Genomic DNA, 143,049 nt, shown 5'->3' with positions numbered 1-143,049 from the left:
GTAGCTGATCCACCAGGCACTGGAAGGTAGCTGGCATCCCCTTGAGGCCAAAAGGCAGGTATCATTTTTGTACTTGAAGTTATGAATATTGGCTGTATATTTGTTTGATTTTAAGTAGGTTTTAGTAAGGCATTTGGTCAGCTTCTTTAGAGAGGAATGTGCAAGTTAAGTGCCCAATCAAGAAACACTTAATGGACAATGGCTCTTGGAAGGCTCCAATCCACATAAGAAGTCTACCTGAGAATGTTCAAGTTAGCATGTGAACAATGGCTGCTGCCTGTAAAAACTGAGTCATTCATGGACATATGACTTGCCCATGTGACCACAAAACTCCATCTTGGAGCTGGACTTTGCATAGGAGAGAGGAGGGTGTCTCCACATTACAGAGAATGTCTCTTTAAGCCTGTGGGAGACCCCTCCACTTTGTCTTCAGCTGGCTCAAGAGATAGCCTCTCCACCCCAAAGGATACCTGAAAGAAACTGGGACAGAGGACAGTAACTACAGGGGGTGTATTGATGGACCCAGACTAGAAGGAGACTAGTCTGCAAAAGGAAGCTTACTGGAACACCTCTGAGGGTGGGGTTTTATCTGTATTCAGTTTTCTTACTGTATTAGGCATAGACTTGTGTGTTTTATTTTATTTTGCTTGGTAATTCACTTTGTTCTGTCTGTTACTATCTGGAACCACTTAAATCCTACTTTCTGTATTTAATAAAATCACTTTTTACTTATTATTTAACCCAGAGTATGTATTAATACCTGGGGGGGGGGGTGGAAAACAGCTGTGCATAGCAGTGTTATAGAGGGCGAACAATTTATGAGTTTCCCTGGAATAAGCTTTATATAGGGTAAAATGGATTTATTTGCGATTTGGACCCCACTGGGAGTTGGGCATCTGAGTGTTAAAGACAGGAACACTTCTTAAGCTGCTTTCAGTTAAGCTTGCAAGTTTGTGGGATGTGGTTCAGACCTGGGTCTGTGTTTGTGGCCGGCAAGCATGTCTGGCCCGACCAGACAGGGCTCTGGAGTCCCAAGCTGGCAGGGAAAGCAGGGGCAGAAGTAGTCTTGGCACATCAGTTGGCAGCCCCAAGGGGGTTTCTGTGATCCAACCCATCACAGGAGTATCTTACAGGCAGATGTGATCCTGTCTCCACCCGGTGGACAGTAAGATTAGTGAGTCCAGGCTGGTTGGAAAACAGCTGTCGGTACAAATGCAACACCCCTCTGAACTCAGCTTCCTGGGTGGGGGTTAGCTGATCAGAGAGGGGGATTGTTTCCAGGGAGGAGCCAGCTCCTGTCTCAGGGATGTGGCAAATTGCCGGCACTACTATGATGGGTCTCGCGCTTTCTCTTCTTGGGAGGGAGGGTTCAGGGCACCGTTTCTTGCCCCTGAACTGGGGTATTAACTGCCCCACTAGTATCCTAGAGGAGGGGAGTGGAGAGGGAGGGACACGGGCCCGACCTCTACTCCAGGTCCCAGCCCAGGGGCCCTAGGGATAGCGGTGAACCACTAGAACTAGCAGTTCCTTCCCCTGGGCTACTTCCCTCTCCTCCCCTTCAGCTTGTGGGGCTTCCTGCCCTCCCCCTGCACAAACCAGGTGTCCCTTTACCTAGGGTCTTGGTCTTCTTAGCCCACCTCAGCACTTCTCCAAACTCTCCTCTGCTTCCCTCCAAACTGCTCTCTGCTCCAACGCCAATCCACTCTGCTTCAACTCCTCCTCTTGTCTGATTGAAGCAGGGGTTTTTTATCAGGTGACTGGCTTCAGGTGCTTTAATTAATTTATAGCAAACTTTCTTCCCTCTACAGGGAAGAAGGCTCCCTTCTAGCACTCTCCTGCTGCCCTCTGGCCTGGGCTTTCCTTGCTTTTTGCCCCTGCTTTAGTCCCCGTCCGTCCCCCCCCCCCGACCGGGTCAGACGCTTTTTCTTTGTTTTGTTTTTTTTTTGCTGTTTTTTTTTTTGCTGCCATTCGAGTGCTGGTCGGCTGCCAGCTTGCCTGCCAGCCCTGCCACGCCTGCCCTCGGACACTGCTATTGCTTCAGCTGCAACCCCCGGAGGAGGGCGGGAGGACTGCTGACCCGCTCCCCGGAGGAGGGGAGTGGACGCCCCCAGACCCAACCGTTTTGCTGTTCGTTTGTGGACCCGCGATTAATCGTCTTCTTATCTTTGCTTGGCATTTTTCGGAATGCTCCACAAAGACCGGGAGAGAAGACAGCTGACAGAGACATCGCCCAGGGAAGCTACAAATCATTGTGGAGGAGGCCGTAAGACTGAGTAACTTTTGAACTGTACTTTCGTATAGGGGAGTTTCACTGTGTCTTAACTGCATTTGTAGGGGCACAGGGGGTGTGGCACGGAGCTGCCCCCCGATCCATCGGTGCCCCCCAATGCTACTACAACCATCAGGGCCCCCCACCCGCCGTCCGTCCCTGCTGGCAACCTGCCGTCTGCCTCTAGCCTCAACTGCTTGCTTTGAATTCCATCATCCGGACCAGACACAACAGCCGACCAAACGAGACTCTTTGGATAAACGCGCATGGGTCCGCGTTCCCCCCCCCACCCCCGGACTGCCCACCCCACAGTTTGCCCCTACTACCTGACCCCAACTCCTGTTTCCTTCCCCTGTCCACTCCGACCCATTTGGCCACCCCCTGCCTGCAGCCCAACAGGGAAAAGTGGTTAATCTGCTTCCCCCTCCCCCCTCCTCCTTCTGGTGTCTCCCCGTCTCTCCCTGCTCACAATGGCGGGGAATGAGAGGGGTGAGGTCCCTCTAACAACCTCAGCTGCCCCTCCCCCACCTACCCCCCTGCCCAACCCCCAAGCCTCCCCCCCCACCACTGCTGCCAAAACACCTGCCACCGCCCCTGCTGGGGCATCGGCAGCCGGAGGCACCGGGGCGACTATTGCCGCTGCTACGCCCACCGCCCCCGCAGATTCTAGGAAAGCCCCCCCCGGTTAGCCAGAAAGGCCAGGGTGCGAAGAAGGGGAAGGGCCCCGCCACAACCACCAAGCCCTCCATGGCAGAGGCTGCCCCCACTGCTGTGGCCTCGTCCTCGACCATGGCGTCCCTCCCCGCTGTTCCCTCCACCAGCTCTGCGAGCGCCCCTCCCCTGGCCCCCAGGGCGTATGCCCGGGCAGTGGCAGCCCCTCCCCCCCGTCTGCCGTCTCGTCATCTCACCCACCCACCGCCTCCGCTACCGTCAATAGCGGCCGAGGCCCCTTCCCCACCATGACCAGGAAGCACGGTGTCCAATGCCTCCTGGTGCCCGCCTCGCCCCACGTGGAGACCTATGTGCGGGCGTTGGCGAGGGTGGTAGGGCCCACGACCATTGTGGTGGCCTCCCAAATGTACGGGAAGGTCGTCTTTTTCTTAGCATCGGAGGCTGCTGCCCAGGAGGCGGTGGAGAAGGGCCTGGTGGTTGGGGGGGTATTTGTCCCCCTGGAGCCGCTAGAAGACCTGGGCATCCGCCTAGTCCTGACCTCCGTCCCTTCTTTTCTACCCAATGCCTCCCTGTTACCTGCTCTCTCCACCGGGGGAAACCCGTTTCCGTCATCAGCCCTCTCCCGTTGGGCTGCAAGGACCCCACCCTCTGTCACGTCCTTTCGTTCCGTCGGCAAGTGCAGCTTTTACCGCCGCCGGCGGCGCGTGACGGAGAGGCACTTGAGGGGTCCTTCCTAGTCCCCTACCAGGGAGCCCGTTATCGGGTCTACTATTCCACAGGAGAGGCCCGGTGCTACCTCTGCCAATCGGCGGGGCATGTCCGAAGAGACTGCCCCTTGGCCCAGGGGGGAGGGGCACCCGAGACCCCCGAGATCCGGCAGGACATCGGCTCCATCTTTGCCAACGCTCCTGGCCGCCCGGTACCTGAAACCACCTCTCCTCCTGCTCGATCCACTGCTGCTCCTGCCCGGGCCCAAGAGACATCTCCCCTACAATGCCCAGACGAGCGAGGGAGCCCCGCCCTTGCTGTTAACAATCCAGCAGAGCCTATGGAGGAGGGTGCAGCAAAGATATTACCGGGCATAGGAGAGGGCCCGCCCCAAGGAGAACTGCCCCCCATCATGTTGCCTCACCATTACCACCCCCCCCCGAGCCCCTGAACCACATCGCCTCTGCCCCCCGACACGACCCCTGCTAACCAGCCCCCAGACAATGCTATGGAGGGCTGGACCCTAGTCCAGGGAAAGCGAGGCAAGCGGAAGGCTCGAGCTCCGCTGCACCCATCCGATGCGGAGGCCCCCCAGAAGACCAGGAAGGGGGGCACTGACACTGAGCCTTCTGCTATGCCCATGAGTGAGATCCATCCGCCGGTGTTGGGAGGGGAAGACAAAATAGCACTGGAAGGTAGAATCTCCCCTCCACGGAAGACCCTCCCCTCCAAGACCCCTGAGGAAGCCCCTTCTGCCCGAATATCACCTGAGCCCCCCGCAAACCCCGAAGCAACCGTCGTAGCGGGCACCAGAGGGGAGCCCCCCGGGATGGCAGAAGACAACCTCTCCTCCATGTATGAGGAGATCGAGGCCCTAGGTTTGACCCCGGACACCCAGAGAGAGAATGACCTACTGCCGGCTGGCCTCGACCTGGGCAACTTTACCCCAATCCCCCTTTCCCCATGCTCCCTCCCCCTAACCGCCTTCCCGGGCGAGCACCCTGCAGAAGGTGGTCCACCACCTGAGGCCATGGCTGCCAAATCCACCACAGAGCCTGCGCCTAGCATCACTGGGAGCCCCCTCCCCACCCCCTTAACCCTCGAATCTGTTCGGGAGGCGCCACCTCTTAGCTGCTTGCCTCCCGAAGCCCAGAGCCTCGCCTCTGCCCCCGCCCCCACCCCCACCCCTGTCCCTGCCCAATCCACCTCCTCCTGCAATGCTATTGCCGCCCCTGGGGTTATTTCTTTCCTGTTTTTTGCGGAGCCCCCACAAGGAGCAGCCTTTGCATTTTCCTGCCGTGACCCATTAGGAGCTGCAATTTTCCCTCCGCCATCCTCTTCTACCCCAAGGCTTGAGATGGACCTAATAACTTTAGCCTGTCAGACGCCCCGTCAGTGGTCTGCACCCTGCCTGCCCGCCTCAGCGGACCACGAGGCTGCACCAAGAGCCCCACCAGGGAACACCCCGGAAATCGTAACCCCACCCCCCCATGAGTTGCGAAAAGCATTGCGAGAGTTTTTAGAAGACATCCGTGGCTCCCGCAACAGGGTACAGCTGGCTCTCCAGCTATGGGGGGACTTTGATCAAAACCTCCAGGCCACAAGGGCCCTTATAAAGGAGGGTAAAGGGAAAGGAAGGCACAGTGCCACTGCCTACGGGCGGGCCCGCAGCTTCCGTGACGATTTACTCACTTACGGGATGGGTCACGGATTGTTGCGTGACCCACCGGGAGCTGCAAACACCCCCGCCAACAAGGAACCCCCACCCCCCAGCCCTCTGCATGACGCCCCTCATTATCGCAACTTTGAACACCAGGGGCTGTAGGATGGCTCACCGCAGATCCCAGGTGCTCTCTTACCTTCGGGAAGGGGGGTACTCTGTGGTTTTCCTGCAGGAGACCCATACGGATCCGACCGCCGAGGACAGGTGGCAGCTGGAGTGGGGGGACGGGGTCTACTTTAGCCACTTCACGATCCGACAAGCTGGAGTGGCGACCCTGTTCTCCCCCAACCTACGGCCTGAGGTGCTAGGGGTCACTGAGGCCGTGCCAGGCCACCTGCTGCATCTCCGAGTCTGTATGGAGGGGCTCGTGGTCAACCTCGTTAACATCTATGCCCCGACAATGAGCCCAAAGCGGCCGCAATTCTATCAGTGGGTGTCCGACTTCCTCAGCACCCTAGATTCTCACGAGTGCTTAGTCCTGGGAGGGGACTTTAACACCACCCTCGAGGAACAGGACCGCTCAGGGGCCGAGCTGAGCCTGGCAGCTGCGAACATTCTCCAAGAAATAGTTGAACATCACTCCCTAGTGGACGTCTGGCGTGACCATCACCCAGATGACACTTCCACATTCACCTTTGTCCGGGTGGAGGCCCATTGGTCACACCACTCTCGGTTGGACCGTATTTATTTATCCCGTTTCCATCTTTCACAGGCCCACTCCTCCAACATTCGGCCGGACCCATTTTCCGACCATCATCTAGCCACCATAACGGCCTCCCTCCGTGCAGAGAGGCCAGGGCCGGCCTATTGGCACTTTAACAACAGCCTGTTGGAGGAGGAGGGCTTCGTGACGTCCTTCCGGGAGTTGTGGCTGGCCTGGCGAGAGCAGCGACGTGCCTTTCCCTTGGCGCGGCGATGTGGGATCTAGGGAAGGTGCGCGCCAAGCTCCTCTGCCGTGACTACACCCGGGGCACCAGCCGACGGAGAAATGCAGCGATAGACCAGTTGGAACGGGAGGTCTTGGAGATGGAGAGGCATCTGGCCGCCAGCCCCGAGGACCCGTTCCTCTGCGGAGCGTGCCGGGAGAAGCGGGAGGAGCTCCGGGCCCTCGAGGACCATCGGGCCCGAGGTGCCTTTGTTCGATCCTGCATCTGCCTCCTTCGGGAGATGGACCACGGCTCCCGTTTCTTCTACGCCCTGGAGAAAACAAGGGGGGCCAAGAAACACGTCACCTGCCTTCTAACAGAAGACGGCACCCCCCTCAGGGATCCAGTGGAGATGTGTGGGAGGGCCCGTGACTTCTACACAAGCCTTTTCTCCCCGGATTCAACCGATCCTGGCGCTTGCAGGGTGCTCTGGGAGGAACTCCTCGTGGTCAGCGTGGGTGACTGAGACCGACTAGAGCTGCCTCTCACATTGGCCGAGTTCTCGGAAGCCCTCCGTCCCGTGCCCGCCAATAAATCTCCGGGCATGGACGGGCTGACCGTGGAGTTCTACCATGTGTTCTGGGACATCCTTGGCACAGACCTAGCCACTGTCTGGGCCAAGTCTTTGCAGGGCGGGGTCCTCCCTCTTTTGTGCAGGCGAGCAGTGCTCGCCTTGTTGCCGAAGAAGGGGGACCTCTGCGATTTATGAAACTGGCGTCCCGTCTCGCTCCTTAGCATGGATTACAAATTCGTAACGAAAGCAATCTCACTGCCGCTAGGGTCCGTGATGGCGGACGTGATCCACCAGACCAGACCTATACTGTCCCGGGCTGCAGCATTTTTGACAACCTATTTCTAGTCGGAGACCTTTTGGAACTCGGGCGTAGAGACGGTCTGTCGTTCACCCTCCTGTCTCTTGATCAGGAGAAGGCGTTCGATAGAGTGGACCATGGGTACCTCCTGGGCACTCTGCAGGCGTTTGGATTTGGACCTCAGTTTGTGAGTTTTCTCCGGCTGCTGTATGCTTCTGCGGAGTGTCTGGTTACGCTCAACTGGACCCTGACCGAACCGGTCAGCTTAGGGCGAGGAGTACGGCAGGGGTGCCCCCTCTCGGGCCAGCTGTACGCTCTGGCGATCGAGCCCTTCCTCTGTCTCCTCTGCAGGAGGTTGACAGGGTTGGTGCTACGGGAGCTGGAGCTGCGCCTGGTCCTGTCAGCATACGCCTATGACGTGCTCCTCGTGGTCCAAGACCAGGGCGACTTGGCGTGAGTGGAGGCTTGCCCGGCCATCTATTCGGCAGCCTCCTCCGCCTGAGTCAACTGCGTCAAGAGCTCTGGCTTGGCGGTGGGGGACTGGCGGCAGGTAAGCTCCCTCTCACCCGTGCTTCAGACCATTCGGTGGAGTGCAGGCCCACTGCTCTACCTAGGCATTTACCTTTCTGCCACGCACCCTTCTCCGCCGGAGAAGTGGCAAAATTTAGAGGGCGGGGTGATAGAGCGGCTCCGGAAATGGAGGAGGCTACTCCGATGTCTCTCCCTCCGAGGGAGAGCGCTGGTGCTTAACCAACTAGTCCTGTCCATGCTCTGGTACCGGCTCAACACCCTGGTCCCGGCCCGAGTTTCCTGACCCATCTCCGGACATCGATTCTAGAGTTCTTTTGGTCAGGAATGCACTGGGCCCCTGTTGGGGTTCTTCATCTACCCCTGAAGGAAGGAGGACAGGGCCTGAAGTGTCTGTACACTCAGGTCTGTGTTTTCCACCTCCAGACCCTGCAGAGGCTCCTTTATAGTGCAGGTAGTTCAGCGTGGAGCATACTGGCGCACGCCTTCCTGCGCCGTTTCCAAGGCCTCCAATACGACTGGCAGTTCTTTTATCTTTGTCCAAGAGGTTTTCTGCGAGACCTCTCCGGGCTGCCGGTCTTCTACCAGGACCTCCTCCGGACCTGGAAACTGTTTTCAATGACCAGGTCCGTGGCGGCCGCCGTGGGAGCAGATCTCCTCACGGAGCCCCTGCTATACAACCCCCAGCTCCTTGTGCAGGCGGCGGAGTCCCGCTCGGTGAGCCAGAGTGTGGTCCTGGCGGAAGTCACAAGAGTCGGAGACCTCCTGGACTACGACCGGGAGACTGGCTGGATCCCCTGATGCTTGCTTAGCGCATGGGGCTCTCCAGACCTCATACCCCCCGGCGCGTACTTCAGGAGGTGAAGGCCACCTTGACGCCCACTGCTCGGGCTTATCTCAACTGAGCACTGCGCGAGGGCGCACCCCGCCCACCCTCTACCCCAGGCCCCCCGGATCTTTCATTGGGCCCCTACCCCGTAGATCCCAACAAACCCCTCACCCTTTCACTGCGAGCCGGCTGCATGAACTGCAGCCGGTCAACTTCCAAATTGCGCCATGGAAATATCTATACACATTTACACTTCATACCCTTCACTCCCACACCCTGGTATCCCGTCCCGATACAAAGTGGTGGGACCTCCTGCCACCTTTAGAGGGTGAGCAACCCCGGTGGGCCAGCCTGTATTCCACCTTGGTCCTGAGGCCCGTCAGGGACATCAGTTGGCGGCTCCTTCACTGAGCTGTGAGCACAGGCGTGTTTTTGACGCGTTTCACCCCCATCCCAGATACTTGCCCTTTTTGCAACGTGAGGGAAACCCTGGCGCACGTATATTTAGTGTGTGCCAGGCTGAGCCCCTTTTCCGGCTCCTCACGAATATTTTATTATGCTTTTGGCTACACTTTTCCCCTCACCTTTTTATCTACACACTCCCCATCCATGGCCCCCTACAAAATCGCGAGATCTCCTGGTTAACCTCCTCCTAGCCCTAACTAAAACAGCCATTTATAAAACCAGAGAGGGGAGGTTGGCTAATGAAGCGTCCTGCGATTGTAGGGCCATTTTCCGATCCTCAGTACATTCACGTATCCGGGCGGAGTTCCTCTGGGCGGCGTCCACTGACTCCCTTGACGCCTTCGAGGAGCAGTGGGCGCTGTCCGAGGTTCTCTGCTCGGTGACTCCATCCGGTTCCCTCTGTCTGACTCTTTGATTGAGGGGAAGAGCGAGAGACCCTAGCCCCAGCCGTTTGCCGCTGTGGATACCATCATCACTGTCACCTAGGAGGGGTCCCATCACACTTGGGTGTACGTCCCCCCCCACCCCTAAACCGTCACCCCGCAGCCATGCCCATCTTGTCAGGCACTCTCAGGAGAGGGATAATCGGTGACACTGGGCATGGCACTAGGTAACTCGAGGGGGTGGAAGACCATGAGTGTCGAGGAAGCCCCCCCGCTCTAGGCCACCAGGTAACTCAGGAGGGTGGAAGACCACGAGTGTCAAGGAAGCCCCCCAGGTCTGGGCCCAGGCTAGCCTGAACACTTCTCCCTCCTGAAGGCTGCTGTGTTATACCTTGTGTTTGCTTTTGTTTTGTTGCATAGTTTTGCTTTATCCTTTTTGGTGATTCTTGTAAGTGTTACACAAATAAAATTCTTTTCTGCTTCAAAAAACAAAAAACAAACAAATAAAAAAACACTCTCCTGCTGCCCTCTGGCCAGGCTGTATCACAGGGAATAGATCTACTAAAGGGTCATCTCCCTGCTTCTCCCAATGTCCACACACAGCTAACACCACATTCCCCCTTTCATAATATGACTTCATCATATTAACATAGAATCAGAGAATATCAGGGTTAGAAGGGACCTCAGGAGGTCATCTAGTCCAACCCCCTGCTCAAAGCAGGACCAATCCCCAACTAAATCATCCCAGCCAGGGCTTTGTCAAGCCAGACCTTAAAAAGTTCAAAGGAAGGAGATTCCACCACCTCCCTAGGTAACACATTCCAGTGCTTCACCACCTTCCTAGTGAAAAAGTTTTTCCCTAATATCCAACCTAAACCTCCCCCACTGCAACTTGAGACCATTACTCCTTGTTCTGTCATCCACTACCACTGAGAATAGTCTAGATCCATCCTCTCTGGAACCACCTCTCAGGTAGTTGAAAGCAGCTATCAAATCCCCCCTCACTCTTCGCTTCCGCAGACTAAACAATCCCAGTTCCCTCAGCCTCTCCTCATAAGTCATGTGTTCCAGTCCCCTAATCATTTTTGTTGCTCTCCGCTGGAGTATAAAGATATTGCTCGAGTATGCAGGAGTATAATCAGGAAGGCCAAGGCACAACTGGAGTTGCAGCTAGCAAGGGACGAGAAGGGTAACAAGAAGGGTTTCTACAGGTATGTTAGCAACAAGAAGAAGGTCAGGGAACGTGTGGGCCCCTGACTGAATGGGGGAGGCAACCTAGTGACAGAGGATGTGGAAAAAGCTGACATACTTTTTTGCCTTGGTCTTCACGAACAAGGTCAGCTCCCAGACTGCTGCACAGGGCAGCACAGCATGGGGAGGAGGTGACCAACCCTCTGTGGAGAAAGAAGTGGTTCGGGACTATTTAGAAAAGCTGGATGTGTACTAATCCATGGGTCTGATCTAATGCATCCAAGGGTGCTGAGGGAGTTGGCTGATGTGATTGCAGATCCATTGGCCATTATCTTTGAAAACTCGTGGTGATCGGGGGAGGTCCTGGACAGTAGGAAAAAGGCTAATGTAGTGCCCATCTTTAAGAAAGGGAAGAAAGAGAACCTGGGAAACTACAGCCTCACCTCTGTCCCCAGAAAAATCATGAAGCAGGTCCTCAAGGAATCCATTTTGAAAAACTTGGAAGAGAGGAAAGTGATCAGGAACAGTCAACATGGATTCCCCAAGGGCAAGTCATGCCTGACCAACCTGATTGCCTTCTATGATGAGATAACTGGCTCCCTGGATATGGGGAAAGCGGTGGATGCGATATATCTTGACTTTAGCAAAGTTTTTGATAAGGTCTCCCACAGTATTCTTGCCTGCCAGTTAAAAAAGTATGAATTGGTTGAATGGACTATAAGATGGATAGAAAGCTGGCTACATTGTTAGGCTCAACGGATAGTGGCTCGTTGTCTAGTTGGCAGATATCAAGCAGATTGCCCCAGGGGTCGGTCTTGAGGCTAGTTTTGTTCAACATCTTTATCAGTGATCTGGATGATGGGATGGATTGCAACCTGAACAAGTTTGCAGATGACACTAAGCTCGGGGGAGAGGTAGATATGCTGGAGGGTAGGGATAGGGTCCAGAGTGACCTAGCCAAATTGGAGGACTGGGCCAAAAGAAATCAGATGAGGCTCAACAAGGAGAAGTGTAGAGTTCTGCACTTAGGAAGGAAGATTTCCATGCAACGCTACAGGCTGGGGACCGGCTGGCTAAGCAGCAATTCTGCAGAAAAGGACCTGGGGATTACAGTGGACGAGAAGCTGGACATGAGTCAGAACTGTGCCCTTGTTGCCAAGAAGGCCAATGGCATATTGGGCTGTATTAGTAGGAGCATTGCCAGCAGATCGAGGGAAGTGATTATTCCCCTCTATTCAGCACTGGTGAGGCCACACCTGGAGTATTGCGTCCAGTTTTGGTCCTCCCCACTACAGAAGGGATGTGCACAAATTGGAGAGAGTCCAACGGAGGGCAATGAAAATGATTAGGGGGCTGGGGCACATGAGTTACGAGGAAAGGCTGAGGGAACTGGGATTATTTAGTCTGCAGAAGAGACGAGTGAGGGGGGATTTGATAGCTGCTTTCAACTACCTGAAAGGGGGGTCCAAAGAGGATGGAGCTCGGCTGTTCTCAGTGGTGGCAGACGACAGAACCAAAAGCAATGATCTCAAGTTGCAGTGGGGGAGGTCTAGATTGGATATTAGGAAACACTATTTCACTAGGAGGCTGGTGAAGCACTGGAATGAGTTAAATAGGGAGGTGGTGGAATCTCCTTCCTTTAGAGGTTTTTAAGGCCTGGATTGACAAAGCCCTGGCTGGGATGATTTAGGTGGGGCTTGGTCCTGCTTTGAGCAGGGGGTGGGACTAGATTACCTCCTGAGGTCCCTTCCAACCTGATATTCTATGATTCTATGAGCAGCTTAGCTCTGCTCCCTCCAGCTCCTTGCTGCTTCCCTGAACTTCTTGCTAGCTGGGCCTTCCTGCAGGCCCCTTCTCACAGCCCCTCCCTGGGCTGACTCTATCATAGAATCATAGAATCATAGAATAACAGAGTTGGAAGGGATCTCTGGAGGCCATCTAGTCCAACCCCCTGCCCAGAGCAGGACCAATCCCAACTAAATTATCCCAGCTAGGGCTTTGTCAAGCCTGACCTTAAAAACTTCTAAGGAAGGGGATTCCACCACCTCCCTAGGTAACGCATTCCAGTGTTTCACCACCCTCCTAGTGAAAGAGTTTTTCCTAATATCCAACCTAAACCTCCCGCACTGCAACTTGAGACCATTACTCCTTGTCCTGTCATCTGCTATCACTGAGAATAGTCTAGATCCATCCTCTTTGGATCCGCCTTTCAGGTAGTTAAAAGCAGCTATCAAATTCCCGCTCATTCTTCTCTTCCGTAGACTAAACAATCCCAGTTCCCTCAGCCTCTCCTGATAACTCATGTGTTCCAGTCCCCTAATCATTTTTGTTGCCCTTCGCTGGACTCTCTCCAATTTTTCCACATCCTTCTTGTAGTGTGGGGCCCAAAACTGGACACACTACTCCAGATGAGGCCTCACCAATGTCGAAATAGAGGGGGACAATCACGTCCCTCGATCTGCTGGTTATGCCCCTACTTATACATCCCAAAATGCCATTGGCCTTCTTGGCAACAAGGGCACACTGTTGACTTATATCCAGCTTCTCGTCCACTGTCACCCCTAGGTCCTTTTCTGCAGAACTGCTGCCGAGCCATTTGGTCCCTAGTCTGTAGCGGTGCATTGGATTCTTCCGTCCTAAGTGCAGGACTCTGCACTTGTCCTTGTTGAACCTCATCAGATTTCTTTTGGCCCAATCTTCCAATTTGTCTAGGTCCCTCTGCATCCTAGCCCTACCCTCCAGCGTATCTACCACTCCTCCCAGTTTAGTGTCATCCACAAACTTGCTGAGGGTGTGTTAGGATATAGATATTCAGGCCTGTCTGTAAAGGCCTGTACTCTAAGAATTTAGGTGTATTCTTATCACTTGGCTAGTGATAGAGGTATAAAAGAAAGAATCAAAACCACTGTCTGCCAGTGTAAGGGCCTTCTCTTACTGTGACAGTTTGTGGCCCTGTTCTTAGGCTCAGGCCTTTGGCTAAGCAGCAGGGGCAGCCATAAGCTGGGAAGCGAACGGTCACATCCTCACATTCCAAACTAGTCACATTGAAATAAGGTGCTATTGGGCTGTTAGGCACTATCAGGACAGGATTGTATTCCTATCACCTCCAGAGAAAGGGAAGTGCCTAGAAAATGTAAAAGGAAACTTAGTTTGATAGCATCCTGTCTGGCAAGAACTCACTTATCAATAGCTGGGATGTGAAATCCTCACTTCTGTATTGTTTTGTCATTATAGTTCCCACTTTGCTGTTGTTTGTCTGTATAATCTCTGTCTGGTTCTGTGATTGTTCCTGTCTGCTGTATAATTAATTTTGCTGGGTGTAAACTAATTGAGGTGGTGGGATATAATTGGGTACATAATCATGTTACAATATGTTAGGATTGGTTAGTTAAATTTCAGGAAAATGATTGGTTAAGGTATAGCTAAGCAGAACTCAAGTTTTACTATATAATCTGTAGTCAATGAGGAAGTGACGGGGGTGTGGGTGGGGGTGGGCATGTGGGTGTGTGAGATGGGAACAGGGAATGGGGGTAAGAAAATTGGAATCATGTTTTGCTAAAGGGGGAGATGGGAACAGGGAATGGGGATAAGAAAATTGGAATCATGTTTTGCTAAAGGGGGAAATGGGAACAGGGAATGGGAGTAAGGAAGTTGGAATCATGTTTGGCTAAGGGTAGGAATGGGAACAGGGACACAGGTGTAAGGCTCTGTGGTGTCAGAGCTGGGAAGGAGGATACTAAGGAAGGAAACTGGAATCATGCTTGCTGGAAGTTCACCCCAATAAACATCGAATTGTTTGCACCTTTGGACTTCGGGTATTGTTGCTCTCTGTTCATGCGAGAAGGACCAGGGAAGTAAGTGGGTGAAGGAATAAGCCCCCTAACAGGGTGCAATCCACACTATCCTCCAGATCATTAATGAAGATATTGAACAAAACCGGCCCCAGGACCAATCCTTGGGGCACTCCACTTGACACCGGCTGCCAACTAGACATGGAGCCATTGATCACTACCCGTTGAGCCCGACAATCTAGCCAACTTTCTACCCACCTTGTAGTGCATCCATCCAGCCCATACTTCTTTAACTTGCTGACAAGAATACGGTGGGAGACCGTGTCAAAAGCTTTGCTAAAGTCAAGGAATAACACGTCCACTGCTTTCCCTTCATCCACAGAACCAGTTATCTCATCATAGAAGGCAATTAGATTAGTCAGGCATGACTTTCCCTTGGTGAATCCATGCTGACTGTTCCTGATCACTTTCCTCTCCTCTAAGTGCTTCAGAATTGATTGCTTGAGGACCTGCTCCATGATTTTTCTAGGGGCTGAGGTGAGGCTGACCGGCCTGTAGTTCCGAGGATAATCCTTCTTCTCTTTTTTAAAAATGGCCTTTCCTCCATGCTCAAGCCCAGTGGTTCTCAGCTTTTCCAGATGACTGTCCCCCATTCAGGAGGTGGATATGTCTTGCATACCCCAAGTTTCACCTCACTTAAAAATTACTCGCTTACAAAATCAGACATAACAATACAAGTGCAACAACACACTGTTACTGACAAATGGCTTCCTTTCTCATTTTTACCATGTAATTATAAAATAAATCGACTGGAATATTAATATCTTACTTACATTTCAGTGTATGGTATAAAGAGCAGCATAAACAAATCATTGTCTGCATGAAATTTTAGTGTGTACTGACTTCGCTAGTGCTTTTTATGTTGCTTCTTGTAAAACTAAGCAAATATCTAGATGAGTTGATGTGCCCCCTGGAAGACCTCTGCATACATCAGGGGTACACGTACCCCTGATTGAGAACCACTGCTCCAGCCACTGGAGAGGGACTGCACAGTTCTTTCCTCTGCTTCTGCAGCTTCCTGCCTTCATGCTGACTTCCCGGTTGGGCTTCATCTGCCACTGGATCTGGCACCCACCCTCCTGGCAACCCAAGGGCACTGATTGCTTTGGGTTGGGGGTGCAGGTGTACCCCCTCCCATACTCCAACCCACTGCCTCAGCCTGGAGCCCTCTCCCATACACCGAACCCCTCGGCTCCACCCCCAGCCTGGAGCCCCCTCCCGCACTCTGAACTCCTCATTTCTGGTCCCACCTGGAGGCCACACCCCCAGCCGGAGCCCTCACCCACTCCCACATCCCACTCCCTGCCCCAGCTCGGTGAAAATGAGCGAGTGAGTGAGGGTGGGGAGAGCGAGCGATGGGTGTGTGTGTGTGATGGAGTGAGAAGGGGCAGAGCCACAGAGAATGGGCAGGGGAGGGGTTTGGGGGGAGGGGTGGGGCAGGGCAAGGGTGTTTGGTTTTCTGTGAATAGAAAGTTGGCAGCCCTAGCTGAGTGAATTCCCTGTTCTGTCCCTGTTGCCCTCCCCCAGCCTTTGGCTGGCTTGTCAATTTGTAAGCTGCAAACTCGAGGGGCAGGGGCTGTCTCTCACTGTGCCTGCCAAAGGGGTATTTTCAAGATAGCCTAACAACCTGGCTGGGGCATGTTCTGTGTCTGTGGACTCCAGTAGATGTATATTTGAATCTGACTCTGCAAATAAAGAAGCTGAAACCACATGCTGGCAGGGGTTCCTGGCGTCTCCTGAGCAGAGCAAGCCCTTGGCTCCAGGCTCTGCGGCTTCCCTGTTTGTTCTCTATCTATGCCGGCGTGGTGCCCTGTGTGAAGACAGAAAGCCAGTTCATACTTCACGGCTTGTGCTTCTGGACTGGAGCCAGCCCCATAAACCCACAAAGGTATGCTGGGGCCAAACATCACGGCCAGGGCTCTGGGAAGGCTGAACATGGGGCTGGCCTGATGGCTGGGGGAAACAGGGCTGACTCCAGGGCTGGCTGTGGTACAGCATGTGTGCTCCTGATGAGCACAGTGGTTGCAGCGTGTCAGAGCCTTGACCCCATGCTCGGCTGCATGACTCTAAGGGCTGGCTGGCCGCAGCTGGGGAAGTGATTTCCGAAGCCAAGGCGGCATCGGAGGAAAAGGGCTAATAAACTTCCTGAGCTGAATTATTTGCATCAATAAACTCTCAGGACAAACCACTGGTTGGGATATTTTGCCTCTGTAAAGGGACTGGTGAGTCAATAACACAGGGAGCCTAATGGGATGGGGATGGCACCCTACCCCGATTATGGCACTGTGACAGGTTTCAATCTGTCCTCCAAGCCCCTGAGGGCGATGGAGAGCTATGGTCCCACTGGCGGGCCTTCATCACACCTTTCGGGCACTGGGGAATTAGCGGGAAAGGTGTGCTGGCCAGAGTCTGCGGCGCACCCCTCAGACCGGGGACCGGCACGAGTCTGCAGGGCGCCCCTCAGACCGGGGACCGGCACGAGTCTGCAGGGCGCCCCTCAGACCGGGGACCGGCACGAGTCTGCAGGGCGCCGCTCAGACCGGGGACCGGCACGAGTCTGCAGGGCGCCGCTCAGACCGGGGACCGGTACGAGTCTGCAGGGCGCCCCTCAGACCGGGGACCGGCACGAGTCTGCAGGGCGCCCCTCAGACCGGGGACCGGCACGAGTCTGCAGGGCGCCGCTCAGACCGGGGACCGGCACGAGTCTGCAGGGCGCCGCTCAGACCGGGGACCGGTACGAGTCTGCAGGGCGCCGCTCAGACCGGGGACCGGTACGAGTCTGCAGGGCGCCCCTCAGACCGGGGACCGGTACGAGTCTGCAGGGCGCCCCTCAGACCGGGGACCGGCACGAGTCTGCAGGGCGCCCCTCAGACCGGGGACCGGTACGAGTCTGCAGGGCGCCCCTCAGACCGGGGACCGGCACGAGTCTGCAGGGCGCCCCTCAGACCGGGGACCGGCACGAGTCTGCAGGGCGCCCCTCAGACCGGGGACCGGTACGAGTCTGCAGGGCGCCCCTCAGACCGGGGACCGGTACGAGTCTGCAGGGCGCCCCTCAGACCGGGGAGCGCCGGCATGGGTTGGTAGTGCACAGTTTTGCTACCCGAGGCGGGCTGGCCCTGGGTAGGGGAACGCCGGCCCACCCAACTCCACTGCATTCCAGCCCAGGGCCCTAGCAGTGGCGGGAGCCGAAGGTCCCGCAGCTCGGTCAGCGGGGGGGGCCGTCCGCGCTTGCTGACCAAACACACCCACCCCACGGTGCAGTTCTGCCCCAGGCTACTTCCTCCCCGGTCTCTCAAGCGGGCCTCTCTGGTCCCTCCGGCTCGTCCGCGTATCCAGCTGCTGGCAGCTCCAGCTCCCTGTCTGTCTCGGGCTCACGCTGGCCGGGCTACAGCCGGGCCCCTCCGGATCCTCTGGGTACTCGGCGGCTGGCAGTCCTGGTCGCCACGGACCTTCCTCCCGGTCTGGTTCCTCCTGGCCCAGGGCCTCCCCGGGGTCGGCAGCAGGATCGCGAGGGAGCCGCCAGCAGCCTGGGTATGTCTCCCTCCCTGGTGCTGCCCGCGCTGGGCCCAGGACCCCGCCCTTTGTCCTTCCTGTCCCCCCCGCCCCTCCCGGGGATCAGTGTAAGCTTGGCCTGGCCCCCCCCACTCAGGCTGAGGGGGTGGCTCTGTACCCTCCGGTTCGGAGGGAAGCCGCCCTGGCTCCCTACAGGCAGGTACCTTCCGGAAACTTTGGACTTAGCTGCTGCATGGAGCTCAGGGAAGTGGCTGGATCCTTCCATCCGCTGGAGTCCGGCTGAGTGGTCCCCCACCGGCGGCCAGGCGCTGTGGGCCAGTGCTGTCCTCTGTGGCCAGAGCCAGCCCTGAGCAGTGCGGGCGGCTGTCCCAGCCCCGAGGCTGGCGGCCTCTTGAGACTATAACCTGAAGCTCCAACAGCTAATGGGGCTTCAGCCAAGCGAGGCCTGGGCTTTGGCATGAAGGGTCTCCAGTGACTACATGTTTGGCTGGAAGGCCCAGTGGCTGTTTGTGGACTCCCTGTCCAGCACTATGTCTGTAGTGTAGAAAAATAGGGTAGCATCCCACTGTGTTCCACACTAGGCTGTGAGCCTGCTCCTACACACTACAGCGACCTCACACTGCAAGGGAGTCGGTGAGACTCTGGCCTTCCCAGGATGCAGCTAGCTTAGAGCCGTTTCCATTCTGTTGATGGGCTTGCTGCCCGGCCTGCTTCCTGTTGCTCACATGGTTACTGGGCCAGCTCACATAACACATGAGATGCAAATGGGCCTGAAATAACTCCTGGGGTCTGCAGAACTTCACTGCATTGCAGTGCAGCATGGCAAGTCGTGGCATAATGGTATCATGGCACGTTACTACACACAGCCATCACCCCGACACCCGCAGCATTTGTCTTGCCCTAAGATGGAGCTGCCCGTGGTTTATAGCAGGGAGAACAGAGGCAGAATTAAAACTACCCCCTGGTATTTCATGAATTTATAACAGGCAACCCTGCCAATGCCACAGTAACGCCAGCTGCAGTGGCTGTCAATGGCAGGTATTTAATGATGCCCACTGCAACGTTTTGAGAGCAGGTAACTACATGGCCTCACGATGTGCCACAACACCAGTGCCATGAAAACGCCACGGTGTCGTGCCGTGTGTACTAATTCCTTCGGACAAACTCAAGCAAGTGGCAATCGCATTTCCAGAGGCTGTTGGGAGAGGAGCAGGGCTGGGGCTGCTGCTTAGGAGTTTCTCTGCTGGCCACGGCTCTAATTCCACCTCCTAGTGGGCACCCCCGGTGATGTGGGTGAGCCGCTGGCCCTGGACTGGAGATGGGATAAAGGAGCGGAACTCCTGTCCCTCAGGGCTCAGGAGGACTGAACGCACTTCTCACCACTGACATTCATGTGATGTCGCCATCTTGGCTGATACTCCAGCGATTAAAACAGGGAACCGCCAGAGCTAAAAGCATTGGTTGCTTCAGCTCGAGGTAAGGACCAAGCCTGTCTAGTTTATGGCTCTAACAGACTCACAGCCCCTGGGCCTGTCACGCTTTGCTGGAGGACAGACCTGGTGCAGTCCTGCAGGGATGCTGTCAGCAGAGAATTTGGCCCTCATCCAATTAAACTTTCCAAGACAATGGTCAGTGCTCTCTTGTTGCCTGTCTCCTACAGTGGTTAGGGGCCTATAGAAACCAGATGAGTCAGACAGAGGATGGTGCATGCTAAAGGTCCATGGTTTCCCGGCCTAACATCCTCCCGCTCCCGCACTTCAAAAGATCATGGGAACATTAGCTGTGCTGTGCCACTCCCTGGGGGCTCGGCTCCTTGGCTGAGGTTGTGGAGGGGAGCTGGAGCGTGACCGTGAGATGAAATTGCTGGCGCCCAAGGGATGAAGCCGTGCTGGGAGCACCTGCACCCAGGGTATGGCTGACAGATGATGTGGAAAAAGCTGAAGTACTCAATGCTTTCTTTGCCTCGGTCTTTACAGACAAGGTCAGCTCCCAGACTGCTGTACTGAGCAGCACACTATGGGGAGGAGGCGAGCAGCCTTCAGGGGTGAAAGAACAAGTTAAAGACTATTTAGAAAAGTTGGACATGCATGAGGCCAGATGCACTGCATCTGAGGGTGCTGAGGGAGTTGGCTGATGTGGTTGCAGAGCCACTGGCCATTATCTTTGAAAACTTGTGGTGATACAGGGAGGACCTGGATGACTGGAAAAAGGCTAATGTAGTGCCCATCTTTAAAAAAGGGAAGAAGGAGAATCTGGGGGAACTACAGGCCAGTCAGCCTCACCTCAGTCCCTGGAAAAATCATGGAGCAGGTCCTCAAGGAATCCATTTTGAAGCACTTGGAGGAGAGGAAGGTGATCAGGAACAGTCAACATGGATTCACCAAGGGAAAGTCATGCCTGACCAACCTGATTGCCTTCTATGATGAGATAACTGGCTCCCTGGATATGGGGAAAGTGGTGGATGTGATATACCTTGACTTTAGCAAAGCTTTTGATAAGGTCTCCCACGGTATTCTTGCCAGCAAAGTTAAAGAAGTATGGATTGGATGAATGGACTAGAAGGTGGATAGAAAGCTGGCTAGATCATCGGGCTCAATGGGTCGTGATCAATGGCTCAATGTCTAGTTGGCTGCTGGTATCAAGAGGAGTGCTCAAGCGGTCGGTCCTGGGGCTGGTTTTGTTCAATATCTTCATTAGTGATCTGGAGGGTGGGCTAGATTGCACCCTCAGCAAGTTTGCAGATGACGCTAAGATGCGGGGAGAGGTGGATATGCTGGAGGGTAGGGGTAGGGATAGGGTCCAGAGGGACCTAGACAAATTGGAGGATTGGGCCAAAAGAAATCTGATGAGGTTCAACAAGGACAAGTGCAGAGTCCTGCACTTAGGACAGAAGAATCCCATGCATGGCTACAGGCTGGGGACCGACTGGCTAAACGACAGTTCTACAGAAAAGGATTTGGGGATTACAGTGGACGAGAAGCTGGATCACGATAGATCACTTCCCTCGATCTGCTGGCAATGCTCCTACTAATGTAGCCCAATATGATGTTAGCCTTCTTGGCAACAAGGGCACACTGCTGACTCATATCCAGCTTCTCGTCCACTGTAACCATTCGGACCTTTTCTGCAGAACTGCTGCCGAGCCATTCGGTCCCTAGTCTGTAGCGATGCATGGGATTCTTCTCTCCTAAGTGCAGGACTCTGCACTTGTCCTTGTTGAACCTCATCAGATTTCTTTTGGCCCAATCCTCTAATTTGTTTAGGTCCCTCTGTGTCCTATCCCTACCCTCCAGCATATCTACCTCTCCTCCCAGTCTAGTGTCATCTGCAATGTTATAAGGTTAGTGTGACATTTTATTAACTTTTTTTTATTAACTTTCGTTCACTTTTTACAGCTGAACTCAAATGTACTCAAATTGTGCAGGCCCAATTATTGCAACATAATCCTTTCTTATGGACCTATTCCATGTAGGATCAGCCACTGGTTCATAAAAATCACAATTACAAACAAAAACAGAGAAGAGGGAAGGTACTTGATTATATTTTAAGGTTTGTAGGTTTCTTATCCCAAAATTGGGATTTAGAAGTTTGATACAATTGAATATTACAAAAATTGCAGTTAAATAAAGATGTTAAAACTAAGAACTCACTTTATGGCTAAAACAAATCCCATGCTGCTGATGTTATGCGTTTGTAACATGTTTAAAAACAAACCTGCTTTTATTACTTTTTGGCCATGTGCCTAGAATGGGTAAAGACAGAAGACTTTCCCATTCTTTTTGCTGCTTGCACATTTACTCAAATTGTGAAAATGTGGCAGTTACATTTGCTTAGCTGGCAACACATTGTGTCCTGATGGTACCTTTATAGATATTAAGGTCAGAAGGGACCATCATGATCATCTAATCCGACCTCCTGCACAACGCAGGCTACAGAATCTCACCCACCCACTCCTGCGATAAACCTCTCACCTATGTCTGAGCTATTGAAGTCCTCAAATCATGGTTTAAAGACTTCAAGGAGCAGAGAATCCTCCAGCAAGTGACCCATGCCCCACACTGCAGAGGAAGGCGAGAAACCCCCAGGGCCTCTTCCAGTCTGCCCTGGAGGAAAATTCCTTCCCGACCCCAAATATGGCGATCAGCTGAACCCTGAGCATATGGGCAAGATTCACCAGCCAGATACCTAGGAAAGAATTCTCTGTAGTAACTCAGATCCCACCCCATCTAACATCCCATCACAGGCCATTGGGCCTATTTACCATGAAAATTTAAATATAAATTAATTGCCAAAATCATGTTATCCCATCATACCTTTAGCCCAAGTGCGTTGCTGTCTTTGACAAAGCAGCAACAAGATGATGCTGCCCAAGTAGACGATGGGATGTCTCTCCCCCTTTTCATCCTCCTGCATTAACACTGCCCCCACTCCCGTGTCTGAGGCATCGGTGAACACCACAAAGGGCTTGTCAAAGTCTGGGTTTGCCAGAACTGGGCCACAGACCAGAGCCTCCTTCAGTGCCCGGAAAGCCTCCTGGCGCTGCTCGGTCCAGACCACCTTGTCTGGCTTTTCCTTCTTGCATAGCTCAGTGATGGGGGTGGCTATGGCACTAAAGTGGGGCACAAATCTTCGGTAGTATCCTGCCAACCCAGTAAAGGCTTGGACCTGCTTTTTGGTGTGTGGAGCAGGCCAGTCTCTGATCACCTCCACCTTACCACCTTAGCTGGTTCCAGCTTTAGGCGGCCGCTCCCCACCCGATGGCCCAGGTAAGATACTTCAGCCATCCCCACGTTGCACTTCTCTGCTTTTAAAGTCAGCCCAGTCCCCTGAAGTCGGTCCAGCATTTGTCTAACCTGGGACACATGGTCCTCCCAGGTCTGGCTAAAGACATCAATGTCATCAATATACGCCACGGCAAAACTCTCTACCCCCCTCAGTAGCTGATCCACCAGGCGCTGGAAGGTGGCCGGCACTCCCTTGAGGCCGAAAGGCAGGGTCAGGAACTCATAGAGCCCCAGAGGGGTGATAAAGACTGATTTCAGCTGGGCATCTGCATCCAGCGGCACTTGCCAGTAGCCCTTTGTAAGGTCCATGGTGGTAAGGTATCGAGCTCCTCCCAATTTGTCTAGGAGCTCATCAGGCCTCATCTAGGACTTCATCGACCCTGTTTGCACCTGGTGGACAGTCAGATTAGTGCGTCCAGGCTGGTTGGAAAACAGCTGTCGGTACGGATGCAGCAACCCCCTGACCTCAGCTTGCCGGGCAGGGGTTAGCTGATCCGAGAGGGGAATTGTTTCCAGGGGGGAACCAGCTCTGGTCCCAGGGAATAGATCTACTAAAGGGTCATTTCCCTGCTCCTCCCAGTGTCCACACACGGCCAACCCCACATTCCCCCTGGCATAATATGGCTTCATCATATTCACATGGTACACCCGGCGGAGGTGCACCCGGTTCGGCAGCTCCACCACATAGTTTACCTCACTGAGCTGCTTGACAACCTTGAAAGGGTCCTCCCAGGTGGCCTGTAGTTTGTTCTTTCTCATGGGGATGAGAACCATCACCTGATCCCCAGTGGCGTAGGTGTGGGCCCGCCCCATGCGGTCATACCAGACCTTCTGCTTCCTCTGGGCTCTGGCCAGATTCTCCCTGGCCAGGCCCATGAGCTCAGCAAGTCTCTCTCGGAAGATCAGGACATACTCCACCACTGACTCTCCATTGGGGGTGGCCTTCCCCTCCCATTCATCTCTCATCAGGTTCAGGGGGCCCCTTACCCTCCTTCCATATAACAGTTCGAAAGGCGAAAATCCGGTAGACTCCTGGGGCACCTCCCTGTACGCGAACAGCAGGTGCGGTAAGTACTTGTCCCAATCCTGTGGGTGCTGGTTCATAAAGATTTTCAGCATCATCTTTAGCGTCCCATTGAACTTCTCCACCAGCCCATTGGACTGGGGGTGATAAGCTGAGGCCCAGTCGTGCCAGACCCCACATTTCTCCCATAAGCACCGGAGCAGGGCCGACATGAAGTTAGACCCTTGGTCTGTCAAGACTTCCTTGGGGAACCCCACTCGGCTGAAAATGGTCAGGAGTGCATCGGCCACGGTGTCTGCTTCAATGGAAGCTAAGGGCACTGCCTCGGGGTAGCGGGTGGCGAAATCTATCACCACCAGAATGTATTTCTTCCCCGACCGGGTCGTCCTGCTGAGAGGCCCCACGATGTCCATGGCCACCTTCTGGAAAGGCTCCTCTATGATGGGCAAAGGTCTCAAAGCCGCTTTCCCCTTGTCCCGGGCCTTCCCCACCCTCTGACAGGGGTCACAGGATCGGCAATACTGCCGGACCGTGGTAAAGACCCCGGGCCAGTAAAAGTTCTGTAGCAACCTCTGCCGGGTGCGCCGGATTCCCTGGTGCCCTGAGAGGGGGATGTCATGGGCCAGGTACAGGAGCTTGCGGCGATATTTCTGGGGGACCACCAGCTGCCTCCTGATCCCACAGGACTCCACTTCCCCTGGGGGAGCCCATTCTCGGTACAGGAACCCCTTCTCCCACAGGAACCTCTCCTGGCAGCCTCTCCTCATAGTCCGTACCACACTGAGGTCGGCCAGGTCCCTGAGCTTCCGCAAGGAGGTATCTTTCCTCAACTCGGCCTGGAACTCAGCGGCTGGGGAAGGGATGGGGCCCGGTTTCCCATCAGTGGCCAGGTCTGAGGCCACAGCCTCTCTGAGCCGTGCCCCTCGGCGCTCCCTCCCCACCAGGGTAGGGTCCTGCGCCTCTGGTGTGGTACCCACCCCAAGGTCAGGGTGCAGTGCCCCTCGCCGGCTCTGGCTACGGGTCACAACCAGGGCGGTCTGGGGCTTGCTTGGCCAGTCCTCTAGGTCTCCCCCCATCAAAACTTCAGTGGGCAAATGGTGGTGTACCCCCACGTCCTTGGGGCCCTCCTTGGCCCCCCATTTCAGGTGTACCCTTGCCACGGGCACCTTAAATGGGGTCCCGCCCACCCCTGTCAGGGTCAGATAGGTGTTGGGCACCACCCGATCTGGGACCACCACCTCGGGCTGGACCAGCATCACCTCTGCGCCCGTATCCCAGTGTCCATTGACCTTCCTCCCATCCACCTCCAGGGGAACAAGGCACTCTCTCCAGAGGGACAGCCCCGCGCCCACCCTGTAAACCGAGCACCCTAAGTCCAGAGCCTCCAGCCCTCTGGCGGAGCTGGCTGGGGTACTCTTCCCTCCTGAGCAGGTGGTAAACTGGCAGCCCCCCTTTTCTGGGTCGTCTGCCCCTCGTCCAGCTGAGTCCCTACCCAGTTAACCCTGGGTAGGTTGAGTCGGCTCAGTTTGTCCCTGAGCCCGGGGCACTGGGACCGCACGTGGCCTCTCTGGCCACAGTGATAGCAGCTCAGGTCACGTTGGTCCCCTCGAGCGGGTCGGAGGGTCCCGACGCCAGGCGTTCCCCTTGGGAGGGGGTTCTCCCTATTTCCCCGCTGGGAGGCCCCCTGGTGACTCTCTCTCTGCATCGGGGGGAGCCTGTTCTTTTGGGGCTCCTCCCAGCTACCCCCTGACCGACTGTTCACAAACTCGTCGGCCAGCTGCCCTGCGTGCTGGGGGTTCTCGAGCTTTTTGTCCACCAGCCACAGCCTCAGGTCGGAAGGGCACTGATCATACAGTTGCTCCAGTACAATTAGGTCAAGCAGGTCCTCTTTAGCTCGGGCCCCAGCTGTCCACTTGCGGGCATATCCCTGCATCCGGTTGGCCAGTTGTAGGTAGGTGACCTCAGGCGTTTTACGCTGACTCCGGAACCTTCTCCGGTACATCTCGGGGGTCAGCCCAAACTCACGGAGCAGGGCCTGTTTGAACAGTTCGTAGTCCCCTGCCTCCGCCCCTGTCATCCGGCTGTACACCTCCACGGCTTTGGGGTCCAGTAAGGGGGTGAGGAACTGGAGCCTGTCGGCAGGGTCAACCCTGTGCAGCTCACAGGCATTCTCAAAGGCTGTCAGGAAGCTATCTATGTCCTCCCTCTCCTTCCGCTGGGCCAGGAAGCACTTATCAAAGTTCCTTGCAGTCTTGGGTCCCCCCGCACTCACCGCAGCCAGTGCCCCACTGCTCCTCAGCCTGGCCAGCTCCAGTTCATGCTGTCTTTGTTTCTCCTTCTCCTGACGTTCCCTCTCCTTCTCCTCCTGCTCATGCTTACATTGTTTTTCATGATCCTCCAGCTCCCTCATTTTCATCTCCCTCTCCCATTCCAGCCGCATCCGTTCCAGGGATGGGGAGCTCTGCCGGGAGGATCCCCTGCTGGCTGCCAGGGTCAGGGTCCCCCAACCCCTCCCCCAGGCCTAGGTAGGAAGGGTCTTGGGATGTCCTGGGCAGCAGTCTGACCCCTCCCAGCCTGGTCAGGCCCCAAGGCCCACGCTGCATCCCCCGGGCGGCTTCCCTCAGGGACAGGGATCGGGTCATCCAAGCGATCCCTCTCCTCCAACTGGGCAATCAGCTGTTCCTTGGTGGACTTCCCAATGCGCAGCCCCCTCTGCCTGCACAGCTCCACCAGGTCGCTCTTAAGGCGTTTATCGTACATCTCCCTCCTGGCTACTCGCAGGCCAGGCAGCTTTCTACAGTTTCCAGGAAAAACCCCTAGGGTGCCAGTCCTTCTTGAGGTCACCACCTCTTTGCCAGGGTCGAGCTGCAGACTCCTCCGCCCCTGGGACCGCTCGCTGCGATCCCCCGGGGGACCCTGTTACTGCAAAAGTCCTTCTCTCTGGTTACACACTCCCAGGGGTTAATCACCCCCTGAAACCGTCTCTCTCTGAATCTTCAGCATGCCTGGTCCCTGTCACTCCCCCTTTGTTTTACTGTTCCCCAGTCACTTACTGCAGGAAGCGCCGTTCACGGGGTGCAGTACATCCCACCGCTGCCACCAGTTGTCACGGAGTGTGGGGGAGTCCAGGCCCTGCACCCCTCTTCCTGGGATTCACTGAGACTCTCAGCCAGCCAGTAAAATGGAAGGTTTATTGGACAACAGGAACACAGTCCAAACCAGAGCTTGTGGGTACAACCAGGACCCCTCAGTCAAGTCCTTCTGGGGGGCAGGGAGCTTAGACCCCAGCCCTGGGGTTCCCTGCGTTCCACCCCCCAGCCCCAAACTGAAACTAAACCCCCCCAGCAGGCTCCCTCCTGCAGCCTCTGTTCACATTCCCGGGCAGAGGTGTCACCTCCCCTTCCCCCTCCTGGCTCAGGTGACAGGCTCTCAGGTCTCCCATTGAAACTCCCCCGCCACATTCCCAGGTCAACACTCCCCCTCCCTGCTGCGTCACAGCAGCTTTACACTGAACCGTTTGAAACACTCTAGCCTGGTAAAAGTTTTCAGACATGTTTAGGCTCTGTGGGGTGTGAACCGCCTAAGCGCTGGTGTGTGCAGTCCTACCACTGTTCGTTGGGGTGGATTAATTAAGTCAACAGGAGTGTCTTTGTTGTCAACCCAGAGAAGCCCCTACAAGAGAATTCTGGTGTTTGAAAAGAAAATGACAGGGAGCAATGCAGCCCACCTGGAGCAGGTAACACTGAAAATTTGCAAGCAGAAGGAAAGGCCGTAGAAAGAGATCAGAGTATGACTACACTCAAAGCTGGGCAAGAAGAAAAAAGCTAAAGATAACGCAAGAGCTCTACCACTAACCAAGTTCCTTCAGATGCTGCTCTGTGGAGAAAATATGATGAAAATAGCAGTCACAGTTTGGGGTTACTGCAGGTTTGGCTGTGTGTTGAAATGTGGCTGTAGAACACTTCCTGAATTCTGCCTGGGTAATTGCAGGGAAGCGACAAATGTTTTCTGAAGAACTTTTTTAAATTTCATCTGCACAATGGTGAAGTTGTTGTGTGAAATTAATTTATTTACTCTCCATCTACTGGAAATGTTTACTGCGTTCCATGTAAGCTTTTTCCAGTGGATCGCATGCTTTTACAGAAGGATTTAGCAGTTGGAAAAATCCCAATTGGTTCTCTGAGCACGAGGAATACAGAGCACTGAAATGGCATGTTGGCTCGATAACACTTGTGAAATCATCATCTGTGGAGTTGACTCTGATGTGCATGCCAATTTAATTCAGAACGGCGGTACTTGAGAGAGATTCTTCAGCATGTGGTGGCAGTTATAATGTTTTCAAGTGCTCATGGGCTTGGCTTCCATGGCCAGGATGAAGTATTAGGATCTGACAGCAATGGAAATTATTGGGGGATTTTGAAGCTAAACCACAGTTTGATCCATTTCTGACTTCCCACCTGGCTAAATTTAGACAGCATGGGAACAGTAAGCTATATGTGAGCAGTGGAGCAGTACCCAGTGGAAAAAAGGTAGGCTGATTGTGGAAGCGGCCACAGCTGGGTCCACACCTAATCAGGCCATAGCAGGCCCTGACAAGAAGGGATAAGGCAGGAGCTGGGTCAGAGGCTCACTCCAGCCCTGGAATGGGAAGGACTTAGCTGCCTGGCAGCACAGGGCACCAGAAGCAAAACAGTGCTGGGGAAGGGCGAGAGGAGCTGGGGAGCTCCAGCCTGGCAACTCCCCAGGCTGAGGCCTTAGTAAAGGCCTAGTGAGGTACTGGGGCTGCAGGGAAAGGTAGCTGGGCCAAGCCCCTTGCTAGTGATGAGTGGCCATTACAGACTGCAGTTTGCCCCAGTGAGAGGGGGCTAGATGATGATTGGCAGTAGCCACTGAGGCAAAGTGGGCATAGGGGGAGGGGGTTCCTCTGGAAGGGCAGACCCAGAGTGTGGGGACTGCGGTGGGGCAGCACCCCAAGGTAAGGGGTACTGGGGTCTGGGAGGGACACAGGGCCTGCGGCCGGTGAGTCACCGGCCAGCAGGAGGTGCTCTGAGGCTGGAAAGACCTAATTCCCAGAACGACCAGCAAGCGGTGCCGAGGCAGTGAGTGTTCGATCTGCTACAGTGAGAAATTAATTAAATTGATGGGAAAGAACATTAAAAATACTGTAGCACGAGAATTACAGCAAGCCAAATATTTCTCTGTCATTGTTGATTCAGTGTCTGATGTCATGCATGTAGACCAGGTTGGATTCATCTTCTGATCTCTCAATTCAGAGGGGCAAATAATTGAGTGATCATTGGGTTGCAGCCACTATAGAACCAGACAGGTGTAACCCTAGCCTACACAGATGTTGGTTTGGTTGTGTCACACTGCCACAAACAGGCATTTGATAATGCTAAGTAATGTGCCTGGCTTGTTAAAGTGATCTGCAGGCAGAAAAAAACATTAATACAGTATGTTCCCTGCACTGCACACTCCTTACATTTAGTTGAAGGTCTGATGTTCACAGTTGCTCAGATATAATCATGGGGTGGGTGTTATGTAGTCATGATGCTCTTTTTGTTCTGTACTGACAGATCAGTGGAAAAGTATTTTCGATAATGTAAATACTGTCACTGGCCAGAGATTGTTGGCTCTCAACAGTCTGCCATACACACGATGGTGTAGTCCTGCCAATTCTTCCAAAGCATTGCATCAAAGCTAGAGCAGGATTTGTTGAGCCTTGGTGGAGTTTGCCAAAGATACAAATCAGATTCCTGCCACTCATTTAAATGCAACTTTTCTGAAGAAAATGGAACAAGTGAAGACAGCTTTTATGGCACACTTTGGGATCATCGTGCTTTAAAGATTCTCACCAACCAGCGTACCGCTGCAGCAAATGGACAGAGATCTGAAGTACTGAGCTCCCTGGAAACTGTTCATGCAACGTTGCAATAAATATCTGTGGATTCTGAATTCAATGCAAAGAAAAAATGCAGGACTACTTCTCACTACGATAACACAAGTTGTGTCATCCTCAGAAAATGGTTTCAGGTTGAATCTTAAGAACTAGAGCAAATACTTGAATCAATTTTGCATTGAAACATTTTCGTCATAATTGACCAGTTTACAGCTTCTCTATATCACTGACTGGATGCTTACAATGTGCTGTATGAACATTTTGGAGTCTTGTTTAAACTGGGTTCACTGGATGCCAGTGAAGTTCACCAATGTGCGTGAAAGTTGCTGCAGTTTACCCCAAGCCTTGGACCCAAACTGTCTTGACAGACTCTTTCAGTGTCAGTGTTAGAATATAGATATTCAGGCCTGCCTGTAAAGGCCTATACTTTAAGAACGTAGGTCTATTTTTATCACTTAGCTAGTTACAGAGGTATAAAAACAAAGAATCAAAATCACAAGTCTGCCTGTGAATGGGCTTTCTCTCACTAGGATAGTCTGAGGCCTTGTTCTTAGGCTAAGGCCTTTGGCTAAGCAGCAGGGGCAGCCATAAGCTGGGAAGCGAACAGTCACATCCTCACACCCCAAACCAGTCGCATTGAAATAAATTGATATTGGGCTTGTACAGGAATACAATCCTGTCCTGATAAGTGCCTATCCCCACCAGATAAAGATGGTTAAAGAAAACTTAGTTTGATAGCATCCTGTCTGGCAAGAAATCACTTACGGTTGTGGTTGTGAAACCCTCATTTCTGCAGTGTTTTATCTTTATGGCCCCCACTTTTCTATTGTTAATCTGTCTGGCTCTCTAATTATTTCTGTCTGCTGTATAATTTATTTTGCTAGGAGTAAGTTAACTTAGGGAAGTGGGATATAATTGGTTAGAGAATTATGTTACAATATGTTAGGATTGGTTAATTAAATTTCAATAAAATGATTGGTTAAGGTATAGCTGAGAATATTACTATATATACTGGGGTCAAACAGGAAGGGGGGGGAAGGGAAATTGGAATTATGTTTGCTAAGGGGGGGGAACAGGAATAGGGAACAGGGACACAGGCAAGGCTCTGTGGCATCAGAGCTGGGAAGGGAACACTGCGGGACAGACTCTATCGTGCATATAGAGATAAGCCCGACTGGTGTGAAGGGCTTCAGAATATGCTTGCATGGAAACTAACCCCAACAAACATTGCATTGTCTGCGCTTCGGACTGCTGCTGGTCTTTTGCCGCTTGCTGTCTGCATGACAAGAACCAGGGAAGTGGGAGGGTGGAGGGAAAGCCCTCTAACATCTTGGTGCCGTGACTCAGATACCTCATGTCGGACAGGTGAGTAGCAGGCACGTACGTTCCCTTCCCCAACTGTCCACCCAGCTGCTTGGATGGGGCATAGGTGGGCTCTCATAATGGTAGTTGTGGGTCCTTGCAAGACCTTGTAATGGTCTTTTTGGATAAGTGGATTAGGAAGAATCTGGGCCCATTCCAGGTGCAGGGGTCAACCTGGGATGAGATTAAGAAGGAAATGGGAGCAGTGTTAGGGGACCCAGAGGGATGGGGGCTGGCTGAGGAGCCCACCCTCCTTGGTAAAGGGGTAGCGGAAGGAGGTCCGTGCCCATGGGGACAGGATGCCTTCCAGGGAAAGGAGGCACTTCACTCTGCTGGTAAGAGGTTTGAAGTAAAGGCAGCATTATGGGAAGCTGCCAGGAATCTTTCAAGTTTGGCGCTACTCTAGCGAAGGCTACTGGAGGATTGTAAATTAAAGTTAGGGGTAGTTAAAGATGGTTTGGCACAACAGGGTTTGGAGTCAGAAGCAGAGTTAACAGACCACCTTAGGAGACAGGAGCTGGGACTTGGTCCTGGGGGGGTGGAGAAAAAAAAGTTTCAAAGTGAAAAACAGCAGGGTTTGCACAAGTGGCTAACAACCCCCACTCTTTTCTTCCTCTTTTTCTTCTCCTCCTCCTCAGTTTGCTTAATTTGGTTGGGAGTTGTGTAAGTGTTAAAGAGGAATAGTTGTGGTGTTATAAGAAGGAAGTTTTGGGTTTGATGATAAAACCCCATCATGTAAATGAAATTATTTGTGCAACTCGGTACCGTTACACTGGGGGGACCCTGGTAGTCAAACAAATTATACCAGAGGATCAGGTGGCCACCACCTTCTATGTTTCTGTCCACAGGAGCCTTTACAGCTATTCCGAGGGGAAACAGGCCCTTTCTCCACAGAAATGGTCTGTAAAGGGCTCTGCTGCAGGCAGCAGCCAGCCGGATACTCTGACCTATATTATTTGACTATTGGACGACTTAATCAAAATCACTAAAGGAAGGTAAGGGGTTTCTATTGGAGCTTAACTTGACTGTCTCCGATTGTACAAAATGGGAATATAATCTGGGTACAGTTGTGTAAAAATTCATAAAAGCAGTGCAAGGGATGTTAGGCAAAAGAGAATTTTTGTGTGTGAATCTTTTTGTGTAATCATGTGAGGTTTTAAGGACCTAAACCAACACTCATGGTTTGTAAAATCATGTTTGTAGGTGTAACCCTTCTGCCCGTCAGAGTTGGCAGCAACAAGGGCCGGGTTCAATATCTAGGGGATCCATTCCAATAACACAATGCAAAACCGGCTCGAGCCCCCACCCAGTGACCTGGGACAAATATATACCACCCCTGCCGGGCGCCTCCAAGAGGCAATACTTCCCCTCTCCCAAGCACATAGTCTGAATGTAGCAAAAAGCCTTTTAATAACAGAGAGAAACAATGCGGCATTATGTTGGGGAAACACCACCAACAGGATTCATAACACAACCCAGGAGCAAAACCCACGCCAAGCAAATTGGGGCGTGTCCTTTCCCTTTGGTTCTTGAGTCCAGCAACCCAAAATCACCCAAAGTCCCAAAAGTCCAATGACCCAAAAGTCTCTGTCCTTAGTCAGGGCAGCCCCAGAGTTCAAAAGTTTATCTGCAGAGCTTGGGTGGAGATTGTGGGGGGGTGTTAAGGGGTACCTTAGGTGGTCCAACACTGGTGGCCCCACCTCTCCACAGGGCTCCACTCCACCAGCCGAACTGCTCTACCAGCCACTCCACTCACCATGCTGCAAACAGCTCTACCATATAGCTTCAGGCTCCCCCACTACTTAACACAACACTCAGTGATTTCAGCTCTTAGTCAGTTTTTAGCTCTTTTGTGATTTCAGCTTGTAGCAGGGGAGCCTCAGTGCTGGTGCACCATTAGCCCCAAGTGAAATCAGCTCAGCAGCCTGTAACTAGACTCCTAATGGAGTCAACATTAGCTCTGATATTCCACAGTGGAGAGAGGAGGAAGTGGAATTAGCATGCAAGGCCCTCACCCAGGAGCCCATACCACCAAATATTAATACTTGTTCCCAGCCTCTCTCAATTCACAGAGTTTTGGAACCCATGTCCCTTGCCTAGCGAGTGCTACTTAGTTGATGGCGAGTCCCTCCATCATAACAAAAGGCCAAGTACAGTTCCACTGTCCTTGATTCCCATAATCAGGGTAATAACAATTTATTCTTCCTGCCCCAATAACAGAGACACTGGGGATCCCACAGCAGCCAAAGTCACCATTTGGGCAGCTATGGCCTCATTCTAGGTGGGGTGGGTGTGTCTATGCAAATGAGATCAGCCCCTGAAGTTTTTTTCCACCACTTGCCACACCTCACCACCAGATGTAAGGGTGGAGCTCATCCTGACTCTGCTTACATAGGTTTAAGATGAATTGATTTGTTTTTGTTTTTAAATAATACCACTAAAAATCCATTTGAATCTTTCATTCAAAGTTGCAAAACTGACAGACACTTTTTGCTAGACACAGGTAAATAGTGTTGTTTGGCTTTGGTATTTAGCATTTACCCTTAAGGTACCTCAATGATTTATAAAGCTTAATATGTTTTTAAGTAAAGACCAAAGTCGTGGCTGTGGTGGGAGGTGGTCAGGGCCGGGGGATGGGGGAGACATTGTGGGTCTTTTTTTGTGTGTGCACAGGAAAAAAGAGAAGGGAAGCCTTGGGGTGGCTCTGGGGGATCGGACTGTCACTTTGGTGGGGGTGCAGGAGAACTCTGGGTGCGGGGGGAGGCAGTTACGCCTCGTGAGAAAGTTGATGTGGCTAATAGAATGTTGTAGAGTTGAACTGTGAACGGGGTATGCATTTTCCCAGAACATGTGCAGTATATTTTGTAGAAGGGGTAAAAGAAATGCAAACAAAACATGCTACTTAATTAAAATTCTATCAGGGCTCCAAAAGGAGCCACACTTGGTTGTGTTTTCTTTCTCACGTGGCTGTGTGTTTTAGAAGCAGAAGTGAAAAGTAATAACTCTGGTGGAAGTTAATTGTGTCCTTTTTAAGACAGAGTCTCTGAGCTGCTAGTAGCTTTGGATCCAAAAGCAAGCCAGAAAGCCTCTGTGTGGATGCAAATTACCTAGCTGATAGGGGAAGGAGACAACTGCCCATAAATGGCAGCACAAAGGAGCAGCAAATAATAAATATACCTAGTCAGCAAACAAGCTACTTGTAAGCAAGAAGACTCAGATTATGGGCCTCCAGAAAAGGGAGGTGGGAAAACAAGTCAAGCCTGAAAATAAGAGAGGAAACTGAGGTACACCACCTGATGAATTTCATGAATGAACAGTGGGATAATTCACTAGCCTGCCTATAGAACAAAACAAGGAAAATATGGAGGCAATTCTTCTGTTTTCTCTGCAGTCAGCAAAATTTGTAAAAGAAAGGGGTATTTCTAGGCAATAATCTGTCCCCATCCAGGGGACTGTGAAATGTTTCTTTTGTTTTTCAGACACTCTACAAGCAAGCTGCTGCCGGCGGAAAAATAACCCAGAGCACCATGAGTCTACTGACGCGACAAAGATTGTGTTGTGTGGTTGTGTTGTTTGTCTTGTTATTACCATTATTTTGGTGGAAATGGTACAAGGAGAATTAACATATATAAAAGCAAAGGTCAATGCATGGTATGACCTGCCTGGGAAGCATGGTCTACCCAAGCTGGGAAATCAAGCACAAATAAAAAGGCACAAAATGGGAGCTAAGAAGGAGGACGTATAAACTATTACATGCATATTACAGGCGGCCCTACAGAGGAGAAATCAAGGATTCCCTGGCCTGGAATGGAACAATCGTTGTTGCTAATCACAGTTGTCACTATTGTAAACCTTGCCCAGATCCCGTGATGTGAAGTGGCAAAAGGAGGGAACACGTGGACTGTGACACCCCCAAGTTGTGGTAATAAGGCAGATAAGGACCTTAAGGATCTACCCATAGAAAATTGTACTGCTGATTCCCCCCATGGGAATTTGGCAGTGTTGGTATGTGGTGTATGGATTGGAAGGGGTAGAGTCCTAACCGGGTGGAGACAAATTTATCAGGAAATATTGCATGGTGTTCTTTAGGATATGTGTGATAAATGAAGTGGGGGTTAGTTCCCTTTTGTGAACACCAAGCCAGTTAGCTGTAAAATCCCTGTTAGTAGCTGTTCTCTACTTGCTTTACCTGTAAAGGGTTAAAAAAGCACACAGGTAAAAGGAAGGGAGTGGACACCTGACCAAAAGAGCCAATGGGAGGGCTAGAACTTTTTAAAAATTGGGGAAAAAACTTTCCCTTTGTCTGTCTGTCTATTGTTCTCTGGAGAGAGGAGACGCAGAGCAGGCGCAGAGCTGAACTATGCTGTAAGAAGCTTTAAGTCACGTATGAAAAACCATCAGATCATACCTAGAAACTACTTATTTGAAACTCCCAGATATGTAAGTAGATCGGAAAATGTCTAGGAAGACTCGATTAGGTTTCTCTCTTTTATTTCTTTATGGCTTGTGGACTCCTTTCTTCTAACCCTAGGTGCTTTTGTTTTGCTTTAAACTGGACCTCAAGAAAACTATTCTTGATGCTTAATTATTCTCTTTGCTCTTTTTAAGTCTAGCAATAGCCTAAGTTCCAGATGTAATTCTTTTTGTTTTTAATAAAATTTACCTTTTTTAAGGCCAGGATTGGGGTTTTTTTGGTGTCCTAAGAGGTTTGTGCACATGTTGTTTAATTAGCTGGTGGCAACAGCTGATTTCCTTTGTTTTCTTTCTAAGCTCTTCCCGGAGGCAGGGTGAAAGGGATTGAGGGTACCCCTCAGGGAGGAATTCCCCAGTGCGCCTTCCTGGGTCCAAAGGGGTTTTTTGCACTTGGGTGGTGGCAGCATCTACCCATCCAAGGTCAACGAGAACTATGACCTTGGGAGTTTAATACAAGCCTGCAGTGGCCAGTATTAATTTTTAGAATCCTTGCGGGCCCCCACCTTCTCCGATCGAAGTGCCAGAGTGGGGGGAATCAGCTTTGACAATACGTCATGATCAATGACAGTGGGAAACAAAGTCATCTGGACATATGGTTTGTCACAGAGGGCCCAAAAAACCTATAACCCTCTGGTCTCCTGGGGTGTTTGGGTAATGGGGTTCCCCAGTTAGGGTGTGATGTTACCATGTGTAATCATAATGGTACCTCCACCGAGGAAAATCCCTGGATGTGCAGTTGTTATGTACACATCACACGGAGCATATACTCTCCCCTGGGATGCTGGGTATGACAATTTAACTGCTTTGCAGAATGTAACCCTACAGGTAATATGGATGCCAAGCTGGAAGAATCCTGATCTAAGCTGGCCGCAGCCTGAAGCCAGAAATACTTCTTGATGGGCGAATGTGTGGGAGCCACTGTGGGTGCGGGTGCAACCAGCGCTTTTCAGTGAGTCTTTCCAGTCCATAACATGGGTGGTATGCCCCAGAGAATGGTGGGTGGACCGGGTACACCTCAACTGCAGCACATACATAGAAGGGTTGAAGCGACAATTTAATTGGTGGGTGAGGGGACATCCATGGAATCATTGCTGGAAAAGGGATTTGTGGGCAGCAGGAAACACAGGGCTGGGTGTATGAAATCTGGGGGACTGTTGGGTAACTATAACTGATAAGCCAGAATGTAAAATTGCAGCAGCAAATCAATGAGCTACTGGCACAAAAGCTGCCTGCAATCACAATAGGATAGAAAAGAGCAGCCAAAGGGAACCTACAGCTAACTCAGGGACAGGAAACCTGGTGACATGGGTGGAGGATGGCTTCAGAAGGTTAACTTGGGATGGGGAGGTGCATATGGGGTTACAAAATGCTCAACTCTGGGTCTAGTACCTGTGTAATAGTTACTCTGGTACCTTGGAATGGGAAGGCTACTAAGGTGGTTCCCAGCGAGCTCCTCCTTTTCTCATTATTCCCATAGGGCTCATGGCTTATGAGGAGGGGCTGAGGGAACTGGGATTGTTTAGTCTGAGGAACAGAAGAATGAGGGGGGATTTGATAGCTGCTTTCAACTACCTGAAAGGGGGTTCCAAAGAAGATGGATCCAGACTGTTCTCAGTGGTAGAAGAGGACAGGACAAGGAGTAATGGTCTCAAGTTGCAGTGGGGGAGGTTTAGGTTGGATGTTAGGAAAAACTTTTTCACTAAGAGGGTGATGAAACACTGAAATGCATTACCGAGGGAGGTGGTGGAATCTACTTCCTTAGATATTTTTAAGGTCAGGCTTGACAAAGCCCTGACTGGGATGATTTAGTTGGGGATTGGTCCTGCTTTGAGCAGGGGGTTGGACTAGATGACCTCCTGAGGTCCCTTCCAACCCTGATAATCTGTGATTCTATGATCACTCTACAGATCAGCTGCCAAGCTGTAAATGCTGGCCTGGCCCTGGACTGGCAGGGCAATGAGCTTGCTGGTTGGGTAGAGACGCAGGAAATCCTGCCCAGAGCTCCTGTTGCAGCTCTCCTGGGAAGAGTCAAAGATGTATACCTATGTATAAGTAGGGGCATAGCCAGCAGATCGAGGGACGTGATCGTTCCCCTCTATTTGACATTGGTAAGGCCTCATCTGGAGTAGTGTGTCCAGTTTTGGGCCCCACACTACAAGAAGGATGTGGAAAAATTGGAGAGAGTCCAGCGAAGGGCAACAAAAATGATTAGGGGACTGGAACACATGACTTATGAGGAGAGGCTGAGGGAACTGGGATTGTTTAGTCTGCAGAAGAGAAGAATGAGGGGGGATTTGATAGCTGCTTTCAACTACCTGAAAGGGGGTTCCCAAGAGGATGTATCTAGACTGTTCTCAGTGGTAGCAGATGACAGAACGAGGAGCAATGGTCTCAAGTTGCAGTGGGGGAGGTTTAGGTTGGATATTAGGAAAAACTTTTTCACTAGGAGGGTGGTGAAACACTGGAATGCGTTACCTAGGGAGGTGGTAGAATCTCCTTCCTTAGAAGTTTTTAAGGTCAGGCTTGACAAAGCCCTGGCTGGGATGATTTAATTGGGGATTGGTCCTGCTTTGAGCAGGGGGTTGGACTAGATGACCTCCTGAGGTCCCTTCCAGCCCTGATATTCTATGATTCTATGTGACAGGCAGCAGTTGCTGCTGCTGCTGCAGGGACACAGCAGGTCAATGGTCTGAGCTCAGGCTTGGGGCACAGGCCCAAGGCGTAGGTGGAGAGTGTGTCTCAGCCAGAGCCCCGAGGGAAAAGGCCACTGACCGGGGACTAAGAGGTGTAATGCAGGGTGTAAAGAACCCTGCCTGCCTGCTGCTTGGTGCTGACCAACCTGGCTATTTCCCAGCAATAATGAAGTTGGGTGAAGCCCTAGATTCATAGAAGGTTACGGTTGGAAGGGACCTCAGGAGGTCATCTAGTCCAACCCCCTACTTGAAGCAGGACCAATCCCCAATTTTTGCTCCAGATCCCTAAATGGCCCCCTCAAGGATTGAACTCACAACCCTGGGTTTAGCAGGCCAATGCTCAAACCACTGAGCTATCCCTCCCCCACAAAGTTAGGAGGACGGGGCAGCACCCCATGGCAAGGGAGGAGAGGTTGGAACCCGCTGTTAGCAAGGAGAGGAGACCCCACTGTTGCCCCCACCAGTTCCTGTGCAATCTGTCCAAGGTGGGCCCCAGCTTCTCCCCAACTGCCTTGTTCTGCAGCTTATGCAAAATTTACCTTGTGGACAAAAGCAAACAAGAGGCTTAACCTGGAGTGACGGCCCCATCCCAGGGCACGTGCAGTGGGGAGCTGGAGTCGGTTCGCGTGAACCGGTTGTTAAATTTTGAAGCAGTTTTAGAAAAGGTTGTTAACCCGCTTCCCTGCAGGGGGCTCCGGCCGGGAAGTGATGTAATTCCTCCTCCGGCCACCAGGGGCGCTGCGCTGCGGGAGCCACGTGGGCTGCCCCCCGGCCCTGGGCACGAGCCCTGGTGCTGCTGCTCCCCCAACCCCTGCCCTGGGGCTCCCGCTGCTGCTGGGTGGGTCCCGGCTGCTCTGCTGGGCCGGGGCTGCATCCTGCTGCTCTCCCCGTGAGCGCCCCCAACCCTGCCCGCAGCCAGCCCCTGCTGCACCCGCTGCCTTGCCCGCAGCCACCCCCGAACCCCCTGCCCGCAGCCAGCCCCTGTCCTGCCTCTAGCCACCCCTGCACCCCCTGCCTCCAGCCACCCCTGCACCCCCTGCCTGCAGCCAGCCCCTGTCGCACCCCCTGCACCCCCTGCCCGCAGCCAGCCCCTGCCTCCAGCCACCCCCGCACCCCCTGCCCGCAGCCAGCCCCTGCCACACCCCCTGCCTCCAGCCACCCCCGCACCCCCTACCTGCAGCCAGCCCCCTGCCCTGCCTCCATCCAGCCCTTGCCGCACCCCCTGCCCTGCCTCCAGCCACCCCCGCACCCCCTGCCTCCAGCCACCCCTGCACCCCCTGCCTGCAGCCACCCCCTGCCTCCAGCCACCCTCGCACCCCCTGCCCGCAGCCAGCCCCTGCCTCCAGCTAGCCCCTGTCTCCAGCCACCCCCTGCACCCCCTGCCTGCAGCCAGCCCCTGTCTCCAGCCCCTGCCGCACCCCCTGCCCGCAGCCAGCCCCTGCCACACCCCCTGCCTCCAGCCACCCCTGCCCTGCCTCAAGCCAGCCCCTGCCTCCAGCCACCCCCGCACCCCCTGCCTGCAGCCAGCCCCTGCCTCCAGCCACCCCCTGCCCCCCCCGCCTGCAGCCAGCCCCTGCCTCCAGCCACCCCCTGCCCCCCCCTGCCTGCAGCCAGCCCCTGCCTCCAGCCACCCCCTGCCCCCCCCTGCCTGCAGCCAGCCCCTGCCTCCAGCCACTCCCCTGCCCTGCCTCCATCCAGCCCTTGCCGCACCCCCTGCCCTGCCTCCAGCCACCCCTGCACCCCCTGCCTCCAGCCACCCCCTGCCTCCAGCCACCCTTGCACCCCCTACTCGCAGCCAGCCCCTGCCTGCAGCCACCCCCTGCCTGCAGCCAGCCCCTGCCCTGCCTCCAGCCACCCCCTTGTGACGAAGTGTCCCTAATGTTTCCTCTGAATAGTGTGGGGATGCCTCAGTTTCCCCTATGCAGTTCTTAAGTATCTAGGGGGTGGGATAAGTGTGTATGATCATTGAGAGCCCTAGAGGGCAGGTCTGTGCAGGGGTCTGGACACAGAGAAGGGCCGACACCCTGTTTCCTGGCCACTGATGGCCTGGGCCCTTCCCCCCTGCAAGTTGAGATCTAAAGGGTTGGAGAACAAAGGAATCCGGTGACCTCCTGGCCGGGGAAAGGGACAAAGCCCAGAGGAGGAGGGGCTGGAGGGAGTTTCAGTTTGGGGCTGGCTGGGACATGGAGTGAAGGGCAGACGGGGTTGTCTGGCTCACTGCCCCCCAAAATGGACCCAGCTGAGGGGTCCCGTTCTCTGCACCTACAAGCTCTGTGTTAGACCATGTTCCTGTCATCTAATAAACCTTCTGTTTTACTGGCTGGCTGAGAGTCCCGTCTGACTGCGGAGTTGGGGGGCAGGACCCTCTGGCTTCCCCAGGACCCCGCCTCGGCGGACTCACTGGGGGAAGAGCAGGGAGGGCAGAGGAGGCTGAATGCTCCGAGGTCAGACCCAGGAAGGTGGAAGCCGCGTGAGCTGTGGGTCCTGAAGAAAGGCGACTGCCCCAGAGTCCTGCCTGGCTTCATGGGGAGCAGTTCCAGAGCATCGCCCAGGGACTCCGTGACACCCCTGCACCCCCTGCCCGCAGCCAGCCCCTGCAACCCCTGCCTGCAGCCAGCCACTGCCTCCAGCCACCCCCTGCACCCCGTTCCCGCAGCCAGCCCCTGCACTCCCTGCCTCCAGCCAGCCCCTACCTCCATCAGCCCCTGCCCTGTCTCCAGCCAGCTCCACACCCCCTGCCTCCAGCTAGCCCTGCCCCACACCCCTGTCTGCTGCTGGCCCCATGTCCAGTGGTGCCCTGCAGTTCCCACACCTGCTTCAATGAGGGGGGCAGGGAGCAGCTGGGACCCACAAATGAGCACACCCTAGGGTGACCAGACAGCAAGTGTGAAAAATCAGGACAGGAGGTGGGGGGTAACAGTAGCCTATATAAAAAAAAAAGACCCCAAAACCGGGACTGTCCCTATAAAATCGGGACATCTGGTCACCCTAGCACACCCCCAGAGCGTGGTGGGGTCTCACACCTGTGAAACGGAGCTCATTTCTAGGTCAGGCCCATCTTTTTGAAGAAGAGCTTTAGGCAGTGTTAACACACACCTGTATTTTCCCGACATGTCAGGCTTTTTGGTTCTTAAATCGCCATCTGGGAGGAATTTTTAAATTACGGACGTATGGTAACCCTGTTGGTACAAAAAATACATACTGGGGCACAGCCCTTACATCAGAACTTTTTATAGGGAACCGGTTGTTAAGATTTTGGCAGCTCATCACTGGGCAGATGTGTGATCAACTGCCTCCCCCCAAGCAAACCCTCGGGGCCACACACTGCTCACAGGCCAGGCAAGCAGGGCTAGGGTGCAGTCACAGCTAAGAACGTCCAGTCTGCCCCAGAAGCGGAGCTCAGGCATCGCTGTGGCAGCCAGGGCCCAAGCAGTCCCCTTGGCGTACCTAGGATTCTAAGGGGCAGCCCACGAGCGGGCTCCAGAAAGTCCTGTCCAGCCCAAGAGGCAGCAGCAGCAGGGCACAGCACCAAGCACCCAGCTCCTTCCCTTTACACGGGGCCTCCTGGCTGTAAATCTGTAAGGACGATGACATGCAAGGGCCGAGTGGATGCGATCAGGCAGAGGTTTGAGGGGCATTGGCCTAGCTTGCAAAGGCCAGCTCAGAGAGAACACAGCCCTGTGTCACAGAGTGATAAAACAAGCCCGAGCCTTGGGACCAAGTAGGGCAGACTGCCAGCAAACCCCAGGACGGGAGTGAGGGAAGAGAGCAGCCTAGGGTGTCTTCTTCCCTGGAAAGCTGGTCTCCATGGGATGCAAGTATGAGCGTGGACACTAGTACCAGGGCCTCTGGCTGGGCGACCCCAGCACCCACATGGGTGCAGCTCTGGAGCAAGTGCTTCACGGACCCTTTGAGGGGGAGCAGGGAGCACCTGGGTGTGGTGTTGCAATCTTGGAGACTCCGGGCCCGATTCTCTTCTACTTACACCAGTGCAGATCAGCAGTAACCCTCAAGGCCATGGAGTCCAATGGTGTAAAAGAGAAGAAGGATCAGGCCCATCAAAGGGTGGACATGGCAGCCCCCAAAATAAAGAGTGAGGGGGTGGGGGTTTCCATGACACTAGCAGGCACTGCTGTCAATGGAAAGAAGAGGTGAAAGTAGGATACCTAAACGGGGGTGGGGGGGGGGGTCTCTACTCTCCTGCATCCAATCCATTCCAACCCCATATCCAGTCCAGGTTTTGTAACCTGCCCCATCTCGTCTTGGGACTATAACAGGAGCTGGACCAACACTTGTTGCCAGGCAGAGAGGTGGTCAGGGATCTGCGCCAGGCATCCTGCACCTACCAACCAGTCAAAGCAGAGATCCAGGGCCTTCTCTCTCTCTCTCGCACACACACAACTGTAGCCACTCCAAAAGCCATCTGCCTAGCCAGCCAGTCCCACACCAGCAGCTACTTCCGAGCAGCAGTGATTAGCAAGCAGCTGGTCGGTTTTTTTCCACCCATTCCTTGCGTGCTGTGTGCAGATGGGCTGGTTTGATTTTATTGACTGATTAGGAGATTATTAGACACAAAGACATATAAATATTTGCAAGCAATAGACTAGGACACTAGGACATTCCGATCCACTTCAGCAATCACCAAACTCCTCCCATCTCCTCCTGATTACAGAAAGAAAACTCCCAAACTGCTTGCCCCTGAAGGATGAGTTTTGATCAAGACCCCCAGAGGTATGAGCCACCCACAGACTCTGCCCGCACATGGTCAGAGCTTAGTAGTGCTTCAACCGAGAGGCAGCAAGTTTGCTGCCAGGCCACCCTACTTAATCAACCACCCACACCTGTTCCCTCCTTCTGCCCATTTTCAAAAGTTGCTCTTCCCTTGGAATGTATTTTTGAAGCCACCCAACTCAAATATGCCAGGATTCCAGGTCTGAACTGTCGGGATACACAAGGAGCCTAGCAAAAACCCTGAATCCAAACTCTGTAGTGGGCCAAATTGTAAATGTTCACAGTTTGGACTGTTCTACTGTGAACATTTACAATTTAGCCCATTAGAGAAACAGATATTCAAGTGTCAGAGTAGCAGCCGTGTTAGTCTGTATTCACAAAAAAAAACCAGGAGGACTTGAGGCACCTTAGAGACTAACAAATTTATTTGAGCATAAGCTTTCATGAGCTACAGCTCACTTCATCGGATGCATTCAGTGGAAAATACAGTAGGACAATTTTAAATACACAGAGAACATGAAACAATGGGTGTTACCATACACACTGGAGAGTGATCACTTATGGTGAGTTACCACCAGCAGGAGAGCAGGAGGGAAAAACCTTTTGTAGTGATAATCGAGGTGGGCCATTTCCAGCAGTTGACAAGAACATCTGAGGAACAGTAGGGGGTGGAAGGGGGGAATAAACATGGGGAAATAGTTTTACTTTGTGTAATGACCCATCCACTCCCAGTCTCTATTCAAGCCTAAGTTAATTGTATCCAGTTTACAAATTAATTCCAATTCAGCAGTCTCTCGTTGGAGTCTGTTTTTGAAGTTTTTTTGTTGAAGTATTGCAACTTTTAGGTCTGTAAATCGAGTGACCAGAGAGATTGAAGTGTTCTCCAACTGGTTTTTGAAAGTTATAATTCTTGATGTCTGATTTGTGTCCATTTATTCTTTTACGTACAGACTGTCCAGTATGACCAATGTACACGGTATAGGGGCATTGCTGGCACATGATGGCATATATCACATTGGTAGATGTGCAGGTTGGGGGACTGTCTATAAGCAAAGACTGGCCTGTCTCCCAAGATCTGTGAGATATTCAAGTGGTGAGCTGGGATCCAAATCCAGGGCTCTTGGCTCAAGGTCCATCTTCCTCACCCAAAAAAAACATCTCAGTGACAATTAATAAAACCTCCTTTAACTATGGCAGCAAACAAAGGCTTCTATGTATCAAAATGCAACCCTAAACGTGGGCAGGAAAAACAAAGAAGGCACATGGGGGGGGGGGGGGAGAAGAGTGTCTAGGACGAGAAGGTCCTTGGGACAGGGACCATCATTTTGCTCTGTATTTGTACAGCACCTAGCACAATGGTGTCCATGACGGGGTCTCTTAGTCACCACTTCAGCACAAATAAATAAAAAGAGGGTTGTGGCACAGGGCAGTAGCAAGAGTGTCTAATTTAACATCAAGACCCAGTTTCGAGGGGTTTAAAAAAGAATAAATAATAATACAAATAAAAACCCAAGCAGGAATACCTGCCACAACAGGCCTCCGACAGGCCCATGTTCCTCCAGGGGACCTCCTTCCTGCAACGCTGACTCTCAACGCCAAGCCAGGGAGTTTTGTAGAGGGCTTCCCAGGACCCTTTGTGGGAGGAGAAGTCTTGCCCCCTCTCTCTGGGTGACTGATAGCCTAATGAACCAGGTCTTTTTCCCGCCCTCCAGGCTCTAAACAGCTTCACCCCCATTCCAAGAGTCATAAATGAAAGCCAGCAGGAGGAGAGCAATAATCTCAGGAAGCCACTGAGGTGTAGTGCACTCAGCTGTTCAAGTTACTCTAGAAGCCCGTAGGGAGCAGCATGTGTGAGCAACCAGAGCTGAACGCTCAGCAGCTGTACTGCAGTGCCCGGCCCCCACCGTTACGGTTCTGCAGCCAGCTTTTGCTACAGCCCACAGAGTTTTATGCTGAGAAGCCGATGCACATTTATGGAAAAACCATAAGCAGCTTTAACAAGATCCCCAACTAAACACTGAAACAAGAGGCCTCAATGCAAATCCAATCCAGATGCACTCCCAGATTTGTATTTATTTATCACTGACAGCTGATTTGCTTTCACCATGGATGACTTCTATGGAAATAGAGAGAGGGGTCTTGAGTCACAGGTTATGAATTGGATTGACTGTTCCTTCCATCTGGCTGTGTTCAGGCCAGTGGTTTTCTTATGAATGAAGCCCAAAGAGGCTGTCTTCCAGTGCCTCATTGACCCCAAGAATTCAAGTTTCTTCAAACAATCCGCTATGGCCTGAAATAGGTTTTTGGTTTTTTTTTAATAAAGCCTTTTAAAAAAAATCAACACCCTACTGACAAATTGAACAGCTGAATGAAACGTTGATAAGTTAAAGAGCTCAGGTCTCCTAAGGGCATGCTGATGAGCATCCTCAGAAACTAATCCCCACATGTCATGGCAAATAATTCCCCTCCACCTGCTGCATCAACTTGTCAGGAGAAATGATAGTCTCTCAAGGCATGTAAGTGCTTTTGATAATGTTACCCCCGCACACACACACACCCTGCTTCTTTCTGTCTGTCAGCAGGGGCCTTGGCCACTCTGGTCTCCTAATATCTAGAAAAACTAAGTCCCATTTACTTGTAATAGGGTTCTGGCTCCTAAGGCTGTTGCATCATCACATTGTGATGCAATGAGAGACAGGGAAACCAGTTTGGTTCAAATACGACCCAGCCTGAAACTCAAATGGACATTTTTTATATAGGAGACAAGGTGAGGGTGAGGGAGCCCAGCCAGGACAAAGAGCTCTGTGCAGCTCGAAAGTGTGTGTCTTTCACCAACAGAAGTCTGGCCAATAAAAGATAGCTTGTCGCTCTAACATCCTGGGACCGACATGGCCACAGCACCGCAAACAACCTTTTAATATGGTCAAGAAAAGTTTGACCAACATTATTCTCCAGCTGCTCCCCACTACTGAGCTCAGGCCAGGACTGCAATATGGTGGCAAAGGCTGATCGTGGGGGTATTGTCCATGGCCTAACCGGCTGTAGAAAGTCTCACAGGAATGCCTTTACTTGGACCTTCCCAGTCCAGCTTGGGAGACTTGAGGGGTTGGCTGACCCAGGATCTGACAACCTGGGTTTCTACCCTGACCTGCCATTTTGCCCCACATCTTCACATCACAGCATCACCAAGAAGTGACCAACAAGCATGGTCTCCAGAGACCTTTAGTGTCCTATAAGCCAGACGTGAAGGACAAAGCAGAGCCTAGACAAATCGGAATTGTGGCACAAGGTCTGGGACAGACGTGGCAACCGCAGCGTCGGCTGGGAGTGCCTAATGTGCCTGGCCCCAAGGGGGCTAAAGGGAGGAATCAAAGAGGGCTCCATATATCGTATCACCCTGGCTTCAAACATAAAACACCATTGAGAATACTTAGTCCTCCCATGAGTGCAGGGGACTGGACTAGATGACCTCTCAATGTCCCTTCCAGTCTTACGATTCTATGGATATGAGTGATTCCTTTGGCCCCACTGAAGGTATTTAGGCTTCTAACTTCCATTGAAACTGGAGGGACTTGGGAGCCTAAATACCTTTATGGATCTGGCTCTAGATGGCCCATTCCTGCTGACTTAAGTGACTAATTCCCCAAAGGTCCTCTGAAAACATCAACCAGAGATGAACGAAGGAGCCAAAATTCAGATTCCAAAAGCCACTTCTCTCAAAAGTTTAAATCCAGGTTTTGGTTCCTGGGGAGGAAGCCTCTATTTACATAATCAGCAGCCGTGGGAGGAGAACAGAACATTTCCCTGTATGTGAGTTTTGTTCTTCTGATTTTTTTTAAAAAGCTGCTTGAGTTGGGTTAGGGGCGCTTAACACAAACGAAAACATTAGATATGAAACATCTGGACCCAAGAGAGTCTGCCCCAGCCTGAACCAGTGTGTCTTGCCTTTAGGTTCACAGAACCAGTCCAGGCTATTGCTATAGAAACAGCCCAACACTTCCAGCTCTTGAAGCCAACTTGGAGTCCAGGCATCCACACAAGGGATGTCCAGCAGTGTCAACAGCAACTGAGCTGCTCACTCCGTTCCCCACGCCAATGATCTTGAACAGTGGTTCATGGCCGCAGGCCAGCTGCCCTGGTTCGGGGGCAAGGTGGGTCCAGAGGCAAGAGACATAGGAAGCTTTGGTATTATGTCCAATGTGGTTAAAACCTGAAGACCCAGTATCATATGGCAAGACAGGTTCCAAGATCTGTCTTTGAATGGGGTCAAGATCTCTATTTGAGACAGCTGGGGACCCCTGGTCTGTGACTGAAGGAAGTGAGCTGATTCAGGGCGAGACCTTAAAACAAGAATTTGAGGAGGATGACTGAGGCAAGGGTAGAGAGGAAGGGCAGAGGCCCCACTATGCTGTGGTGGGCCCCAGAACGGCAGTGGTCTGTGTTCTGGCCAATGCAGGCGGCATAGGCCATGACGTGTGGGATGTAGTTCTGTTCGTGTACTCCATGCAGGAGGTGGGCCATGGGGCCCTTGGCAAAGATCGCTACGTCCTCACCCCCATGGGTCTCCTGGCGCAGGGGCACAGCCGACTGGGCCTGGTAGTTGGCATGAGCTGCAAAGAACGAACAAACAGCTGTAAGAGACTGGGGAGTCAGACCACCAGGCTGGAGATTGGCACCCACTATCCACTGAGGAAGGGGCCTCCCCAGCTTCCATCCTGACATGACAGGCCACCTTTGAGAGGGGAGGGAGTTCAGTCTCCATGGCCCACTCAGACCATGGCCTCTCTGCTGAGTGCCCCAATGTGGAGCCCCTGTTAGTGGCAGTGGGTTTGGAACGTGGACTCCGTCTCACTGGGAATTAGATTGGGACAAGCATGCATTTTACATGAACCCAGTGGCATTAGCTGGTCCCTGACACATGCCTCCCACCCATCCCCATCTTGCCAGCCCCCCAAACTCACCATAATCCACAGTGGACACATTCTCCCTCTCTCCGGCTACAATTTTGTACCCGGGGCCATTTCCGTACAGGATGGAGGTGAAGGGCATTTTATCCACATCGCTGTGCATCGGTGCTAGACCTGCACGGGGAGGAGCAATGGTTAGCATGAGGGATGGTGACCATCGCTCCTCTACAGAAGAGGTCATGCTTGACTCCAATCCTGCCCTTTCCAGAGAGTATTTCTGCTGGGGAGGCATATCTCCAGGATTCCCTAGTTTATCTGCTCCAGCGCCTCACTCCAATCCTCTCTTTAGCCAAGGACACTGACTGGAGTGTCAGCCAGTGCTGTTTCTGCTACCCTGGGGCTGATCACATGCCCATCAAAGAGACCAAGCTCTGGTTCCCAAGTGAGAACAGGGAGAGGGGAAGTGTGGCACAAGAAATAGTCACTACAGCCAGTTTTCAGGGGTGAATAACTCAGGAGGCGGTCAAAGGTTTGATGTTTTTATAGTCCCGCCTGCTCATAGCCCATGCAGCCATTCCACCCCACTGGAAGCTCATCGGCTCTCCTTGGCTAAGCAGGGTCAGTGCTGGCCAGCATTTGGATGGGAGACCCAACCAGACAACCCCGAGGTGTTGCAGCAAGCAGTACCGGTGATGCAGCATGGTGCTATGCTGCTGGAGGTCTTGCCTTCTGGAGACGGGGAGCCGAGATACTGAGCCGCTCGGTCATCGACTGCATGGAACCTTTGGCAAGAGTTGGAGCGTGAACTCATTTCATGTGCAACTGGAACCCTTACAGCAAGGGGAGGGATAGCTCAGTGGTTTGAGCATTGGCCTGCCAAACCTAGGGTGGTGAGTTCAATCCTTGAGGGGGCCATTTAGGGATCTGGGGCAAAAATTGGGGATTGGTCCTGCTTTGAGCAGGGGGTTGGACTAGATGACCTCCTGAGGTCCTTTCTAACCCTGATATTCTAGGATTCTATTTTCTTAACAAAAGAAGCCTCGTTTTTCTACTCTGCCCCTCTGAAAACCTCTTGCTCCAGTTCATCCCGACTGTTGCAAGGCTCCTACCCACAGCTGTGCTGGCAGGCCCAGACTGGGCATCTCATTTGCTGACAAATTGAATTAGTGGTTTTAATCAGAAAAGTGATTACTCCCCCAAGCCCACTCCATCAGAAAGGAGAAATACGGCATTTTGCTGGGCTAGCTAAACAGCTGCTGTGTTTTGACCCAGGGTGGGTGGTGCGAGTCTGGGCTGCAGTAGAGAGGAGCTCCAGTATATCTGAAATCCAGGCCTCAAACCCAGAGAGTTTCAGGGTGTTCAGAACTGGGGTTTGGTTCTAGTCCACGGGCTCAGGGATCCAGGAGCTGGATCTTATGATGTGATTAGAAATCCATCCCCCAATAACTAGGGGGTGGTAAAATTTCCCTTCACTTGGGGTCTTTATATCAAGATTGGAGGTCTTTCTAAACAGATGCACTCCAGGTCAGCCACAAGCCATGGGCTCAGGTGCAATTCAGGACACTCTGGGGGAGTTCTCAGGCTTGAGTTACATGGGAGTCAGACTAGAGGATTGTAATGACCTTACAGTCTAGGAAAGCTGCCAGAGGTTTTGCCCTGGTTCTGACACTGGACACATTTCAATCACTGCTGTTTCAAGGGACATCACAGAATCATAGATCAGTGTTAGAAGGGACCTCAAGAGGTCATTCAGTCCAACCCCAGGTAATCATCCCAGCCAAGGCTTTGTCAATCCTGCAAGGCAGAGATGCCAAACAGTTCTCCAGCAGTAACGGTCCAGGTGCCACCATTTGGAGGCTGGCAGGTCTTCGGCTTGTGGGGGGAACCAATGGGTTAAACCCTTACCGAAAATGGGATTGCCGCGGGGTGTGTATCCACCAAAGGTGAAGACATGGGAGTGGTCAGCAGTGACTACGGTCAGCGTGTCCTCCAGGGACGTCATGCCACCAGCCTGGCCTATGGCTCTGTCCATCTCCACGGTCTCATACAGCGCGTGCTTGGCTTTCCCCTCATGGTGACCGTGATCGATCCTACCTCCTGGAAAGGGAAAAGCAAGAAGGGAACTGGTTGGACTAGAAACCTGAGAATCACCAATAACAGATCACACCTGGCTGTGCTCTTGCTTCCTGCTATCTCGGGCCAGGCCAATGGTCTATGGAGTCCAATATCCTTCCTCTTCGCTGCACCAGGCCAGTACCAATCCACTCTCCTGTCCCAACACCGGCCTGTGGCGGGTGCTGCACTGGAAGGTGCAAACCACGTTTACCGCACTTTACAGTGTGGCACAATAGGTCTGAGCTGTTATCTGGAGAACAGATGGAAGGAGCTGACAGGGAGAGAGCACGGGAAATACATCATCATTTCTATCAAGCCACTTCGAGGATCACATCCACAACTGAGTCGTCTCCGGCTGCTTCCCAAGGGACGTGCTGACTGAGATACCACGGCACGCAGCAGACTCGCTATTAGAAGGGACACCCACACAGCAGGGGTAGGTACTACCTCCTAGAGCCCTCAGGATGGGAATTGCTAGGCTACAGTCTTGGTTCTGATGTGGTGAATATTCCTTACCATGAGCCCTCCATTCCTCCCCCTTCCAGGCCAGTAAAGGAAACCAACTTCTCTTGACTGAAAGGTGTAATCAGGGACCAGCATTACCTGCACTTCAGATGCTAGAAAGGGAGGCTAATGCAGTTAAGCTAGGAGTTTGTGGGCCAGTATCAGACCAGTGCTGGTATTTACCCATGTCCAGGGTCTCCCTCGGGAGCCGTGGGCTCTGGGACCCATTGCCTACATACTAGGCTCTCCCCACAAAGCAATTTCCATCTGTTCCCTTGTAGGGCAAATGGCTGGGGAACTTGCTCAGCTCCTTTCCTGACTCGTGAAGCAATGGTGGGTGCAACAGGGGTGGGTTTTGCCCACTGTCACTCGACTCCAAAACTGTTTCATCACCCTCTCAGAGAGGCACCTTCAGGTCAGAAGACAATAGCAGCCCTCCAGTAACAGGCCCGTGTCCTCAGCACAGGATGGGAAGCTCAGCCTCATGGGGCACTGGTAGTCTGGAGACACTGGCTCTCACCTTCTACCAGCAGGAAGAATCCTCGGGGGTTTCTCTGGAGGATTTTGATGGCCACCTGCACCATCTCCGTCAGGGAAGGGTCTGTCTGGACATTCCTGTCTAGCTCATACATCATATCCATTGGCTCGAAGAGGCCTGCAAAAGGGAGAGGACATGTCAGCTATGCACCATGTTTTGATCTTCATGAGGCCCCAGATCCATGTGCTACCAATTCCGATTGAGGAAGCAAGGCTGTACCAACATGATCTCCAAAGTTTTTCACAGAATAATGATCCCTCATGGGCTCTGCTACCCTCCCACCTCTCTCTGCCACCAGGAGCTGGACACATTCTGGCAGAGTAGCCAGGCGTTTTGACTCCCAGTCCATTGCTCTGCTCACTAGGCAGCACCACCCTGGAGGTATGAGATAACGTATGTATACCGCAGTATGAATCATAGAATATCAGGGTTGGAAGGGACCCCAGAATTTCATCTAGTCCAACCCCCTGCTCAAAGCAGGACCAATTCCCAGTTAAATCATCCCAGCCAGGGCTTTGTCAAGCCTGACCTTAAAAACCTCTAAGGAAGGAGATTCCACCACCTCCCTAGGTAACGCATTCCAGTGTTTCACCACCCTCTTAGTGAAAAAGTTTTTCCTAATATCCAATCTAAACCTCCCCCACTGCAATTTGAGACCATTACTCCTCGTTCTGTCATCTGCTACCATTGAGAACAGTCTAGAGCCATCCTCTTTGGAACCCCCTTTCAGGTAGTTGAAAGCAGCTATCAAATCCCCCCTCATTCTTCTCTTCTGCAGGCTAAACAATCCCAGCTCCCTCAGCCTCTCCTCATAAGTCATGTGTTCTAGACCCCTAATCATTTTTGTTGCCCTTCGCTGGACTCTCTCCAATTTATCCACATCCTTCTTGTAGTGTGGGGCCCAAAACTGGACACAGTACTCCAGATGAGGCCTCACCAATGTCGAATAGAGGGGAACGATCACGTCCCTCGATCTGCTTGCTATGCCCCTACTTATACATCCCAAAATGCCATTGGCCTTCTTGGCAACAAGGGCACACTGCTGACTCATATCCAGCTTCTCGTCCACTGTCACCCCTAGGTCCTTTTCCGCAGAACTGCTGCCTAGCCATTCGGTCCCTAGTCTGTAGCGGTGCATTGGATTCTTCTATCCTAAGTGCAGTATGCATTGGGATGTGGGCTGTGTGGTGTGACGGGGCATGTAACTGAGAAGCGGGTGCAGGGTTCAGATTAGATTTTCCTCTGAATGGGTCAGCAGCCTACTATGGACATAAGGATTGATTGGCAATCCCTCAATTCAAGGATGTTCTCTACCACGGATTTACTATGGGCCCTGAGATGACCCAGAATTGGACTCCTGAAACTTCAAATCTGCCTGCAGTAGGTACAGACATTTCATGGCAGGCCAGCAGCCTGTTGGGAGAAAAAGTTCTCTTTTCAGCTTCAAGGGCTAGGCGCCTCTCCTCGAAGTGGGCCACTGCCTAATGGAAGATATGGTGCCAGTGGGGTCAGTTGGTGGCTTGCTCCTCCCAGCTTGCGATGCCTACATCAGTTTTCTTAAGATACAAAGACACTGAAAGCGTAGCACAGAAGTTCTCAATCATTGCACCGCAATCCCCTTTTGACAACAAAAATTACTACAGGACCCCAGAAGCCCGGGAGTGTGGGGGACGTGCGCAAAGCCAAAGCCCCACCTCCCCAGGCAGGGGACCTGTAATCTGAGTCCTGTCACCCAGGGCTGAAGCCCTAGGGCTTGGGCCCTGGGCCCCAGCAAACCAGCCCTGGTAACCCCATTAAAAAGGGGTCAGGACCCACTTTGGGGTCACAGAATATCAGGGTTGGAAGGGACTTTAGGAGGTCATCTAGTCCAACCCCCTGCTCAAAGCAGGACCAATCCCCAATTTTTGCCCCGATCTGTAAATGGCCCCCTCAAGGACTGAACTCACAACCCTGGGTTTAGCAGGCCAATGCTCAAACCACTGAGCTATCCCTCCCCCCTATCCTGACCCACAGTTTGAGAACTGCTGTAGCATTTCCTCCAACTACCATGGGAACTCTGACTATTGGTGAGCTGAGAGTAGAGGACTTTTTTTTGGGAGGTGAGAGTCTGGCATCTGCACACAATGTCCAGCCCAGCGAAGTTGGTGCATGAGGATCATTGCTTCAATGCTAGTGACATTGGCTTCAGTGAGGATGCTGGCATTAGTGCAGCAATCTTGCCACTTGATGCAAAGTGTTTTCCAGAAGCATTGTTGGTGGTACCCCTCCAGAATCTTGAGGTGCTGTCAATCGATCACCCGGGTTTTACCCCCATAAAGGAGTGTAGGAACAACAATTGTCTTATAGACCTGGATCTTGGCGTCCTGCCATAGGTCACAGTCTGTCTCTGTCAACTGTGATGCCCTGTGGAAAGTGCTGACCAAATTTGGCTGCGCTCCAAAATTTCTTAAGATCAGATGACTGCCATGGTTCTCTGTAATGGCCTTGAGATGGAATCTTTCGTCATCAAAATCAGGGTTAAGCAAGGACGTGTTATTGCCCCAACCCTGTTCTCCATCTATTTAGCAGTTATTTTGGTCAGCTGACATTCAATACAAAATGGATGGGTGGCTCTTTAATCTTTGACGTCTCCGCTCAAAGTCTAAAGTCTTCAGGGCGTCCATTACTGATCTTCAGTATGCAGATGACTGCCATCTTCGCGCACACTGAGAATGACCTTCAGTCCACACTGGATTTTCTTGCATAAGTTTACCGAAGCCTAGGGCTCTCACTTAATACTGAGAAGATTAAAGTGCTCTATCAGCCTGCTTCAAGGCCTTGCACACGACCCACCGCAAATCACCATCGAGAGTCAGACTTTGGAGACAGTTGAGCACTTTTGCTACCTCGGTAGCTAACCTTCTCAAAAACACAAAAATAGACAGTGAAATCCAGCACGGGATCCAGTGTGCAAGTGCTTCCTTTGGGAAATTGCTTCAACACGTTTTATGGATGTAATTGTGTGTGTGTGACCATACCCTGCTTCAACAGCAGCACATCACAGATGGGCCCAGAACTGTGCTTGGAGGCCAATGGGGCCTGGTACAGATCAGAGACACACATCCACATTTCTGCTGAGTCTCTGCAGTATTTTACAGGTGCACATTTTCCCTGGGACTCCGGACTTGTGCTCCCACTGTGCACTCATCCTCCATGCTCACACTGCCTGCTCATTCACTGCTGCAGCTACTTCCAGCTGCCTCTTTGCCCCCAATCCTAGCAACTGGCTCAGATGTACCAAGTCCCTGCTACATGCTGTAATTGGTGTCGCTTGGCTCCATGAGACATAACTGCTGAAAGAGAGCCAAGCAGATCCATATGGATCTGACAAGCAGAGGAGGTAGGACACGTGTTGCTGGGGTGGAGCAATTGTTGGAGGCCCACATCACACTCAGATCCTCAGGGACAGGGGCAGTGACTCTCCTGAGGAGTGTATCAGACACCTTCTTACTTTCTTACTGCAATCTGTTGCTCTGGTTACCCTCCTGCCATACTCCAGCGGACTCCAATCTGCTCCTGGTGATAATGGAGCCCGGGGGCAGCTTCGCTCTGTGTCAGGATTCCTCCCTATTGCTCCCTGCTAATGCTGGCTCTTTGCTCCACCGTGTGGCCTCTAGGGAATCCTGCCTTCTAGCCAAAAATGGGTTAACGAGATGGCCGCATGCCTTGTCTCAGTAACCAGGGAGCCAGCAGGAAATGCGTGCCCAAACACTGTATGTAAGAGTTTGTTCACGCCGACCTGTTTGGTTCCTCAGATGCAGCTCAGGAGGATGGAAGTGGCCAGAGACTGCAGCAAACACCCTGCAGATATCAAAGGCTTCAGCAGCTCCGGAGAGAGAGGGGCCTATACAGCCAGATGCTTTGCACATGTGCCATCCGGCTCTGGAGCTGATGTAGGGAGACGCCAAGGTGAGATCTCCCTGTGTCTGCATCTCCTGAGGGGCCCAAGCATTTGGAACCAGACTCAGAAAGCAAACGGAGCCGCCTGGAGAAACAGGTTCCTGGATTGGTTTTCTTATGCTCATAAAAATGGGCCAGCCATCACTGACTCCTGGGGTAAGTACTAAGACAATCTATCCGGAAGTTGGCAGAGGCATGAAGCAGGTACATGTGAACACATCCTCCACGTGTACCCGTGCACACACCTGGCCCCGTATGTACATGAACACGCACGGCACAGTGAACATCTGAAGAAACCTGCTACACCAGAATCTGTCGAGTCATGGCTGCGCAGGGACCTCCATTTTAAAAAGCAGCCTGAGCTATGGCTCCAAATGCCAGTTCTAGGAGCCCCTGAACCCACGAGGGCTGCCATGTGGACCACTGCACAGGCAGAGCGAGGAGCTGTGGGAATTGGAACCTGTGGGGAGGTGGGGGACTGCGGTTCAGGCCCATATAGAACAGCTGATGCGTCGTTGACGCTCACAGCCGACTTCATGGGGTGGAGAACTGCAGCCTTTCCCTGGAAGGCTCTCTCCACTCCACGACAGGGGCCAGCCTAGCACTGGACTGGACATTGGCAGGGCTGCAGGTTTGTCAGAGTGAAAAAACTCCCAGACAGTGACTGTCCCGTTTGTCTGACTTTTCCTCTGTTCAAGGCTCACCCCACAGTGGCAGCTCCTGTGTCCCATGGGGCTAGGCCCAGCGCCCTGTCCCTGGTACTGCGACGTGGAGCACCTCAGCCTCCATTGTGACGGGAAGGCAGTGCCAGTCAGGCAAGCCAAACAGAGCAGCCCTGCATGCCAGGTTGCAATGCCCAGAGCACAGCGCTGGGCTCAGCCCCGCAGAACCCAGGAGTCACTGCTGTGGGGCAAGTGTGGGAGGGCTCACTCTCCAGTCCTTCTCCATCCCTGGCCTCCCCTCTTACCTGGGGGTTGTGGTGCCGGGCGTGGAGGGTGCGGCTGTGGATCATCATTGCCCCCCTCAGCGGGGTGAGGAGAGGGCATTTGTTAGCAAAAATCAGAACAGTTGTGGTAAATTCAGTAACACAGCACTTTGACTGAAGTTACCGGCACTCCCCTGCGATTCTTGATAACAAATGCTGTGGCAAATCTGCAGCCCCAGCCACTAGTTTCCAAAGCCATGGTTGCTAGCACTTTGGTAGCAATGTTCTCTGAAAGAAGGGACAAGGACTCTTGCAGCCGTGCTCGCTGGGCCAGATCATCATGCCCAGGCACTCCATGGGTTGGTTTTTGAGCACACTGCGTAACCACATCAGACACAGATGCTTGTGAGGCTGCAGCTGCATTTGAAAAGTGTTTCCGACCCAGCTGTGAGCTGTAGCATAACCAAGAGGCCCAAAGGGGTTGTTTGACTCGGCAAGAGCTAGTGGCCATCCCCCTTCCTGCCACTTTCCCACTGTGCTTCTCTTGGATAACAGGAGCCCATAACAAGGAGAACACATCCCAAATTCAGATGGGAAGTGGGCCAGGTCCATAGGTTCTCCTCCACCAAATTTCAGGGAGTCAGAAGCCCCCTCCCTTTAGCTAGATGGGAATGGGTCCCTCACAAACCCCATGTTCTGATGGAACATGGTCACAGGCTGGAAGAGGTGGAGTGCCATGGCCATACAGAAGGAGCCTACTTCCTTTCAAGCCACAGGCATCCTTTGCAGACTTGCGGGTACATATTGCCCTCAATACGCATGACTGGATGTACAAACAGCAGCTATACGCACACAGTGGGAAAGGTCCTGTACAAATACTCAGCTTTTTCAGCTCCCTGCATTTTATAAAAATCAAAAAGTCCCTCCTGCCTGCAAAAGATATCTTCCCTCCAGCCCCCAATTGCTGTGTGGTTCTGCTCTGTTCCTCTCCCTCCACCCAAGGAGCAGTTGTGGGCCAGCTCCTCAGCTAGCCAGCAGCTCTGTAGCTGCAATGCATAATGCAAGGTCTCTAAGCTCTGCTTTCCCACGCTTCTGGGGTGTGACAACTGGTTTGATGTTGCCTGGGTCACAAGGCATAACACAGCATGCCACTCCACATAGAATACTGGCACTGCAGAGGTGACTTGGCTGCTAATAGGACATTAGCACCTCCTAACCATGCTGCTGCTTTCTGTCACTGTGCAGAGCCTGGAACGGGGAGCAGCAGTGAAGGAGATGTGATCTCTCCCCGCTGCATCTAGAAGTATGCTGTTGAAACAGCAGGCTAGAAGACAGGCAGACTCCAGCCACCCACCCAGGGCTGGCACTAAATGCCCTTTTCCCTGCCTCAGGGGTTGGCTCAGCACTTGGGAACAGCTAGGTTTGTGGGTATTAGGTAAGAAGATTCTTCAGTGCACACTTAGTCTTTCTGGTCAGGTGTTTTCAGTCTTTTCCAATGCTGAGGGAATCCTTCGTCCTAGTTCCCTGCGCCAGGCAAGGACCATAGAGAATAGAAGCAGAGAAACCCTAATGAGTTACAGTCCATCAGTCCCTGGCAACACAGGATACTTCCCTCTCGTTGTGGCTCTCTGCCTTTCCCCTAATGAACTCACCTCCCTTCTCCCATGTACCCTATAGTAGAAAGAGGGCCTGAGACTTGAGGCCTTGTGTCAGAGGCTTGGTACGAGGTCTCAGGCCTGAGCTAAAGTTAAGTTGTGAGCAAGAGGCACACTCAAGAGGCCCTGCTCACAGAATTTGGCAAGAACAGGGCTGATATTGCAGAAACACACATTCTTAAGAATATATACACAAGCATTCCAGAAAGGTACTAGAACACCTCAATACCAGACACATTCCCCAAAAGATAACAGGAACACACTGACCCATCCTAAAGATAAGGTCATGATAACACCATGATGGATAGAGACGTTTTGATCGAACCAACAAGTACAAGGCAATGGGTGGACATCAGAGGGTGGCACCCAGATACGTCGGAGCTGGCACATAGCTACATCAGAGGGGCAATACGTAACTTGTTTGTACTGGGGTATAAAGAGGTATCGCTGAGGCGGTGTTGGGGTCTGGACGACGGGAGAATGGAAAGTCCCGCCATTCACCGACCCAGTCCATTGTCACGAGCCTACATGGTGTTAGTGTATCATTGAGCTGGGGCATTAGCACTGTCCTTCGTCGGCAATAAACCTGACCAAGTTCCTTTGCTGAAAACGGTGTCTGGATTTAGTGGGTAGCTCAATCAGTCTGCTATCTCCGCGGACAGGGCTGGCTCTACAGTTTTTGCCGCCTTAAGCAGTGAAAAAAAACAAAAAACCCTGCCTCCGTGGATGGCAAAAGGGAAGAAGCTGCTGCCGATCGGCCACCGTGGCTGGAAGAGCTGCCGCCCCTTTCGAACTGCCACCCCAAGGACCTGCTTGGAACGCTGGGGCCTGGAGCCCACCCTGCATGCAGAGCTGAGCACACACACACAGCCGACATCTGACCATACCTCCCTTTTAGCAACAAGGGAGGGGCAGGGTGGCCTTGCCCCTTGCCACCCAACCAGAGATTTACAAAGTGCCTAAGGGAGCTAGGTGCCTAACTCCCATGGACATTCACTGGCAACCAGGTACTTAACTTGCTGAGGAGCATTCACAAATCCCACTCGGCACCCATCTGCATCTCCAGGTGCCTGAACACCCTCGTAAATCTGTCCCACAACTCACCAATTTTCACTTAGCTCCCTCGCCTCTGACCTTTGCCTTAGATACTCACCTAAGAGGAAGTCCACCTCCATCAGGTTAAGAGACAACAGGTCACTGCGATTCCAGACGTACTGGGCATTCTAAGGGAGAGCAATGGAACAGCAGCTGTTTTGTACACTTCTTTATAGAGGGGGATTAGAAATAAGAAATACATTTATCAGGGAGGGGAATTAACCACTAGAAACAATTTCCCAAGGTTTGTGGTGGTTTCTCCAACACTGGCAATTTTAAAATCAAGACTGGATGTTCTACAAGATCTGTTCTAATTCAAAACAGGAATTATTGTGGAGAATTTTTCTGGCCTTTGCTATGCAGGCAGTCAGACTAGATGATCACGGTGGCTACTTCTGCCTTTTGAATCTAGAAGCCATAGGTATTTCCCAGATATGGTATTTGCCATATGTATTGCACTCACAGAGAACATCTGCCATATATATGCATCAATAACTGCCCAGACAACTTCACAGGCATGAAAATCAGACAACTTTGCCCTCTTTAACACATTTATCTTGTATCTTAGTAAATGTATTTTATTGTGCAATGAATGTTCATCATAATGAGGATCTTAAATTCATTTAGCAACTTGGATCCCAAAGCATGTCACAAACTACAGATATTGTAAGCTCTTTAAGGTTGGACTAATCATTTTCTATTCATTTGTATGGTGCCCAGCACAACGGGGTCTTGACCTGGTTGGCCTCTTGGTGCTACTGCAGTATAAATGTTACTTAATAGACACACAGCTAAAAGCGGCATAGAAATGCAGCCACCTCTGGGGTGGAGGGCAACAGTCAAACAGAACAGTGGCATGGGGGATTTTTTGATCAAGAAGTGAAATCGGATCTTTAGTTTCTCCAGAAAATTGACTGGACCTATTCAGAGGACTCCTGTGGAAAATAAAACAAATAAAGCACCCAGCGCAGGCGCCTCAGGAGCACTCAGCGTTGGCCCAACTCTGCTCCGAGTGACAGAACTCCCCTCAGCGCCGCTGAATAAGAGGTTGGCCAAAGTGGAGCACTTTTTGAACATCCCACCCATAAAGTTTAAGCTCAGAGCAAAGTTTGGCAGCCCTAGTACAAGGCTCAGAACACACAGAGGCTTTGGGTTCAACGCACAAGATTGGGATTCAGGTTTGGATCCTACAGCACTAAAATCCCACTAGCCATTCTCACAAGGTTTTGGCCCAAAGCAGCAGAAAAATAAATGTAACAAGATTCCCAGCAGTTGAAGAGCATGAGGCTGTAGTCTCCTCAGAACTAGAAAACTGGGCCCTCTTGAGTTTGGTTCTGCCCTGGAACCAGGGGGTTGGAGCAAAGGCTAATGAGGGTTGATAGCAACAATGCCCATAGATTTGCCAGTGCTGTAGAGAGAGGGACTTCTGGTCCAGATCCTGAAACCAGATCCAGGTGGGTGGCCCCCAGTACCTGTGCTGACCATCATGTTGCTTATAGGAGCTGCCATGAGCAAACAAATCCATGTGTCTCCTTCCCTTCCACCCACATCTCAGCCTCAGACACTAAATGATGGGGAGACCCTCAAAGGTCTGAAGGTTTGTGATAAAATGAAGTGCGTTGGCGGGAGGGGGGGGGGAGAGAGGAGGAGAGCTCCCTTTTATGAACACCCAGCCAGCCAGTTGTAAAATCCCTCTTGATGTCTGTTCTCTGCTTGCTTTACCTGTACAGGGTTAACAAGCCCACAGGTAACATGAAATGAGTGGGCACCTGACCAAAAGAGCCAATGGGAAGGCTAGAACTTTTAGAATTGGGAAAGAAAACTTTCCCTTTGTTGTTCTCTGGGCTGGAGGGACATGGACCAGCAATGCTGTGTAAGGTTTGAACCAGATATGAAAAAGAAGAAATGATTTGGATAGGAAATATTTAGACAGACACAATCAGGTTTCTTTCTTATTTTGGCTTGTGGATCTCCTCTGTGCAAACCCCTGATGCTTTTGTTTGCTTGCAAGTTTTAAGCTGAACCCCCAAGAAAGCTAGTTTGGGTTCCAGGTGTATTTTTTTCCTTTTTGTTTTTTAAAAAAAATTACCTTTAAGAGCAGGATTGGATTTTTGGTGTCCTAAGAGGTTTGTGCATGTTGTTTGATTAGCTGGTAGCAACAGCTAATTTCCTTTTTCTCTTTCTCAACTCTTCCCCAGGGGGGAAGGGGTGAAAGGGCTCAAGGGTACCCCACAGGGAGGAATTCCCAAGTGTTCCTTCCTGGGTCCAAAGGTTTGGGGTTTTTTTTGCATTTGGGTGGTGGCAGTGATAACCAAGCCAAAGTCAGAGAAAAGCTGTAACCTTGGGAGTTTAATACAAGCCTGGAGCAGACAGTATTAATTTTTAGACTCCTTGCAGGCCCCCACCTTCTGCACTCGAAGTGCCAGAATGGGGATTCAGTTTTGACAAGGTTCCATTCAGTTTAGATGCTTCTCCTGTGTGCCTTGGCCTAGGGAGGCTTTGCCATGAGATATCCTGGTTTGGGCTGAGCCAGAAATACCCTGAGCTAAGCCTCTTACATAAGGCAGGTTTCAGGGCTGGTCCTGGCCAAAGCCAGTACTGAGCAGCATGGGGGAAAAGGAGACAAATGTCACCCAAACTTTGACCATCAGGCAAGGCTCCAGTTTGGGTCATGCCAAGATTCAGGCCAGCTCAACCTTCTCCAGACACAGCATGCTTTATGGCTGCTCCCACCACGCCGAGGGAAGAGAAAGTTCCTTCCGCTTGACTTCACAGAGGGATTTTAAACATGCCTGGGGCCAATCCTGCTCTCCTAGCTCTAGCCATTGCAGCCGGACTGCTAGCCCCCTTCCTCACCCAGATGCCCTCTGCTAGCCAAGATACCCCAGAAGAGTGACTGCCTGCTCCTAAATAGCCAGGCAGCACCAGTGCCACTAACATGGAACCTCCCCTTTGGGGCACAAGCAGCAGAAGAAACAGACTCCCTTTGAGTCTGAGGGAGGCCAGGATACACCAGCTGGTCTTAGTAAAACTCAAATGTTCCCAGTGGTTTATATCCCAGCTAAATCATAATCAATGGAAGAGAAAAGCAGTTTCCATTGGATAAAGAATTTTCCTTTGTTCCTTCCTCTGAGGAGTTCAGGGCTCAGGCTTGGATCAGGGAGTGAGCTGGTGTGTTTGCAGAGCTCCCTAAGGCTGCTGCAGGGCTAATTTCAAAAGGTCCCTCCAGAGGGTCTGGGGATTTTCAGAGAGTTTTCCCGCACACAATTATCATCCCTTAGACTGGAATAACCAGCCCCATTTGTCCTCTGCCGACTCCTGTTTTCACTCTCAGTGGATGCAATGTGGGCACTTAAAACTGAAGCCAGTTAGAAATCTAAATTCCATCAACATCAAAGCTGTTCAGACCACCAGGGCTCACTGCTGTCTTCAGGCATTCATCCACCATAATTTCCAGTCTCTCTCCCTCATCCCCCAGCATCCCCATCTAAGCAGGCCTGGTCTACACTAGAAAATTAAGTCCTCTTAACTACATTGCACAGAGTGTGAAAAATCCACACCCCTAAGCAATGCAGTTAAGCTGACCCAAGTCCCTGTGTGGACAGTGCTAAGTCAGTGGACGAATGTTGACCTAGCTACTGCCTCTTGGGGAGGTGGATTACCTGCACTGACGGGAGAACCCCTCCTGTCAGCATAGAGGGTCTGTGCCGCTATAGTGTTTAAGGTGTAGACAAGCTGCACACAGAGAAGTGATAGATTTTGAGACAGAGCTCTCAATCCCAGTACAGCACGTGCAGGAAATTCCAGACAACAGTTCAGAACTGGGTTTGCCACGACATCTGCTTGGGAGGCTGTATTAGGACAAAGTCGTCTTTCAGCACTGGGGATACTATCTAGTTAGGCAGTGGAGCATACAAAGAGAGGCAGGTTGGTCCAGTGGCTAGGACACTGGCTTCAGAGGCCTGGGTTCTATACCAACCTCTACTGAGTGAGCTTAGCAAGTGGCTTCACCCCCTCCCACCCTTTATTTGTCTTAGCTATTTAGTCTGCAAGCTCTTCCTGTGTGTTTGTTCAGTGGGGTCTTGACTTCAGGACTTCTGGAATATAAAACAAAACCATACAGGCATCTAGGGTCTTCTGCAAAGATTAGCTCCAAGCCTGGGTAAGAGGGGTGACTGGAAAAACTGGGTGGAAGCTGGCAACAGCCCTCTTTGTAATCAACAGCCCCGCATCGATATTCCAGCAGCAAAGATACTATGGTTCTGACAGCCACACAGATCTCTAGAGAGACAGCAAAGTGCCGATGGGACAAAGTCTCTGGCCAAGAAAGGTCAAAGGCAGCTGGGCTCATCTGTGTTACTCTAAAGAGATACCAGGTGGGTGAGGTAATAATTTTTATTGGCCCAACAAACCAGAACAAAACAATAAAACAGAAGTTGTCCAATAGAAGATCTCCCCTCACCCACCTGGCCTCTCTAATATTCTGGGACGGACACCACCACAGCAACACTGCGAACTCTAAAGAGAAGTACTTTTATGCTGAAACTCAGGAACGTTCCTTTCTTTCGTTCGTGCCCTGGGTGTCCAGATAGCAGTTTCTTAGAGCACCTTTCATCCTGAAGGACCCTCAACGGTGGGCCAGGCGCTCCCAAGCTGTAATCCTGGCTGCACTGCTGACTCACTGTATGATCCTGGGTGAGACTCAGCGCCTGTCTGCCTCGGTTTCCCCATCTGCCTCCCAGTTGATATCTGTAGGACACAGCTCCTCATTTGGATGGAAGGTGCCAGACAGAACTGTAAACACTCCCCATTCCTGGCAGGGGCTGTGGAGGTTAGTTACTGACTGAGGGTTTTGAACAAAGGAAGTGCTACATCAGCAGGATTATTTCCCTATCTTTGGACATGAGCTTGAACCAGAGATCCCCGAGTAAAGAATCTTTAAAACTGCAGCCCCTCTGGCCTTGATCCTCTCCCCAGACATCTCCCTCCCTCCCCTTTACCTTGTCTTTAGGTTTCTTATCTCTCCAGACATCAATGAGGTTTTTGCCATCCAGACGAGTGCCCCTGTACTTGTCATCATCCCGGTATTCCACATCACTGGTGTTCTTTGGGAACATGTATTTCCGGCCACCTCCCATGATCACCTAGGGCAGGGCACAAAAAAAGAACCCAGTTTCCATTCAGCCACACCAGAGTATTTCAGCGATCAAGCATGTTAACCCTTTGGTTAACCGGACACCGGTTTTCAGTTCCCTCTCTGTTCCTGTCTCAGGGTTCTGCTCTCTGTCAGTATATGGACAGAGACATGCTTGCAGTCTCACCGGGATGCAGCATAGTTTAGTGGAGGGATCAGGAGGCCAAGAACTCTTGGGATTCCAGCTCTGTGACCTGGACCAAGTCACTTCAACTCCCTGTGCATCAGTTCCCCCCCCGGTCATAATCTATAAAATGGAGCAGATGATACTGGCCTACTTCCCTGGATGGAGAGGGTAAGGTTTAATCAGTTACTGGGCTAGACCTCAGTGTAGCACCGCGATCAATTTACAGCAGCTGAGAATCTGCCCCCCTATCTGTCATACATTAATCAGAGCACCTCAGAGCCCTACTCACAGGGTCACCAGGATTAAGACGGCTGCTAAAATGCCATCCGCTGTCATGTGAATTTTACAGCCCTTGGGACTTAACACTCCTAGATGCAATTGTTGAACTAAGAACGGACACCAGCAGCTTGTCCAGTGGGCACAGGCGGGCAGAACAGGAAAATGCACCAAACCACTGTCTGCAGATTAGCTGGCAAAGGTGTGACGGCACCTAGTCTCTTTCTCCCCCATTCTTGCAAAAATCATCATTAGAGGAATGGATCATCAGCGAACCTGTCTGTCCTAGATCTGCCACAGGAAAGCAGGACCCGGGATTTTCCTGACTGGTGGGGAAGGCTGAATCACAAGCCTAGACTTTAGCCTTCTGAATATTTAAATATTTGGACTGACTGGTCTGAATGGCCCTTGTACTCAATGGGTTCCTGACATGAATGCGGAGAGACCAGCACTAGCTAACGAACCCAGTAGCCTGGCCCAGAGCATCCAGCTTACCACGACCTCTGGCTGTTGCTCACAAGACACCCAGGTCACTTACAGTGACCACAGCAGATGCTTGTTGCAAGGTGCCAGCCAGCTGTGACCTGGAAGGGGGACATGGCTCGCTGCAAGGCTTGGGCTTTATTAGAAATTATTCCTGGACTCCATGCAAAAACTCCTTGGTGGCCGCACAGAGAGCGCCGCTGGCCCGAGCAAACGCCGGCTGCAAAGCCCCATTACTGCCTCTACCAGCCAGGGCCGGGAACAGCATGTGCTGCCTGCCATTACAGTCGCCCGTTCACATCCCCGTCCCACGGGTCCCAAGGGAGGGGAGGGCATCACGTCCCCGGTGAGAGAGAGATGAAATGAGAGAGTAACAGCCAAGGAGGGGGTGGGAAAATAATTCACTGGCTTGGACACAGATCCTGGTGTCCTCCTGACAAGGGGGAGACATTCTGTAGCACCCGGTCCGGGGGGGAAGAAGTGCCCTACCCAGGATGCACAGATGCAGCTGAAAGCAGAACTGAGTGGAGTCTGTTAAAGACACTGGGTGAGAGCAGAGCCCTGGGCCAGCCCAGCTGGGTTCCACCCTCAGTCTGCCGCAGGCCTGCTGCCAGACTGGGGGCCTTGGGCAAGTCTTTAAGGGCCAGATTTGTAAAGCAAACAAGGGTACCTCTGAATCAGAGGCCAAACCCCAGCCCTGGCTCGTGGCCCTTCACTGTGCGGAGGAGACAGGCTGGATTTGGTTCTGAATTGAGTGTGAGACCCAGAGACTGAACTGTGAATTGCCTCCTGGTTCTGGGAATGGGGGGTGGGAGTCAATCATAGAATATCAGGTTTAGAAGGGACCTCAGGAGGTCATCCAGTCCCCTGGGGGAGGGAGCAACAAGCTCTGCGCACTGCCTCTGCAGCTCCCATTGGCTGGGAACTACAGCCAATAGGAGCTGCAGGGGCAGCACTTGCAGGTGCAGGTCGTATGCCGAGCCTCCTGCCCCACCACCCTCCCAGGCACCACAGGGACATGCCAGCCTCTTCCAGGAGTGACGCGAGGCCAGGGCAGGCAGGGAGCCTGCCTTAGCCCCACTATGCTGCCGACCGGGAGCCACTTGTAGTAAGCACCTCCTGGCTGGAGCCTGCACCCCAACCCCCTGCGCCAGCTCCGAGCCCCCTCCAGCACCCAAAACTCCCTCCCAGAGTAGCACCCCAATCCCCCCTCCTGGACCTCTGTGCCCAGGCTCAGCCTGGAGCCTCCTCCCACACTTCAAACCCCTTGGCTAGAGCCCACACCCCCTCCTGCACTGGTGACAGTAAGTGAGGGTGAGGGAGAGGGGATGGAGTGAGCGGGGCTAGGCCTTGGAGAAGGGGTAGGGCAAGGGTGGGGCCTCAGGGAAGGGCAAGGGTGTTTTGGTTTGTATTAGACAGTTGGCAACCCTAGCTGGCGCTGAGCAAGTCCTGCAAGCAGAGCAGAAAGGACATAAGTCTCTGGAAGTGGGGTACGGCCAGGCAGGACCCCTGCAGGGAGCCCTGCTGCAGGAGCCAGCCCCACTGCACTGGCTGGGTGGTACCAGCTAGATCAATGCCAGCTCAAGTAACGATACCAGTGAAGTCGCAAGAGCCCAGAGGGCAGCATGGGGTGACTTGGTACATCTCAAACGGCTCCCACTTGTACTCTGGAGTTCTACTGCTGTTACCCGACCTAGCCTGCGCGTCCACACACGCTGCAGTCACCCCTCCCACATGTAGTGCAGACAGACTCACAGCATGGTGTCCTCCCCCTGCACTCAACAGATGCCAACAGCATCTACACAGAGACAAAGGGCCCGAGTCTCCCCTCACTCCTGGTGAGTATCAGGCATGTTTCCATTAAATCAATGGATTCACACTGGTGTGAGAGCAGAATCAGCCCCTTGTGTTGATGTTGGAGATGGGGCCAACCCTTCCAGGGATGTGAAGGGGAACAAGAAGGGCTTCTACAGGTATGTTAGCAACAAGAAAGTGGTCAGGGAAAGTGTGGGACCCTTCGTCGATGGGGGAGGCAACCTAGTGACAGATGATGTGGAAAAAGCTGAAGTACTCAATGCTTTTTTTGCCTTGGTCTTCACAGTCAAGGTCAGCTCCCAGACTGCTGCACTGGGCAACACAGCATGGGAAGGAGATTAGCAGCCCTCAGTGGTGAAAGAACAGGTTAAGGACTATTTAGAAAAGCTGGACATGCACAAGTCCAGGGGTCCAGATCAGATGCATCCAAGGGTGCTGAGGGAGTTGGTTGATGCGATTGCAGAGCCCTTGGCCATTATCTTTGAAAACTCATGGCAATCGGGGGAGGTGCCAGACAATTGGAAAAAGGCAAATATAGTGCCCATCTCTAAAAAAGGGAAGAAAGAATCTGAGGAACTATAAAATCAGTCAGCCTCACTTCAGTCCTTGGAATAAAAATCATGGAGCCTCAAGGAATCCATTTTGAGGCACTTGGAGGAGAGGAAGGTGATCAGGAACAGTCAACATGGATTCACCAAGGGCATGCCTGACCATGCCTTCTATGATGAGATAGCTGGCTTTGTGGATATGGGGAAAGTGGTGGATGTGATATACCTTTAGCAAAACTTTTGATATGGTCTCCCACAGTATTCTTGCCAGCAAGTTCAAGAAGTATGGATTGGATGAATAAATAAGGTGGATAGAAAGCTGGCTAGATTGTTGGGCTCAACAGGTAGTGATCAAGGGCTCACTGTATAGTTGGCAGCCAGTATCAAGCGGAGTGCCCCAGAGGTTGGTCGTAGGACCAGTTTTGTTCAACATCTTCATTAATGATCTGGATGAGGGATGGACTGCACTCTCAACAAGTTTGCAGATGACACTAAACTGAAGGTAGGGATAGTGTCCAGAGTGACCTAGACAAATTGCAGGATTGGGCCAAAAAAAATCTGATGAGGTTCAACAAAGACAAGTGCAGAGTCCTGCCCTTAGGATGGAAAAAATCCCATGCACTGCCATAGACTTGGGACTGAGCGGCTAATTGGCAGGTCTGCAGAAAAGGACCTAGGGGTTACAGTGGACGAGAAGCTGGATATGAGCCAGCAGTGTGCCCTTGTTGCCAAGAAGGCTAATGGCATATTGGGCTGCATTAGTAGAAGCATTGCTGGTAGATCGAGGAAATTATTCCCCTCTATTTGGCACTGGTGAGGCCTCATCTGGAGTATTGTGTCCAGTTTTGGGCAACGGAAATGATCAGGGGGCTGGAACACATGACATATGAGGAGAGGCTGAGGGACCTGGGATTGTTTAGTCTGCGGAAGAGAAGAATAAGGGGGGATTTGATAGCTGCTTTCAACTACCTGAAAGGGGGTTCCGAAGAGGATGGACCTAGACTGTTCTCAGTGGTAGCAGATGACAGAACAAGGAGTAATAGTCTCAAGTTGCAGTGGGGGAGGTTTAGGTTGGATATTAGGAAAAACTTTTTCACTAGGAGAGTGGTGAAACACTGGAATGGGTTACCTAGGGAGGTGGTGGAATCTCCTTCCTTAGAGGTTTTCAAGGTCAGGCTTGACAAAGCCCTGGCTGGGATGATTTAGTTGGGTATTGGTCCTGCTTTGAGCAGGGGGTTGGACTAGAACCTCCTGAGGTCCCTTCCAACCCCGAGATTCCATGATCCTATGGGCCCAGAGCAGAGCCCTAGGTCTGAGCGAGCCTGGCTGGTGCCTCAGACCCTGAGTCCCGCATTGCCCCGAGCCGTCTCTAGGCATTTGCTTTGAAATATTTTTTTTTGCTTTCTTATTTTTAGCGGAGGCACAGATTTCCCTTCTCAGGAGGTGACCCTGTGAAGCTGCCAAAACAAAAGCATTAAGGGAAACAAGCTTGCTGCCCGCCTGCCACCAGCCACCCGCCCTCCCACCGTCATGTTTCCCACCCAGGGCCGACTTAAAGCAACAAACCACGTGCCCGTTAAACCACTAACAGGCTTGGCCGTTTGCTTTGTGGTTATTTTGACGCAAAGAGGGATATTCATTTACAGGAGAGGCACCAGAGAACATTTCTGCGGGATTCCCCAGCCTGGTGCTGGCAGGGCATAGACACTAAAAGGGGGGGAGGGATCCCTCAGTGGTTTGAGCATTGGCCTGCTAAACCCAGGGTTGCAAGTTCAATCCTTGAGGAGGCCATTTAGGGATCTGGGGCAAAAAATGGGGCTTGGTCCTGCTTTGAGCAGGGGGTTGGTCTAGATGACCTCCTGAGGTCCCTTCCAACCCTTGTATTCTACGATTCTATGACTGATTTTCATTTTATTTTCTGCGAGGGCTACATTAACGAGACTGCCTCCATGGCAGGTACCTGTTCCACCCAGCCGACTTGTTGCCTCCCTTGTAATTTTCATGTCCTTTCTTTCCATGGCCGCAAGACACTTCATGACTTCGTGGCCTCGTTGGCAAAAAGCATATTGAGTGGCCCCATCTGTGGGCTAGACCCCTGTGGTGGCAGAGAGATTTCTGTGGCATCAGGAAATCAGTGGGCACCAGAGCATGGCCCTTTACTTCTAGTGCCAACTGCGATCTGAAAGTCACCCTGGGAGACAGCTTATTACTCACATTTCTTTCTGCCTTCTCACGGCCGAGAATTATAGCCTTTCACAAGCGGTCAGTAAAGTGGTTTCTTCCAAAGAAGAAAGCGAATTCATTCAATCCCAGACCACAAAATCTGGGACAGATCAAACTGCCAAGGTTTTCATTCCACTCTAATGCCAATGGGAGCACAAAACAAAATCCACAGGGTCCATATGTTACTGGAAATCAGACTACACATTCCAGGGGGCTCGTTTTCTGCTTCTAACATGTGTTTTTCCTCTGTGGAGCAGAGTTCTTATGCCTAGTAACAATGAGGCCACCATTCGGGATAAAATTAAATCCAGCCTGAACCTCTGGCCTGAAATCAAATCTCCACCACAGATGGATTTAGCTACGTAACTATTACGTCTGAGGCCTCTGCTGCCTGAAAAGCCTGGCAGCCACTTTGGGCCAGATTTGCAGAAGAGCCCAGTTCCCATTTAGGTACCTAAATGAAGTGCCAGATTTTCAAAGTTACTCTGCTCCCAATGAAAACCACAGAGAACTCCCTTCTTTACTGAGAGCAATGGAGAATCTGGCCATGTAGGTCTCATTCAGTGCAGGCTGGCCCAGCCGAGATTGGCCCTGCGTTTCCTCATGGAGACTTTATTGTGGCATGTTCCCGATTTTTATTGCTCTCTTCATCTACAATAAAGGTTAACCTGGATGAAAATATCTGGAGTAACACAGGTAAACCCAAAGTAGAAGACAGGCTTTGGGTTCAAAAAAAAAAAAAAAAAAAACACACCACACCACACCCCACAGTTTGGTAAATGGTTTTTTCCCTTAAGTGTTCAGATCTCTGGAAGCAGCAGACTCAGAAAAGCAACCAAAAGGATTCAGAGAAACATCCAGAGCAGCCAGCACTGAGGACCACCCACTGCCCATAGTAGAGGAGCATGCTGGATACCAGGAGTGTATCTGAGCAGTTCTCATGGCACAAGGTGGTTCTCAAAGCTCTGCTCACATGAAGAGTCTCCAACAGACACAGCTAAGCTTCCCATGGCACCTGGAAAAGGGACTCTGAGCCATGCTCCTGCAGTACCTAGACATGCCCATTAGTAATTATTTGTGTAATAGCCCAGCCATGGAGCAGGACCCCACTTGCTAGGTGCTGTACACAAACAGAACAGAAAGATGGGCCCTGCTTTATTCAAACGTGCCACAGTAACTCAGGTCTCCCTTGCTCAGTCAGACAGGCCACTGTTAGGATGGGACACTTCCCACAAAGGCCCAGGCACTGTAGAAGTGGTGAAAGTGATTGAGCAGGGGCCGCTCTTTGCTCTGGACCAGTGCCATAGTGAGAGGCGTGTTTGTAAACAAGAGCACGCTGACAGCAGCTTTCCACAATATTTATTGTGGTTTCTCCCGCCTTGAACCTGGAATGCAGATGAATGATTAGCTGGATTTGAAGGTCATCTAGTTCCACTGTAACTTCTGTCAAAGCCTGTCTACTCTGTCAAAAACCTGTTCTGTAATTTCCTACAGACAGGTGCTCCTCAATAAGCAGTCCTGATGCATACCTTTACACCTCATATGCGCTGGGGGACTATTTCTACTGCAGGAGAAGCACACCACTGTCAGAAGAGGCTGTCATTGACACTCCTACTTCTGCATGAACAGGTCTTTGCATTTAGGGCCAAATTCTGGTCCCAGTGAAAGTGCTTGAGGGAACAGATGGATCCCATGACCCCTGAAGGTCAACAGACCACGGCTTTGTCAGACCAATGTGAAGAGAGAGAGTTCCTAGTACATAATAATCCAGTCTGGAGATGACAGAGGCCTAGATCACTATGGAAAGGCCCAGATCTTCTCATCTCCCTGTACCCAAGAGCAACAAAGGGGACTGTCAGTGCTCAGAACCTGAGACACAAAGCCTTGATTTGGAAGCACCAGCAAATGTCCCCAGAAGCCTCAGAGCAGCCAAATCCAGCCAGCCAGTCTCCTCACTGAGATGTTCAAGCAATGGGACTGAGAGAGTGAATCCTCCAAAAGGCATAAGTGTCACGTAGGCCCCTACATTGGCACCAGCTGGAGGCTGTGGTTTCCTCCTTGTTCCCCTACCACATCAGAGTTGAAACAAAAAGGCAGCCATTTTGCTGAGCCCAGTGGCAGAGGTGGCCATCTTGCTGAAAAGCCAGTGCCTTTGTGATCCTCACAGATGAGAATGCCCAAGATCAGAGGTTGTAATGAAGTTTCTAAGTTGCTTTGATGGCCCTTATGGTTACAGACTCCTGGCCCAGACACCCTTTATTTTGAAATACCCTACACCAGCACTCAAGCTCACAGAGATTTAGGCCCATATCTCTGGACACATCCAAATTATGAACCCTGCCAAGAAACAGCCCTTCTCATGTGGGATACTCCCACAGGCCTAGGTTCCAATGTTCCTTTGGGGCAGGGGGGGGGAATGCAAAGGTGGCCTTGCAGCCCCCTGAATAGCCCACCACCCCCTCTTAGGCTTTCAGGAGGGGACCCAGCTAGCCCACACCAGCTCTCCAGGCACAAGCATTAACATTTGCTTTATTAAGAGTCACAAAGGTGGCTGTCCAGGCCAGCCAACTGCTGGCAGATCCCCAAGAACATTCCCTTTCTTCCCACTCAGTCCCTGCCATTTTCATTGCCAAAGCCTCACACAATCACTTCACGCCTTTGCCATCAGGGAAGGAGCCATTAGCTCAGGACAGGCTGGTGGATCCCAAATGCTTACTGGGAAGCAGCAGGCACCAGCTATTTATCCCCACGGAAGCAAAGCTGGAAGCTCTGGGAAGGACGTCCTTGTTCTGCTGATGCTCCAGGACTACTTCACTAGGGCCTGATCCTGACACACTCCAAGCTCATTGGGGATGGAGGCTGCCCAGCACCATGTCGAGCTGAGCTCTCAGCCAACTCCTTTCACTTGCCACAGTGCCTGATTGAGCCCAGCTTTCAATATTTGCCTCGGCTAGGTGGCTGCTGGATCCCCCCTTTTGCCACACTAACTGCCTGGCACCCCGGGCCAAGAGTCAGCCCCACCGGATGCCACCTGGCTAGCAATATTGCTGCCAGAGGAAGGCACGTTGGGTGGAGCAGAGCCAGCACACAGCTTAGGGTGGGACAGGAGAACTCTGATGGGTGAGCTCCGCCAGGATGCAGAGCAGTGTCTGCAAAGCGGGCAGTTTTCTCAGAGCCCAGATAAGCCAGTTGATCCCGGGTTATTAATCTGAAAGCCTTTAATTGTCAGTGTTCCTTGGATCACTGTGCGGGGCCTAGTCAGGCTTCCCTTTGCTCCCCTCCTGTTTCCTAAGCCATCATGGCACACTGCAGTGCGGCCAAGGGTGAGATACAAGCTCATTTGGCTAATAAGTGTACAGCTCACAGCGTTTTGAGGCAGCTTGGGAGCAACATGGGAAAAGTACCACCTAATTTCCTCACCCCAGCCCTGCCCCCCCACTCCAAACAACCCCCACAGGGGGGACACCAAAGACAGAGCAAGATGTAGATATTAACTTGGATTGTCAGGGACCAGTTTATATTCTGTTGCACTGGAATCCTGCGTCTAGGTGCTACCACAATACAAATAACTAATCACCCTCAGAGGAAGGTAATGTGGCAAGGGAGTTCTGCCCAGATTGGAATACATCCCTTTGCAGTCAGGGTCTTCTTCAGCCTGCTTTATGAAAGCCACTGAAATCTGCCTGGTCTCTTATGGCTAGTCTATCTGGCAGCTGTTTGACACGGGACTACATCAAACACACATTAGGTACCTTTCAGTTCACACCAGCAGGGTCTACATGGGCCAGTTAAAAGCACGACACTTTAGTCTGCTCTACAATTCTCCCCCCCCCCAATCTCCCATATTCTGCACTGTGCTGCAGTGTAGATCAGCCCTTAGACGCCATTAGGGCCAGGAATGCTTGTTTGGAGAAGGTAAAAGACAGCCTAAACCTTCGTCCAAATCCAGCCATGGAGGATCAAGGAACTGCAAATAATTTCAGTGTTTCTTATTATTTTTGCAGAGCCTCTCCTTCGCAGGTGGAGTTGGGACTGAAGGGGCTGACCTGGGGCAAGAGCTATCAATGCAGTGTAGCCCAGTCACATACAGCGCTTTCCATGCAGAGATCTCAAAGTGTTTTGCCACAGTAGGAAATGGCCATTATCCTCGTTTTAAAGGTGGGGAAACTGAGGCACAGAAAGCAGAATGGTCTTCCTCAAGGTCATCCAGCATAAGAACTTAACATAAGAATGGCCATACTTGGTCAGACCAAAGGTCCATCTAGCCCAGTATCCTGTCTGACAGTGGCCAATGCCAGACGCCCCAGAGGGAATGAACAGAAAAGGGAATCAAGTGATCCATCCCCTGTCACCCATTCCCATATATTGGCAAACAGACACATGTGCACAATCTACTGCAAGCAGTGTCTCATTTGGAAGATTCACATGGGCAGAGCTTAGCGTACCACCATCTTTTCTTCCCACCAATCTGACCGGGCTACACATTTATCCCATGTTTTCATAGGCTCTGCTCTTCCCCAGGAATCATGGGCAGAAAGCAAAACATTTGTTTTGCGAAGGGTCAGGGAAGTTCCAGAACTCCTACTTCTAGAACGGACAACCGATTGGTTCCCCCCACCACGGATTTGCTCTGACATTGCACAGCTCCAAAGCACACAATGCTGACACGACTTGAGTGACAACAAGATTGAAGTGAACTCTCCAAGGTCCAAAATAAACACAAGCCGCGCTGTACGTATACAGAGGAATGTTTTTCAGTTGCAATAGTTTACCTACCTACGGACAACAGTAATCTACAAATCCAGCTGGGAAAAGTCCAGGTACAGAACAGCAACAGTCCTTTTCCATCACTATAAAGGGCTATACCCTGCATCACCCTCATGGATAGCCCTCGACCCAGTTCAGCAAGGCAATGGCAGAGCAGGGAGCAGAGCCAAAGTTTGCTACCTGCCAGGATGGCACCCTCCATACTTCACCATGCTGTCTTTCATGACAAACACTGTTCCTAGGCCATCTCAAGCCTAGCAGAAGTATCCACATTTCTGGGTGTTGATCCCAACTGACCATCCAACCCTTCCTAATCCATCCCCCAATAATTGAGTTTTGAAACAGCCCCCCCTGGGTATGAACCCACAACCTCCAGCCCTTCAGAACATACTTCTACCTTTTGTGCTAAAGGAGAAACTCCATTAACTGGAAGCAGCAGCAGGTTCTTTCTTTCCATGGGGCCCAGCCACCAACTAGGGTTGCAGAACACATTTTACGTGTGTTACAATTTCATGATCTAATCAATGCCAGCTCCCACTGATACCAGCCCTCACCATATTATACCCAGCCCCCCAAGTCATTCCTCCCCAACCCCAGGAATATAATGCTATTCATCCTCCGGCTCTGCTTTTCTCCACACTATACCTCGATGTCTGGGATGTTGTCAAAGAGCTGCTGGGCGATATCTTTGCAACCCTGCTGGATGGCCTCCGGGGGCATCTCGTTATCCGAATACCAGTCCCTGTTAGCAGAGTGGGCATAGGCAGCACTGGGAGTGGCGTGGTTTACCCGTGTGGTGGTGACGATGCCCACAGACTTGCCTGCAGCAGGAGAAAAGGGGTTAACAGTGGGATAAGTGAGTGGGGAGCATGACATGCGGTTTGATGGTTAGAGATATAAAGGGCCTGATCCCCATCTCGGAGTGTAACCATGCTGCATTTACCCACGAAAGCTTATGCCCAAATAAATCTGTTAGTCTTTAAGGTGCCACCGGACTCCCGGTTGTTCGTGCTCTATTGACACCTGCAAAGGAGAGACCACCGCACAAAGCATTCTGGGATGCTATCATGCAGTTCACCCTCTGCCAATCGTTTTCCCCTGGCTCACCTCACGTTGGAGGGACATGTTTTCTAGCCACAGCCCTAGAGGGGGCACTGTAGGATATGTCCAGAACAGACAGGAGATGGGGGATCTCACTGGGGAATGTCCCAGGTATTTCTTTTCAACGGATACATGGAAGGGGGCACTGGCCATTAGTTTAGGATGAAACTTCACATTGCTTTGGTTCAGGTGTCCTTGGCATGGCAGTTGTTTCTGCGGTCAGGGATGTTTTTCCCCCCAACCCTTCTTTGGAAGAGGGGCACATCTGGGAAGTCCTGCTCTAAGGGACAGGAATGCCAGAAACAAAGAAATCGATGAAATGAATAAACTTGACCTGGCCATGCCCCCGTCCTGCCCACCCTCCCCTCTGGCCACTGGGCCCAGAGAGCTGGTCTGTATCACACATGACATCTTACAGCCTGCCCACTTGCTCACCTGCTCCCTTCGCCCACTTGAGAACCGATGTGACCTCGTTGCCCGCTGTGGTATTGCACTGAGCGCGGGTCACGGCTGCGCTCACGCCCACCGTCCCCTCGTTGGCCTTCACCCCACAGAGATAAGCAGTAGCTGTGCCTGCACTGTCTGGCACCTGGGCGTTGGTGTTGTAGGTCTGCAAGGATGAACGGCAGGGTTGAATGAGCAAGACCAGCGTCAGCAGCCCCCGTCACAAGGCTTTGGCCACTTGCCTTTCCTCCCCAGAACAGGCATGGAGGAAACAGAGCCCCAAGCCTCCCAACTGTACGTACCAGGGACTGGTCTGCTGATGGCCTATGGGGAAAGGAGCTGGGGTGAGTTAGGAGAAAGGCAATGAACATATACAGGCTTGGGGAGGCTGGTGTGTTCTATGCTAGGAGCTGGATTCCAGTCTCCAGGCAAAGAACAGATCACAACACTAGCTGCCTTCAGGGCAGGCTTCAAGCCCAGATTCCACAGTGAGGTCTCTGTGAGGTAAGGCACTCGGGACGGGTGTGGGAAAGAGACACTCCATGCAGCCGGCATTCAGTGGGTGTGAAAAAGGAGTGGAATCTCTCCTGTGCCTTGGCGTGGATACTGCTAACAAGAGGAGGGGCTGAGATAAGGAAAGGAGTGGGTTGCTCTGTCTAGCATTCTCCTGGGTGCTGCATTTCTTGGATGCCCTCCCATCCGTCCTCTCAGCATGTAAATTACACTGGTTTTGTGAACAAATTGGTGCAAGATTCACCACTTTGCTCCATGCACCGTGTATATAACTTGCACAATTACAGGCCACAGCTGGACTGGGCCCAGAGACGCTGCCACTCATGCCAGGTCTGGATTCTGCCCCATGGCAACTCAAGGGTTGCAAGGAGACTGCCCTGAACCTCCCATTCCAGAGAGATGCTCCCATTCCCAACAAGGCCGGGCAGCTCTCCTGCTCTCTGCCTTGTGATTGTCCCCCAGTTCTCACTCCCCACCCTCACCCACAGCCAACTTCGGGGCATTTAACTGTTACTTCAGACAAACCCTGACTAGCCAGGCACCCCAGCCTCCCTGTGGGCCCCAGCCAACCCTACCAAGTTGGCACCAAGACTCCCATTGCCCTTGGTGGGATGGGGCCCACCAGTGATGCCAGGAAATCGCTCCAACTGCCAACCTCTGCAGCACCGGGGCAACTTTGGGAGATGCCCATGTTCTCAACCCTTTCACCTACTAGCACTGATATGACCCCCTTGCCTTCCACCCACTGACAGCCTTCCCCCTCACCAGGAAGGGCCCAACGGTGAGTAGCAAGGGAGAGATTGCCTCAAGGGGTGTGCCTGTGCCTTCAGGCTCGACTCCCACAGCAGAAAAGGGAGCTGGCAGAGCAGGACCCCTATACCTCGTGCCATCACCCAGCTGCCCACAATCCCTGCCTTTCAGCTCCATGCATATTTTAACTCAGTCCAGAACATTTTTAACCTGGCACCAGACAGGGACACTAGGCAACACATATTTGATCCTATTCAATAAAAAAAAAAATAAAAACCCCCACACCTTGCAAAAAATAAAGTTTTTCCTCCAAAGTGGGGCATCCCTCACCCCCCCCCCCCCGCCTTGTGGCAAGTAGCTGGCTAGCCTCACCCTGCACTCCACTGCGGTGAGATGCATTATTGACACAAACATGGATTGAATCAGGGCTTCAGTTCAGAGCAGGGAGGCAACAGCAGGCGTCTCAGTGCCAGACCATCCACCCATGGCCAGCTGCATGCCAGCAGATGGGCTGGGTGAAGAGCACAGCCCTGCAAATGCTGGTGCCAAGATCCTTTTTCCAACCCAAATGCCAGGGACCCATGTCCAGGGAAAAGCAGTTTGGGAGAAATGAAATGGCATTTTTAAGTTTGTTTTTAAGAGCAGCTCATCTATGCAGTGTTTTACCCTAAGAGCTGCCACTCTGCAAAAGAGACACTGGTCCCTGTGATATTAGGGACTGTGCCTTCAAGGGCTGAGCTTCCCAGACAGCCTGGGTGGAGTGCCATGAAGTTCATGTTATGCACAGATGGTTGGAACCAAACTTAGAATAAAGCAGATCTCTTGTAAACTCTGTAAGCTCTGTGCGACCACTGACCACCCCAGCCCCCTGCTCCATCAGCTCGGAGAATGGAAGCAGGCAATGGGTTGAGCAGCTCTCTTGGCTTTGCTTGGTGGAGAGCAGTTCAATTATAAGGAATCAGGGAAATAAACTCTTTGTATTCAGACTGATTTTCAAATCAGCCTAAGGGATTTGGATGCTCGAGGTCCCATCCATGACATAATTAATGCAAACTGAACACCCCAATCCTGGAGGCAGCTTTAAAATTCTCAGTTATTTTAAATCAGAGATATGTGGGTATGTGCAAATCTGAATGCAACCCTAGCTATGCTGACCCCACTATACATTCATACGCATATGCACACACCTGGCAGCCTCAGGATCAGTTTTAGAAGTCTATCTTGTGACCAGAGTGAAAATGCAGAGGGTTTTTCAGGAGTCTGCTTTCCCACAGTCTAACCTTTAAAAATTGCCCTTGACCCAGAGCCCTTTCAAATGTCAAACTTCCAAAAGGCATCAAAGTTGGCCCAGCACCTCTGTATTCTCTGCCATAAATCTTTTCCTGGTCTCTGAGAGGCCAAGACACCTGTATATATTCTGGCATTAATCCCTATGCCATTGCAATCACTTGAATTAACCCAAACAAATGGAAACTGAATTTCTTAAAGAGACACCTTCCTGGCCGAGAGGAGCTGCCCTGGGCGTGTATGTGTCAGTCAGCTGGCACAAATCTTTGCCTTTGCCAGTGGCTTATTTGCTGCTGGTTTGATTTACAGCACTTGTCAATACCTGCTGGAGAGGTGGCACTGAGGTCACTGAAATTGATTCTGCCTGGGGTGTCAACAAAGGGGCAGTCTCGTCAACAGGCCCACAAAGATATGTTAGTCTCCCAGCTTCTCCTCCCATGGGGAAGTTGGCAAAAGCCAAGGACAGAGGGGTCCCTAGCCCCTAAGAGAAGTAATTTTGAGTGGGAGGGAAGGACTGGTGGCGAATGCCCTGCAGGTGACCCAAAGCAACCAGCTCCCTGGAGAAAAGTGACAGTTCCATGGCTGTGGCAGATGCTTTATCCACAGTCACCTATTTCTGCAACCAGGCTGAAACAAACTGAGCTGCTTTCACTGAGCAACCAGGGAAATGCAGCTGAAGCCCAGAGAAGATGGGGCTCTGATACTAGGCAAGGTGTGGGGTGAGAGGAGAGGGGTGGGGAGCAGGTGCTGGAGGAAAACCTTCCCCCATACCCCAGAAGAAACACAACAACAAGTTGAAGGTGCAAGAGACAGGGACAAAACACAATCCTTGCTGCCCCTCCCCCCTGCAGTAGTGGAGCTGGGATTGTACCTCCTTGGGCACAGGCCAGCTTTTTAAAGGCCTTCAGGCATTGTTGCACTCGGCATTGCCAGGCCTAACCGACTTGGACGTTGCAAGACTGAGCACAGAAGAGGTACAGTCCTTTGAATGACTGTGATCCAGTTTTTTCTCTACCCTTCCCCCACAAGCTGAGCAGCTTCACAGTGCCCCCAACACAGACATGTCTAAATGCCCCAGCCATGAAATCCAGAGCAGGACAGATCCCTGTAGATTCTCAGCCACAGGCATTGCCTCACCCCCGCCACTTTGTAGCTCCTGCTCCCACCCCAAACCATGCCCCAGGAATAGCCAGGCAGGCAAAAATAACTGGGCTCACCTTGGACAAAGCCACATAAGGAAATTTATCCATTTCCAGCAGCGAGTCTTCCCCCTTCATGTTCTGCAGCTGCCCCTTGAGGATACGAGCTGCTGTGACGGTGGAGACTCCCATGCCTGCAGCAGACAGTTGGACAAAGCAAGAATGAATCACATGGAGCAGTGACCTGTGTCCAATGCTGAAGAATCGCAAAGCACTGACTCTGACTTCCTTAAAAGCTATTGCAAGGCATTGCAGGGGGATCAGAAAAGCCGGTCCAACCCACTCACCAGAGGCTTCTCCACACAGCTGTCTCCAGATCAGGTACAGACTAAAACATTAGTTGCAACAATTATTCCTCTTTTTTGTCTGAGCTTGGCTCCCCTGGCCCCAAGAGGAAAACATCAGGTGACAGTATAATTAAACCATGCTCATGACACAATTAACCCTTTAACTGCTGAATTAAAATAGAACATTGCACATTGTTTATTTTGCTCTGCATCCCATTTCTATTCCCCTGAGAGAAGTCCAGGGCTAAGGACCATCGTCCCAAACCACGGCTGTTATACACAGTAAAAGCAGTCTATGCAAACCACTTCACCCTTGCCAATATAGGATTCCAGTTCATCAAAGACTTTGGGGAATTAGGTACTTCCTCTCTTTCTGAGTGGGTTCAGACAAAAATTGACATAAGGCCCTTCCCTCAATGTGAGGAAGCACAGAAGATGGGCACCAGTTTTCTCCAGTGGCCATCTCAGCTTAAAGCAGTCCCTGGAAATCTCCACATTGGGAGATCTTCTCAGAGAACCAGTCAGATAGGACTAAGGAGAGCAAGGGAGCTGCTCTCATCTAACTGTTCTGGTAGGCAAGGGGCCCTATTCCTGATCTAGGGGACAAGGCACTGGATTAGGAATCAGGCACACGGGATTCTATTCCTGGCTCTGCTGTTGACCTGTTCTGGAACCTTGGCACTGCGGAGTAGAGAGCCTCCAAGACCACACCACAGACTAGGGCTTGTGCTATGGCGATAAAAATAGCTGTGTAGATCTACCCCCTCCTTCGACGTCAGAGCATGAGCTCCACCCAAGCCACAATGTCTACACAGTTATTTCTAATCCAGTAGCACAAGCACAAGCCTGTTGACCCAGGCTCAGGGGCAGGCTGTGTAGACAGACCCTTTTGTGTCTGTTTGCCCTCCCCATCTATTATCTGCAATGGGTGCTCTTGTAATATACACTCTGTTCCTGCATTCACCTTCATTCTTTTGGTAGCTCAGGGACATTTTTATACCTGGTATTTCTTTAATAACTATAAGCTCTGAATCTGCAAGTTGCACCACGGATGCCCACTAACTTCCATGATGCTCAGAGATGGAGCCAGTGAAGGCCTGGGACCTAGCACACTATAGTGACTTATGGTAACATTTTCAAAAGCGTCTACTTAACATGGAAGGCTAAGTCTCACAAAGTCAATAGTCCACATTTCTAAGAGCCCAAGATCACTTCTGAAAATGGGACTTAGGTGCTTTTGAAAATTTTCCCCTTGACTGTGCAATTATGGAACAGACGTGACATTTTGATTTTTCTTTGTTTTGTTTATTAGAAAAAGGCTATTTATGCTGAGTAGGGGCATTAAATTGTCAAAATGTCAGAGATTAAAAATGGCCTTTTAAAAAAAAAAATTTTTTTCAAATAACCACTTTGTTTCTCTCTCTACATTTCTCAAAACAGAAAAGTCAGGTTTTCCATTAAAAAGTATATTATTTTGCTTCATTTCTGGCAGAATACACGTTACCAGTTTCCAACCACACAACCATTTGCACGGCAATTACTGGTGTGCGTGCAATGTTTGTGAAAGGCTAGGACACAGTCTTGAAGTTCAATGATCCCTCGCACCAACTTAAGCCAGTCAAAAAGCTCAGACAAGCAACATACCCAACCTAGGGGATGAGGGCAGAGAACCCGGAGAGCTTTAAAAACCGGCTCATCAGGACAGATGTGCCGAGGGGCACTTGACCAGGTGTGTGCCGGACCAATAGCACTTGTGCACACAGCACAAACGGCCCATGTTTTAGAAGTCCTACCCCAGGAGTCAGGCTCCAGAGCACATGTTCTGAGAGGTGCTCAGGATGGATATGTGACCAGATGCTACTCATGGTGCAAGATCAGCAAGAGCGACTGGTGAACCTTCAAAGGGTTTATTCAGAGAATCATCCCCCTGTGTTGCTTTCACTCCTTCTGTTCTCTCCCTCTACCCCCAACCCCAGCCTGCAAAGCATTCCTGGCTTTCAGAAGCTGGCTTTGTTGAGCATCTGCCCCTGCTCCAAGGGTCTTTGCTTCGTTTGCTTATTCTCTTGTTTGAGGTTGGGTGAAGTGGTGAAAAATTGCTGCTTGATAACTAGAGCCTCTCGGAACAGATGTCTGCAGCTCACAGTGGGGAGGGGCGCGTGGGGGTGAGGAGTGAGAGAGACCTAATCCCAAGAGTCCCAGGAATCAGAGCACAGCCCAGGATTACCAACAACCCCATATGTTTTACACCAAGACCCCAGAAGAATGTCCCAAGCATGGGTCTAAATGGAATCAGCTGTCCCTGGGACATGGCATGCTGGCACTGGGTCCTTCTGAACCAGGCTTTCCCGGGCTGTCTAACCACACAGCAGCTACTTGAAAGGTTAGATAAACTTGGCATCCCAGCCCTGCTGTTGGTGGACCTAGTGGTTCCCAGCATCTCTGGGATCAACCTCTCCTCTCCACCTTCAGCCTGCATCGTGACTCATAGAATCATAGATCAGGGTTGGAAGAGACCTCAGGAGGTCATCTAGTCCAACCCCCTGCTCAAAGCAGGACCAACTCGGACACAGCCTGGGTCACTGAACTCCAGCGGGGAGGGGCAGGGAAAAGCGTCCATGTGATGCCTGGGAAAGGGGATATTTGGGAAACGCAGCTCTCTAAAGCTGGCAGGAAGGGGGTCAGGTCAGCCAATGGGAGCTTACTCTGATGACATAATGCCTCCCACTGGCGGCGAATATTTGATCGTGTGATGTCACAGCAAGTGCAACATCAGCACAGTTATCGCTGTGCCGCACTCCACAGCCACTCACAGCTGGGCTGCAAGCACAGGCCCCTGCGACTGAGCCACACGGTGCGCGTCTAGGGTCTATGACACACAGCTCAGTGGTCCTTCCCTAGGCCAGGTGAGGCAGGAGGGGGAGCTGCCATCTCCAGCCTCCTTACTCCAGCCCGGTAGAGGACACACTACTGCTCCTCCTCCATGCCACCGACACGGTTACCACTAGGGAGCCAGAGTTAGCCACAGTGGGTAATGTTGGGGAGAGAGGCCCAAACCCTCCGAGGTGTTTAACTCCCATTGTGGGCCAGCGCAGTCCCAACCAGTGGAGTTCCCAAGTGGAGGACTCTGGCAGAATCCACTGAGATTTATGAATCACCAACCAGGGGAATTACAGGAAATTCCAAGAAAGTTTGATGGCAAGATCACTGCCTGCCCCCCCCCACACACACACTCCCCACCCACCCACAATTTCCAGAACTGACCCAACCCCTCTTCCTGAGACACTAGGGTTGACACAGGCCACTCCCGCCCCATGTGCGCTGCTTAGGCAGCGGATGAAAGCACTCACCATCTCCAAGAAATAAGATGATGTTCTTGGCCACATTGGTGTTGAGCTGCTGCAGCTTCAGGGCAATTTTCAGTGTCTGCTGAGCCTGATTCCTCCAGTACTGTGGATTCTTCTCCTTCTCTGAAAGCAGAGCCACGGCAGGGTGAGAGCACAGCAGCCAGAGAGAAGGGCCAGGTCTACACTGCAGAGTTAGGTCAACTCAAACATCGCTCCAGGTGTGAAAAATCCACCCCTCAGAGCAGACCTAACTCCCAGTGCACACAGCTGGACACAGAAGCCTTCCATTGGAGAGATGCACTAACTACAGCAATGGGAGAGCCCCTCCGCCCCAGAGGTGACAGCCAGGGGAGAAAGAGGGTGGACCGCTTGGCTGGGATTCTAGAGGGGGGACTACATGGGCGATAGCCCTGAGCCATGACACTCAGAACCTCTGGGATTTAAACACACCACACACAACCACATATCCTCATGTGCCCCAAATTAGTGGGCACTTTTGAAAGTTTGACCAAAGTAATTTGCCCCATAGTCACACAGCAAATCAGGCAGAGCCAGAAACAAAAACACACACACACAGAGTTACTTGTTTCTTGTAACTGTTGTTCCTGGAGAGGTGTTGCTCACATCCATTCCAATTAGGACTGTGCATGCGGGGCGCACACACGTCGGAAAGTTTGTCCCCTGGCAGCACCTGTCGGGTCGGCTGTGGAGCCCCCTGGCGTGGTGCCTTCAAGGCACTCAATATGTGACCCTGCCAACCCCGCGCCTCCTCAGTCCCTCCTTGCCGGCTGCTCCGACAGAGGGGAAGATGGGCGGGGATGAGCAGTGGATGTGAGCAACGCATCTCGAAGAACAATCGTTAGGAGAGGCAAGTAACCGTTTTTTCTTTGAATGATTGCTCGTATTGATTCCCAAGCCTCACCCAGGTGTTAAGGAAACGCTGATTGCGGCAAAAGCCGCGTCGTCCCTGGTGAGCTGAGTGATGGCCTAGCGAGAGGTGAAGGTATGTACCGAGGACCAAGTTGCTGCCCTGCGGATTTCTTGGATTGGAACCTGGGCCAGGAACACGGCCGATGAGGCCTGGGCCCTAGTGGAGTGTGCCATGAGAGCTGGGGTTGGCACTTTGGCCAGTTCTTAGCACATGCGGATGCAGGACATGATCCAGGAGGATATTCTTTGAGATTAGACCGGGAAGCCTTTCATCTGGTCTGCCATGAATAGCTGGGTCGATTTTCTGAAGGTCTTAGTGCGCTTAATGTAGAAAGCTAGTGCTCACTGAACATCAAGGGAGCGTAGCCATTGCTGTTGGGTACTGGCATAAGGGTAAAAGGAAAATGTCCTGGCTGGTGTGGAAGTGAGACATCACGTTGGGGAGAAAGGCCGGGTGTAGCCTGAGTTGCACCTTAGCCTTGTGGAAAGCTGTGTAAGGCAGTTCTGAGGTGAGGGCCTTTAGCTCAGACACCCTCTCACAGATGTAATGGCCACCAGGAAAGCTGCCTTCCAAGACAGATACAGGAGGGAGCAAGTCACCAATGGTTCGAATGGGCCCCCCACATGAGCCATGAAAGGACCAGGTTAAGGTCCACGCAGGGACAGGCTGCCGAATCTGAGCATGCAGGCGGTGCAAATCTTTGAGGAAGCAACCAACCATAGGGTTGGCAAAGACGGAGTGATCCGACACTCAGGTGGAAGGCCGAGATAACAGCAAGGCGCACCTTTACGTACCCAGCAGTCTGAGGTTATTTGGGACCAGGCATGGTAGAGGTAGGACAAACGATTCAAAAAGGGCGGGGAAGGATCCAGGGAGGAGTCTGGTGCGTTGTCCTCGGGCGTCTCTTCAACAGGCCTGCTTGGAACCCGATGATGGTTTGGTTGGGTCCTGGCCTTGTTTGGAAGGGGGATTGGAAGGCTTCCTTCTGCTGTTCCTGCCCCTCAGTCTGTAGAAGCCCTCCCTCAGCTGAGGAGGGTAGGAGGGCTGCTGCTGCTGGGGCTGGGCCTGGAAGGGTTTCTGTTGGGTTGCTGGGGTGTGCATACCCAAGGATTTCATAGTCACCCTTGAGTCCTTTAGGCTGTGCAGCCGAGAGGCAGTCTGCTACGCGAACAGGCCTGCCCCTCGGTGGAAGGCCCGAGGCTTGCAACCAAGAGGTGCACCTCATGGCAATATCCGAGGACAAGGTGTGCACTGCTGAGTCTGCAGTGTCCAGTGAGGCCTGTAAAGAGGCCTGTGCCACCACCCTGCCTTCCTCTACTATACCCCCAAACTCCTCCCTGGACTCAGATGGCACAAGCTCCTTGAGCATCAAGTTCCAGGAGTTGAAGTTACAGCAGCTCAGAATTGCGAGCTGGCTGGCAATCCTGAGCGGACATCCCCCCATGGAGTACACTTTACGGCCAAACGAGTCTAGGCGCTTGGCCTCCGGCACCTGCTGCCCCTGCCTCTCTCTCATTTACAGTCGCAGCCACCAATGAACTGGGCTGTGGGTGCGCAAAAGAGATATTCGTACCCCTTTGAGGGCACGAAGTACTTCCTCTCAGCGCCCTTGGCTATGGGAGGGATGGAGGCTGACAGATAGTCTTGGAATTGGTCTGTATGGTCTTGATGAGGGGCAGAGCCACCCTCAAAGGACCTTCTGGGGCCAGAATGTCAACCACAGGGTCCTCTAACTCCACCACCTCCTCGGTGTGCAGACCCATGTTGCACGCTGCTCTACGCAGGAGGTCCTGGTGGGCACGGCTATCTAGAGGAGGCAGTCCAGAGACAGAAGTGCCTGCAATGGCTTTGTCCGAGGAGGACGAAGAGGCCATTGGGGGAAACCAGGCCCTCTCATCCTTCCTGCTCATCAGGAGCCTGACTATCTGCTTTGCTGGTCACCCCCGGCTCAGGAACCAGAGTTGGAGCTGATTCTGAGAGGAGGTGGGGGCACTGTGTCTCCCCAGCACCCCTAGGGGTGGGCTGACTGGCTGAGGCCTACGGCCCCCTCGGTTCAGAGGTGGCCAATTGGGAGCCTTTAGACTGGGTGCCCTGGGCTGGTGATATGCCCATGGGGTCCAGAACGGCCACTGCGCTGGTCCCTGCCACTGTGCAGGCCATGGCCCTGGCCCCACCTCAGAGCGTCTATAGCCTGACCAGTGCCGGTCCTGCTCCGAGTACCTAGACCCTGCCTCCAAGTTTGAGGACCAGGATCACGAGGGCCAGGGTGGTGCTGAGCGGAGCTGAGCTGGCAACCGGTGCTGCGAGGCTGGGGAGCAGTGCGTGACCTGGAGCTACACAGGGTCATCGAGCGGCGCCGGATTGGTGCCGTGTCCAGGACCTGCTCCGCAAAGGATCAGCATTGAGAGCGCTGGCATGACCTGGAGTGGCGCCGTGAGTTTGACCTGGCTGTCGGCACCACTGTTCATTGCTTCTTTGCCTTGAGATGGTGCCGTGGTACCAGAGGCTTGATGTGAATCCTAGGCAACCTTGGCGCTGTCATGGTGATGAGGCCCCTTGTGGCCAGAAAGGTGTCCCGAGTGGATGGTAGCTGTACCTCCTCAATGAGGAGGGCTGGGGAGTCCAACGGCACCAGACTCGACAATCCCCCTTGCAGGGCCAAAGTCAATGGTACCGTCTCTGCAGGCTTTGGCGCTGGGTGCTCCTCTCGAGGACGTGCCCCATTGGCTAGCTCCAGAGGGGTGGGTCTGTGGGACGGAGAGCTGCTCTTTCTTTGCTTTGGGTGCTGCTTCTGCGCCAGGGAGTGGGAGCGGTGCCGGGTTGATCCTGCCGGTTTCAGCACCAGGGAGCAGCGGTGCTGCAGGTCTCTGCCAGAGTCCGTCCACTGTGCCACTTCCACCATGGCGCTACACACCGAAGAACTCTCTGCCAGATCCTGCCACACGGAAGGAAGTTAAGGTCTAAGTAGGTCTTCACCATAAGGAGCTGCTTAAGGTGAAAGTCTTGCTCCTCTTTGGTTCTAGGGCAAAACCCTTGCGAATCCCATACCTATTGGCTTGGTGAGCCTCCCCCAGGCACTTGAGACAAGTGTTGTGAGGGTTGCCCGTTGACACGGGCTTGGAGCAGGACTTGAACCCCTGGGACTTGGGATGAAAGCTCTCCCAAGAGAAACCAATCAGGATGGAGGGTAAACCTCCCATCCCAACTGCTACTACAATAAGCTAAATAAAAGATACAAGAAAAACAAGAGCTAGGGAAACGTGGAGAACTTGCTGAGCAAGAAGCCACAGTTCCAACAACTGTCACAGGTGGTAGAATCATATCATAGAATATCAGGGTTGGAAGGGACCTCAGGAGGTCATCTAGTCCAACCCCCTGCTCAATAAGAAGGAACTGAGGTGGCACTGGGTAGGCAGAGTCATATTGAGCACCATGAAGGTGCCACACCAGGAGGCTCCACAGCCGACCCGACTGGTGCGACTAGGGGGGAAAAGAAAAAACAAACACCTTTCTAATGACTGTGCACACGGCTCGCACACATCTAATTGGAATCGACACGAGCAATCATTCAAAGAAGAACCTAGAGGTCCTGACTGCCAGTCCCCAGCTGTCACCACAGTGCTCCATCCTTTAGCAGAAGGAACCAAGCCCCAAAAAGCAGCAACAAGAGCCTGCCTCCACAGGCCTGGATCTAGACATGAGAAGAAACGAGCACTCTCTGCATGTCTTTAAGGAAGCCAGCAGCATCTGCCTGCACAGTCTTCTCCTTGCCATACTAACTTATGAAATCAGCCACCCTTCAGGGAGGTCACCCGGGGAGTGGCCATTTTCCAGGGTTTTGTGGCATTGTGCATGGGACTAGGAGAGGTTTCTAGCCTGTGGAATGAAGCTCAGAAGAGGAATCTTGGATCAAGTCCCAGCTTCTTGTGCCTGAGCTGACTCAGTCCTGGGGACTGGTGTCCCAAGGATGGATTGCTCTTTGATCTCTGACCGAAGAACAGAGACAGAGACCCTAAGGGAGGGTCTGCAGGAGCATTTGCTCTTTCCACAGCACTATGAAGGAAGCATCCAGCACTACGGGGTCCCAAATAATGGTATTCGTTAATTCATTATTGCCAGTTCTGGGTTGCAGGTGTTTTCTTAAAGCCCCAGCTGCTGGAATCCTGGTACTGCAAGAGAATCTTGGCTTTTGGTTGTTTTTTTTTTTTAAAAGCAAATTTCTAGCCCTCCTGGTTGCACGGAAAAGTCTGAACATGAAGCAAATGTGACCTGAAAGCAGGGCAGGAGGGAGAGGGGGGAAGCAAAGTAGGACCCCCCTCCCCTCCAATATTTTTTAAATCTCGTAAGCTTTAAGCCAATCCCATGATTTTCACAGGGCCAGACTCAAGCTTTTGAATGTTTGGCATCAGTAGTACAACTCGCCTAGCTACACACATCCAGCCGCTCTGGCTGGTTTCTGGCAGCTCCTAAAACACAAACACAGTGGGCACCACAAGAGGGCTAGCAAACTATTTAAAAGGGCTACAATCTTATTCCTAGGCACTACAGATTCATTCGCACCTGGGCCAGAAAGATCACCATGGTGGGGGCTGGAAGGCAGCCACAATACAGAGAATCCCTGGGTGAAGTGGGGACCACACGACTCCAACACTTAGGTGGCAAGGGAGGAGTCCAGCAAGAAGAGCTGGTTGGTGCTACACAGCCCAGCAGTGGTTTCCCAGCCTCCTCCGACCTGGTCCCTTCGCCTGCCCATTGTTCTCTACGTCAAGTCTGGAAGGAGTTAATGCCGCCGGCTCTGTATGTTTCACCACAAAAGAAAAATATAAATCAAGAAGTACAAGCCGGGCTATAGGGCAAAGACTTGGCTGGCAGAGCCAGGGAGGCCAGGGCTGCTTTGGTGTGGCCAGTCACCTGACAAACTCTGGGAATTACCACTCTATAAACCTCATCGCTTTTGGGCGCACTGAGCATCTGTCAACTTGTCACAAACAAAATGAAGGAGGATCCAAAATGGATCTGTCTGTGCAGTTCCTAGCTCAAAACTGGAGTGTGGGGTATGAATTGCTTCCAATTTTTCTGGCTGGGGCTAGAAATCCCTGTTCAATCCTGAATTCAAAAGGGTAGATAAAGCCAAGGGCTTTCAAAGCTGCCAGAAAACACAAGTTCAGTGGGACCATTAGAAGGCTCACCAATTATTTAACACAGTGGTTCTCAACCTTTTTTCATTTGCAGACCCCTAAAAAATTTTGAATTGAGGAGAGGACCTCTTTGGAAATGGATTATCTGTAACTATAGCTGATTTCTGTTCAGTTAGTTTTCGATTTAAGTCTTTCGTGGACCCCTTAGACATAGTCCATGGGCCACAGGTTGAGGTATCTGCACACTGCTCCCGCCCCAAGTGCCAACTCCGCAGCTCTCATTGGCCAGGAACTGCAGCCAATGGGAGCTGTGCCTGTAGGCAGTGGCGTGCGGACACCTCCTGCGCCCCCAACCTAGGAGCCGCTGCTGCCAGAGGGGTGTTCTGGTCGCTTTCGGGAACCACCTGAGGTAAGCACTGACCCCCTGGCCCTCTCCTGCACCCCAACCCCCTGCCCCAGTCTAGAGCCCACACCCTTTCCCAGAGCCTGCACCCCTCACCCCCTCCTGCACCCCAACTCCCCCCCACAGCCCGCACCCCCCTTTGGGTTTGCGCGATTAGACCACTGGCAACCCTACTGGGTGAGCGTGTGAAAGCCCTGGGTGTGCTGGAAGAGTGCGTCCAGGAGCACAGATGGCAGCTCTCTGGGCACCAGCCAGTGCGGGCGCAGCACCATCCAAAAGTCAAGTGGGCCACGGGCGAAGCTTGTGCGGGGCCTCATTGACTATTCTGCCCTGGGGCCTGGAACTGCTGTCAGCAGGCCTGGTCACCCTCCCAATGTGGGTGAGTGGACAGCCCTAGCTGGCTTGGACCATCAGCTCCCGGCCAGAGAGGAGCTCAACCCACAGGATTTCAATCCAGATCTCCCACACGCCAAAGATCATGGAGTGTTTGGATCTGGTTTCTTTGTTGGTATCCCTAGCTAACAGTAGAGCTCTTTGCTGACATGCAAGTCTAGATACTGAATGCCCCGAGCCAGGGGATTTTCCGACCTGGGGTTGCCTCTGCTTTTAATTCACTGATGTGGGCCCCTTGCGGATCAGAGGGCAGCACCCTTTGTAGTGCGACCCCTTAGCACACAGGGCAGGCAATACCACCCCCACTCCTCATGTTGGGCTCCACCCCATGCTAGGGGTGCTGCTGGGGTTGCGGCAGCCCTTCCAGATTGAAGGAACAATGGCAACCAAATGCTTTACAGTTTTGTTCAATGGCTTCCACTATAAAAATTGTTCCTGCACTCTCGCCCAGGAACAGCGAGGACTCTTCCCCACTTCTCTAGCCTGCATTCTCCTTTTACAAGCCCCGATCCAGTAGAGCTGCTCTTGCAGGCAGCACTTTCCAATTAGTCGCTGCCATTGATTTATGCCGGCCTCTCCCAGGCCAGGATCCAATCCCAGAGCCATGAAATGGCCCTGAACCCCGAAGCACTGGGGCCTGAATTCTCACATATGCTGCTGGCAGGGGCTCTGCTGAGCCAGGACTGTGACCCTCTGCCCCGACTCAGCATCAGACAAAAATACCCTGGGATGTGAATTCAGATGCAATTACAGAAGAGTCCTTTCTGAATATCATTATCCAGGTGGTCTCCCTGTATTCTTCAGGGCCCTCTCTTCCTGGTGGGCAAAGGGGGTTTATTCCTTTGCTGGTTTTACCCTTTTCTGGGTCTCTTCTTTATGTGCTGCTCAGCCTTTTACACCCTTCACGCTTAGCGGCGCCCTCGAGGAGCATGGTGAAGATGCCCCCCGCAAGGAACAATGTCCCAGTGGTTAGGGTGTACCACTGGGCTCCAGAAAACCTATTTCCATTCCCTTCTCTTTCACAGACTTCCTGTGCAAGCTGCTTAGGGTGTATCTATGCTGCAAGACAGAGATGGGGCTGCAAGTCTCAGAGCCAGAGTCTGCAAGCCAGCCCCCGTGCAAGGGCGCTAAAACCAGTGTGGACATCAGAGAAGCAGACTAAGCAACTGCTTAGAGCCCTGAGCAGCTCAAGGGGGCCCCCTATTCACTTATAAGAATTTGCCTGCTTTAATATTGGGGTGGGAGGGTAAAATATTCCTGCTTAAGGCCCCCAGTGGGCTAGCACTGGCTCTGGTGGACATTCCTACTTGGGCTCTGAAACGCTGAGAATGGAGTGGGTCTCTCAGCCCATTTGGGAATGTCTGTATTGCTACATGTCGCATGGGCTGGGGGCTATATACCTGGGCTCAGAGTCTTCCTGCTGCAGGTCTGCCCCCCACCCCCCAAAGTGTAGACAAACCCCTTAGCCTCAATGTGCCTTAGTTACCTTTCTGTCCAAGGGGTGATGGCCCTGCCCTGCCCCCTGGGAGTCTCCATTACAGAGGTAAGGTATAGACCACCAGACCAGGAGGATGAGGTAGATGAGGCTTTCTTCAGACAATTAACAGACGTTTCCAGATCACAGGCCCTGGTTCTCATGGTGGGGGAAACTTCCAGCCAATGTCAGGGTGATTGGAGAGCAATAGAGCAGTGCACAGACAATCCAGGAAGTTTTTGGAGAGGGTTGAGGACAACTTTCTGGTGCAAGTGCTGGAGGAACCGTGCTCCTCTTGACCTGCTGCTCGCAAGCAGGGAAGAATTCGTATGGGAAATAGAAGTGGGTGGCAATCTGGGCAGCAGTGATCATGAGATGGTCAAATTCAGGATCCTGACAAAAGGAGAGAAAGGAGAGCAGCAAAATATGGAACCTGGACTTCAGAAAAGCAGACTGACTCCCTCGAAAAGGAAGCTTACAAGAAGTGGAAACTTGGACAGATGACTAGGGAGGAGTATGAGAATATTGCTCGAGCATGCAGGGATGTAATCAGGAAGGCCAAAGCACAATTGGAGTTGCAGCTAGCCAGGGATGTGAAGGGAAACGAGAAGGGTTTCTACAGGTACGTTCGCAACAAGGTGGTGGTCAGGGAAAGTGTGGGACACTTAATGGGGGATGCAACCTAGCGACAGATGATGTGGAAAAAGTTGAAGTACTTAATGATTTCCCCCTCCCGGTCTTCACCCCAGACTGCTGCAGTGGACAGCACAGTATCGGGAGATGGTGAGCAGCCCTCAGTGGTGAAAGAACAGGTTAAGGACTATTTAGAAAAGCTGGACATACACAAGTCCATAGGCTGGATCTAATGTATCCAAGGGTGCTCAGGGAATGGGCTGATGTGATTGCAGAGCCCTTGGCCATTATCTTTGAAAACTCATGGCAATCAGGGGAGGTCCCGGAGTATTGGAGAAAGGAAAATATAGTGCCCATCTTTAAAGAACTACAGACTGGTCAGCCTCACCTCAGTCCCTATAAAAATCATGGAGCAGGTCCTCAAGGAATCCATTTTGAAGCACTTGGTGGAGAGGAAGGTGCTCAGGAACAGTCAACATGGATTCACCAAGGGCAAGTCATGCCTTCTATGAGGAGATAACTGGCTCTGTGGATATGGGGAAAGTGGTGGACATGATAAACCTTGACTTTAGCAAAACTTTTGATACAGTCTCCCACAGTATTCTTGCCAGCAAGTTCAAGAAGTATGGATAGGATGAATGGACTGTAAGGTGGATGGAAAGCTGGCTAGATTGTTGAGCTCAACGGGTAGTGATCAATGGCTCAATGTCTAGTTGGCAGCCGGTATCAAGCGGAGTGCTCCAGGGATTGGTTTTTTCAACATCTTCATTAATGATCTGGATGATGGGATGGATTGCATCCTCAGCAAGTTCGTGGAAAACACTAAACGGGGGGGGGGGGGAAGAGGTAGATATGCTGGAGGGTAGGAATAGGGTCCAGAGTGACCTAGACAAATTGTTGGATTGAGCCAAAAGAAATCTGATGAGGTTCAAAAAGGACAAGTGCAGAGTCCTGCATGTATGATGGAAGAATCCCATGCACGGTTACAGGCTCGGGACCGACTAGCTAAGCAGCCGTTCTGCAGAAAAGGATCTGGGGATTACAGTGGATGAGAAGCTGGATGAGTCAGTGTGCCCTTATTGCCAAGAAAGCTAACAGCATATTGGGCTGCATTAGAAGGAGCATTGCCAGCAGGTTGAGGGAAGTGATTATTCCCCTCTGGTGAGATCACATCTGCAGTATTGTGTCCAGTTTTGGACCCCAACTACAGAAGGGATGTGGACAAATTGGAGAGAGAGTCCAGCGGAGGGTAATGACAATGACTGGGGGAGAGAAGCATATGACTTATGAGAAGAGGCTGAGGGAACTGGGTTTATTTAGTCGGCAGAAGAGAAGAGTGAGGGGGGATTTGATAGCAGCCTTCAACTACCTGAAGGGGGGTCCAAAGAGGATGGAGCTAGGCTGCTCTCAGTGGTGGCAGACGACAGAACAAGGAGCAATGGTTTCAAGTTGCAGTGGGGCAGGTCTAGGTTGGATATTAGGAAACACTATTTCACCAGGAGGGTGGTGAAGCACTGGAATGAGTTACCTGGGGAGGTGGTGGAATCTCCATCCTTAGAGGTTTTTAAGGCCCAGCTTGACAAAGCCCTGGCTGGGATGATTTAGTTGGGAATTGGTCCTGCTTTGAGCAGGGGGTTAGATGAGAGGATCTCCTGAGGTCTCTTTCAACCCTGATCTTCGAGGATTCTATGACGGGCTTTAGGTAGACACGGGTGGGGCTGGCAGCGTAAGGGGTGCTAACTGACATGTTTTAAGAGGGGAGGTCAGAGTTTCTTGACCAGCTAACAGAAATTAAAATACAGATTGCCCTCTCAACCCCAGGGTTAGCTAACACGTTACAATGACGACATCTTTCACCCTCGTATGGGCAGGCTGCGCGGGGCACCGCACAAACTGCCTTATGAATCAGAGCCTGGCCCATCTGACTGGTGGACTATGCCAAGACCAGCCCTCCCAACTGGTCTCCCCTGCAGCCTGCAAGGCTGCACCTTCGGCTAAGGGGGCACAGAGGGGTGACGGATACTGCAGGAGCTGAACCGTCCACCTTGAGGAGTATGGGCTGGCACCAGCCTTCCTGAGTTCTGTCTGCCTGCTGAAGGACCCCGGTAAAGAGCTCTGCAGACCTGCAGCTGATGGGTTCTCTGCATGGCAGTGTACAAGCCCCAGATGTCACGCCATAAGCTGCAGCCCTCAGGAATGGGTGGAGCATGTTCGCAGAGAGGATCAGAACTCCTACATCCTTTCTTGACGCACACACTCTTCGAACCACATGCCACAAAGCTGGTATGCCCATGGGTGCAAGCAGAGCCATCCCTTGGGTAGGGCAAATTGGGGAAACCACTCTGGGCCCTGCGCTTTGGTGGGGCCCCCCGGGCCAGTGCAATTGGCTGGCACGGTCAGTCCTGGAAGACAGGCATGGGAACTAGGGATTTGGGGGATGCTGCGAGACCCCTAGGCTCCCGGCCACAGATGCAGAGCAAGGCCCCCAAGCTGGTGTGGGCTGATTTGTCCCAGGCCCCGCACCCCCCAGGAATGGCCTGGGCATGAGTAACCTAGGGATCCACATACCTGGGACAAGGGAGGCGAGACAGACTTCAGCCAGCAGGACAAGGAGAAGAGCCTTCATAATGCTGCTGGCAATCACTCAGGACGACACCAGGGACCTGCGTGCTCAGCAGAGGATCTGTTCTTGCGTAGCAGACTCTGGGGAATGGAAGACAGAGACCACTCGCACTGCTGCGCTAGCGAGAAAGGACATCTACCCCAGCCCATCTCCTTGTCCCCCCCTGCTTCCCCCATGCAGAACAGCTTTCAGGAGAGGACAGACTTGGCTGTAGCCTAGGTAAAATCCTAGGAGGCCTGGATTGTCCCAGGTAGGCTGGAAGGGCTGAACTGTTCTGCTGTCCAACCAACTCAGCTCAGGACAGTCTTTCCTCCAGGGGAGGGGGCTGAGATCAATTAAGACATGCTGGCACTTCTCAAACAATATATAGCTCCTACTGTCCGGCAACATCTCTTAAATTCCCTCTCAGTGCAGCGAGGGCACCCACCTTTAGACACTGCACCACCTCTGACTGGGCTTCCTGTTTGTATTACAGTGGGGCCTGGTAGCACCAGGAGGGAATCACAGCCCTGTGGTGCAAGGTGCTGGACAGACACTGGGGATGCATCCACATGTAGGAAGAAAGCTAACACATGGTAAGACCACACCTAACATAGTAAAATCCTAGTAAGGACATGGCAGTTTAGTTTTCCCATGTGGTAGCAGGTTGAGGTAAACACTAAGGGGGGCCTTGGGGGTCACCTTGTCCTGCTAACGTGTTGAAACTGCAACTGCCTTGTCTGCACGGGGGTTTTACCACATGGCTTTCCACCTTTTTCCTAGTGAAGACAAGGAGCCCTAGTGAGAGAGCCCCTGCCCCAAGGAGCCTGCACCTAAATGGATCACACAGAGTGGGAGAGGAAAAACCAAGGCAGAGAGGTTGAAGTGATTTGCCCAAAGTCATCTGGAGATAGACCAAAATCTGACTCTGTCCAGATGCCTATGCACTGAACTGCACTGTCTCTCAGTGCCCAGCACCATCACTCCTCCGCCCAAACACGGCCCTCCTTCCTAAGGCTTGTGCGTGGGTCACAGGCTCAGTCCTCACAGATGACCCATGGTTCAAGTCACTACATAAGAATGGATCTTTGCTCCAATACTGTGGAAATTACAACACAGAAAGAGTTGAATTGCAGTGCAAACACCCCAGCTCTCACCTGACCAGCTGCACGAGGTGACTGGCAAACCAGCATCTCCTGGGATGGAGAGTCAGGACAGAGCAGAATGAAAAACTATCCTCACCTCCTGAGCAGCAGCACCACCACGGGGCAGGGAGGGAGGGAGGGGGATCCCCCCCACTCCCTTCACATTGTCAAGTTATGGGGCTCAGTCTCCTCTGGGGAGGGAGAAGATCCAAGACAAGCCAGGAGAATGGCAATAGTCAGTTCCCTCAGATTAGCCTGCTGGGTGCCAGAAACAGAGGTGCCTTTGGAGCTCAGTAACTGCTCCCTGGGTAGCACAGAGATTTTGGCAGGGGACAGCAGTTGCCTTGCACAACCAGGCCTCCTCCAGAAACTCCAGCTGGCAGTGGGGGGTGGAGGGGGAGAACTAACCAGCATCCCCAGCACAACCCTCTGAGCAAGCCGTGCCAGCTGGCAGAGAGATCTAGCTGGTCTGGCAAATCACAAGCAGCTGGAGCACGTTATATAGCATGGAGGAAGGTTATTGTGCTTTCCAGCTGAGGGCCTGCCTGCTGTTTGGAGAGGTATTAACTTTTCTTCAGCGCCTGTGAGGTGGGCCTTAGCCCTAATTCACAGATGGGGGAAATGGAGGTTTGCTCAGTACCAAGTTCTGACAGGACCCCATGGTCCAGAGGAGCAGGAATCTGAAGAGAAACGGCCACTGATCTCTGCAAACGACAGCTACATTGCACTCGGCAATGCTGAGTTGCATGCTGGCAGCAGTGGTCCTGCTGAAGAGGCCTCGTGGCTGCCCCAGGGCAGCATGGGTACCCAGGGGCAGAGGCTGGAGGCCACGTTTACAAGCAAGCTCAACACCCAAGAGCTCCCACTGAGAACAGCCTGGGGAGGGAATTCCCTACTGCTCTCAGAATATCAGGGTTGGAAGTGACCTCAGGAGGTCATCTAGTCCAACCCCCTGCTCAAAGAAGGACCAATCCCCAATTTTTGCCCCAGATCCCTAAATGGCCCCCTCAAGGATTGAACTCACAGGGTTTAGCAGGCCAATGCTCAAACCACTGAGCTATCCCTCCCACTCAGTGGGGGAGGGAAGCAGAGCTCTCCATTGCTGTCAGTAGAGGGGCAAGGTAGGATTTCTCCATTGGAGAAGGAGGTGGAGGGACTGTGGGGGCCATTGCTCACTGGGGAAGCTGAGGTCTTATAAAGATATGGCCACTTTTTCAGCAGTCAGGTGGCTCTAGGCATGAGTCTGGTGCTGGGTCAAGCTCCTTTGCAGGCTTTCAGTATCCAGCATGTGCTATCTGGGGAGCTTGGCTGAGACAACTCTCCAACCCAGTGTGAATCCAGCCCATGCATCTCTGAACTGCATTTGGAATTGTAATATTCAGATAAAGCAATAAAATTCTCTTGCCCTCCCAAGCAGAGCCAGGTGCAACACGGGGAGGTGCTCCGCAAACTTCACTCACCTCAGCTCTGCGGATGTGTGGCATTATTTACCTGCAGCATCCCCTGCTACTCCAGTCCTGTAGCCTCCTGAACCAGCTGTGTCAATGTAGCTCAAACCCAGAAACACACCCGCATTCACAGCTCTGGAAGTGTACTTTAGTAGGTGGAGGGATGGGAACAACAAGCAGGAGTAAGGTGATATTACCTCTGTGTATAGCATTAGAGATCCCATCACTGGGGACTGGTCCAGTTCTGGTGTCCCCATGTCAAAAAGGACACACAATTTAGCTTATTGCAGAGAAAGTTAAGGTCACTTCATGGAAGTTATTAGATCGCAGGCCCTGGTTCTCATGGGAGACTTCAATCACCCTGATATCTGCTGGAGAGCAATACAGCAGTGCACAGACAATCCAGGAAGTTTTTGGAAAGCGTAGGGGACAATTTTCTGGTGCAAGTGCTGGAGGAGCCAACTAGGGGCAGAGCTCTTCTTAACCTGCTGCTCACAAACTGGGAAGAATTAGTAGGGGAAGTAAAAGTGGATGGGAACCTGGGAGGCAGTGACCATGAGTTGGTCGAGTTCAGGATCCTGACACAAGGAAGAAAGGAGAGCAGCAGAATATGGACCCTGGACTTCAGAAAAGGAGACTGACTCCCTCAGGGAACTGATGGGCAGGATCCCCTGGGTGGCTAATCTGAGGGGGAAAAAGGAGTCCAGGAGAGCTGGCTGTATTTTAAAGAAGCCTTATTGAGATTGCAGGATCAAACCATCCCAATGTGTAGAAAGAATAGTAAGTATGGCAGGCGACGAGCTTGGCTTAACAGTAAAATCCTTGCTGATCTTAAACACACAAAAAAAAAGCTTACAAGAAGTGGAAGATTGGACAAATAACCAGGGAGGAGTATAAAAATATTGTTGGGGGATGCAGGAGTGTAATCAGGAAGGCCAAATCACACCTGGAGTTGCAGCTAGCAAGAGATGTTAAGAGTAACAAGAAGGGTTTCTTCAGGTACATTAACAACAAGAAGAAAGTCAGGGGAAGTTCTTACTAAATGAGGGAGGCAACCTAGTGACAGAGGATGTGGAAAAAGCTAATGTACTCAATGCTTTTTTTTGCCTCTGTCTTCATGAACAAGGTCAGCTCCCAGACTACTGCACTGGGCAGGACAGCATGGGGAGGAGGGGACGAGCCTTCTGTGGCGAAAGAAGTGGTTCTGGACTATTTAGAAAAGCTGGACGAGCACAAGTCCATGGGGCCGGATGCACTGCATCCCAGAGTGCTAAAGGAGTTGGCAGATGTGATTGCAGAGCCATTGGCCATTATCTTTGAAAACTCCTGGCAAGGTCCCGGATGACTGGAAAAAGGCTAATGTAGTGCCCATCTTTAAAAAAAGAGAAGGAGAATCTGGGGGAACTACAGGCCAGTCAGCCTCACCTCAGTCCCTGGAAAAGTCACGGAGCAGGTCCTCAAGAAATCCATTTTGATGCACTTAGAGGAGACGAAAGTGATCAGGAACAGTCAGCATGGATTCACCAAGGGCAAGTCATGCCTGACCACCTGATTGCCTTCTATGACGAGATAACTGGCTCTGTGGATGAGGGGAAAGTGGTTATTCCTTGACTTTAGCAAAGCTTTTGACACGGTCTCCTACAGTATTCTTGCCAGCAAGTTAAAGAAGTATGGGCTACAAGGTGGATAGAGAGCTGGCTAGATCATAGGGGTCAACATCTAGCGATCAATGCCTCCATGTCTAGGTGGCAGCTGGTATCAAGCAGAGTGCCCCAAGGGTCGGTCCTGGGCCCAGTTGTGTCTAATATCCTCATTAGAGATCTGGAGTATGGCATGGATCGCATCCTCAGCAAGTTTGCAGATGACACTAAACTGGGAGGTATGCTGGAGGTAGGGATAGGATACAGAGGGCCCTAGACAAATTGGAGGATTGGGCCAAAAGAAATCTGATGAGGTTCAACAAGGACAAGTGCAGAGTCCTGTACTTAGGATGGAAGAATTCCATGTACTGCTACAGATTAGGGACCGAATGGCTCGGCAGCAGTTCTGCAGAAAAGGACGTAGGGGTTACAGTGGACGAGAAGCTGGATATGAGTCAGTGTGCCCTTGTTGCCAAGAAGGCCAATGGCATTTTGGGCTGTATAAGTAGGAGCATTGCCAGCAGATCGAGGGACGTGATCATTCCCATCTATTCTGCATTGGTGAGGCCTCATCTGGAGTACTGTGTCCACACTACAAGAAGGATGTGGAAAAATTGGAAAAGTGATTTGGGGGCTGGAGCACATCACTTATGAGGCGAGGCTGAGGGAACAGGGATTGTTTAGTCTGCAGAAGAGAAGAATGAGGGGGATTCTAGACTGTTCTGCAGATGACAGAACAAGGAGCAATGCTCTCAAGTTGCAGTGGGGGAGGTTTAGATTGGATATTAGGAAAAAAAATTTCACTAGGAGGGTGGTGAAACACTGGAATGCGTTACTTAGGGAGGTGGTGGAATCTCCTTCCTTAGAGGTCTTTAAGGTCAGGCTTGACAAAGCCCTGGCTGGGATGATTTAGTTGGGGATTGGTCCTGCTTTGAGCAGGGGGTTGGACTAGATGACCTCCTGAGGTCCCCTCCAACCCTGATATTCTAGGATACTGACGTCCTTTGACAGGTGCACTGAAATCCGAGTGAAGAGCTTTACATACGCTAGGTGTTAGCTATCATACTGAGCCCTAGGTTTCCATGGAGCACACAGGACTGCCCAAAGCCTCGGGATTTATCATACTAGGCCCTGGATTTTGGGAAGTATTTTAACCTGCATTTTCCTTTACTCAGCTATACCCCATCCTCTTCCTGACACCCTGCCTCCCAGCACTACCTTTGGGTCCTGCCTCTGGTTAGATGATTGGCTAGAGCCAAACTCCTGTTTTTCCAGAATTTTCACAACTTGGTGACTTGCTCATTCAAATGCAACACGATGGTTCTGACTGCAGCAAGATCAGCCAAGGAACCAGCAGTGGACCAGGGGCTGTTCATCAATTACATAGCACATAAAGGGCATAGGGGGTCCTTAATTTTGTGTGTTTCAAGGGGTATATGGTCAGGGGGGGAGAGAGAAGTCACCCAACAATATGCTATGTAATTTATTGACAACCCCTCACTAACTCGCAGGGATACAACTCAGAGCCAGCGGCCCCAGTGCTTCCCTTTCAGCAGCAAACCTGCTGATGGCAGAACCTCTCTATTACCATGGCCCATCTGACCCGTTCGCCTTCCCCGAGACAGTCGCACTCAAAGCTGGTGCCCCAAGAGACGCTGTGTCCAATGCCCACAGTTCACTCCTGGAGAGCAGGCACGGGCCCTTGCTCTGCTGTGCAGGCAGCCAAGGACTGAAGTCTAGACACGGCCAGGGACTACCCCTGCTGATGCAAGGTGTGCGATGGGAGACAATGCCATGGCATATCAGCTGCAATCCTCTTCCAGGCTGACAGAGAATTGCTTCCCCCACACCCCAGCTCTAGACAAGTGCACTGGGTATGTAAGTTGGGCTGGGGAAATCCTATTGCCCTGAAGTCCAGCAGAAGTGTTGGCTAAGTGGCTGCTCATCAGACAAGGGAACAGGACATGATGCTCCTCATATGTGCACCATGCTTGCAGTCACCCAGGTGCTTTATGAAGCAGTAAACTCAGGCTTCATATATATCCAAGAAAATTGGACCCTTTAACTAAGGTTTTGTCTACAGGAAGGAAAATATCAAATGCACACCTATAGAATAGAGGATACCTGGCTAGGTGGTGGTACTGCTGAAAAGGACCTGGGGAATCACAAACTGAATGAGCCAACAATGTGCGCAGTTGTGAAAAATCTCATTGTGGGAGGGGTGTTGACAGGAGTGTCATATGGAAGACCTGAGAGGTCACTGTCCTGCTCTACACAGCACTAGTGAGGCCTCAGCTGAATATTGTGTCCAGTTCTGGGCACCGAACTCTAGGAAAGTTGTGGGCAAACTGGCGAGAGCCCACAGAAGAGCCAAAGTTAGAAAAGCTTAAACAAAACTGGGCATGTTTAGTCTTCCAAAAAGATGACTCCGGGAGCATCTGACAAGTTTTCAGATATATTATGGGCTGTTATAGAGCAGTGGTTTTCAAACTTTTTTTCTGGTGACCCAGTTTAGCAGCCTGGTGCCGGAGCCTCTCTCTGAAGCAGGGAAGAACTCCAGCAGCGGGGAAAGTTGCCGGCAGCGGGGCCATGCTGGAGACTTTCCCTGACACCGCAGTGTGGATGCAGCTTGCTTTTCACTGTGGCATGTAGCTAAACCAGTTGTGTGCAGTGTAGATGTAGTCTTAGGGCAGTGTTCCTTACACCACCACGTCCCAGCCATGTCCTGAAGCTCATAGACAACACTGTGTACTGGGAGCAGCTTTACTCTTTCCAGATTCTAGCCCCAGGCACTTCCCTCCCCCCTCTACGCTACAGGGCAGGGAAAATAGCAGATACCAGGACCCCAGCTTGCACCCAACTGAAGGCTTCTTTCCTCCTCATTCTATACTGAAAGGGAAGGACAAAACAGGCTAAACTCCTGCACCTACAGACACTTACAACCAGAGAGCCCATTTGTGCCACACAGCACTTTTAGGGTATGTCTACACTACAGAATAAGGTCAAATTTATAGAAGTCGGTTTTTTTAGAAATCGGTTTTATATATTCGAGTGTGTGTCCCCACAGAAAATGCTCTAAGTGCATTAAGTGCATTAACTCGGCGGAGCGCTTCCACAGTACCGAGGCAAGCGTCGACTTCCGGAGCGTTGCACTGTGGGTAGCTATCCCACAGTTCCCGCAGTCTCTGCTGCCCATTGGAATTCTGGGTTGAGATCCCAATGCCTGATGGGGCTAAAACATTGTCGCGGGTGGTTCTGGGTACATATCGTCAGGCCCCCGTTCCCTCCCTCCCTCCGTGAAAGCAAGGGCAGACAATCATTTCGCGCCTTTTTTCCCCCGAGTTACCTATGCAGACGCCATACCACGGCAAGCATGGAGCCCGCTCAGGTAACCGTCACCCTATGTCTCCTGGGTGCTGGCAGACGTGGTACGGCTTTGCTGCATAGTAGCAGCAACCCATTGCCTTCTGGCAGCAGACGGTGCAATACGACTGGTAGTCGTCCTCGTCGTGTGCGAGGTGCTCCTGGCCACGTTGGCTGGGAGCACCTGGGCAGACATGGGCGCAGGGACTAAATTTGGAGTGACTTGACCAGGTCATTCTCTTTAGTCCTGCAGTCAGTCCTATTGAACCGTCTTATGGTGAGCGGGCAGGCGATATGGACTGCTAGCAGTCGTACTGTACCATCTTCTGCCAGGCAGGCAAGAGATGTGGATGGCATGCAGTCCTTCTGCACCGTCTGCTGCCAGCCAAAGATGTAAAAGATAGATGGAGTGGGTCAAAACAAGAAATAGACCAGATTTGTTTTGTACTCATTTGCCTCCTCCCCTGTCTAGGGGACTCATTCCTCTAGGTCACACTGTAGTCACTCAGAGAAGGTGCAGCGAGGTAAATCTAGCCATGTATCAATCAGAGGCCAGGCTAACCTCCTTGTTCCAATAAGAACGATAACTTAGGTGCACCATTTCTTATTGGAACCCTCCGTGAAGTCCTGCCTGAAATACTCCTTGATGTAAAGCCACCCCCTTTGTTGATTTTAGCTCCCTGAAGCCAACCCTGTAAGCCATGTCGTCAGTCGCCCCTCCCTCCGTCAGAGCAACGGCCGACAATCGTTCCGCGCCTTTTTTCTGTGCGGACGCCATACCAAGGCAAGCATGGAGGCTGCTCAGCTCACTTTGGCAATTAGGAGCACATTAACCACCACACGCATTATCCAGCAGTATATGCAGCACCAGAACCTGGCAAAGCGATACCGGGCGAGGAGGCGACGTCAGCGCGGTCCCGTGAGTGATCAGGACACAGACACAGATTTCTCTGAAAGCATGGGCCCTGCCAATGCATGCATCATGGTGCTAATGGGGCAGGTTCATGCTGTGGAACGCCGATTCTGGGCTCGGGAAACAAGCACAGACTGGTGGGACCGCATAGTGTTGCGGGTCTGGGACAATTCCCAGTGGCTGCGAAACTTTCGCATGCGTAAGGGCACTTTCATGGAACTTTGTGACTTGCCTTCCCCTGCCCTGAGGCGCATGAATACCAGGATGAGAGCAGCCCTCACAGTTGAGAAGCGAGTGGCGATAGCCCTGTGGAAGCTTGCAATGCCAGACAGCTACCGGTCAGTTGGGAATCAATTTGGAGTGGGCAAATCTACTGTGGGGGCTGCTGTGATGCAAGTAGCCCACGCAATCAAAGATCTGCTGATATCAAGGGTAGTGACCCTGGGAAATGTGCAGGTCATAGTGGATGGCTTTGCTGCAATGGGATTCCCTAACTGTGGTGGGGCCATAGACGGAACCCATATCCCTGTCTTGGCACCGGAGCACCAAGCCGCCGAGTACATAAACCGCAAGGGGTACTTTCTGATAGTGCTGCAAGCTCTGGTGGATCACAAGGGACGTTTCACCAACATCAACGTGGGATGGCCTGGAAAGGTGCATGATGCTCGCATCTTCAGGAACTCTGGTCTGTTTCAAAAGCTGCAGGAAGGGACTTTATTCCCAGACCAGAAAATAACTGTTGGGGATGTTGAAATGCCCTCCCCAGAATCCTTTTGCAAAGGCTTTGGGAGTACATCTAGGAGAACCGCAAATGCCAGGGCAAAGTAATCCTTTCACATGCTTGCTTTTAAACCATGTATAGTATTTTAAAAAGGTACACTCACCAGAGGTCCCTTCTCCACCTGCTGGGTCCAGGAGGCAGCCTTGGGTGGGTTTGGGGGGTACTGGCTCCAGGTCTAGGGTGAGAAACAGTTCCTGGCTGTCAGGAAAACCGGTTTCTCCGCTTGCTTGCTGTGAGCTATCATCTTTGTCCCCAAAACCTGCTTCCGTGTTGCCTCCATCTCCATTGAAGGAGTCAAACAACACGGCTGGGGTAGTGGTGGCTGAACCCCCTAAAATGGCATGCAGCTCATCATAGAAGCGGCATGTTTGGGGCTCTGACCCAGAGTGGCTGTTCGCCTCTCTGGTTTTCTGGTAGGCTTGCCTCAGCTCCTTCAGTTTCACGCGGCACTGCTTCGGGTCCCTGTTATGGCCTCTGTCCTTCATGCCCTGGGAGATTTTCACAAAGGTTTTGGCATTTCGAAAACTGGAACGGAGTTCTGATAGCACAGATTCCTCTCCCCAAACAGCGATCAGATCCCGTACCTCCCGTTCGGTCCATGCTGGAGCTCTTTTGCGATTCTGGGACTCCATCATGGTCACCTGTGCTGATGAGCTCTGCATGGTCACCTGCAGCTTGCCACGCTGGCCAAACAGGAAATGAGATTCAAAAGTTCGTGGTTCTTTTCTTGTCTACCTGGCCAGTGCAGCTGAGTTGAGAGTGCTGTCCAGAGCGGTCACAATGGAGCACTCTGGGATAGCTACCGGAGGCCAATACCATCAAATTGTGTCCACAGTACCCCAAATTCGAGCCAGCAACGTCGATTTAAGCGCTAATCCACTTGTCAGGGGTGGAGTAAGGAAATCGATTTTAAGAGCCCTTTAAGTCGAAATAAAGGGCTTCATTGTGTGGACGGGTGCAGGTTTACATCGATTTAATGCTGCTAAATTCGACCTAAAGTCCTAGTGTAGACCAGGGCTTAGGCAGGCATTCTATCTTCTTTCACCGTTCCAAAGTTTGCAGCCTTTTATTTTGTGGTATTGAGGTTAACAGTTTGCAAGCCTTTGTCAGTTTATGGTTTAATTGCATTGCCCATCCAGTAGTGCAAATAATTTTGATAAAAGCTCCAAGACCCTAATATCAAACACTATTAATCTGTGTCAGCAGCTCGGCAGTCCTGATGTGCTCACTAAACCTCACACACTGGTATCAGAATCTGTATCAAAAAGGTGTTGTGTAAGATTTCATACACCAACTGGTAACACGATGGCCCCCCAATAATCATTGCATGATGTATGTATGGGGCATGTACAAAGGGAATACATTTTAAGAACATAATTTCAGTAGTTGTGTGTTGACAAGCAATGCCTAAGCCCAGTCTGCCTTAGACAAAGGAATGTGTATTTGCTTGTCTGACCACCTAGGTCACCAGGCAGTGGCAATGAAGGTGAATTTACATAACAGGTAAACAGTCATCAAGCTAGCAAGGGGAGAAGATAGTAACTCAACCACCACCAGATGGGAAGGAGCCTGCATGAAGTCTTCACCAGGCCATGTCCTCTCCCCAGAAGGGGAAAGGAACTTTACTGGAGAATACACTGCAACTGTTTATTGGGCTACAAGGACAATGGCTCTGAACCTCAAACATTAAGCAATAAAATCTGTTGCTTCAATCCAATATTACTGAATTATTGACGTGTGCCAAGTAAGGTCTTTTAGGACAGCCTGTGAGATACTGGGGATTACAATCATTGTGAAATATCTGTATTAACACTATGAGGAATTACAGACAGACACTCACCAATATCATGCTTTACAATCTGTGACCAAACACAGGGAGAAACTGGTTTCCTCAGTTATCTACTGGTCTCCAATGAAATTAAACAAGGTGTGACCATCAAACAATGGAAGTCTAATTTAGATATGAATCAGCAGAGGGATGGGAAGTCAACAGGAAGGGAAGAACAGCCAGAAACCTTCCTGCCTCTTGAAAGAAGGTCAATGACCTTTGGGAAACTAAGCAGAAACAGAAAGCCATTTTTGGTCTGTGTTACTGGGCAGATACAAGAGGCCAGAGCTTCTGTACATCTGAGGCAAAGGGATCCTTCAATACAGGTGAGAATCCTGCTTAGGCAAAGATTGTAACTTGCTGAAATTTATTTTCACTTTTGCTTGTTTAACCCTTTTTATCTTGGCTCCTTATCTTTGGCATCACACACATCTATGACTGTTTCATAAACTTGTTTTAAATTTAATTATATGCCAGTTCAGTGCTGAGATTGACAAACTCTTATTTCAAACCCCAGTTACATTAACAAGCTGGTATTCCTGTCTCTTTAAAGGTACAGTAAACTTAATGACTTGTGGGAGTGGATGCTGCAAGGACACTTATCTGGGGAGCTCAGGTCATGGTTTGTTACCTCCAAGGCAAGGTGTGGACTAGCAGAGAACTGCAGAGTTCGCTGGCCAGACAAACAAGCTAGCATGCCTGGGAAGCTGTACAGCAACTCCCCATTAGCAAAGCTCTCACTGGCAGACAGTGAGAAGGGTAACAGTAACTCACAATTCTGGGAACCTCAGAAGATGGTCACAAGACAGATGGTTTTGGGGGAATTTGGGGTCACTCTGAAAAAATGTAACAAAGGCTGGCGGAAGCAGGGTGGGACTTGCATGGTTGTATGTGGACTGTTGGTGTCAGAGGTGTGAGCCACAGAAAGAGCATGGAAGGCACCTAGAGTTTCAGGGCAGGCAGTTACAGCCCCTTACTGCAGAGTAATGCATATTGGAAAAACAATCCCTACCATACATACCACATCATGGGGTCTAAGCTAGCTTTTACCACTGTAGAAGTATAACATTGTATAATGTTAGGTTTCAGAGGAACAGCCGTGTTAGTCTGTATTCGCAAAAAGAAAAGGAGTACTTGTGGCACCTTAGAGACTAACCAATTTATTTGAGCATGAGCTTTCGTGAGCTATAGCTCACTTCATCAGATGTTTACCGTGGAAACTGCAGCAGACTTTATATACACACAGAAATCATGAAACAATACCTCCTCCCACCCCACTGTCCTGCTGGTAATAGCTTATCTAAAGTGATCAACAGGTGGGACATTTCCAGCACAAATCCAGGTTTTCTCACCCTCCACCCCCCCACACAAATTCACTCTCCTGCTGGTGCTAGCCCATCCAAAGTGACAACTCTTTACATAATCAAGTCGGGCCCGACTTGATTATGTAAAGAGTTGTCACTTTGGATGGGCTAGCACCAGCAGGAGAGTGAATTTGTGTGGGGGGGTGGAGGGTGAGAAAACCTGGATTTGTGCTGGAAATGTCCCACCTGTTGATCACTTTAGATAAGCTATTACCAGCAGGACAGTGGGGTGGGAGGAGGTATTGTTTCATGATTTCTGTGTGTATATAAAGTCTGCTGCAGTTTCCACGGTATGCATCCGATGAAGTGAGCTGTAGCTCACGAAAGCTCATGCTCAAATAAATTGGTTAGTCTCTAAGGTGCCACAAGTACTCCTTTTCTTATTGTATAATGTTGTGTAAGGGGACATGCTGGATACATTGTATATGAGAGGGCATGCCAGAACATGTTACAAAGTATCTGAGGGAGCACACGTAGGGACAGTTAGCTTTTGAATGGAGAAGCAATTAAGATAGAGCCAGCATGTCTAAGAAGCAGGCATCAGAATGAAAGGTGTGAAGGGCAATTAGTTAAGTTAACTGGAAGCTGTTAAAGGAGATTGTTAAGGGTGGCAGGTAATTGAAGATACGTGACTGGTCTCAGGGATCTCGAAGGGTGGTGACTAAAGTCTCTCTTCTTTTGTCTGTAACTTGTTCTCCAGCAAGCTGTATAAATTAAGAGACACAAGCCCCACTCGGGGGGCTCACTTCTAAATGTATTAGCAGAGCAGCTTTGCTAATAAAACAGAGTGGTCTGATAAATTGTGAGTTTGAGTCAAACTTTGACAATTTGGAGGTTCCACCGAGATGGCAAGCGGCTTCACTGAGGCTGTGTGATCCCTGACTGCCTTGCAGGATGATCGTGGCAGCCGGCGCCTGGACGCTTAGTCCAAGCAATCCTCCACAAGACAGAAAGGTACACAGCAGCAGTGCAGTCTAGGCCATTGAACTTGTTGGTTCCCACTCTGTTTGGGTAGGGTTCTTTGGATCCAGCTTCTGGAATCAGACATCTCAGGTAATTATTATTTTTGTGCTTTAACCAGTTTGAGGACTGTCTTGTCTTTGTGTCTATCTGTCTTCCCCGTGGTGTGTGTGAATCTGGGAGCCATCTCTGCCTGGAGACTGGCTGACCAAGGGGTCCCTGTCCACACGGTCTGAATAAGTGGAATCTGCACAGCTGCAGCCGCACCACACCTTGGGTATAACCCCTGGTGTGAAAGCAAGGGCAGTTGAGGCAGTAGCCTGTGGGCTCCTTTCTGTGTGTTGCACCGGGTACTGCTCTGCTGAGCCTGAATTTCCTTCTTGTGTGAGTGCTGTGTGAAGTCCTCCTGGATGGGTAATCAGAAGTCTAAGGTAGAACAGTTCCCTAAGGGAACTCCAGCTTATTTTATGTATTTTAAGAGGGGTCCAGACTCTTGTAGGTTTCTTGAAAAAATGGTCCAAATTAGCTCTAGAGAACCCCAAATTACAGTGGCCACCATTAGGTTCTTGGGACAAGGATCGAGTGGATGCTTTAAAAAGCAAACTCGTCCTCCCAAAAACCAAATTGGAGAGAGGAGAAGTAGACTGCTTCATGCAGTGGTGGGAAGAGGCAAATTGTAGATGGACTGAGTCAAAACTCCTCTTAAAAATTCTATCAAAAAACTAACAGTTCAATTGGATGCAGTCTCTCCCACCCCTAGTCCAAGTGCTCCCCTTTGCGCAGTCCTGTGCAATGATCCGGATCAAACCCGACCCCCACCATACTCCTGCGCAAATAAGAAATCCAAAAAGGAAAAATCTTCAGTGACTACAGATAATGAAAGTGAAGAAGATACCCTCATTGGCCTCGCAGCTCTGCAAAATATTATGAAGAAATCCAAAGCAGACTGCAAAGATTCTCTTGACATCTCTTCTTGGAAAAGAGAACCTGATGGGAGGTTAATGAGAGACTCTGATCAAACTGTTGTGGCACCCTTACGAGTCCTTAAGATGGGAGAAAGTGAGTCCATATGGGATTATAAGCCCTGGACTCGTATGGAACTTATCTATAGTTAAAAGTTTTCCCAAACCACAGGAAAACTGTCAAATTTGCTGAGGAGTTTCTGTTAATCTGTGAAACCCATGAACCCTCTGAGACAGATCTTCTCCAACTGTGTAAATTGTTAGCTCCCGCCAGTTATGAAAAATGGTTGGCTGCCGCAGACTGGCCAGCTGAGGCACGCCACTCAACCATAAAAAGTACTGGCCCAGATTCGGCATACAGAGACTGGAGTATGGCTCTTTGGAAGCGCCTGCATCAAGCCATTCCCTAAGTGTGGTCTCCTAAAACAAACTGGACAGCAATACATTGCTGTAAGCAAGGGCAAGGAGAAAGCCCAGGCGACTATAGGTCCCGGCTAACTGATATTTTCCTACAACATTCAGGAATACAGGAGCCCGATGTAAATGGGCAGGGGGCCTTGGCACATGCATTTGTTGATGGTCTTCTCCCTTGCACAGGCAGCATGTTAAAACGAATAAGTGTGGGATGGGAGACTGAAACCATGGACAAATTGCTGGCAGTAGCAGAGCATTGCCACCGCACTTTAAAAGGAAAGGAGGAACAGTCCTCCCAAAAGTTAATGGCTCTGCAGATACAGCATTATTCAGGACTAAGCAGACCACACCGGGGACAGGGACGGGGTTGCGGAAGGGGGCGTGGGGCTGGATTAACTGGGGTTTGTAACTACTGTAAACAGCCTGGACACTGGAAAAAAGTGTCCAAGACGACCTAATAATTGTATGGGAAATCAAGTGAACACCTCGCTGGTTCCTCCAGCTGATCCCCAACCCTATTTTTCACCCCAACAATGACGGGATGCTGGGGAACCTCACAAAGTTTTAGCTCCCTTATTACCTCTGTCCCCTACTGGAGAATGTGTCCTGACTGTAAATGATCTCTCTCTCCCTTTCCTTCTTGATACTGGAGCTTCTCTTTCTACAATCCGCACCACTGACTTGCCTGAAGTTCCCTGATCTGGAAAATCTGTGTCTGCTGTTGGCATTACAGGGATCCCTACGTCTTTTCCCCCTCTCAAAACCTTTGTTCAGGTCGGTCCCCTCTCTGAGGAGCATGCATTCCTCCTCTCTGATTCCACCCCTGCAAACCTTCTGGGATGGGACTTGCTATGCAAACTTGGCTGCTCTATTTACTGCTCCCCAGATGGTGTCTATCTGCAAATCCCTCAGTCTTCCTTATGTGATTCTGTAGCCTCCCTGCTGTCTGAAACTCCCCTCTCCACTCCGGTCCCTTGCTGTCCCTTAACTCCGTCCCTAGAGCACCTAATCTCTCAGGTTCCTTCCTCCCTATGGCCATCGCACCCATCTGAAGTGGGCCGATTAAATACTGACCCAGTTCGGATTACTGTAGACAATTCCAAACCTCTGCCTCGCCTGTCTCAGTATCCTTTGAATCCTGAGGCAGAGGCTGGGATTGCTCCAGTTATATCTGCATTAAAAGAACAAGGAATTATTGTCCCTTGTTCCAGCCCCTGTAACACCCCTATCCTCCCAGTTCAAAAGGCTGATGGCAAATCATGGCAATTTGTTCAAGACTTTTGAGCTATTAACCGTATTGTCAGACCTTCTTTTCCAGTGGTTCCTAACCCTGCTACAATACTAGCGTCTAATCCTCCAAATACAACCCACTTTACTGTTGTAGATTTGTGCTCCGCTTTCTTCTCTGTCCCAGTTCACTCTGAATCCCAGTATCTCTTTGCCTTCTCCTACAAGGGTCAGCAATATACATGGACTACCCTTCCCCAGGGGTATACAGAGAGTCCATCCTATTTTTCTCAAGCCCTAGCCAGGGATCTCGCTGATCTGGTTTTCCCATCAGGATCCACACTGATCCAATATGTGGACGACTTACTCCTGTGTTCCCCCCTCTGTCTGCCTCAGAAACTGATTCACTAACACTTCTCACAGCTTTAGCAAACAAGGGTCATAAGGCTTCTCGCACAAAATTGCAGCTCTGCCAAACCTCTGTCACATACCTAGGCTTCCTTCTCTCCCAGGGCTCCCGTACGCTCTCTCCAGCCCGGGTACAAGCCATCCTTAGCTTTCCCCAGCCTTGCTCTCCACGCCAGGTCAGAAAATTCTTAGGCATGACAGGGTTCTGTAGGCAATGGATTCCCCAATATGCTTCTCTGGCTAAACCACTCCAAGAACTCACTCGATCCTCTTTACCTAACCCCATGCCATGGCCACTTGAAGCAAATGCTGCTTTCATCTCCCTTAAGCAGAATTTAGCCTCTGCCCCTGCCTTAGGGTTACCTAACTATGACAAGCCTTTTACCCTTTTCTGTCACGAACAATCTGCTTGTGCCCTCGGGGTTCTTACTCAGGAGCACGGTGACAGAAATCGCCCGGTGGCTTATTTTTCTGCAACCTTGGACCCTGTAGCCCAGGGTTTACCCCCTTGCCTACGTGCTGAAGCTGCTGCAGCGTGCCTGGTCGAGATGTCTGACTCCCTGGTCCTCTGCTCTCCTCTCACGGTTCCCTATTCTGTGGAAACTCCTTCTGCAACGCAACACTGCTCACCTCTCCTCTGCTCGCCTCACTAGGTATGAACTTCTGCTGCTTTCAGCCTCACATATCACTATTAAGCACTGCTCCTGGTTAAACCCCGCTACCCTCCTTCCTTTACCTAGTGATGGTGAACCCCATGACTGCCTTGCAACTGTCTCTGCTATCACTGTCCCGTGCCCCGACCTTTCAGATGTACCTCTCTCTAACTCTGACCTGGTATTATTCACTGATGGGTCCTGTTATAGAAATGACCAAGGCCACCTTCTTGCAGGGTATGCTGTGGTCTCTCTCTCTGAGACCATAGAAGCTGTGCCTTTACCCTCTGTGACCTCTGCCCAGGTGGCTGAACTGATTGCTCTAACCCGTGCCAGCTTTCTAGCCGAGTGGCTCTCTGCCACTATTTTTACTGATTCTCGGTATGCCTTTGGGGTTGTGCATGACTTTGGCACCTCTGGCAGGCTTGAGGTTTTCTTACCTCTACTGGTACCACTATCAAGAATGGCCCCTACATTGCTGCCCTCCTGTATGCAGTTTTACTACCGTCTGCCTTGGCAATTGTTAAGTGTACTGGCCACTCAGCGGCAGACACTGAGGTGGCAAAAGGTAATGCACTTGCTGATGCTGCTGCAAAACATGCCGCCACTATAAAACCTTCACCAGAAGCGTTTCTTGGTCCTCTCTCTGTCTCTAACGCCACCATCCCTGTCTCATCTCACTCAGCTCCAGGATTCTGCCCCAGAAACAGAGAAAGGCTCCTGGAGTGCTTTGGGTTGCTCTTTGCATTCTGATTCCCTTTGGCGATCGCCCACCGGTACCTTTGTAGCCCCCCTCTCACTCTACCCATCTCTAGCCGCCCTGCTACGTGGTGTTTCACATGTCAGCGAGGAGGGGATGGTCTCTGCTATGAGAAAGGCGGGGTGGTGGGCTCCCCATTTCAGCTCCTTTACAACCCGCCACTGTGCCGCTTGTGTTACTTGTCAAAGCCACAATGTCGGCAAATCTGTAAAAGTAACACAAGGGTTCTGGGGTTTGCCTCAAGCACCTTTGCTACACTGGCAACTTGATTTTGTACAAATGCCAAAGTGTCAGAAATATGAATTCATTTTAGTTATAATATGTCTGTTTTCGGGTTGGATTGAAGCCTTTCCCTGTCGCAAAGCTGATTCATTGTCTGTTGCAAAATGTCTGTTAAACCACATTATCCCTACCAAGGGAATTCCTGCCACTTTGTCTAGTGACCGGGGAACACATTCTACTGGAAAAATTGTTCAACATCTAAACCAGGTATTACATGTCACCCACCTGTTGCACTGCCCTTGCCATCCACAGAGTGCAGGGGCAGTTGAAAGGAGAAATGGTGTGCTTAAAAATAAGCTGGCAAAAATCTGTAGTTCCGCAGGGTTAAACTGGCCAGCTGCTTTACCACTGGCCCTTATGGAAATTCGGTCATCCCCATCCCAGAGACACAAATTGAGTCCATTTGAAATCATCATGGGACGCCCTATGCGAACAATGGCTACTATTACCCCAGCCCCAGACCTAAACCCAACTCACAGCACGCTCCTCCAGTACTGCAAAGGGTTAATGCAAGCTGTGAGCTCCTTCCATTGGCAGGTGCGAGCAGCTTGGCCGAGGGAACCCACCTCTGCTGCCTGTCACACCCCTGAGCCTGGTGAGTGGGTCTGCCTGCGGCACCACCTTCGGAAGCACGCCTTGGAACCCCGGTGGAAGGGTCCGTACCAGGTACTGCTCACCACCCAGACAGCAGTGAAATCATCCGGCATCGCTGCACGGATCCACGCCTCACAGTGTAAGCCAGCGCCACCTCACGGGGACCAAGCACCTCTGCAAGACCACGCCGAACCAGCTTCAACCCCAGAAGACAAAGAGGAACAGCCTGCAATACCTTACAATCTGCGCTCTCGTAAGGGTTGCCAGAAGCAGAGGGTAAGCAGGCAGCAGGACCCCACAAACAAGAAGCAGTAGTGAGCCTAGCACCTGCTGCCTGGTGGACGTAAAACCGTGATTTTTGCGGTTCCCTCAAAAGGGGTTGTCGGAACCAGAAAGGGTCCTGCTTCCAACATGTGTCCTTTGAGAAGCTTAATCCTCAGCTCCTGTGTCCTGAGGGTCTGGGGAATCCAGAGTGACAGTGACAATTCTTTCATCCAACAACAGGTGCAGATAGAAATATTCAGGATCTGGGCTAATTGCTGGGTCTGCAGCCACATCCCAGCTCACTCACAAGCTAGTATCCCTACCATGGCAATCCTTTTGAATTCCTCAGAGCTTGCTGGAGAACCCTATCCACTTGAAAGGACATGGAAGGAAAAATGACACTTGGGGGCTGGGAAAAACATATGTTCCTAAACTTATAAGTGTGGTGAAAGGAAAGGGCCACTGGTGCTGGGCGTGTAATGGGACAGGGCTGAATCTAGGGAGGAGCTGCTGTCTCCAATACATCGTGTCCTGTGGTGTATGGGACTATTCAAACAAGGTTGGAGAATGGCGAACCGGGTATGGAAAGAAACTTCCTCTCAACCTGGGACCAAACCAAAGATTCAATCTCTTGCTCCCCCTACAGCCTCCCTGAGAAAAACAGCACCATCTACAAATGTCATGTGAATGCTACCTCTTCTCCCAGTGAAAATCATCCTGTGCCCTTTGGGGGATACTATTTCTCCTTTGTAAATTCTTACATGTCAAAGGGTTGCAGTCAACCCTTCCCAGCTTTAATGGGACATCATTGGGTTTGTGGGGAAAATGCTTACACTGTTTTACCAGCAAATTGGTCAGGTATCTGTTATCCTGCTCAGCTTTTCCACAATTCCAGGTGCTTCAATCCCTCCCACGAAATTGCCTCCGTAATTTCAGGCAAAAAAGGAGGGACTTGCCAGATGCTAAATGGTATGTGGATAACATAAGCCCCCTAACTTGGGAAGAAGCTGTTGGCATTTCTTTAGTCCCAGTGGGGGGGGGGGGGTAAATCCACCATGCAAAAAGGCTTTTAAGGTTACAAGCGGTGGTTGAGATCATGGCCAATGAAACAGGAGAGAGCTTAAAAGCTCTAGCCAAAGAAGCAGGAGCGGTCCAACAAGTGGCCCTCCAAAACCGTCAGGCATTAGATATACTGGCAGCCAAAGGAGGGACCTGTGTTCTAATTGGAACAGAATGCTGTGAATACATACCTGATAATACTAATGAGGTAATAAATCGTGCTAGCCATCTGGAGCAAATTGCATACCTTCCCCACAAGGAACCAAGTTCCTTGTGGAAATGGATGAGTAACTTATTCAATTTCTCTAGTCTGGGAACCTAGTTGTTTCAAGGAATCCTGACTATCCTATTTGGAATTCTAATAATCTTGGTGTGTTTTCAATTGATTTCTTGTTGTATCCAAAACTGCACAAGACACATCATCCATCAGGTTACCCCTAACCAGAGTGCTAATCTAATGTTGTTAAATGTCACCAGTGAAAGTAATGAAAAAGAACGACTGATGTATGGAATCCAGTAAGCCAATGGTCATGGGTGTAGCCTTGACCAAAAGGGGGGATTGTGGAAGTATAATGTTGTATAAGGGGGCATGCTGGATACATTGTATATGACACGGCATGCCAGAACATGTTACAAAGTATCTGAGGGAGCACACGTAGGGACAGTTAGCTTTTGAATGGAGAAGCAATTAAGATAGAGCCAGCACATCTAAGAAGCAGGCATCAGAATGGAAGGTGTGAAGGGCAATTAGTTAAGTTAACTGGAAGCTGTTAAAGGAGATTGTTTAGGGTGGCGGATAATTGAAGATACGTGACTGGTCTCAGGGATCTCAAAGGGTGGCGACTAAAATCTTTTTCTTCTCCAAAACTGTATAAATTAAAAGACACAAGCCCCACTCGGGGGGCTCACTTCTAAATGTATTAGCAGAGCAGCTTTGCTAATAAAACAGAGTGGTCTGATAAATTGTGAGTCTGAGTCAAACTTTGACACCACTTAAAGATCCACAATGACTCCAAGTTCTCAGAACACATCTGCTCAATGTGCAGCGGCAGTCAAAAAAGCAAACAATGTTGGGAACTATTAGGAAAGTGATAGATAAGACAGAAAATATCACAATGCTACTATTTAAACCCATGGGACTCCCACACCTTGACTACTGCATGCAGATTTGCTTGCCCCATCTCAAAAAGATATTAGAACTAGAAAAGTTATAGAAAGGGACAACAAAAATTAGGGGCATGGAACATATGGGGAGAGAATAAAAAGACCGTGTTCAGCTTGGAAGAGAGACAGTAGGGATATGATAGACTATGAAGTCTTGACTGGTGTGGAGAATGTTATTTACTCCTTCCCGTAACACAAGAACCAGGGGTACCCCAATGAAATTAATCAGCAGCAGATCTGAAACAAACAAAAGGAAGCACTTCTTCAAAGAACACACAGTCAACCTGTGGAACTTGTTGCCGTGGGATGTTGTGATGGCCAAAAGTATACCTGGGGTCAAACAGGAATAAGGTAAGTTCATGGAGGACAGGTCCATCAATAGCTATTAGCCAAGATGGTCAGGGATGCAACTTAAATTCCCTGTGAGCTGCATGGCCACGCAGCAGCCTAGTTAGCGCTGCACAGACACTCAAAGAGCCTGCCCGGAGACCTGCCATGGCCAGGGGAGGGGCACCTATCCTGCAGCCCCAACCCCGCTATGGCAGGGAGAGCCATCTCCCCACCCCGCAGCCCAGGTCCTGCTGCTGTGGGGGGAGAGAGCTACAGGGAGTCCTCTCTCCCTGCTGTGGCCCCTGAGCACCCTCAGGCACCCCAAACCCCTTATCCCCAGCCCCACCCAAGCCCACACCCCAGCACCACAACCCTCTGCCCCAGCTCTGAGACCCTCATCTCTGGCCTCACCCCAGAGCCTGCACCCCTAGCTGGAGCCCTCACACCCCTGCACTGCACCCCTTTGCCCCAGCCCTGAGCCTCCTTCCACACTGAACCCCTCAGCTCTGGCCTCACCCCCACCACATGAATTTTGTTATGTGCACTAATATGAAGGTGATAATCCATATTGGTGCACATAACAAAATTCATTCTGCACATGGGTGGGGAAAATGAGAGGGAATACTGGTTGTAACCCCATGTTTGGGTGTCCCTCGCTTCTGTTTGCCAGAAGCTGGAACTAGACAACAGGGGACTGATCACTTGAAGCTGCCCTGTTCTGTTCATTCCCTCTGAAGCACCTGGCATTGGCCATTGTCAGGCGACCGGATGTTGGGCTAGACGGACCATTGCTCTGACCCAGTAAAGCTGTTATGTTCATAGCGGTCCTGCAAGAAAGCGTTCCATTTTTCCATTAGCAAAAACACACCACACACAAAGCCCAGACATAAGTTTCAAAAGATTGTAGCCCCATGGACCTGGCCAGAACACCCCACATTAATCTTGGTGAACCTTCCATGGTGACCAACCAGGTCTTGGAGCACCATGGAAAAATAGCTGTTGATGAATGGAGGTCTCGTGTGGGTGGGCAAAAGGACAGGCACATGGGTCTGTGGCCCAGGAGCTTGTTGGTGCCAACTGGCAGAGGGTGCAAAGGGTGCCTAGGGGTTTACAGGGATCCCTGGATCAGATATATACAAATTAGTTCACCAAAGACAACATGTGAGGTCTCTATCCAGAGCAAGTAGACTGTTGCAAAATGTAGGTACAGATCATATTTAAGGAGTTCTCAATCCCAAATCCTTCAGAACAGAATTTTCAGTACAGATACAGACGTATCAGGTCAGGTGACAGACCTTGGACAGGTGGCAACCAACACTTCTCTCCCTGTCTGGTCATTTGTGTATTGTCCGCCTCTCTGTAGGGCTGTTTACAGACTGAGCCAGATACAATCATCAATCTTAGATTTGTTTCTTCCTGTGGCTTTCCTCTCATTGATTTCTCAGCCGATGTCCTGCTGATGATTAAGGACAAAGAACTGTTCGAATACATCTTGGGGTACCAGGAGACAAGCCCAGATCCTTGACTGAGGAGACAAGTGGACAGCATGTTGTGCCTTTTCAAAGAGAGGTCACAGCCAGCCTGGCTGCAAAGTGCTAGTGAGCAATACTTTATTAGACATGAAAGTATCTTGTTAATTAAGTCAGGGCTCTAGAATGCATGTTATGATTTTACCTGGGACTATTCGTTTTCAATACTTCTACTTGCTATCACTTGAGTCATTGTTAAAATAAACTTGTACTTGCTTTCTCTATAAAGCAACATCTCAGTGCTTGTAGGGCATGGGCAGTCATGCCTAATGGTTAGAGTCAGGCGCCTGGAACCAGAGCTGGCAACAGTCAGGAGCCAACCCTAAGATGAAAGCTGGAGTCAGCATCGGGGTGGGATGTAGGAGCAGACACCTGAGTGAGGCAGGAAAGCAGGATCTCGGAACAGATGGGGGTCTGGGATAAGGGTGACAGGAACAGGCAGTGTTCAGGAATCAGACAGGATCCATACTAGCAGCCAGCCACAGATTCCCACTTTGACAACTTCCTGTGCCTCTTTCTGGCTTAAGTGGAGCTTCCCAGCCGATCGGTGGGGCTGGATGTCTCCCCCAAACAGAAGCTTTGTGGGTGGAGCTCTTTGCGCACTAGTCCTTCAAGGGACCTGCTGGGTGGTGGCTGTGGGCCACGTGCTGTCTGAGTACTCCTGGGCCCTGCTTCAAGGTCTGTGACCTTCACAGTGTTGCATGTAATGCAGAGTGGTGATCTGAGGTGGAACAGCTAAGCTGGGTGTGCAGTTTCTTTGGAACCAATGGCTCTGAATACTGCGAGTGTCCAGTAGAACAGGGGCTGCTAGGAGGGCTCGAGGGTTAGAGCATGCCTATCCTCTAAACTGCAGGGAGACAGCAGCAGGGCCGGTGTAGGCCTCGAGGGGGGTGCATGTGTTGCCTGTTGCTGGGGGAGTCAGGGGACCCTAAGGCTTCTTCACACTCAGGGTAAGTGGTAGTGAGGTGCTGTGTCCCTGGAGAGCGTGACAGGGGTCAAGGACCGCAATACAATCTGAGAACTCCAAGTGGGCTCTGGGGAAGGGGTGGGAGGTTGTGGGTGTCTGGTCTCCCACCTGGGCTCTGGGGAGGGGAAGGGACAGAAAGAGGAACTGGGTTGTCACAGGGGGCTCTTTAACTCTACTCGTTGGGGAATTTGTGTTGGTCTGAATTGTGACAGACATACTTGCTTACAGGTATTTTGAAATAAATCAAAATTGAAATGGTCCTGATTATGTAGTGTTATTTTGACAAATAAAATTGCCCAATTTTAAAATTTTGGGGGGCCAGACTGCCCCCAGGAGTACTTCTGTGGATCCTGGGAGAAAGAGCTCCAAGCTCAGCAACTCACTGCAGTAACCTGGTCCACCTTGGTACACTCCAGATCTTTATCCACAGCCTTCAGGAGAAGGGAAAAGCAGGAGGGGTATACAGGAGAGCAAAGGCTAGGATATTTTTATAGATTTATAAAATTAAGTGCACGAGTTTGTTTTTTGCACACTTGTAAACTGGGAGTTTCCCCCTTAATAAAGGGCACCATCACTAGGCCATCTTTAGACATGCTGGTGATAGTCTGAAGGTTATGATATTTGATCCATGTATGTGGTTATGAATTTAATTCCTGTATGTTAATGTGGCCTCAAGGAAACATGCAAACAGCCCAGCCAACTTCCTGAGGAAGGGAAGTGAACAACTGATATGCAAAAAGATGGGTTTGCTCAGAGAGCCAGGCCAGGAAGATAAGTGTCTTCTAATGAACTTGAAGTGAGGTTATATGCAAATGTTCCCTTTCTTACATAAGAGGGGAAAAGGAATCCTTGGGTCAGCTCAGAGGAAGTCTAATGCATGACACACTGATGAGAGCACATACACTTCCATTGAAACTGCTAATTAGATAATAGCTTCCTTTTCAGCTCTGCCTAAGCTATCCTCTGCCACCTCAGAATTGTCTCTGTGCTAGTCACCCTACACTCCAAACGTCCCTGCTAGCATCAAGTGAGCCTGGGAATCAAATATTCTTCATGGGAGTGTTTCCCCTACAGCAGGAGTCCTGTTGGATCCTTCTCATTGTGAGAAAACAGTGAGATCTTTATGTAGCTGTACATGGAAAGCATACCTCAAAACATGGACCTGTTTGGGGCAATCCTTCACATCCTGGGCCCTCACAGCTGGCCACACATATTTCCCTAGATCCTCCCTCAGACAAAGATCAGCTGTTGCACAGAGCTCAGCACCTTCCTCAGGCATTCTGGAGGGGATGGGGTTAGGGTGAGGAAGACTGTTGGCAAAGAGGGTAATTAAGGCTTAAGCTCAGATTGGATTGTGAGGATATGCGCTGAGTGAGTGTCACCCCCTCAGTGTGTTGTTCCAATACTCTGTCACCACCTGCAAGGCAGATGGGAAGAGGAGACTTGTTGGAAGAAGCTGGAAAGGGCAGAGGGAGTCTACAGGCCCATACAATCCCTGCCCCCAGGAGCCCATGCCCCCAAAACTCAACCCTTCCCCCATATGCTTCAAGCAGCTGGATTCAAGGCCAGCTGCAGTCATCTAATCTGATCTCCTGCCAGAGAATCTCACCCAGATCAGTTGCAATTGTTTTTAACCAGCAAGACAATGGCCAATGTTGACAGAGTCAATGCAGCAGGAACCAACCCGTCAAAGGAACTTGGGGCCCTATGTTCAAGCATTCAGCCCCCAGCATGACTCTGGGGCCAGGTCTGCAAGAAGGCTCTGCATGTTGGGTGCTGAACTCTTCTGAAGAAGTGGCCCCAGGGCTCTGTGAGCAGAGATAAAGCCAGATTTCAAGTTGCTTGTGCTATCTTAAAACCAAAAGTAGCTTCCAGGTGTTTGCTTGTTGCCAACTCCTGCAATTTGGGGTGTTTTTCTTAAGTTTCCAACTCCTGGAGCCACAGGCTACATGTGCCCTAAGAGCGGAGGATGTGATTCTCAGGATCGCGCTACACTCATGTCAGCAGGAGTAGGACTAGCAAGGCAGCTGCAGTCGCATGGGTAGTGGCAGCAAATGCAGGGGTTAGCCATGGCGAGTACAACCCCATGCATGCGACTGCAGCTCCGCTGCTATTTACTGTCACACTAGCTTGAGGAGAGTTAGCGCAAGTGTGTACAGGAGCAGGAAGGGGGGCAGGGGAATGAACCCCACCCCTAGCTCATAAGGTAGACAGATTCATAATGGTCCCATTATGGTTATGTCCACTTTGTAGGTCTACCCATCATTTGGGTGCGTTTTTGCCCAGACCCCCTTACCAGCCATACACAAAAGCCTCAGGCATATTCTTTGAACCCACGCTTGCTTGCATACCTGGGACCGTGGATTAAATCCAGTTTTGCTTTAAAGCATGTGCTGCCCTACCCATCTAGTCTGACCTACAGGACACAGGCCAGAGAATTTCATCCAAAATTAAAAGGTCTTATAATTGCCCCTTCCACCTTCTTGTGTTCAATCACCTGGGAACCCCTGACTGTTGGCATTAGGAGCCTTACCCACAGGCCACCAAGCAGCAGATGTGAGAATCTCAGCTTTCTAACGTTCCTAGTTTGTGGTGGCCAAGGAAAGCTTGAAAACATGTCTAACGGCTCACAAACCAGAAGCTCAATAAAAAGACTCCTCCCTCCCCCCCAAAAAAACAGAAACAATCTCATTTGGGATTTGGGGGGCAGATGAGGGGACCTGCAATCTTTAAATGCTTGGGAAATACTGCTGCCCCAGGACCTGTCAGTGTTTGTGGTTCCCAATCCCACCTTCCCATTTTAAGCACAGAATTCTCTCCCCTGCTGCAGTGTGAAATCCCGCCCAATCAAGGCCTGGTCCACAAACAGATTTTGTATCCATAGGACTCATTGGGGGGGGGGGTGATTTTTTTAGTCATTTTCACCCTTTCCCTTGCAGTTAGTCATTGTCTAAACGCAAAGCTGCAGGATTCTGGTGTGGCTCTGCTGTACCACTTTTCCCATGCCAACATCACACAAACTTTGCTTAGACGAAGCCCCACAGAGGACACTAACTGCATGGAAAGAATGCAAGACTTTATGTAGACTACTTTAAACAAAAAACCAAACACATTTTCTCTCCAATCCTTCCCTGTTCTGCAGTGTCTGGTATTACTGTATCAATCAGAAGTGAAAGAGTGGAGTGCAACGGCCAGTCAGTCTTCTGCCTTTACAGGTGACTGTAGGGTAATGGTCTTCTGCAGCCTGTGCCCACACAGCGTTACTGCCTTCACCAGGCAGCCAGCAGTTGCCTGATGCACTTTTATTATGTGGTCACATTCTACTACCAGCCTTCACTTGTAGAGGTTAATTTCCTTCAAAGAGGAAACCCTCACAAATCCCAGGCTGCTTTGGCAGCAGTCTCAGCACATGCCAAGTGAAGGGTTAGGCCATGGAGACTCTTCTCTCCAATCTCCAGGCCTTTGCCCACAGGCAGGATTCTCCAAAATCCTCCCACAACTGCAAGCACTAGTGCAGATTGGACCAGCGCTCTTACCACCGATTTGCCTCTGCATCTCGGGCCATTGCACGACTTACAAAGGGATCACAGTAATGGCAATGGGTCTGAGTAACGCAACTCTCATGCAAACATCCCCTGCCCTCCCCATGACATGTGCTTAGGCAGGGGGATTCCTCCTGTGTTGGGGCATAGAGCCCTGCACAGGCCCAGGTACAGGGCAATTTGTCTTTCCCCTATTTGGGGGCTGTGGTGGCTCCTGACGCAGGCCATGGAAACTTGTACTCTTGTTGCAGTGGCCTTTAGGCTTGCAAAGCACTATGGGGAAGTGCTTCTTTGGCCAACCCCAGCCCCATCCACAACTTCCACTCTGTCCCCTCCCTTCCAGGGCAATTTATGCCCTGCCTCTGCTCTTACCCTGTGCCAGAGGGGGATGGAAACATGGAAGAGTTGTGATACAGAAGGCACTGGGCTAGCCAAGCCAGCTCTGTGCAGGCTGTATGGATATGGACATGCACATATCACTGGTGATATGTGCAGGACTGCAGGGCACTGGGGCAGAGCAGTCTCAAATACCACCCAAGTGTCTCTCAGCAGGGCTGCTCTGCAATTCAGCTCCGCTCCTCCCTCTGCCATGACAATGGTCCTCGACTCCTGTTCCATCACTCTCACCCCAGTCACTGTCCCCAAAGCTCAGGAAGAGTTACTGAGAAAACCCCCATGTGCTTGGGTCAACTCAGCATGCAGGCAAACCCCACCCCTTCACAGGCAGGAAGCCATTGCAGCCAAGTGTCATGCCAGTTCATCCTTCCCTATTCAGAGGAACACACAGCCAAGCTGGGCCGGGCCCTGCTCAGAGGCCAGGGTTTGGGGGAGTTCCAGCATTTCCTACCATTACACTGGGTCAGCGCAACAACTTGGCAGAGATTGCCCCAGAGGCTGCTTGCTAATGCTGAAGGGTTTCCTGTTGCTTTAGCAATCACAGGGTGCATCGCTGCAGATTCACCTGCAAAACCCTCCCTCAGCCCATTCTCCCCCACAGACCCATTTTGTCCAGTCACCCAGCAAGTATGCTCCACTGAGCCATCTCCACAGCTGCTGCCTCTCTAGAGCAAGAAGTACCCTAGTCCGTGCTGCTCAGTCGCTCCTGGCTGGGGTCAGCACCGGGGGCAGGCAGGGAGAAGTGGATTAACAGTGGAGGCCAAATGCTCCCTCCCCTGAGCACACACAGCCCAGGCAGTGGTGATTAGAGACCCTAGGAAATGTGGGCATCCCTAGGAGCTGAACGGACACCAATATGCATCCCTGGACTTGCCCCAGAGTGACTACCCCAGCACAAAGAACAGGAGGACTTGCAGCAGCTTAGAGACTAAAATTTATTTGAGCATAAGCTTTCATGAGCTACAGTTAACTTTGGCTTGAATAGAGACGGGGAGTAGATGGGTCATTACACAAAGTAAAACTATTTCCCCATGTTTATTCCCCCCTCCCCCACTGCTCCGCAGACGTTCTTGTCAACTGCTGGAAATGGCCCACCTTGATCATCACTATGAAAGGTCTCACACCCCCACCCACCCCCCTCACTGGTAATGCTCACCTTACCTGATCACTCGTTACAGGGTGTACGGTAACACCCATTGATTCGTGTTCTGTGTATATAAAATCGCCCCACTGTATTTTCCACTCAGTGCCTCGGATGAAGTGAGCTGTAGCTCACGAAAGCTCATGCTCCAATAAATGGGTTCGTCTCTAAGGTGCCACAAGTACTCCTTTTCTTGTGGCTACAGACTAACACGGCTGTACCCCAGCACAGGGAGCAGTGAGGATGCAGATCCTAAGCACTGTTCTGAAGGGAAACAAAACAAAACACACCCACCCACCCCCAAGAGCAAGTGCAACACTCAACTGCAGAAACATTCCTCCTTGTGTCTAACCACCCCAGCTGGCGGGCTTGGGCACCATGCACTGCACTCGCTGCGTTTGCTAATGCTTGAGCAGTGTTCTAGTCAAGAGACTGCTCCAGGAGCCCTCCTGCCCACGTCCCTGCTATAATGTCACTAGCTACTAAAGGAGACCCCAGAGCAGATGCCCGGGAACATACAGCACTGCACTAACATGCTGTTTCCATACCTGACTCTGGTAGTGCTTGGCAGTCAGGCTATCAGGGCTGGAAGGGACCTCAGGAGGTTCCAGTCCCACCCCTGCTCAAAGCAGGACCAAGCCCCAGCTAAATCATCCCAGCCAGGGCTTTGTCAAGCCTGACCTTAAAAACTTCTAAGGAAGGAGATTCCACCACCTCCCTAGGCAACGCATTCCAGTGTTTCACCACCCTCCTAGTGGGAAAGTTTTTCCTAATATCCGATGAGACATTTTATTTTTTCCTACAAAACTCAGGGGCAGTCTGTCCTGTTCTTGCCTCAGCAGCAGGGCAGCTTTCCTCCCTTCCCCTCCTGCCTCACAGACTGGGGGTGCAGACCCTGGAAGTGTGGAGCCAGCACCAAACCAAAGGCTCCTAGTGCTCAGCCCAAGGAGCAGTGCTTCCGTGCCCTGCCCCTCTGACTGCCAGCTAAGTGACCGATTCACTAAGACCATGGCTACTCTACAGGGTACTTTGGTATAACGTGCAACATTCAGGATGTGAGTAATCCACCCCCCCTTGGCGACATAAGTTACACGAATCTAGCTGCCAGTGTAGACAGCACTATTGCAGCAGGAAAGCGTCTCCTGCCAGCAGAGCTGCTGCCTCTTGCAGAGGCAGGAGTTCAGCAGACAGGCAAGCTCTCTCCTGCGAGAGAGAGCATCTCCACCACAAACACTACAGCAGCACAGCTCCAAGGAAATCTGAAACATGTCTGGCAGGAGAATGCTATTTATTTCCTTTTGAGCAACTCCGATGATGCAGGCTTTAGTGCCCTGAAAGATCCTGTGTTTGCCATTCAGTTTAAAGCAGTGTGCATCCAAAGCACCCTCCTGGTTTAGAGAGCTGGATCCTAACTACACTGCTTGGTTTCTTTAACCATGTGCTTGTTAACACAGCTCTTCCTGAAGCTGACATGTTCCAAAGGCATGAGCACATCATGCCAGTGGTGTTTGGGGATGCCCTGGGCAGTAAGAAGTTGGCACCTTCCTAGCAGGGTTTCTGCTTTTTGCTGATTGCTAGAGAAACATTAAGTTATACAGGCAAAAAGAAAAGGAGGACTTGTGGCACCTTAGAGACTAGCCAATTTATTTGAGCACAAGCTTTCGTGGGCTACAGCTCGCTTCATCGGATCCAGTGAGCTCATGAAAGCTTGTGCTCAAATAAATGAGTTAGTCTCTAAGGTGCCACAAGTCCTCCTTTTCTTTTTGCGGATACAGACTAACACGACTGTTACAATAATCCTGTATGAATTGTTTCAGAGTAACTGCTCCAGCCCTCATGGGGGATGTAGGAAGGACAGAAACAAACCAACCAGTCTCTTCGTAAAGAGATACAATTGTATTTCCTTCCCTCCATAATGAGACCGCTGGATTGTTGCTTCTCTTTGCACATTTGTACTAGTGCTTTTCATCCCAGAGGTTCCCACAGGGAGGATACGTTACAGCTCTATGGTTGGCTCGAAGTAGATCACTTCGCCCAGCACTGACATACAGCCACCTCTGGTCCAGAGCATGGTAACTGTTCTATGCAGCAACACTGTGCAGCAATTTAGGAATCAGCTGAATACCTCCATTTCCAGTGGCAGCTGCACAGGGAATTTTGGGAGGCAAACTAACACCTCTTGAAGTCCCAGTGTCCTCCAGATCAGGGTACCCTCTGGATCACTTGTTGCTGCACAAAACCCTCCCCCCACCCTACCCTTGCATCATCCTCATCCATGGATAAACATGAGGCCCAGTCTGGCTGAAGGGAGCAGAATGAGACCCCTCCAGACAGGGGCACCCCCACCCCACAATGGGGATCTGCATGTTGCTCCAGCACCTTCTCATCCTGGCTAATAAGGTCCCATGGCTCATGTGGCAGCTGTCAGCTCAGGGACCCTGGAAGAACCCTTATCTCCAGATGGTCTGGGAGCCCCTGAATGGCAAGCCATGGGTGCTCTATCACCAGGAAGCAAGGAAGACATGGCATATAGGGTTTCTCCTCCTGGCTGGTTTCCAAGAGAAATTAACATTATGCTAAAAGCCCACCACACCTGGAGAGTTTTCACATATAACTAAGGTGATTCAGCAAAGCTGGGGTGCAGATGGGAGGTTAGGACTGGAGCTGGAGGGCTGCAGCTCAGGAACTAAGAGCATTGGCAGAGCTGGGGAGGTGTGGGGGAAGCCAGTTGGGGCTGAGGTGCCCTGGCAAAGCTGGGCAGACTGGAACCCACCCAGCACTGGAATGGAGAAGCTATTGCTGACTGATCCTGCAGCAGCAGCTATAGCCCACACTAGACAGTCTGAGCACAGAGCTGCAGAACAGGGCAGAGATCCCCTGGACCCACTTGGGATCAGCCTGTGTGACCCGGTGCTGAGAGGCATTGCAGCCTCCTGGTCTCCAGGTGGCTTTAACTTGCACTTGGAATGGCTGAGGAGAAGAGTTTCAGAAACAAATTTTGGGGTCAGGTCATTTTTAGAAACAAGCTCCTCCCACCTCAGCTCTTAAAATTTAATTTGATTCCATTCATTGAATGTTTTAAAATGCATAGGTCCCGGCAGCGTCTGGTGCCTCATGCAGATTCAATGCAGCCTCACGTTAAATTAACTGCCCACAAAGGCCAGTGCAGAGAGGCCCCCCAGGTGCCTCCCGCCCACACACACACAGAGCCCCAGTCCAGATGATATAACCCAGCCATCACCAGGAAAACACGTGAAAGAGGATGCATGGTGCACTGCCCTCCGAAGATCAGCAAGCTGGGTGGCTGGTGGGAACAGTTAGAGATGGGCTGTTCTGCTGAGCAATGCTGGTCAGAAGTCAGTCCCTTGAACTCAATGGACTCCCAGCAGGGCAAGATCAGAATCAGACCTCCTACCTCCACAGCCTGACAGCACAAGCACCTTTCCAGGTAAAGGGGTGCAGAAAGGGAGGTGACCTGCACTTCCCTGGTTGGCTGCAGGGAATGACACCGCTGACATTAACAACTTGTACTGGAAGTTCTTCAGTGCAGGCACCTTATCACAGAATATCAGGGTTGGAAGGGACCTCAGGAGGTCAGCTAGTCCAACCCCCTGCTCAAAGCAGGGCCCATCCCCAATTAAATCATCCCAGCCAGGGCTTTGTCAAGCTGGGCCTTAAAAACATCTAAGGAAGGAGATTCTACCACCTCCCTAGGTAACGCATTCCAGTGCTTCACCACAATCCTAGTGAAATAGTTTTTCCTAATATCCAACCTAAATCTCCCCCACTGCAATTTGAGACCATTGCTTCTTGTTCTGTCATCTGCCACCACTGAGAACAGTCTAGATCCATCCTCTTGGGAACCCCCTTTCAGGTAGTTGAAAGCAGCTATCAAATCCCCCCTCACTCTTCTCTTCTGCAGACTAAACCTTCTCTTCCTACATGTTCATATAGGGCCTACCATAGTACCACAACACAATCAATACGAGAACACACTGTAGCCCACGAAACTGGGAAACCCGTGTAATGCAAGGGAACAAACCTTGTCTCAAGGGCCAGATTTTGAGCTCACTGCCACTGGTGAGAATCAAGGATAACGCCACAGAGTTGCACTGGGGTGAGCAAGGTAAGAATCCAGCACGCATGGAGCAGATTTCCTCAAAGTGCTCAGGCTCCCGTTTAGGCACCCAAAGAAGTGCCAGGTTTCCCAGAGCCAGCAGCTCCCTTTGGGGGAGACAGTCAGATTTCCCAGAGCTCAGCATGCACTTGACGAGTTCCTTAGAAAATTGCACTCTTTTCTAAAGAGCTTTCAAACCCATGTGACCCATGACAAACGTGTGTCCCCATCACACATGCAGCTCATGGTACTGACCAGCCAGCACAGAAACCTGCCAAAAGACAGCCCGTAAGAGCCAGCCACGAGTGGTAGGAGTGCGAGAGCTGGTTTACGGCTATATCTGCTGCGAGCAGGGCTGGCTGCTGTAGGAGACCCCTGGATTATTCAGGAGGCTTTAGCTCGGAGGGGAGGGTTAGTCCCTTGGCATCCTGAGCCCCATGCCTGCCTTACGATCACGGATAGCTCAGTGGTTTGAGCATTGGCCTGCTAAACCCAGGGTTGTGAGTTCAATCCTTGAGGGAGCCATTTGGGATCTGGGGCAAAAATTGGGGATTGGCCCTGCTTTGAGCAGGGGGTTGGACTAGATGACCTCCTGAGGTCTCTTCCAACCCTGATATTCTTTGACTGTCTGGGAGGGCTCTGGCTGGGAATCTCAATAGGGGAATTGCCTACAAGTCATCTGCAGAGCAAGGAAGGGGAACCTCTCGCACAAAGTGACCTCATCCCAGCTGCCTAGGAGGACGTAGATTCCCCCACCCCATACACCCACAGCTCCCCCACACTGCATGGTGCTGGACCTGGGACCACTCTGAGCCGCATGGGCCAAGACCCTGAAATGGGAACCTGGCCCCAAAGAGCAAAGCCCAGGATCCTAAGGGCAGTACTAACCAATGGGCAGGAAGTGCCCCTGCTCTCCTTAGTGCCTCATTTCCCCAGTCCATGTTTTGCTGTGCCCAGAGCCCTGACAGACCTGGCCATAGTGGGGTTCCCAGAGATCTCCCCTACTTGGGCCTTATCCACACAGCCCTCCAGCTGGACTGAAACTTTTCTAGCCAGCATCTGACAATAACAGTCCCTGCATCTCCCAGGGCCAACCCCCCCCCCCCCACCCCATCAGTCTCTGTGGGGACTGGGTCACCAACCTGCCTCCCACCCTAGAGAGAGAGCTCTAAGGGGCACCAGTTACCGGTGGGAGGCTGGCACAGTGCCTTAGTACTGGCAAGCACCACCAGTCCCCAGCCTTGGTCGTTCCCTTCTGCATCCTGGCATACTCCCCCAAGGGTGGTTTCCTTGCAGCATCTGCCCCAATTCTGCAGGGGCTATTTTGCCAACTTTTAAATCTTGTCATGATTTAATGACAGGCCTGGCATTTCTGGGAGCCCACTTCAAGCCTGAGGACCACCCGGCTCCTTGCAAACCCACTGGCTGGCATGTGAACCCATCTGACACACATTCCAGCAACTCTGAGCCAGAACCTCCCCTGGGAGAAGAATTAACTGCAAATCACACACCCTGCCAACAGCCCAACTTCACTGCCAACCTTTCCTCCACGCAAAGGGGGGCTGCCCAGCGCCCTGGGATGAGACTGACAGCACCAAAGCGGTGTCCACACAGGCTGGGAATCGCCCACGAGAACTTCCACCAAACTCCCTAGCTCTCCCGAGGGGCAGCACTGGGAGAGGGCTTCCGGGAGCAGCCTGGCACCGCTCACAGCCACAAGCCTCCGGCGCCTCTCTGCCCCCAGAGCGGGTCTGTAGCAACCCGCTCCTCGTTGCGGGATTCCCCAGCACGGCAGCCGCCAGAGGAGGGAGGGAAGGGGCGATCCCCACGCCCGGCTGATGCGGCCCCACTGCTCGCTCCCGGACTCGGGCTTCCCCCGGGCAGCCCCGACCCCGCGCTGCCGGGGCTCCCCCGCTGCCCCCGTCCCGGCGAGGCGGGATAAAGCCCAGAGGGAGAGGAAGGGCGCACAGAAGCCCGAGGCCAGATTCAAGCCCCCGACGGGCCGATCCCCTGGCAAACTCGGGGTCCGCTCCCCGCAGAAGTCCCGTCGAAGTTCCGCTGGGGGCCCCGCGGAGCGAACAGCCCAGGGGCTGGGCTCGGCTGCGACCCAGACGCCGCCCAGCCCCGCGGCCGGAGCCGCTGCCCGGGCCGGGCCGGGCCTTACCTGCAGGGTTCACACGGCGGCGCTGCAGAACCTCCAGCCTCGCTCCGGAGCGCCCGCCCGACCGGCCCAGCTGCGCTGGAGCGGGGCGTCCCGGCGGCTCTTTAAAGCCCGGGAGACAATCGCCGGCTCGGCTCCGCCCCCGGCCCGGCCCATCCAGGGACCGGCGCACGCGACTGCCCCCTGCTGGGCCGGGCTGGGCGCGCTGCACGGGGCGGACACGCGGCGTCCGCACCTGGCCCTTGACTCTGCCCTGTTCCCGCAACAGGTCCCGCGGGGGGTTCCCCAGCCGCTCCCCGAATTTCCCCGACGCCCCAGCCCAGGTAGCAGCGTTGCCAAAGGCAATTTGAACTGAAATGGAAGCATTATAAAAGCATACACATCTTGTGATCAAACCTTGTACCTGAGCAAGCAGAATGGGGTTGAAAAGTCTGAACAAAGACCCGTTTCTTCACACGGCTGTTGTTGGTGACATTCGCACATTGGTTTCGGCTACATTGGCCTGCTTAATCATTTCCAATTATGACTTGTAAGCCAGGTCTGACGGAGCTCTTCCCTGACAGCTGCTGATGAGCCGGGGTGGGGGGAAGGCTTCAGGGCCAGACTGTATTGATATGGACTCACCTACTCTGCCGAGGTATCCAGCAGACGGAGCCCTGCTGCCCAAGGGATCCATTTTGGCTGGTGCTGGGTTAGGAATCACTTTGAATGTGGGGGTCATGAACTGTTGTTCTCCTTATGGCCTGAGTAGAGGGCAGCAGACCTGTGCTGAGCCTGCCTGAATGATGGGGTCTCCCTCAGGGCTTAATTGGTGCCAGGGCTTGCCAGGGCTCAGCCCTGGCACCTCCAGGCTCGGCCGTTCAGAGCCTGGGGACCTCTGGGCTTGCCACATCACTTATGAAAGTAACAAATTTGCTTGAGCCCCGGCACCTCTTTCCTTACAGAGTAAGCCCTGGTCACCCTCACCTGAACTGCACTCGCTAAGCAGGAGGGTTGGGTGCCAGATCCTAGTGAGGGGGCAGGGGGCGAACAGGTGTTTTGCTTGGTGGGGTGGGCTCTGCCTAAGAGTCACAGGCACTGTCTGACCTGGATTGGGCTCCACAGAGAGTCTTCTGGTTGGTTAAGTGACCACTAGAGCTGAATTCGCTGACAATCAGGTCTAAGTGCTCAGACCGGCTGTAGGGGACAGTGTTTCTGTGGAAGCGACGGCCCTGCCTGCCCTAGCAGCGAGGTTCCCCCACCGAGAGCTGAAATCGCTGAGAGCTGGGTGGAACCCCAAGAGACCGACTCGCAGAGGTCACAGCGGCAGGTGGCAGCAGAAGGTGACGGCGCAGGGCCACTGGGGACGGAGCGGTGGAGTGAACGGCGGCACAATGAACAACAGCGGCCAGAGCTGTTTTAGTGACTTCACTCCAGAATGCTAGATTTGTGGCTAGGAAACTGACATAAATATTCATTTCCTAGCAGGCCAAGATTTTTAAAATGCATTATTTGCCAAGGCATTATCTCACATCATCGCTATCTTGAGAGGTCATTATCTTGGGGAAACAATGAGGAGTCTGGTAGCACCTTAAAGACTAACAGATTTATTTGGGCATACGCTTTTGTGAGTAAAAAACCAACTTCTTCAGATGCATGCAGTGAAAATTACAGATGCAGGCATAAATATACTGACACATGAAGAGAAGGGAGTTACCTGACAAGTGGAGAACCAGTGTTGACAGGGCCAATTCAATCAGGGTGGATGTGGTCCACTCCCAGTAATTGATGGGGAGGTGTCAATACCAAGAAACGGAAAGTTGCTTTTGCAGTGAGCCTATTCAAGCCCAAATTAATGATGTTAAATTTGCAAATGAATTGTAGCTGTGCAGTTTCTCTTTGAAGTCTGTTTTTGAAGATTTTTTGTTGAAGTATGGCTACTTTTAAATCTGTTATAGAATGTCCAGGGAGACTGAAGTGTTCTCCGACTGGCTTTTGTATGTTACCATTCCTGATGTCTGATTTGTGTCCATTTATTCTTTTACGTAGAGACTGTCCAGTTTAGCCAATGTTCGTGGCCAAGGGGCATTGCTGGCACATGATGGCATATATCACATTAGTAGACGTGCAGGTGAACGAGTCCCTGATGGTGTGGCTCATGTGGTTGGATCCTCTGATGGTGTCACTAGAGTAGATATGGGGACAGAGTAGGCAACAGGCTTTGTTGCAAGGATAGGTTCCTGGGTTAGTGTTTCTGTGGTGTGGTGTGCAGTTCCTGGTGAGTATTTGCTTCAGGTTGGGGGGCTGTCTGTAAGCGAGGACTGGCCAGTCTCCCAAGGTCTGTGAGAGTGAGGGATCATTTTCCAGGATAGGTTGTAGACTGTTGATGATGTGCTGGAGAGGTTTTAGCTGGGGGCTGTACGTGATGGCCAGTGTTCTGTTATTTTCCTTGTTAGGCCTGTCCTGTAGTAAGTGACTTCTGGGTACCTGTCTCTGTCAATGTTTCCTCACATCCCCAGGTGAGTATTGTAGTTTTAAGAATGCTTGATATCTTGGGGAGTTTCTGTACTAAACTTTTTTATTATTATAATTAATTTTTTATGTAAGAATGGCCATATTGGGTCAGACCAAAGGTCCATCCAGCCCAGTATCCTGTCTTCTGACAGTGGCTAATGCCAGGTGCTTCAGAGGGAATAAATAGAACAGGGAATCATTGAGTGATCCATCCCCTGTCGTCCCAGAGGCTGGGGACACTCAGAGCATGGTGTTGCATCCCTGCCCATCCCAGCTAATAGCCATTGATGGACCTAACCTCCATGAACTTGTCTTGTTCTTTTTTGAACCCTGTCATAGTCTTGGCCTTCACAACATCCCTGGCAAAAAGTTCCACAGGTGACTGTGCGTTGTGTAAAAAAGGACTCCCTTTTGTTTGCTTTAAACCTGCTGCCTGGTTCTTGTGTTAAGTGAAGGGATAAATAACACTTCCTTATTAATTTTCTCCACACCAGTCAAGATTTTATAGGCCTCTATCATATGCCCCCCTTAGTCATCTCTTTTCCAAGCTGAAAAGTCCCAGTCTCTTAATCTCTCCTCCCATGGAATCTGTTCCAGACCCCTCATCATTTTTGTTGCCTTTCTCTGTACCTTTTCCAATTCCAGTATATCTTTTTTGAGTTGGGGTGACCAGAATTGCATGGCGCACGCAGTATTCAAAATGTGGGCATATCATAGATTTGTGTGGTAAAAGTGGAGGAGCTGGGTTTGCCAGACCAATCAGCCAAGCCAATACTGATAACCTACATGAAAAGGCTGCAAAATGCCACGCCTCTGGACTGCATGGACATGCAGAATTCCTTATAAGCCAGTCACTGTCAAAGCCAATTTTAGAAGTACTTAATAAGGCTGTTAAGAATGCTGGATACATAACTCTGTTTATGTGACCCAATATGGCTGTTGCATTACACTTTCTATTTAAGCAAGAGATACCACACACAGCAAACTGGAGGCCAATTCTAAGTGCATTGTCACTTGTTAATCATAGAATATCAGGGTTGGAAGGAACCTCAGGAGGTCATCTAGTCCAAGCGCCTACTCAAAGCAGGACCACTCCCCAATTTTTGCCCCAGATCCCAAATGGCCCCCTCAAGGATTGAACTCATAACCCTGGGTTCCCTGAGCTATCCCTCCCCACCAATCTTGCAGTTGAACACTGGTTCTGAACAACACTGGCAAATGCTTGCTATATTTCTGCAAAAAACTCAGCTGATTGTCTAGACGCATGCGGTGCAACAGTGAAAGACTCAGCAGTTTAAAAAGTGAAGAACTCTCTCATCATATTCAAAATATGCGCACACATGGCTGATGAAGCACCAGTGCAAACAGGCATCAAGTGTTAAGTCAGTGTGTTTGCTATCTTGCTGTCCATGGTAGGCCAATAGATGCATTCTAGATGTTCAGGTAAGAGAAGACACATCAGCTGCATCTGTGACATCTTAGAAGAGTTAAATGCTTGTAAATTGAACCCCAGACAGATGGCTGCTTGTGCATTTGATGGAGCTGCAAACTTCTCTGGAAGACATAGTGGACTACAAGCTTTGCTCAGAGAAAAGTGTAACCCTAATCTCTCCTATACACACTGCAGAGGCCATCTACTCCAGCTAATGCTAGTATGAGCTGCAGACTCTTCAAAAAACATTAAAAGCCATACATTTAATGGCTTTTTATATTCTTTTTTTTTTTTCAGCAAGAGTCCAAAAGGACTGAACAGCCTGGAAACAAATAGAAGATACACTGGGGCTGAAGTTCAAATTAGTCCAACCTGGGAAAACCCACTGGCTTTCTCATGAGCTATCCTTGGCTGTTATCTTAAAATTACTGCAACTGTTATTACCGTCTTTGGAAAGTATCTACCGAGATGGGACAGATCTAAGTAGTGAGGCTGGTGGACTACTTTTGCTCCTAAGTTCAGAGAAGACTATCACCATTATCTCTCTTGTAAGTCTTCTGTTGAAACCACTGGAGTCACTAAACAATGCCATCCAGGCATCTGCTACAACAGTAGTAGATCTTTGTCCAGCAATAGAAGCTACTCTTGCATCAATCAGAGAGAGATCCATTGAAAATGGACTGGAAGGAACAAAGACTTCAGTCCAGAAGTTGACTAATGAAGGTCCTTATATTGATTTCTTAAGTGAAGAGGACAAGAAGTGTTTGTTAGCCAGCTGAAAAAGTACACAGACTTGATTCTTATACATCTACAACAACGATTTCTGGATTCTACTCAACCTCTACGTAGCTTTTACAGATCCCTGTCTGATAAAACACCGACAGCTGAGTGGAGTGAGGCCTACCAGCAATGGGGCTGCCATGTGCTCAGGCCAGAGTAGAGAATTTTGAACACAGAGTAGAAAATCATAGGACAAACAAATGAAAATGTAACTTCAACTTCTTCTTTATCGTCACGAGTGGTTCGACCCAATCTTTGTGCTCTGTTTCCTCGGATGAAAGAAGCAGGAATTCATCTCTTGCTACTCCCAGTCACAACAGCTACAGGTGATCATTGTTTTTCCTCATTGAATAGAATTTTGTATTCTGTAAGAAGTCACCTTTTGCCTGAATACGAGCATATCATGAAGGACTGGAAGTACCGGACACACAAGAAGACACCAAAGAGTTGTGCAAAATTACAAGAAGAAACCAAGAAGGATGTAGATGTCGTGCTTCATAGTAGGCTTGAGTAGCCAACTTTAATTTCTGTGATGATTTTAAAACATGAGCTACATCTAATAAAATAGTCTTGAAACATTTTTCAGCTTTTATTATAGTGCCATTCAGCCCCCCTTCACCCTCACGGTCTCAACTCTCGTTGGCCCTCACACACACACACACACACACCCGCGTATATTCGAACACCCCACCCCCCATTTCAATTCCTGGGGAAAATGCTGGGTCCCGTTGTCCCCCACCTGCACCTTTCAGAGGGACAGCGTGGGGATGGCTGGGGGAGGAGCCCCACCCTCCAGCCCACTGACATGAATGCAGCACTTGGGGAGGAGCAGCTGGGACCAGATGGGGAAACACAGATGCTGCTCTGCTCCCATCCATTCTTTCCTGGATTCTTCCCCCCTCATTATTTAGCACTGATGGACATCTGCCCAGAGGACTTATCCTTGCCTCTTAGGTGGCTCTGTATTTCTCCAGCGCAAACACCCCCCACACCCTCACCCACGCTGCCCAGTATCCTGACACTGCTGCAGCCTGAATCACCATGTGGAGGTTGCATGTAGCAGGTGTCCCTCAGCCCAGCTCTGATGCCAATTATCTTTACCACTGTTTAATGCTGATATTCCAGTGCACAAGCAGGGAGTGAGGGCCAGATCCTGCCATGGGGTGAAGTGCTGTCCCTGTGCTGCTCCAGCCAAAAGCCAGCTGGTGAGAGCCACCCGTCAGGGCTGTGGCAGTGGCCTGAGGAGACAGTCCCTGTCCCAGGGGGCTTAGAACCTACCAGATCACTTTTGTTCACATTTCCATTTACACAATGGTAGCGTTCCCAGAGGCCCCAAATCAGATTAGGGGCCCCATTGTGCTAAGTACTGTACACAGGCATGAAAAAGGCAGTCTCTGGCCCAAAGAGACTGAAATAGACAAGGTGGGGCAGAGAGAGAAGAGGCACCAAGAGAAGTGACTTGCCCAAGGTCACCGAGCAGTTCAGTAGCAGAGCTAAAGCTAGAACCCCAGTCACCTGAGCCCTATCCCATTGCACTAGATCAGCGGCAGGCAAACCTTTGGACCTGAGGGCCACATCGGGTTTCCAAAATTTTATGGAGGGCCGGTTAGGGAAGGCTGTGCCCCACGCCCCATATCTGACCTCCTCCCTGCTTCTCGCCTCCTGACGGCCCCCCGGGACTCCTGCCCAATCCAACCCCCCTGTTCCCTGATGGTGCCCCGGGACCCATGCCCCATCCACCCCTCTCCCTGCCCAGCTGTCTGTCCCCTGATTGCCCCCGGACGCCCCACCACCCCATCCAACCCCTCCTCTCATTCCTGACTGCTCTCCCCAGGACCCCTACCCCATCCAACCACCTCTTCTCCCTGACCGCCCCCTGAACCCCCACTCCTGACTGCCCCCGCTGCCCCATCCAAACCCTCCTCTCCTTCTTGACTGCCCCCCTGGGACCCCTGCGCCCATTCAACCCCCCTGTTCCCTGCCCTCTGGCCGCCCCAACCCCTATCCACACCCCTGGCCCCTGACCACCACCCCGAACTCCCCTGCCCCCATCCAACCCTCCCTGCTCCCTGTCCCCTCACCGCACTGCCTGGAGCACGGGTGGCTGGCAGCATGGCTGCACCAGGACAGGCAGCCGTGCGTGCAGCTCAGAGCACCGGGTCAGGCCGGGCTCCGCAGCTGCACTGCCCCAGGAGCTCGCAGCACCCCCACCCACCCACCCACCCACCTGCAGTACAGTGAGCAGAGGCTGCGGGGGAGGGGGAGCAGCAGGGGAGGGCCGGGGGCGAGCCTCCCGGGCCAGGAGCTCAGGGGCCAAGCAGGAAGGTACCGCGGGCTGTAGTTTGCCCACCTCTGTGCTAGACAATGCTGCCTATCACAGTGAAAAAGGTCATGAAGAGAATAGTGCATTTCAGACAGCAAACACTGATTGTTTATTCTACTGGGTGCCCAGACACTGAGGTGAAGGTGTGTTAGAAATGCCCAAAGATAGGTTCCTAAAGCACCCCTCACTGTAAGAGCTGGGTACTAAAATCAGCTTCAGTTCTTCATTGCAATTTATCAAGGAGTCAGTCCAGCCTCCGTTGTTTAAGGATTAGTTATGCAGCAAGGGCTGGTTGCATTGTTCAGCCAGGACTTAGAACTGGGAAAAGGAAAGTATTCTGGGATATGGCTCTCCAAGCTGTGTTAAGTCAAGACCATGATAAAGAAGTACATCTGGTTTTACATTTGTCCAGAAAAGTTGTTCCATAAGGAGTAAAAAGTAGAAATATCCAGCCATGGCAATGGAGCTCCACGATATCACTTCCTTGGTCGCCAGTGCACCCTCGTGACACATCGTAATTCACCGAAGTAGTGGCAGTGGATGAGGGTTAAGAGCAGTTGTTCTACAAGGAGCTTCACATCTGTATCATCCCACAGTGAATCAGACACTGGGAAGCCAACACAAAATCCCTATTTCCCTCTCTTCTTATGGGATGTAAACAGGCATTTGATGCCAAAAGGAGGCAACCACCTCCCATGACAGGTGGGAGCCCCTGGCTAGCTAGTCTGGTGGTACTTTGAAATACGCTAACTTCACAAGCCTCGTCAGTGCACAAGCCCCTGAGCAGGAAGCAGAATGGCAGCTTCATGGGAGCTCAGGGCATGGTGAGATTGTGTGTGTTTTGCACATGTGCAAATGAGCAGGAGTAGATATTTTCTTTGGCAGGCTAGTGGATTTGTGTGGCTTGTTTCATCCTCTAGGCATCTTTGACTTGCCTTTACAGGCAAGTTTGTATCCTTTGCTGCGGGAGGTTATGGGGAAAAGGTATTTAAAAGATTCTGTAGTTTGAAGCAGACCCTTTGAGCCAATAAGGAGCCATTTGTTGTTTGGGGAGGATAAATTTAAAAATAATATAAGATAATATGGCTCAGAGGATAGGATAAAGGGGAGAGAATCAGGAGCATAGCTGTGGCCTGACCCTTTCAGTGACCTTAGGTGAGTCATTTCCCTGCTCTGTGCCTCAGTTTCCCCATCTTTAACATGTTTGTGACGTGCTTTGAGAACTTCAAATATAAAACATGACATCTGTTTGTTGTGTGTCTTCCAACGCCTAGCACAGGAGAGTCCTGATGCATGACTAGGGGTCCTACGTGCTACTGCAAGAAAAATAATTAATGATAATTTATTATCTAGCCAGCAGAAAATTGTTAATATATTTAGCAAACCTCAGTGGCTGAGCTGGAGAGAGTTGGTGTAGAATGTTGTTACAAGGGAGGTTCCTTATTTGTTCTTTGCTTCTGGGTTTGTTTTCTTAAGCAGCAATAAGAAAAGGAGTACTTGTGGCACCTTAGAGATTAACCAATTTATTTGAGCATAAGCTTTCGTGAGCTACAGCTCGCTCATGAAAGCTTATGCTCAAATAAATTGGTTAGTCTCTAAGGTGCCACAAGTACTCCTTTTCTTTTTGCGAATACAGACTAACACGACTGTTACTCTGAAACCTGTCATTAAGCAGCAATGTAATCAGCTCAGTCATAGAATCATAGAATCATAGAATCATAGAATATCAGGGTTGGAAGGGACCCCAGAAGGTCATCTAGTCCAACCCCCTGCTCGAAGCAGGACCAATTCCCAGTTAAATCATCCCAGCCAGGGCTTTGTCAAGCCTGACCTTAAAAACCTCTAAGGAAGGAGATTCTACCACCTCCCTAGGTAACGCATTCCAGTGTTTCACCACCCTCTTAGTGAAAAAGTTTTTCCTAATATCCAATCTAAACCTCCCCCACTGCAACTTGAGACCATTACTCCTCGTTCTGTCAGTCTGGGAAACTTACCCTGAGCATCCTCCTTCCTGTAACTGAAGGGCTTAGGTCATGACTAGATGCTAGGTCAATGGTCCTGTGCACTTAGATCTCAGCTCAGTAAGCCTCGAAGATATGTAGTGTAGGTGCCTTCCAGCACTGGGGTATGAAGCCTCGGACAATGCCAGGGCTGTGAAGTGCCTGGAAATGTAACACTCTTTTGAGGTGAGATCTGAACTCCTAGCAAATGATCGCTCGAACCAAGGTTCTCCCCTACAACCATTTCTTCTATGAGGTCTTCACTACTCACCAAAACCAAATCTAAAATGGCATCCCCTCTTTTCGGTTCAGCAACTACTTGGTGAAGGAATCCATCAGCTATCGCATCGAGGAAAATCTGAACGCGATTATTATTACTAGCATTTGTCCTCCAGTCTGTATCTGGCAAGTTAAAGTCTCCCATGATCACACAATTCCCATTAGTATTTACTTCATTAAAAACATTAAAGAGGTCTCTATCCATATCCAGATCGGATCCCGGCGATCCATTGCACTATCCCAGGGGAGGCTCTAGTAGCTTTCTTCCCCAATGTGGCTTTTGCCCAGACTCTGTCTTACCCATTCCATCGCTTCTTTAGTCATATCTGACTAATCTAATTGCCTTCTACGACAAGATAACTGGCTCTGTGGATGAGGGGAAAGCAGTGGACGTGTTATCCCTTGACTTTAGCAAAGCTTTTGACACGGTCTCCCACAGTATTCTTGTCAGCAAGTTAAGGAAGTATGGGCTGGATGAATGGACTATAAGGTGGATAAAAAACTGGCTAGATTGTCGGGCTCAATGGGTAGTGATCAATGGCTTCATGTCTAGTTGGCAGCCGGTATTAAGCGGAGTGCCCCAAGGGTAGGTCCTGGGGCCAGTTTTGTTCAATATCTTCATTAATGATCTGGAGGATGGTGTGGATTGCACCCTCAGCAAGTTTGCAGATGACACTAAACTGGGAGGAGAGGTAGATATGCTGGAGGGTAGGGATAGGATACAGAGGGCCCAAGACAAATTGGAGGATTGGGCCAAAAGAAATCTGATGAGGTTCAAAAAGGACAAGTGCAGAGTTCTGCACTTAGGATGGAAGAATCCCATGCACCGCTACAGACTAGGGACCAAATGGCTCGGCAGCAGTTCTGCAGAAAAGGACCTAGGGGTTACAGTGGATGAGAAGCTGGATATGAGTCAACAGTGTGCCCTTGTTGCCAAGAAGGCTAACGGAATTTTGGGCTGTATAAGTAGGAGCATTGCCAGCAGGTCAAGGGACATGATCATTCCCCTTTATTCGACATTGGTGAGGCCTCATCTGGAGTACTGTGTCCAGTTTTGGGCCCCACACTACAAGAAGGATGTGGAAAAATTGGAAAGTGTCCAGCAGAGGGCAACAAAAATGATTAGGGGGCTGGAACACATGATTTATGAGGAGAGGCTGAGGGAACTGGGATTGTTTAGTCTGCAGAAGAGAAGAAAGAGGGGGGATTTGATAGCTGCTTTCAACTACCTGAAAGGGGGTTCCAAAGAGGATGGCTCTAGACTATTCTCAGTGGTACCAGATGACAGAACGAGGAGCAATGGTTTCAAGTTGCAGTGGGGGAGGTTTAGGTTGGATATTAGGAAAAACTTTTTCACTAGGAGGGTGGTGAAACACTGGAATGCGTTACCTAGGGAGGTGGTGGAATCTCCTTCCTTTGAAGTTTTTAAGGTCAGGCTTGACAAAGCCCTGGTTGGGATGATTTATTTGGGGATTGGTCCTGCTTTGAGCAGGGGGTTGGACTAGATGACCTCCTTAGGTCCCTTTCAACTCTCATATTTTATGATTCTATTATTCTTATTTCTTTACATTCTGCCTCATCATTGATATACAATGCTACTCCACCACCTTTGCCTTTATTTCTGTCTTTCCTAAACAGCACTTACCCTTCAATACCCGTACTCCAGTCATGACGACTATTCCACCATGTTTCTGTTATCCCTACAGGTTTCACTTCCTGTACCAGTAACTCTAGTTTCTCCATTTTGTTACCTAAGCTCCTCGCATTGGTGTACAAACATCTTAATTTTTGTTGTATGGCTTCACTCACATTCTTTACCTGATTAGGCACAGACATTCTACCGCCAGTATCACCTACTAGACAGGTACCCACACTGCCCTTCCTCCTCATGTCCATTCTCCTACCCACGGCTGTATCCTTTCTTACTTCGTTTTCTTCCCTCTCAATGATAAAATCTGGTGTGGAGATTACCTGAACATCTCCCAATGATCTCTCCCGAATTCTTAGTTTAAAGCTCTCTTAATCAGTTGTGCCAGCCTCCATCCTAGACGTCTATTTCCCTCCCTACTCAGGTGAAGTCCATCCTGAGAGAATAGTCCTCTGTCCATGAATGCCTCCCAGTAGCCATACATCCCAAAGCCCTCCTTATAGCACCACTGCCTGAGCCATCTGTTGACAATCATAATCTTGTCACACCTTTGTTGCCCTTCTCTGGGAACAGGCAGAATCCCACTAAAGATCACCTGAGCCTCGATTTCCTAAAGCGTCTTCCCCAGCCTGGCATAGTCTCCCTTTATAAGTTCCAGTGAGAATCTAGCTGTATCATTTGTTCCCACATGAAGGACAATCAATGGATTCTTTCCCGCTCCATTTCCCCATCTGTAAAGTGGGAATAAGGGCCCTCAACAGCCTCACAGGGGGGTTGTGAAGCTAAAGTAATGAGTGTTTTTTACATGCTTGGAGATTCTCAGGGTCTGACAGTGACCTTGTTTTCAAAAAGCAGGGTGCTTCTGTAGTGATGGCTTTTAGGCTCACAAAACTCTCCTGCAAAAGACAAAAGCATGCTTTTTAAAAGATGCACTCTAATGTTGCTCCCTCTGGCTCTGACTCAGCAGTGACCTAGGTGTATTTCTCAAAGTGTTGGGCAATTTGCCAGTTCCTTGGCATCTGAATGGATTTATCATGACACATGGAGCAAGCATCATTAAGATATACTGGGAGCCAAGAAACAGCTGTACTAGTGTCTGCATTCATTTGACTTTTTTCTTCACTTCAAACACAGTACATTATACTGAGCACTCATTCCACTGGACTGTTTGTCCCTGGACCGTTTGTCCACTGGACTCTCTCCAATTTGTCCACATCTTTTCTGTAGTGGGGGGCCCAAAACGGGATGCAATACTCCAAATGTGTCCTAACCAGTGCAGAACAGAGGGGAATAATCACGACCCTCGATCTGCTGGCAACACTCCTACTAATACAGCCCAATATGCCATTAGCTTTCTTGGCAACAAGGGCACACTGCTGACTCATATCCAGCTTCTTGTCCACTGTAATCCTAATCCCCAGGTCTTTTTCTGAAGAACTGCTGCTTAGCCAGTTAGTCCCCAGCCTGTGGCGGTGCATGGGATTCTTCCATCCTAAATGCAGGACTCTGCACTTGTCCTTGTTGAATCTCATCAGATTTCTTTTGGCTCAATCCTACAATTTGTCTAGGTCCCTCTGGACCCTATCCCTACCCTCCAGCGTATCTACCTCTCCACCCAGTTTAGTGTCATCCATGAACTTGCTGAGGGTGCAATCATTCCCATCATCCAGATCATTCATGAAGATGTTATACCGTGATTTTGGTAATCAATTGATCTTTAAATATTCATGGTAAATGGGCCTAATGGCCTGTGATGGGATGTTAGATGGGGTGGGAACTGAGTTACTACAGAAAATTCTTTCCTGGGTATCTTGCTGGTGAATCTTGCCCATATGCTCAGGGTTTAGCTAATCACCATATTTGGGGTCGGGAAGGAATTTTCCTCCAGAGCAGACTGGAAGAGGCCCTGGAGGTTTTTCACCTTCCTCTGTAGCATCGGGCACGGGTCACTTGCTGGAGGATTCTCTGCTCCTTGAAGTCCTTAAACCACGATTTGAGGACTTCAATAGCTTAGACATAGGTGAGAGGTTTTTCATAGGAGTGGGTGGGTGAGATTCTGTGGCCTGCGTTGTACAGGAGGTCGGACTAGATGATCATAATGGTCCCTTCTGACCTTAGTATCTATGAATTTATGAATCTATGTTGAACAAAACCGGCCCCAGGACCAACCGCTGGGGCACTCCACTTGATACCGGCTGCCAAATAGACATCGAGCTGTTGATCACTACCTGTTGAG

The 143,049-nt window shown here is 51.2% G+C and overlaps 1 protein-coding gene across 4 annotated transcripts; it reads right to left on the bottom strand.

Annotated features, from left to right (window-relative positions):
- Positions 1-43,245: 43,245 nt before the first annotated feature.
- On the bottom strand, positions 43,246-129,949 carry ALPL (alkaline phosphatase, biomineralization associated). Of its 4 annotated transcripts, none has more exons than XM_073316617.1 (12): positions 129,862-129,949; positions 94,413-94,547; positions 82,876-82,995; positions 79,260-79,375; positions 75,484-75,658; positions 74,593-74,768; positions 63,515-63,658; positions 58,573-58,642; positions 50,883-51,017; positions 49,649-49,840; positions 47,798-47,917; positions 43,246-47,446 (listed from the first exon to the last, which is right to left on the bottom strand). In XM_073316617.1, the coding sequence occupies exons 2-12, from the start codon at positions 94,468-94,470 to the stop codon at positions 47,178-47,180; spliced, it is 1,575 nt and encodes a 524-aa protein (XP_073172718.1). In that variant the 5' UTR covers positions 94,471-94,547; positions 129,862-129,949; the 3' UTR covers positions 43,246-47,177. The 4 variants fall into 4 exon arrangements, with proteins under 4 accessions (XP_073172718.1, XP_073172719.1, XP_073172720.1 ...); XM_073316620.1 differs by lacking the exon at positions 43,246-47,446 and adding an exon at positions 48,431-48,525 and having other exon boundaries at positions 47,846-47,917; XM_073316618.1 differs by lacking the exon at positions 82,876-82,995.
- Between the last annotated feature and the right edge of the window lie 13,100 nt (positions 129,950-143,049).

This window comes from Lepidochelys kempii, chromosome 18 (assembly GCF_965140265.1).
Source record: "Lepidochelys kempii isolate rLepKem1 chromosome 18, rLepKem1.hap2, whole genome shotgun sequence".
Lineage (NCBI taxonomy): Eukaryota > Metazoa > Chordata > Testudines > Cheloniidae > Lepidochelys > Lepidochelys kempii.
This window is presented reverse-complemented; position numbering and strand designations above follow the sequence as displayed.

What these genes read in the sequence shown, in the direction of transcription:
- ALPL (XM_073316617.1), bottom strand. Translation starts at nt 94,470, where the DNA reads ATGAAGGCTCTTCTCCTTGTCCTGCTGGCTGAAGTCTGTCTCGCCTCC. An exon ending in TCTCGCCTCCCTTGTCCCAG is followed by an intron (nt 82,996 to 94,412) that starts GTATGTGGATCC and finishes CTCTGCTTTCAG; the next exon opens with AGAAGGAGAAGAATCCACAG. An exon ending in CCGCGGCAATCCCATTTTCG is followed by an intron (nt 47,918 to 49,648) that starts GTAAGGGTTTAA and finishes CTCCCCGTGCAG; the next exon opens with GTCTAGCACCGATGCACAGC.